General features: G+C 32.4%; 15 protein-coding genes, 1 long non-coding RNA gene, 1 other non-coding gene and 1 pseudogene across 21 annotated transcripts; 8 read left to right on the top strand and 10 right to left on the bottom strand.

Annotated features, from left to right (window-relative positions):
• Positions 1 to 29443: 29443 nt before the first annotated feature.
• Positions 29444 to 31610, top strand: LOC111202434 (protein TRIGALACTOSYLDIACYLGLYCEROL 4, chloroplastic-like). The gene is made up of 5 exons (XM_022695302.2): positions 29444 to 29989; positions 30078 to 30330; positions 30405 to 30777; positions 30859 to 31196; positions 31275 to 31610. Exons 1-5 carry the CDS (start codon positions 29730 to 29732, stop codon positions 31470 to 31472), a joined length of 1422 nt encoding a protein of 473 aa, XP_022551023.2. The 5' UTR covers positions 29444 to 29729; the 3' UTR covers positions 31473 to 31610.
• An 891-nt stretch (positions 31611 to 32501) lies between these two features.
• On the top strand, positions 32502 to 34829 carry LOC106346107 (ubiquitin-like-specific protease 1A). Of its 2 annotated transcripts, none has more exons than XM_048744868.1 (9): positions 32502 to 33265; positions 33335 to 33414; positions 33498 to 33588; positions 33674 to 33772; positions 33873 to 33965; positions 34037 to 34156; positions 34235 to 34338; positions 34415 to 34487; positions 34584 to 34829. In XM_048744868.1, exons 1-9 carry the CDS (start codon positions 32654 to 32656, stop codon positions 34644 to 34646), a joined length of 1335 nt encoding a protein of 444 aa, XP_048600825.1. In that variant the 5' UTR covers positions 32502 to 32653; the 3' UTR covers positions 34647 to 34829. The 2 variants fall into 2 exon arrangements, with proteins under 2 accessions (XP_048600825.1, XP_048600824.1); XM_048744867.1 differs by having other exon boundaries at positions 32511 to 33259.
• Positions 34830 to 36320: 1491 nt separating this feature from the next.
• Positions 36321 to 37840, bottom strand: LOC106346099. Its single transcript, XM_013785349.3, has one exon. It carries the CDS (start codon positions 37514 to 37516, stop codon positions 36473 to 36475), a length of 1044 nt encoding a protein of 347 aa, XP_013640803.2. The 5' UTR covers positions 37517 to 37840; the 3' UTR covers positions 36321 to 36472.
• Positions 37841 to 40622: 2782 nt separating this feature from the next.
• On the bottom strand, positions 40623 to 45146 carry LOC106346097 (glyoxysomal fatty acid beta-oxidation multifunctional protein MFP-a-like). The gene is made up of 18 exons (XM_013785348.3): positions 44893 to 45146; positions 44539 to 44610; positions 44366 to 44431; positions 44223 to 44279; positions 44076 to 44143; positions 43872 to 43953; positions 43634 to 43689; positions 43249 to 43551; positions 43064 to 43150; positions 42751 to 42925; positions 42552 to 42673; positions 42311 to 42474; positions 41985 to 42239; positions 41784 to 41905; positions 41596 to 41717; positions 41361 to 41509; positions 41127 to 41265; positions 40623 to 40964 (listed from the first exon to the last, which is right to left on the bottom strand). Exons 1-18 carry the CDS (start codon positions 44993 to 44995, stop codon positions 40929 to 40931), a joined length of 2178 nt encoding a protein of 725 aa, XP_013640802.2. The 5' UTR covers positions 44996 to 45146; the 3' UTR covers positions 40623 to 40928.
• An 892-nt stretch (positions 45147 to 46038) lies between these two features.
• On the top strand, positions 46039 to 48032 carry LOC125580437 (annotated as a pseudogene).
• Positions 48033 to 48482: 450 nt separating this feature from the next.
• On the bottom strand, positions 48483 to 49525 carry LOC106351114. Its single transcript, XM_013790932.3, has 2 exons — positions 49236 to 49525; positions 48483 to 49155 (listed from the first exon to the last, which is right to left on the bottom strand). The coding sequence occupies exons 1-2, from the start codon at positions 49308 to 49310 to the stop codon at positions 48676 to 48678; spliced, it is 555 nt and encodes a 184-aa protein (XP_013646386.2). The 5' UTR covers positions 49311 to 49525; the 3' UTR covers positions 48483 to 48675.
• A 1090-nt stretch (positions 49526 to 50615) lies between these two features.
• LOC106351113 (probable pectinesterase/pectinesterase inhibitor 23) lies at positions 50616 to 53489 on the bottom strand. Its single transcript, XM_013790931.3, has 2 exons — positions 52219 to 53489; positions 50616 to 51663 (listed from the first exon to the last, which is right to left on the bottom strand). The coding sequence occupies exons 1-2, from the start codon at positions 53207 to 53209 to the stop codon at positions 50975 to 50977; spliced, it is 1680 nt and encodes a 559-aa protein (XP_013646385.2). The 5' UTR covers positions 53210 to 53489; the 3' UTR covers positions 50616 to 50974.
• Positions 53490 to 53668: 179 nt separating this feature from the next.
• LOC125580439 lies at positions 53669 to 54667 on the bottom strand. Its single transcript, XR_007318148.1, has 2 exons — positions 54149 to 54667; positions 53669 to 54078 (listed from the first exon to the last, which is right to left on the bottom strand). It is a non-coding gene; the product is annotated as an uncharacterized LOC125580439 (long non-coding RNA).
• Positions 54668 to 54889: 222 nt separating this feature from the next.
• On the top strand, positions 54890 to 56158 carry LOC106346096 (multiple organellar RNA editing factor 3, mitochondrial-like). The gene is made up of 4 exons (XM_048744861.1): positions 54890 to 55351; positions 55435 to 55532; positions 55691 to 55756; positions 55860 to 56158. Exons 1-4 carry the CDS (start codon positions 54972 to 54974, stop codon positions 56057 to 56059), a joined length of 744 nt encoding a protein of 247 aa, XP_048600818.1. The 5' UTR covers positions 54890 to 54971; the 3' UTR covers positions 56060 to 56158.
• Positions 56159 to 56186: 28 nt separating this feature from the next.
• LOC125580438 lies at positions 56187 to 56915 on the bottom strand. Its single transcript, XM_048744866.1, has one exon. It carries the CDS (start codon positions 56826 to 56828, stop codon positions 56304 to 56306), a length of 525 nt encoding a protein of 174 aa, XP_048600823.1. The 5' UTR covers positions 56829 to 56915; the 3' UTR covers positions 56187 to 56303.
• A 1621-nt stretch (positions 56916 to 58536) lies between these two features.
• LOC106346109 (pre-mRNA-splicing factor cwf23) lies at positions 58537 to 60455 on the top strand. Its single transcript, XM_048744862.1, has 4 exons — positions 58537 to 59194; positions 59338 to 59389; positions 59515 to 59582; positions 59890 to 60455. Exons 1-4 carry the CDS (start codon positions 59057 to 59059, stop codon positions 60307 to 60309), a joined length of 678 nt encoding a protein of 225 aa, XP_048600819.1. The 5' UTR covers positions 58537 to 59056; the 3' UTR covers positions 60310 to 60455.
• Positions 60456 to 61026: 571 nt separating this feature from the next.
• LOC106346095 (protein DEHYDRATION-INDUCED 19 homolog 4-like) lies at positions 61027 to 63371 on the bottom strand. Its single transcript, XM_048744864.1, has 5 exons — positions 63081 to 63371; positions 62851 to 62999; positions 61761 to 61838; positions 61406 to 61653; positions 61027 to 61319 (listed from the first exon to the last, which is right to left on the bottom strand). The coding sequence occupies exons 1-5, from the start codon at positions 63145 to 63147 to the stop codon at positions 61214 to 61216; spliced, it is 648 nt and encodes a 215-aa protein (XP_048600821.1). The 5' UTR covers positions 63148 to 63371; the 3' UTR covers positions 61027 to 61213.
• An 820-nt stretch (positions 63372 to 64191) lies between these two features.
• Positions 64192 to 65277, bottom strand: LOC106351111 (GATA transcription factor 15-like). The gene is made up of 3 exons (XM_013790927.3): positions 64997 to 65277; positions 64723 to 64893; positions 64192 to 64639 (listed from the first exon to the last, which is right to left on the bottom strand). Exons 1-3 carry the CDS (start codon positions 65015 to 65017, stop codon positions 64409 to 64411), a joined length of 423 nt encoding a protein of 140 aa, XP_013646381.2. The 5' UTR covers positions 65018 to 65277; the 3' UTR covers positions 64192 to 64408.
• Positions 65278 to 65611: 334 nt separating this feature from the next.
• On the bottom strand, positions 65612 to 67241 carry LOC106351110 (thioredoxin-like protein CITRX, chloroplastic). Its single transcript, XM_048744865.1, has 4 exons — positions 67014 to 67241; positions 66686 to 66808; positions 65980 to 66060; positions 65612 to 65907 (listed from the first exon to the last, which is right to left on the bottom strand). Exons 1-4 carry the CDS (start codon positions 67218 to 67220, stop codon positions 65791 to 65793), a joined length of 528 nt encoding a protein of 175 aa, XP_048600822.1. The 5' UTR covers positions 67221 to 67241; the 3' UTR covers positions 65612 to 65790.
• A 52-nt stretch (positions 67242 to 67293) lies between these two features.
• Positions 67294 to 67984, top strand: LOC106346115 (60S ribosomal protein L29-1). The gene is made up of 3 exons (XM_013785369.3): positions 67294 to 67440; positions 67528 to 67631; positions 67724 to 67984. Exons 2-3 carry the CDS (start codon positions 67530 to 67532, stop codon positions 67805 to 67807), a joined length of 186 nt encoding a protein of 61 aa, XP_013640823.1. The 5' UTR covers positions 67294 to 67440; positions 67528 to 67529; the 3' UTR covers positions 67808 to 67984.
• Positions 67985 to 69075: 1091 nt separating this feature from the next.
• Positions 69076 to 76257, top strand: LOC106346092 (serine/threonine-protein phosphatase 4 regulatory subunit 3-like). Of its 4 annotated transcripts, none has more exons than XM_048744860.1 (24): positions 69076 to 69421; positions 69576 to 69656; positions 69744 to 69843; positions 69916 to 70000; positions 70099 to 70148; positions 70550 to 70629; positions 70938 to 70997; positions 71328 to 71427; positions 71525 to 71602; positions 71912 to 71979; positions 72331 to 72399; positions 72481 to 72558; positions 72641 to 72736; positions 72974 to 73044; positions 73177 to 73254; positions 73375 to 73468; positions 73573 to 73674; positions 74012 to 74205; positions 74301 to 74415; positions 74639 to 74770; positions 74859 to 74966; positions 75048 to 75157; positions 75232 to 75354; positions 75425 to 76257. In XM_048744860.1, the coding sequence occupies exons 1-24, from the start codon at positions 69377 to 69379 to the stop codon at positions 75909 to 75911; spliced, it is 2604 nt and encodes an 867-aa protein (XP_048600817.1). In that variant the 5' UTR covers positions 69076 to 69376; the 3' UTR covers positions 75912 to 76257. The 4 variants fall into 4 exon arrangements, with proteins under 4 accessions (XP_048600817.1, XP_048600814.1, XP_048600815.1 ...); XM_048744857.1 differs by having other exon boundaries at positions 69084 to 69421; positions 70547 to 70629; positions 74009 to 74205; XM_048744858.1 differs by having other exon boundaries at positions 69085 to 69421; positions 74009 to 74205.
• Positions 76258 to 81868: 5611 nt separating this feature from the next.
• TRNAH-GUG lies at positions 81869 to 81940 on the top strand. Its single transcript has one exon. It is a non-coding gene; the product is annotated as a tRNA-His (tRNA).
• Positions 81941 to 82118: 178 nt separating this feature from the next.
• Positions 82119 to 84778, bottom strand: LOC106346104 (INO80 complex subunit B). The gene is made up of 7 exons (XM_013785357.3): positions 84521 to 84778; positions 83906 to 84209; positions 83445 to 83814; positions 83269 to 83369; positions 82732 to 82821; positions 82521 to 82648; positions 82119 to 82427 (listed from the first exon to the last, which is right to left on the bottom strand). Exons 2-7 carry the CDS (start codon positions 84170 to 84172, stop codon positions 82277 to 82279), a joined length of 1107 nt encoding a protein of 368 aa, XP_013640811.2. The 5' UTR covers positions 84173 to 84209; positions 84521 to 84778; the 3' UTR covers positions 82119 to 82276.
• Between the last annotated feature and the right edge of the window lie 22400 nt (positions 84779 to 107178).

Below are 107178 nucleotides of genomic sequence, written 5' to 3'. Positions count from 1 at the left end.
ATTATTATTTTTCTGGCAACCACAGGCTTGCCACCCTGTCCCATCATCATAATTACAGGTGACTACCATGGCCGACATTAACTCATAGTCTTTTTACCTAAATTTGCGTTCTATGTCAAAAACATACTGTTTTTTACATACTGAATGGCCTCTAATCTCTAAGTGTTGTTTTAAAAATCTCTACCAGTATTCTACATTGTATTAATGTATGTGAAAACATTTTCATAGAAATGAGCATCTTTTCAAATGTGTTTTATCAAATAATTTAATAAAACTTCATAATACTCCCAATCAAGGAATAACCACTATATTATTTATTATTTTCTTCATAAACGGAGACGACAAAGGCTCCAAACCTCTTAACATCATCATATGTTAGTGCAGGATGCAACTAGGCATTAAAACAATATTGTCATATTTTTGAAATTTTCTCAAAAATCTATGGGCTAACCCCCCTACAAAATATTGAGTTTTTGGTAAATACTTTATATACTGAAGCCTATAATCTAAGTGTTGTTTTAAAATCTCTACAATTTTACATTTGTATTAATGTATGCTAAACTATTTCATGGTAAATGAGCATCGTTCAATTTTTTTATCATTAATTAGTTAAAACTTCATAATACTCCCTCAATCAATGGAATAACCACTATAATTATTATTTTCTTCATAAACGGAGACGACAAAGGCTCCAAACCTCTTGAACATCATCATATGTTAGTGCATGGATGCAACTAGGCATAAAACAATATTGTCATATTTTTGAAATTTTCTCAAAATCTATGGGCTAACCCTACAAAAATATTGAGTTTTTGGTAAATACTTTATATACTGAAGCCTATAATCTTTAGTGTGTTTTAAAATTTTATACCATATTCTACATTTGTATTTATGTATGTTAAACTCATTTCATGGTAAATGAGCATCGTTCAATTGTTTTATCAAATAATTTAATAAAACTCATAATACTCCCAAATCGATGGAATAACCACTATAAAATTATTATTTTCTGCTAAACGGAGACGACAAAAGCTCCAAACCTCTTTGAACATCATCATATGTTAGTGGAGATGCAACTAGGCATTAAAACAATATTGTCATATTTTTTTAAATTTTTTCAAAATCTATGGGCAACCCCTACAAAAATATTGAGTTTTTGGTAAATACTTTATATACTGAAGCATATAATCTTTAGTGTTGTTTTAAAATTTATATCATATTCTACATTTGTATTTATGTATGCTAAACTCGTTTTCATGGTAAATGAGCATCTTTCAATTGTTTTTATCAAATAATTTAATAAAACTTCATAATACTCCCTAAATCAATGGAATAACCACTATAAAATTTATTATTTTCTTCATAAACGGAGACGACAAAGGCTCCAAACCTCTTTTAACATCATCATATGTTAGTGCAGGATGCAACTAGGCATTAAAACAATATTTTCATATTTGTTGAAATTTTCTCAAAATCTATGGGCTTAACCCCTACAAAAATATTGAATTTTTGGTAAATACTTTATATACTGAAGCCTATAATCTTAAGTGTTGTTTTAAAATCTCTACCATATTCTACATTTGTATTAATGTATGTTAAACTCTTTTTCATGGTAAATGAGCATCGTTCAATGGTTTTTATCAATTAATTTAATAAAACTTCATAATTCCTCCTAAATCGAAGGAATAACCACTATAAAATTATTATTTTCTTGATAAACGGAGAGCACAAAGGCCCCAAACCACTTTGAACATCATCATATGTTAGTGCAGGATGCAACTAGGCAATAAAACAATATTGTCAGATTTTTAAATTTCTCAAAATCTATGGGCTAACAACCTACAAAAATATTGAGTTTTTGGTAAATACTTTATATACTGAAGCCTATAATCTTAGTGTTGTTTTAAAATTTCTACCATATTATCATTTGTATTTATGTATGCTAAACTCATTTCATAGTAAATGAGCATCTTTCATTGTTTTTATCAAATAATTTAATAAAATTCATATATACTCCCTAATCAATGGAATAACCACTATAAATTTATTATTTTCTTGCTAAACGGAGACGACAAAGGCTCCAAACCTCTTTGAACATCATCATATGTTAGTGCTGGATGCAACTAGGCATTAAAACAATATTGTCATATTGTTTGAAATTTTCTCAAAATCTATGGGCTAACCCCTACAAAATATTGAGTTTTGGTAAATACTTTATATACTGAAGCATATAATCTTTAGTGTGTTTTAAAATTATACCATATTCTACATTTGAATTTAATGTATGCTAAACTCATTTCATGGTAAATGAGCATCTTTCAATTGTTTTTATCAAATAATTTAATAAAACTTCATAATACTCCCTAAATCGATGGAATAACCATTATAAATTTATTATTTTCTTCATAAACGGAGACGACAAAGGCTCCAAACCTCTTTGAACATCATCATATGTTAGTGCAGGATGCAACTAGGCATTAAAACAATATTTCAATTTTTTGAATTTTCTCAAAAATGACCCTACAAAAATATTGAGTTTTTGGTAAATACTTTATATACTGAAGCCTATAATCTTAAGTGTTGTTTTAAAATTTATACCATATTCTACATTCGTATTAATGTATGTTAAACTCATTTTCATGGTAAATCAGCATCTTTCAATTGTTTTTATCAAATAATTTTAATAAAACTTCATAATACTCCCTAAATCAATGGAATAACCACTATAAAATTATTATTTTATTGATAAACGGACACGGCAAAGGCTCCAAACCTCTTTGAACATCATCATATGTTAGTGCAGGATGCAACTAGGCATTAAAACAATATTGTCATTTTTTAAAAAAATTTCTCAAAATCTATGGGCTAACCCCTACAAAAATATTGAGTTTTTGGTACATACTTTATATACTGAAGCCTATAATCTTTAGTGTTGTTTTAAAATTTATACCATATTCTACATTTGTATTAATGTATGCTAAACTCTTTTTCATGGTAAATGAGCATCGTTTAATTGTTTTTATCAATTAATTTAGGAAAACTTCATAATACCCCTAAATCGATGGAATAACCAATATAGAATTATTATTTCTTGATAAACGGAGAGAACAAAGGCTTCAAAACACTTTGAAATCATCATATGTTAGTGCAGGATGCAAACTAGGCATTAAAACAATATTGTCATATATTTGAAATTTTCTCAAAATCTATGGGCTAACCCCTACAAAAATATTGAGTTTTTGGTAAATACTTTATAAACTGAAGCCTATAATCTTTAGTGTTGTTTTAAAACTTATACCATATTATACATTTGTATTAATGTATGCTAAAACTCTTTTCATGGTAAATGAGCATCGTTCAATTTTTTTTATCAATTAATTTAGTAAAACTTCATAATACCCCCTAAATCGATGGAATAACCAATATAAAATTATTATTTTCTTGATAAACGGAGAGCACAAAGGCTCCAAACTCTGTGAACATCATCATATGTTAGTGCAGGATGCAACTAGGCATTAAAACAATATTGTCATATTTTTTAAATTTTCTCAAAATCTATGGGCTAACCGCTAAAAAATATTGAGTTTTTGGTAAATACTTTATATACTGAAGCCTACAATCTTAAGTGTATTTTAAAATTCTACCATATTCTACATTTGTATTAATGTATGCTAAACTCTTTTTCATGGTAAATGAGCATCGTTCAGTTGTTTTTATCAATTAATTTAGTAAAACTTCATAAAACCCCCTAAATCGATGGAATAACCAATATAAAATTATTATTTTCTTGATGAATGGAGAGAAACAAAGGCTCCAACCTCTTTGAACATCATCATATGTAGTGCTGGATGCAACTAGGCATTAAAACAATATTGTCATATTTTTGAAATTTCTCAAAATCTATGGGGTAACCCCCTACAAAAATATTGAGTTTTTGGTAAATACTTTATATACTGAAGCCTATAATCTTTAGTGTTGTTTTAAAATTTATACCATATTCTACATTTGTATTTTATGTATGCTAAACTCATTTCATGGTAAATGAGCATCTTTCAATGTTTTTATCAAATAATTAATAATACTTCATAATACTCCCTAAATCGATGGAATAACCACTATAAAATTATTATTTTCTTGATAAACGGACACGACAAAGGCTCCAAACCTCGTTGAACATCATCATATGTTAGTGCAGGATGCAACTAGGCATTAAAACAATATTGTCATATTTTTTGAAATTTTCTCAAAATCTATGGGCTAACCCTACAAAAATATTGAGTTTTTGGTAAATACTTTATATACTGAAGCCTATAATCTTAGTGTTGTTTTAAAATTTATACCATATTCTACATTTGTATTATGTATGCTAAACTCATTTCATGGTAAATCAGCATTGTTCAATTGTTTTATCAATCATTTAGTAAAGCTTCATAATACCTCCTAAATCGATGGAATAACCAATATAAATTATTATTTTTTGATAAACGGAGAGCACAAAGGCTCCAAACCTCTGTGAACATCATAATATGTTAGTGCAGGATGCAACTAGGCATTAAAACAATATTGTCATATTTTTAGAAATTTTCTCAAAATCTATGGGCTAAACCCCCTAAAAAATATTGAGTTTTTGGTAAATATTTATATACTAAAGCCTATATCTTTAATGTTATTATTTTTAAAATTTCTACCAGATTCTACATTTGTATTAATGTATGCTAAATTCTTTTTCATGGTAAATGAGCATGTTCAGTTGTTTTTTTTATCAATTAATTTAGTAAAACTTCATAATACCCCCTAAATCGATGGAATAACCAATATAAAATTATTATTTTCTTGATGAACGGAGAGAACAAAGGCTCCAAACCTCTTTGAACATCATCATATGTTAGTGCTGGATGCAACTAGGCATTAAAACATATTGTCATATTTTTGAAATTTTCTCAAAATCTATGGGCTAACCCCTACAAAAATATTGAGTTTTGGTAAATACTTTATATACTGAAGCCTATAATCTTTAGTGTTGTTTTAAAACTTATACCATATTATACATTTGTATTAATGTATGCTAAACTCTTTTTCATGGTAAATGAGCATCGTTCAATTTTTTTTATCAATTAATTTAGTAAAACTTCATAATACCCCCTAAATCGATGGAATAACCAATATAAAATTATTATTTTCTTGATAAACGGAGAGCACAAAGGCTCCAAACCTCTGTGAACATCATAATATGTTAGTGCATGATGCAACTAGGCATTAAAACAATATTGTCATATTTTTTAAAATTTTCTCAAAATCTATGGGCTAAACCACTAAAAAATATTGAGTTTTTGGTAAATACTTTATATACTAAAGCCTATAATCTTTAATGTTATTTTAAAATTTCTACCATATTCTACATTTGTATTAATGTATGCTAAACTCTTTTTCATGGTAAATGAGCATCGTTCAGTTGTTTTTATCAATTAATTTAGTAAAACTTCATAAAACCCCCTAAATCGATGGAATAACCTATATAAAATTATTATTTTCTTGATGAACGGAGAGAACAAAGGCTCCAAACCTCTTTGAACATCATCATATGTTAGTTGGATGCAACTAGGCATTAAAACAATATTGTCATATTTTTTGAAATTTTCTCAAAATCTATGGGGTACCCCCTACAAAAATATTGAGTTTTTGGTAAATACTTTATATACTGAAGCCTATAATCTTTAGTGTTGTTTTAAATTTTTATACCATATTCTACATTTTTATTTATGTATGCTAAACTCATTTTCATGGTAAATGAGCATCTTTCAATTGTTTTTTTATCAAATAATTTATTAATATAATACTCCCTAAATCGATGGAATACCACTATAAAATTATTTCTTGATAAAACGGACACGACAAAGGCTCCAAACCTCGTTGAACATCATCATATGTTAGTGCAGGATGCAACTAGGCATTAAAACAATATTGTCATATTTTTTGAAATTTTCTCAAAATCTATGGGCTAACCCTTACAAAAATATTGAGTTTTTGGTAAATACTTTATATACTGAAGCCTATAATCTTTAGTGTTGTTTTAAAATTTATACCATATTCTACATTTGTATTTATGTATGCTAAACTCATTTTCATGGTAAATCAGCATTGTTCAATTGTTTTTATCAATCATTTTAGTAAAACTTCATAATACCTCCTAAATCGATGGAATAACCAATATAAAATTATTATTTTCTTGATAAACGGAGAGCACAAAGGCTCCAAACCTCTGTGAACATCATAATATGTTAGTGCAGGATGCAACTAGGCATTAAAACAATATTGTCATATTTTTTAGAATTTTCTCAAAATCTATGGGCTAAACCCCTAAAAAATATTGAGTTTTTGGTAAATACTTTATATACTAAAGACTATAATCTTTATGTTATTTTAAAATTTTACCTACATATCTACATTTTATTAATGTATGCTAATTCTTTTTCATGGTAACATGAGCATCGTTCAGTTGTTTTTATCAATTAATTTAGTAAAAACTTCATAATAACCCCTAAATCGATGGAATAACCAATATAAAATTATTATTTTCTTGATGAACGGAGAGAACAAAGACTCCAAACCTCTTTGAACATCATCATATGTTAGTGCTGGATGCAACTAGGCATTAAAACAATATTGTCATATTTTTTGAAATTTTCTCAAAATCTATGGTCTAACCCCTACAAAAATATTGAGTTTTTGTAATACTTTATATACTGAAGCCTATAATTTTAGTGTTGTTTTAAAATTTATACCATATTCTACATTTGTTTTATTTATGTATGCTAAACTCATTTTCATGGTAAATGAGCATCTTTCAATTGTTTTTATCAAATAATTTAATTAATACTTCATAAACTCCCTAAATCGATAGAGATAACACTATAAAATTATTATTTTCTTGATAAACGGACACGACCAAGGCTCCAAACCTCGTTGAACATCATCATATGTAGTGCAGGATGCAACTAGGCATTAAAACAATATTGTCATATTTTTTGAAATTTTCTCAAAATCTATGGGCTAACCCCTACAAAAATATTGAGTTTTTGGTACATACTTTATATACTGAAGCCTATAATCTTTAGTGTGGTTTAAAATTTATTAACCATATTCTACATTTGTATTATGTTTTGCTAAACTCATTTTCAGGTATAAGCATCAGCGTTCAATTGTTTTATCAATCAATTTAGTAAAGCTCCTAATACCTCCCTAAATCGAGGTATCTACCAATATAACTTATGTATTTTATATTTCTTGATAAAACGGAGAGCACAAAGGCTCCAAACCTCTGTGAACATCATAATATGTTAGTGCAGGATGCAACTAGGCATTAAAACAATATTGTCATATTTTTTGAATTTTTCTCAAAATCTATGGGCTAAACCCCTAAAAAATATTGAGTTTTTGGTAAATACTTTATATACTAAAGCCTATAATCTTTAATGTTATTTTAAAATTTCTACCATATTCTACATTTGTATTAATGTATGCTAAACTCTTTTTCATTGTAAATGAGCATCGTTCAGTGTTTTTATCAATTAATTTAGTAAAACTTCATAATACCCCCTAAATCAATGGAATAACCAATATAAAAATATTATTTCTTGATGAACGAGAGAACAAGGCTCCAACCTCTTTGATAATCATCATATGTTAGTGCTGGATGCAACTAGGCATTAAAACAATATTGTCATATTTTTTGAAATTTTCTCAAAATCTATGGGGTAACCCCTACAAAAATGATTGAGTTTTTGGTAAATACTTTATATACTGAAGCCTATAATCTTTAGTGTTGTTTAAAATTTATACCATATTCTACATTTGTATTTATGTATGCTTAACTCATTTTCATGGTAAATGAGCATCTTTCAATTGTTTTTATCAAATAATTAATAATACTTCATAATACTCCCTAAATCGATGGAATAACCACTATAAAATTATTATTTTCTTGATAAACGGACACGACCAAGGCTCCAAACCTCGTTGAAATCATCATATGTTAGTGCAGGATGCAACTAGGCATTAAAACAATATTGTCATATTTTTTGAAATTTTCTCAATATCTATGGGCTAACCCTACAAAAATATTGAGTTTTGTAAATACTTATTATGAAGCTGAATCTTTATTTTTTTGTTTTAAATTTATACCATATTCTAATTTGTATTTATGTATGCTAAACTCATTTTCATGGTAAATCAGCATCGTTCAATTGTTTTATCAATCAATTTAGTAAAGCTCATAATACCTCCTAAATCGATGGAATAACCAATATAAAATTATTATTTTCTTGATAAACGGAGAGCACAAAGGCTCCAAACCTCTTTGAACATCATAATATGTTAGTGCAAGATGCAACTAGGCATTAAAACAATATTGTCATCTTTTTTGAAATTTTCTCAAAATCTATGGGCTAACCCCTAAAAAATATTGTGTTTTTGGTAAATACTTTATATACTAAAGCCTATAATCTTTAATGTTATAATAAAATTTCTACCATATTCTACATTTTTATTAATGTATGCTAAACTCTTTTTCATGGTAAATGAGCATCGTTCAATGGTTTTTATCAATTAATTTAATAAAACTTCATAATACCTCCTACATCGAAGGAATAACCACTATAAAATTATTATTTTCTTGATAAACGGAGAGCACAAAAGCCCCAAACCACTTTGAACATCATCATATCTTAGTGCAGGATGCATCTAGCCAATAAAACAATATTGTCAGATTTTTTAAAATTTTCTCATAATCTATGGGCTAACACCCTACAAAAATATTGAGTTTTTGGTAAATACTTTGTATACTGAAGCCTATAATCCTTAGTGTTGTTTTAAAATTTCTACCATATTATTCATTTGTATTTATGTCTGCTAAACTCATTTTCATGGTAAATGAGCATCTTTCAATTGTTTTTATCAAATAATTTAATAAAACTTCATAATACTCCCTAAATCAATGGAATAACCACTATAAAATTATTATTTTCTTGCTAAACGGAGACGACAAAAGCTCCAAACCTCTTTGAACATCATCATATGTTAGTGTAGGATGAAACTAGGCATTAAAACAATATTGTCATATTTTTTGAAATTTTCTCAAAATCTATGGGCTAACCCTATAAAAATATTGAGTTTTTGGTAAATACTTTATATACTAAAGCCTATAATCTTTAATGTTATTTTAAAATTTCTACCATATTCTACATTTGTATTAATGTATGCTAAACTCTTTTTCATGGTAAATGAGCATCGTTCAGTTGTTTTTATCAATTAATTTAGTAAAACTTCATAATACCCCCTAAATCGATGGAATAACCAATATAAAATTATTATTTTCTTGATGAACGGAGAGAACTAAGGCTCCAAACCTCTTTGATAATCATCATATGTTAGTGCTGGATGCAACTAGGCATTAAAACAATATTGTCATATTTTTTGAAATTTTCTCAAAATCTATGGGGTAACCCCCTACAAAAATATTGAGTTTTTGGTAAATACTTTATATACTGAAGCCTATAATCTTTAGTGTTGTTTTAAAATTTATACCATATTCTACATTTGTATTTATGTATGCTTAACTCATTTTCATGGTAAATGAGCATCTTTCAATTGTTTTTATCAAATAATTTAATAATACTTCATAATACTCCCTAAATCGATGGAATAACCACTATAAAATTATTATTTTCTTGATAAACGGACACGACAAAGGCTCCAAACCTCGTTGAACATCATCATATGTTAGTGCAGGATGCAACTAGGCATTAAAACAATATTGTCATATTTTTTGAAATTTTCTCAATATCTATGGGCTAACCCCTACAAAAATATTGAGTTTTTGGTAAATACTTTATATACTGAAGCCTATAATCTTTAGTGTTGTTTTAAAATTTATACCATATTCTACATTTGTATTTATGTATGCTAAACTCATTTTCATGGTAAATCAGCATCGTTCAATTGTTTTTATCAATCAATTTAGTAAAGCTTCATAATACCTCCTAAATCGATGGAATAACCAATATAAAATTATTATTTTCTTGATAAACGGAGAGCACAAAGGCTCCAAACCTCTTTGAACATCATAATAATATGTTAGTGCAGGATGCAACTAGGCATTAAAACAATATTGTCATATTTTTTGAAATTTTCTCAAAATCTATGGGCTAACCCCTAAAAAATATTGTGTTTTTGGTAAATACTTTATATACTAAAGCCTATAATCTTTAATGTTATAATAAAATTTCTACCATATTCTACATTTTTATTAATGTATGCTAAACTCTTTTTCATGGTAAATGAGCATCGTTCAATGGTTTTTATCAATTAATTTAATAAAACTTCATAATACCTCCTACATCGAAGGAATAACCACTATAAAATTATTATTTTCTTGATAAATGGAGAGCACAAAAGCCCCAAACCACTTTGAACATCATCATATCTTAGTGCAGGATGCAACTAGCCAATAAAACAATATTGTCAGATTTTTTAAAATTTTCTCATAATCTATGGGCTAACACCCCTACAAAAATATTGAGTTTTTGGTAAATACTTTGTATACTGAAGCCTATAATCCTTAGTGTTGTTTTAAAATTTCTACCATATTATTCATTTGTATTTATGTATGCTAAACTCATTTTCATGGTAAATGAGCATCTTTCAATTGTTTTTATCAAATAATTTAATAAAACTTCATAATACTCCCTAAATCAATGGAATAACCACTATAAAATTATTATTTTCTTGCTAAACGGAGACGACAAAAGCTCCAAACCTCTTTGAACATCATCATATGTTAGTGTAGGATGAAACTAGGCATTAAAACAATATTGTCATATTTTTTGAAATTTTCTCAAAATCTATGGGCTAACCCCTACAAAAATATTGAGTTTTTGGTAAATACTTTATATACTGAAGCCTATAATCTTTAGTGTTGTTTTAAAATTTATACCATATTCTACATTTGTATTTATGTATGCTAAACTCGTTTTCATGGTAAATGAGCATCTTTCAATTGTTTTTATCAAATAATTTAATAAAACTTCATAATACTCCCTAAATCAATGGAATAACCACTATAAATTTATTATTTTCTTCATAAACGGAGACGACAAAGGCTCCAAACCTCTTTTAACATCATCATATGTTAGTGCAGGATGCAACTAGGCATTAAAACAATATTGTCATATTTTTTGAAATTTTCTCAAAATCTATGGGCTAACCCCTACAAAAATATTGAGTTTTTGGTAAATACTTTATATACTGAAGCCTATAATCTTTAGTGTTGTTTTAAAATTTATACCATATTCTACATTTGTATTTATGTATGCTAAACTCATTTTCATGGTAAATCAGCATCGTTCAATTGTTTTTATCAATCAATTTAGTAAAGCTTCATAATACCTCCTAAATCGATGGAATAACCAATATAAAATTATTATTTTCTTGATAAACGGAGAGCACAAAGGCTCCAAACCTCTTTGAACATCATAATATGTTAGTGCAAGATGCAACTAGGCATTAAAACAATATTGTCATTTTTTTTGAAATTTTCTCAAAATCTATGGGCTAACCCCTAAAAAATATTGTGTTTTTGGTAAATACTTTATATACTAAAGCCTATAATCTTTAATGTTATAATAAAATTTCAACCATATTCTACATTTTTATTAATGTATGCTAAACTCTTTTTCATGGTAAATGAGCATCGTTCAATGGTTTTTATCAATTAATTTAATAAAACTTCATAATACCTCCTACATCGAAGGAATAACCACTATAAATTTATTATTTTCTTGATAAACGGAGAGCACAAAAGCCCCAAACCACTTTGAACATCATCATATCTTAGTGCAGGATGCAACTAGCCAATAAAACAATATTGTCAGATTTTTTAAAAATTTCTCATAATCTATGGGCTAACACCCCTACAAAAATATTGAGTTTTTGGTAAATACTTTGTATACTGAAGCCTATAATCTTTAGTGTTGTTTTAAAATTTCTACCATATTCTATATTTGTATTTATGTATGCTAAACTCATTTTCATGGTAAATGAGCATCTTTCAATTGTTTTTATCAAATAATTTAATAAAACTTCATAATACTCCCTAAATCAATGGAATAACCACTATAAAATTATTATTTTCTTGATAAATGGAGACGACAAAGGCTCCAAACCTCTTTTAACATCGTCATATGTTAGTGCAGGATGCAACTAGGCATTAAAACAATATTGTCATATGTTTTGAAATTTTCTCAAATTCTATTGGCTAACCCCTACAAAAATATTGAGTTTTTGGTAAATACTTTATATACTGAAGCCTATAATCTTTAATGTTATTTTAAAATTTCTACCATATTCTACATTTTTATTAATGTATGCTCAATTCCTTTTCATGGTAAATGAGCATCGTTCAATTGTTTTTATCAATTTATTTAGTAAAACTTCATAATACCCCTTAAATCGATGGAATAACCAATATAAAATTATTATTTTCTTGATAAACGGAGAGCACAAAGGCTCCAAACCTCTTTGAACATCATAATATGTTAGTGCAAGATGCAACTAGGCATTAAAACAATATTGTCATCTTTTTTGAAATTTTCTCAAAATCTATGGGCTAAACCCATAAAAAATATTGAGTTTTTGGTAAATACTTTATATACTAAAGCCTCTAATGTTTAATGTTATTTTAAAATTTCTACCATATTCTACATTTGTATTAATGTATGCTAAACTCTTTTTCATAGTAAATGAGTATCGTTCAATTGTTTTTACCAATTAATTTAGTAAAACTTCATAATACCCCCTAAATCGATGGAATAATCAATATAAAATTATTATTTTCTTGATACACGGAGAGCACAAAATCTCCAAATCTCTTTGAACATCATAATATGTTAGTGTAGGATGCAACTAGGCATTAAAACAATATTGTCATATTTTTTGAAATTATCTCAAAATCTATGGGCAAACCCCTACAAAAATATTGAGTTTTTGGTAAATACTTTATATACTGAAGCCTATAATCTTTAATGTTATTTTAAAATTTCTACCATATTCTACATTTTTATTAATGTATGCTCAATTCCTTTTCATGGTAAATGAGCATCGTTCAATTGTTTTTATCAATTTATTTAGTAAAACTTCATAATACCCCTTAAATCGATGGAATAACCAATATAAAATTATTATTTTCTTGATAAACGGAGAGCACAAAGGCTCCAAACCTCTTTGAACATCATCATATGTTAGTACAGGATGCAACTAGGCATTAAAACAATATTGTCATATTTTTTGAAATTTTCTCAAAATCTATGGGCTAATACTCCTACAAAAATATTGAGTTTTTGTTAAATACTTTGTATACTGAAGCCTATAATCTTTAGTGTTGTTTTAAAATTTCTACCATATTCTACATTTGTATTAATGTATGCTTAACTCGTTTTCATGGTAAATGAGCATTTTTCAATTGTTTTTATCAAATAATTTAATAAAACTTCATAATACTCCCTAAATCAATGGAATAACCACTATAAAATTATTATTTTCTTGATAAACGGAGACGACAAAGGCTCCAAACCTCTTTTAACATCATCATATGTTAGTGCAGGATGCAACTAGGCATTAAAACAATATTGTCATATTTTTTGAAATTTTCTCAAAATCTATGGGCTTAACCCCGACAAAAATATTGAGTTTTTGGTAAATACTTTATATACTGAAGCCTATAATCTTAAGTGTTGTTTTAAAATTTCGACCATATTCTACATTTTTATTAATTTATGCTAAACTTCTTTTCATGGTAATTGGGCATCGTTGAATTATTTTTATCAATTAATTTAGTAAAACTTCATAATACCCCCTAAATCGATGGAATAAGCAATATAAAATTATTATTTTCTTGACAAACGGAGAGCACAAAGGCTCCAAACCTCTTTGAACATCATAATATGTTAGTGCAGGATGCAACTAGGCATTAAAATAATATTGTATTATTTTTTGAAATTTTCTCAAAATCTATGGGCTAACCCCTAAAAAATATTGAGTTTTTGGTAAATACTTTATATACTAAAGCCTATAATCTTTAATGTTATTTTAAAATTTCTAACATATTCTAAATTTGTATTAATGAATGCTAAACTCTTTTTCATGGTAAATGAGCATCGTTCAATGGTTTTTATCAATTAATTTAATAAAACTTCATAATACCTCCTAAATCAAAGGAATAACCACTATAAAATTATTATTTTCTTGATAAACGGAGAGCACAAAGGCTCCAAACCACTTTGAACATCATCATATGTTAGTGCTGGATGCAACTAGGCAATAAAACAATATTGTCATATTTTTTGAAATTTTCTCATAATCTATAGGCTAACACCCCTACAAAAATATTGAGTTTTTGGTAAATACTTTGTATACTGAAGCCTATAATCCTTAGTGTTGTTTTAAAATTTCTACCATATTATTCATTTGTATTTATGTCTGCTAAACTCATTTTCATGGTAAATGAGCATCTTTCAATTGTTTTTATCAAATAATTTAATAAAACTTCATAATACTCCCTAAATCAATGGAATAACCACTATAAAATTATTATTTTCTTGCTAAACGGAGACGACAAAAGCTCCAAACCTCTTTGAACATCATCATATGTTAGTGTAGGATGAAACTAGGCATTAAAACAATATTGTCATATTTTTTGAAATTTTCTCAAAATCTATGGGCTAACCCCTATAAAAATATTGAGTTTTTGGTAAATACTTTATATACTGAAGCATATAATCTTTAGTGTTGTTTTAAAATTTATACCATATTCTACATTTGTATTTATGTATGCTAAACTCGTTTTCATGGTAAATGAGCATCTTTCAATTGTTTTTATCAAATAATTTAATAAAACTTCATAATACTCCCTAAATCAATGGAATAACCACTATAAATTTATTATTTTCTTCATAAACGGAGACGACAAAGGCTCCAAACCTCTTTTAACATCATCATATGTTAGTGCAGGATGCAACTAGGCATTAAAACAATATTGTCATATTTTTTGAAATTTTCTCAAAATCTATGGGCTAACCCCTACAAAAATATTGAGTTTTTGGTAAATACTTTATATACTGAAGCCTATAATCTTTAGTGTTGTTTTAAAATTTATACCATATTCTACATTTGTATTTATGTATGCTAAACTCATTTTCATGGTAAATCAGCATCGTTCAATTGTTTTTATCAATCAATTTAGTAAAGCTTCATAATACCTCCTAAATCGATGGAATAACCAATATAAAATTATTATTTTCTTGATAAACGGAGAGCACAAAGGCTCCAAACCTCTTTGAACATCATAATATGTTAGTGCAAGATGCAACTAGGCATTAAAACAATATTGTCATTTTTTTTGAAATTTTCTCAAAATCTATGGGCTAACCCCTAAAAAATATTGTGTTTTTGGTAAATACTTTATATACTAAAGCCTATAATCTTTAATGTTATAATAAAATTTCAACCATATTCTACATTTTTATTAATGTATGCTAAACTCTTTTTCATGGTAAATGAGCATCGTTCAATGGTTTTTATCAATTAATTTAATAAAACTTCATAATACCTCCTACATCGAAGGAATAACCACTATAAATTTATTATTTTCTTGATAAACGGAGAGCACAAAAGCCCCAAACCACTTTGAACATCATCATATCTTAGTGCAGGATGCAACTAGCCAATAAAACAATATTGTCAGATTTTTTAAAAATTTCTCATAATCTATGGGCTAACACCCCTACAAAAATATTGAGTTTTTGGTAAATACTTTGTATACTGAAGCCTATAATCTTTAGTGTTGTTTTAAAATTTCTACCATATTCTATATTTGTATTTATGTATGCTAAACTCATTTTCATGGTAAATGAGCATCTTTCAATTGTTTTTATCAAATAATTTAATAAAACTTCATAATACTCCCTAAATCAATGGAATAACCACTATAAAATTATTATTTTCTTGATAAATGGAGACGACAAAGGCTCCAAACCTCTTTTAACATCGTCATATGTTAGTGCAGGATGCAACTAGGCATTAAAACAATATTGTCATATGTTTTGAAATTTTCTCAAATTCTATTGGCTAACCCCTACAAAAATATTGAGTTTTTGGTAAATACTTTATATACTGAAGCTTATAATCTTAAGTGTTGTTTTAAAATCTCTACCATATTCTACATTTGTATTAATGTATGCTAAACTCTTTTTCATAGTAAATGAGTATCGTTCAATTGTTTTTACCAATTAATTTAGTAAAACTTCATAATACCCCCTAAATCGATGGAATAATCAATATAAAATTATTATTTTCTTGATACACGGAGAGCACAAAATCTCCAAATCTCTTTGAACATCATAATATGTTAGTGTAGGATGCAACTAGGCATTAAAACAATATTGTCATATTTTTTGAAATTATCTCAAAATCTATGGGCAAACCCCTACAAAAATATTGAGTTTTTGGTAAATACTTTATATACTGAAGCCTATAATCTTTAATGTTATTTTAAAATTTCTACCATATTCTACATTTTTATTAATGTATGCTCAATTCCTTTTCATGGTAAATGAGCATCGTTCAATTGTTTTTATCAATTTATTTAGTAAAACTTCATAATACCCCTTAAATCGATGGAATAACCAATATAAAATTATTATTTTCTTGATAAACGGAGAGCACAAAGGCTCCAAACCTCTTTGAACATCATCATATGTTAGTACAGGATGCAACTAGGCATTAAAACAATATTGTCATATTTTTTGAAATTTTCTCAAAATCTATGGGCTAATACTCCTACAAAAATATTGAGTTTTTGTTAAATACTTTGTATACTGAAGCCTATAATCTTTAGTGTTGTTTTAAAATTTCTACCATATTCTACATTTGTATTAATGTATGCTTAACTCGTTTTCATGGTAAATGAGCATTTTTCAATTGTTTTTATCAAATAATTTAATAAAACTTCATAATACTCCCTAAATCAATGGAATAACCACTATAAAATTATTATTTTCTTGATAAACGGAGACGACAAAGGCTCCAAACCTCTTTTAACATCATCATATGTTAGTGCAGGATGCAACTAGGCATTAAAACAATATTGTCATATTTTTTGAAATTTTCTCAAAATCTATGGGCTTAACCCCGACAAAAATATTGAGTTTTTGGTAAATACTTTATATACTGAAGCCTATAATCTTAAGTGTTGTTTTAAAATTTCGACCATATTCTACATTTTTATTAATTTATGCTAAACTTCTTTTCATGGTAATTGGGCATCGTTGAATTATTTTTATCAATTAATTTAGTAAAACTTCATAATACCCCCTAAATCGATGGAATAAGCAATATAAAATTATTATTTTCTTGACAAACGGAGAGCACAAAGGCTCCAAACCTCTTTGAACATCATAATATGTTAGTGCAGGATGCAACTAGGCATTAAAATAATATTGTATTATTTTTTGAAATTTTCTCAAAATCTATGGGCTAACCCCTAAAAAATATTGAGTTTTTGGTAAATACTTTATATACTAAAGCCTATAATCTTTAATGTTATTTTAAAATTTCTAACATATTCTAAATTTGTATTAATGAATGCTAAACTCTTTTTCATGGTAAATGAGCATCGTTCAATGGTTTTTATCAATTAATTTAATAAAACTTCATAATACCTCCTAAATCAAAGGAATAACCACTATAAAATTATTATTTTCTTGATAAACGGAGAGCACAAAGGCTCCAAACCACTTTGAACATCATCATATGTTAGTGCTGGATGCAACTAGGCAATAAAACAATATTGTCATATTTTTTGAAATTTTCTCATAATCTATAGGCTAACACCCCTACAAAAATATTGAGTTTTTGGTAAATACTTTGTATACTGAAGCCTATAATCTTTAGTGTTGTTTTAAAATTTCTACCATATTCTACATTTGTATTTATGTATGCTAAACTCATTTTCATGGTAAATGAGCATCGTTCAATGGTTTTTATCAATTAATTTAGTAAAACTTCATAATACCTCCTAAATCGATAGAATAACCACTATAAAATTATTATTTTCTTGATAAACGAAGAGCACAAAAGCTTCAAACCTCTTTGAACATCATCATATGTTAGTGCAGGATGCAACTAGACATTAAAACAATATTTTCATATTTTTTGAAATTTTCTCAAAATTTATGACAAGTAGGCGAGTTAGTAAACCGTGAGACAAGAATTTAAAATTTAAAATGATAAGAAAAATCGAGACAGCTATGCTTAGGGATTGCAACTGGCTAGTAACAAGTTGATTATGTTTCCTTATGAGAATATAGATTTGACCATTAGCTTGGTAATCGTACTGCACTACACGGAAAACACACTAACTAAATGTATACTTTACGTAATGTACAAGTTTTCAAAATGGTGATCCGTCCAATAAAACGAACCAAACATACATAACCGGTTTCAATTGAGTAGACACAAAACAAGTCCAATCGCACAGTACTAAAATCTAAATATTTTAATATATGTCCAGGTACTCTGATTATTACTACTTAATTTTCTTGAAAACTTAAAGACTACTCCCTCCGTTTTTTAATATATCCTTCAGATTTTGAAAAAAATTCAAAAAATTTGATAATCTTTTTTTATTGCATAGTTGCATCCTTAACAGACATATGATTATGGTCAAAGTGGTTTGAAATGTATGTTGTGTCTGTTTTTCTAGAGAATATATAATTTATAGTGTTTAGTCCACTCATTTAAATAGTATATAAACTTTTTGAAATTAAAATTTTAAAATCTATAGTGATGTCCATGTACCATGAAAGAGAGTTTAGCATACATTAAGACCCATTTATAATGTGGTTAAAAAATTTTAAACAACACTAAAGAGTGTAAACATCATTATATAGAGCATTTACCGAAAAACTCAGTTTTGTAGGGGTTAACCTTCAGATTTTGAAAAAAAATCAAACATTTTGACAATATTTTTTTATTGCATAGTTGTATCCTTAACCGGCATATGATGATGTTCAAAGAGGTTTGAAATGTATTTTGTGTCCTTTTCTCTAGAAAATATATATTTTATAGTGTTTAATCCACTGATTTTAAAACGTATATAAAACGATTAAATTAAATTATTAAACACTATAATGATGTCTATGTACCATGAAAGAGAGTTTAGCATATATTAAGACACATTTATAATGTGGTTAGAAATTTTAAAACAACATTAAAGAGTGTAAACTTCATTATATAGAGCATTTATCGAATAACTCAATTTTGTAGGGGTTAACCTTGAGATTTTCGTAAAAAAATCAAAAAAAATTGACAATCTTTTTTTATTGCATAGTTGCATCCTTAACAGATATATGATGATGGTCACAGAGCTTAGAAACGTATGTTGTGTTTGTTTCTCTAGAGAATATATATTTTATAGTTTTTAGTCCACAGATTTAAGTAGTATGTAAAATTTATTAAATTTTTTTTTAAACTATAGTGATGTCTATGTACCATGAAAGAGAGTTTAGCGTACATTAAGACTAATTTATAATGTGGATAGAAATTTTTAAACAACATTAAAGAGTGTAAACTTCATTATATAGAGCATTTATCGAAATATTCAATTTTGTAGGGGTTAACCTTCAGATTTTGAAAAAAAATCAAAAAATCTGATATTCTATTTTTATTGCATAGTTGCATCCTTAACAGACATATGATTATGTTCAAAGTGGTTTGAAATGTATGTTGTGTCTGTTTTTCTAGAGAATATATATTTTATAGTGTTTAGTCTACTGATTTAAATAGTATATACAATTTTTGAAATTAAAATTTTAAAATCTATATTGATGTCCATGTACCATGAAAGAGAGTTTAGCATACATTAAAACCCATTTATAATGAATGTGGTTAAAAAATTTTAAACAACACTAAAGAGTGTAAACTTCATTATATAGAGCATTTACCGAAAAAACTCAATTTTGTAGGGGTTAACCTTCAGATTTTGAAAAAAAAATTCAAACATTTTGACAATCTTTTTTTATTGCATAGTTGCATCCTTAAGGCATATGATGATGTTCAAAGAGGTTTGAAATGTACTTTGTGTCCGTTTCTCTAGAAAATATATATTTTATAGTGTTTAATCCACTGATTTTAAAAAGTATATAAAACGTATTAAATTAAATTTTTAAAAACTATAGTGATGTCTATCTACCATGAAAGAGATTTTAGCATACATTAAGACCCATTTATAATATGTGGTTAGAAATTTTTAAACAACATTAAAGAGTGTAAACTTCATTATATAGAACCTTTATCGAAAAATTCAATTTTGTAGGGGTTAACCTTGAGATTTTGAAAAAAATTCAAAAAATTTGATAATCTTTTTTTATTGCATAGTTGGATCCTTAACAGACATATTATTATGGTCAAAGTGGTTTAAAATGTATGTTATGTCCGTTTTTCGAAAGAATATATATTTTATAGTGTTTAGTCGACTGATTTAAATAGTATTAAAATTTTTGAAATTAAAATTTTAAAATCTATAGTGATGTCCATGTACCATGAAAGAGAGTTTAGCATACATTAAGACCCATTTATAATTTGGTTAGAAATTTTTAAACAAAACTAAAGAGTGTAAACTTCATTATATAGAGCATTTACCGAAAACCTCAATTTTGTAGGGGTTAACCTTCAAATTTTGAAAAAAAATCAAACATTTTGGCAATTTTTTTTTATTACATAGTTGCATCCTTAACAGGCATATGATGATGTTCAAAGAGGTCTGAAATGTACTTTGTGTCCGTTTCTCCAGAAACTATATATTGTATAGTGTTTAATCCACTGATTTTAAAAAGTATATAAAACATATTAAATTAAATTTTTTAAGTCTATAGTGATGTCCAAATACCATGAAAGACAGTTTAGCACACATTAAGACCCATTTATAATGTGGTTAGAAATTTTTAAACAACACTAAAGAGTGTAAACTTCATTATATAGAGCATTTACCGAAAAACTCAATTTTGTAGGGGTTAACCTTCAGATTTTGAAAAAAAATCAAACATTTTGACAATCTTTTTTTATTGCATAGTTGCATCCTTAACAGGCATATGATGATGTTCAAAGAAGTTTGAAATGTATTTTGTGTCCGTTTCTCTAGAAAATATATATTTTATAGTGTTTAATCCACTGATTTTAAAAAGTATATAAAACGTATTAAATTAAATTTTTAAAAACTATAGTGATGTCTATGTACCATGAAAGAGAGTTTAACATACATTAAGACACATTTATAATGTGGTTAGAAATTTTTAAACAACATTAAAGAGTGTAAACTTCATTATATAGAGCATTTATCGAAAAACTCAATTTTGTAGGGGTTAACCTTCAGATTTTCGTAAAAAAATCAAAAAATTTGACAATCTTTTTTTATTGCATAGTTGCATCCTTAACAGATATATGATGATGGTCAAAGAGCTTAGAAACGTATGTTGTGTTCGTTTCTCTAGAGAATATATATTTTATAGTTTTTAGTCCACTGATTTAAGTAGTATGTAAAATTTATTAAATTAATTTTTTTTAAACTATAGTGATGTCTATGTACCATGAAAGAGAGTTTAGCATACATTAAGACCCATTTATAATGTGGTTAGAAATTTTTAAACAACATTAAAGAGTGTAAACTTCATTATATAGAGCCTTTATCGAAAAATTCAATTTTGTAGGGGGTTAACCTTCAGATTTTGAAAAAAGTCAAAAAATTTGATAATCTTTTTTTATTGCATAGTTGCATCCTTAACAGACATATTATTATTGTCAAAGTGGTTTGAAATGTATGTTGTATCCGTTTTTCTAGAGAATATATATTTTATAGTTTTTAGTCCACTGATTTAAATAGTATATAAAATTTCGAAATTAAAATTTTAAAATCTATAGTGATGTCCATGTCCCATGAAAGAGAGTTTAGCATACATTAAGACCCATTTATAATGTGGTTAAAATTTTTAAACAACACTAAAGTGTGTAAACTTTATTATATAGAGCGATTACCGAAAAATTCAATTTTGTAGGGGTTAACCTTCAGATTTTGAAAAAAAATCAAACATTTTGACAATCTTTTTTTATTGCATAGTTGCATCCTTAACAGGCAAATGATGATGTTCAACGAGGTTTGAAATGTATTTTGTGTCCGTTTCTCTAGAAAATATATATTTTATAGTGTTTAATCCACTGATTTTAAAAAGTATATAAAACGTATTAAATTAAATTTTTAAAAACTATAGTGATGTCTATGTACCATGAAATAGAGTTTAGCATACATTAAAACACATTTATAATGTGGTTAGAAATTTTGAAACAACATTAAAGAGTGTAAATTTCATTATATAGAGCATTTATCGAAAAACTCAATTTTGTAAGGGTTAACCTTCAGATTTTCGTAAAAAATTCAAAAATTTTGACAATCTTTTTTTATTGCATAGTTGCATCCTTAACAGATATATGATGATGGTCAAAGAGTTTTGAAACGTATGTTGTGTTTATTTCTCTAGAGAATATATATTTTATAGTGTTTAGTCCACTAATTTAGGTAGTATGTAAAATTTATTAAATTATAATTTTAAATCTATTGTGATGTCTTTGTACCATGAAAGAGAGTTTAGCATACATTAAGGCTCATTTATAATGTGGTTAGAAATTTTTAAACAACATTAAAGAGTTTAAACTTCATTATATAGAGCCTTTATCGAAAAATTCAATTTTGTAGAGTTGAACCTTCAGATTTAAAAACAAAAATAAAAAAATTTGATAATATTTTTTTATTGCATAGTTGGATCCTTAACAGACATATTATTATGGTCAAAGTGGTTTGAAATGTATGCTGTGTCCCTTTTTCTAGAGAATATATATTTTATAGTGTTTAGTCCACTGATTTAAATAGTATATAAAATTTTTGAAATTAAAATTTTAAAATCTATAGTGATGTCCATGTACCATGAAAAAGAGTTTAGTATACATTAAGACCCATTTATATTGTGGTTAAAATTTTTAAACAACACTAAAGAGTGTAAACTTCATTATATAGAGCATTTACCGAAAAACTCAATTTTGTAGGGGTTAACCTTCAGATTTTGAAAAAAATTAAAACATTTTGACAATCTTTTTTTATTGCATAGTTGCATCTTTAACAGACATATGATGATGTTCAAAGAGGTTTCAAATGTATGTTGTGTCCGTTTCTCTAGAAAATATATATTTTATAGTGTTTAATCCACTGATTTTAAAAAGTATATAAAATTTATTAAATTAAATTTTTAAAAACTATAGTGTTGACTATGTACCATGAAAGAGAGTTTAGCATACATTAAGAAACATTTATAATGTGGTTAGAATTTTTGAAACAACATTAAAGAGCGTAAATTTCATTATATAGAGCATTTATCGAAAAACTAAATTTTGTAGGGATTAACCTTCAGATTTTGTAAAAAATTCAAAAAATTTGATAATCTTTTTTTATAGCATAGTTGCATCATTAACAGGCATATGATTATGGTCAAAGTGGTTTGAAATATATGTTGTGTCCGTTTTTATTGAGAATATATTTTTTATAGTGTTTAGTCCACTCATTTAAATAGTATATAAAATTAATGAAATTAAAATTTTAAAATCTATAGTGATGTCTATGTACCATGAAAGAGAGTTTAGCATACATTAATTACCATTTATAATGTGTTTAGAAATTTTTAAACAACACTAAAGAGTGTAAACTTCATTATATAGAGCATTTACCGAAAAACTCAATTTTGTAAGGTGTTAACCTTCAGGTTTTGAAAAAAATTCAAAAAATTTGACAATCGTTTTTTATTGCATAGTTGCATCCTTAACAGACATATGATGATGGTCAAAGAGGTTTGAAATGTATGTTGTGTCCGTTTCTCTAGAAAATATATATATTATAGTGTTTAGTCCACTGATTTAAGTAGTATATAAAATTTATTAAATTAATTTTTTTTAAACTACAGTGATATCTATGTACCATGAAAGAACGTGTAGCATACATTAATACAAATGTAAAATGTTGTTAGAAATTTTCAAACAACATTAAAGAATGTAAACTTCATTATATAGAACATTTACCGAAAAACTCTATTTTGTAGGGGTTAACCTTCAGATTTTGAAATAAATTCAAAGAATTTGACAATCTTTTTTATTGCATAGTTGCATCCTCAACAGATATATGATGATGGTCAAAGAGGTTTGAAACGTATGTTGTGTTTATTTCTCTAGAGAATATATATTTTATAGTGTTTAGTCCACTAATTTAAGTAGTATGTAAAATTTATTAAATTAAAATTTTAAATCTATAGTGATGTCTTTGTACCATGAAAGAGAGTTTAGCATACATTAAGGCTCATTTATAATGTGGTTTGAAATTATTAAACAACATTAAAGAGTGTAAACTTCATTATATAGAGCATTTATCGAAAAATTTCAATTTTGTAGAGGTGAACCTTCAGATTTAAAAAAATAAAAAAAAATTGATAATATTTTTTTATTGCATAATTGGATCCTTAACAGACATATTAATATGGTCAAAGTGGTTTGAAATGTATGTTGTTTCCGTTTTTCTAGAGAATATATATTTTATAGTGTTTAGTCCACTGATTTAAATAGTATATAAAATTTTCGAAATTAAAATTTTAAAATCTATAGTGATGTCCATGTACCATGAAAAATAGTTTATCATACATTAAGACCCATTTATAATGTGGTTAAAATTTTTAAACAACACTAAAGAGTGTAAACTTCATTATATAGAGCATTTACCGAAAAACTCAATTTTGTAGGGGTTAACCTTCAGATTTTGAAAAAAATTAAAACATTTTGACAATCTTTTTTATTGCATAGTTGCATCTTTAACATACATATGATGATGTTCAAAGAGGTTTCAAATGTATGTTGTGTCCGTTTCTCTAGAAAATATATATTTTATAGTGTTTAATCCACTGATTTTAAAAAGTATATAAAATTTATTAAATTAAATTTTTAAAAACTATAGTGTTGACTATGTACCATGAAAGAGAGTTTGGCATATATTAAGAAACATTTATAATGTGGTTAGAATTTTTGAAACAACATTAAAGAGCGTAAATTTCATTATATAGAGCATTTATCGAAAAACTAAATTTTGTAGGGATTAACCTTCAGATTTTGTAAAAAATTCAAAAAATTTGATAATCTTTTTTTATAGCATAGTTTCATTATTAACAGGCATATGATTATGGTCAAAGTGGTTTGAAATATATGTTGTGTCCGTTTTTATTGAGAATATATATTTTATAGTGTTTAGTCCACTCATTTAAATAATATATAAAATTAATGAAATTAAAATTTTATAATCTATAGTGATGTCTATGTACAATGAAAGAGAGTTTAGCATACATTAATTACCATTTATAATGTGTTTAGAAATTTTTAAACAACACTAAAGAGTGTAAACTTCATTATATAGAGCATTTACCGAAAAACTCAATTTTGTAAGGTGTTAACCTTCAGATTTTGAAAAAAATTCAAAAAATTTGACAATCGTTTTTTATTGCATAGTTGCATCCTTAACCGACATATGATGATGGTCAAAGAGGTTTGAAATGTATGTTGTGTCCGTTTCCCTAGAAAATATATATTTTATAGTGTTTAGTCCACTGATTTAAGTAGTATATAAAATTTATTAAATTACTTTTTTGAAACTATAGTGATATCTATGTACCATGAAAAAGAGTGTAGCATACATTAATACAAATGTAAAATGTTGTTAGAAATTTTCAAACAACATTAAAGAATGTAAACTTCATTATATAGAACATTTACCGAAAAACTCAATTTTGTAGGGGTTAACTTTCAGATTTTGAAATAAATTCAAAGAATTTGACAATCTTTTTTATTGCATATTTGCATCCTTAACAGACATATGATAATGGTCAAAGAGGATTGAAATGTATGTTGTGTCCGTTTCTCTAGAGAATATATAATTTATAATGTTTAGTCCACTGATTTAAGAAGTTTATAAAATTTATTAAATTTAAATTTTATAATCTATAGTGATGTCTATGTACGATGAAAGAGAGTTTAGCATATATTAAGACACATTTATAATGTGGTTAGAAATTTTTAAACAACATTAAAGATTGTAAACTTCATTATATAGAACATTTATCCAAAAACTCAATTTTGTACGGGCTAACCTTCGGATTTTGAAAAAAATTCAAAAAATTTGACAATCTTTTTTTTATTGCATAGTTGGATCCTTAACAGACATATGATGATGGTCAAAGAGGCTTGAAATGTATGTTGTGTCCGTTTTTCTAGAGAATATATATTTTATAGTGTTTAGTCCACTGATTTAAGCAGTATATAAAATTTATTAAATTAAATTTTTTTAAACTGTAGTGATGTCTATATACCATGAAAGAGAGTTTAACATACATTAATATAAATGTATATTGTGGTTAGAAATTTTTAAACAACATTAAAGACTGTAAACTTCACTATATATAATCATTTACCGAAAAACTCAATTTTGTAAGGGTTAGCCTTCAGATTTTGAAAAAAAATCAAAAAAATCAAAAAAATTGACAACTTTTTTTTATTGCATAGTTGCATCCTTAACAGATATATGATGATGGGCAACGAGGTTTGAAATGTATGTTATGTCCGTTTCTCTAGAGAATATATATATTTTATAGTGTTTAGTCCATTGATTTAAGTAGTATATAAATTTATTAAATTAAAATTTTAAAATCTATAGTGATGTCTTTGTACCATGAAAGAGAGTTTAGCATACGTTAAAGACTTATTTATAATGTGGTTAGAAATTTTTAAACAACATTAAAGAGTGTAAACTTCATCATATAGAGCCTTTATCGAAAAATTCAATTTTGTAGGGCTTAACTTTCAGATTTTGAAAAAAAATTCTAAACATTTGATAATCTTTTTTTATTGCATAGTTGCATCCTTAACAGACATATAATTATGGTCAAAGTAGTTTGAAATGTATGTTGTGCCTTTTTTTCTAGAGAATATATATTTTATAGTGTTTAGTCCACTGATTTAAATAGTATATAAAATTTATGAAATTAAAATTTTAAAATCTATAGTGTTGTCTATGTACCATGAAAGAGAAGTTAGCATACGTTAATACAAATGTATAATGTGGTTAGAAATTTTTAAACAAAATTAAAGAGTGTAAATTTCATTATATATAGCATTTACCGAAAAACTAATTTTTGTAGGGGTTAACCTTCAGATTTTATAAGAAAAATCAAAAAATTTGATAATCTTTTTTTATTGCATAGTTGCATTCTTAACAGATATACGATGATGGTCAAAGAGGTTTGAAATATATGTTGTGTCCGTTTCTCTAGAGAATGTATATTTTATAATGTTTAGTCCACTGATTTAAGTAGTATATAAAATTTATTAAATTAAAAATTTAAAAACTATAGTCATGTCTAAGTACCATGAAATAAAGTTTAGCATATATTAATATAAATGTATAATGTTGTTAGAAATTTTTAAACAACATTAAAGAGAGTTTAGCATACATTAATACATTCGAGTTTTATACGAGAACAAACGATGCATACTTGTGTATAAAGGGTTGTCGGAATGAAACTACATGCATAACGTAGGTTTAAAAATCTAGTTATCACAGAAACAGAGAGAAAGGTAAAGTAAAAGGGGTAAGACACATCTTCCCTAACAAAACAAAAACAAAACAAAGGCGAGAAGCTTCGAAGAAGGCAAGAATTATATAAAGGTAACAAAGTGCCTAAGCCTATATATAGAATGCTGATACTTAACCACAAAGCAGTGCTTTCAAAGCTGTCTTAAAGTTTGGGACACATATCTTCTTCTCAATTATAAGCATATCATTCTTTTAATATATTCTCATTGCTTTTGTATTGATTCGTGCCTACAAAAGTTCCTTCTTTATAACATACATTCATTTTTCTTTTCCAAGAGTTTGAAAGATAAAAGGAGTTTAGTTTCCATTATTTAGTCCATGTATATCGTCTTATAATAAAAAGGGACTTATTATTCTGTCAACATATGCTTAGAAACCTATCCTCAACTTTGTCTGGTGAAGTCATATATTCTAATATTAACCAAAAACCATATATATAGTACATGTGAATAATGAATAAGAACGATATATCAATCCTCTCACTCTCAGTGACAGCTTTGCATCATCATATGTAACCCCATGTTAATTACTTGCTGCATTGTTTGCAAGGGATACCTTTTTCTACCTTCGGAGAAGACATCGTATTCATTCCATGGTTTAATGAATACATTCCAGTAGATTACATATAAATTAACAGATCCCTCACAAACATACAAATAAATATATGTGGAAGCATTCAATTTAAATTGTTATGGTTTATTTTCTGAATTTATTATCCACAATTCATAGAGTTATCAAGTATATCCCAAAACATAAAAAAGCGTTTGATATAAGTCATACAATAAGAATCTAAATATAGAGAAAAAAGCACATAATAAACTTGAACAAGCTTATCGAATTAGGATTACATTTATTGGAATCACATAGAAGCACACATACTACGATATAAGAACAAATTTTCTTCCCAACGACTACGTACGTTTAAAGAAGCTTAAGCTGAAGAACAAGAATAAGAAAGTGATGGAATCAGTCACGAGTCTCGTGGAACCTTCTGATGAAATCAGTGGACTTCCGGTTAATAGCTGGTTCGACAACGTACCAATTATAGAAGTTGCCTTCACTATCTTCACCATACATCTCGTCGTCTGTTCCTGCCGGGTTTGATCCCTGTCTTCTCCTCCACCATGCCTTGAAGCTGCCGAAGAAGCCAAACAAGAAACGCCAAGAACCTCCCATTATAAAATCCTTTTAGAAAAAGAAAAACGTTAAGAGACAGAGAGATGTGTTTTGCTTCTGTATGTCTAAAGATGCATATAAGCATGTGAGTGAATGTGAGGTCTGATGGTTTAGGGTTCAAAGACACATGCTCTCTCTTTATAGAAGGCTGGCTAAGTTGGAATCCTAGAGGAACCATGCGAAACACCCCCACCAACCAATAAAATACTCTTTCCCTTTCAAGTTATTTTTTGCTGTAAACTAATTTTTTTGTTATAATAAAAATTATTTTATGATTCTAAACCAAATGTTTTTATTGATTTATTTTTTGAAATATTAATTAAATTTATTAAAATAATAAATATATATTATAGAATTCTAATAATTAAATTAGAGTAAAATTTGATAATTAAAATATTTTTAGATGTGTGAGATATTACTTAAACGACATATAAATTGAAATAGATGGAATATAACTTTTCACTTCTTTTTCCCGAAAACGAGCCATTAAATAACACATAGGCATAAAGTTTTTTTTTTTTTTTTTTGGCATAAAGTTTATATTGCAATATTTGTATTAAGCAAACCAACATTTGTCACCGAATTAAAACGGCACACACTCTACTTATGCAACCTAAAAACGTCAGGCTGTTTTCCGAGCCAATCCAGAACCAAAAGATTAACGAATAACTTCGGTAATCTCGAGGTTCAGCTAGAAACCGAGCGACGGCAGAAATCGACGGCGATGAACAGACTGAGATGGGTCGGAGAGGGAGACATCTGGGAGCTAGACATGTCAACTCCCATAACACTCGAAGCCACGGCACGAGCCGTTTCCAACGACCCTCTCCCACTAGGTCTCTCAAGAGGAACTCGTCTCTCTCGCCCAAAGCAAGCAGAGTTCTTCCACCGCTTCATGGCCACACCTCTCATCCCTTCCTTCTCCCCTCTCGCTGGTGGCCTCTCTCTCCAAAAAGTCCTCACTTTCCCTTTCCCCAACAACTGGTAACACTTCCTCAAGCTTCACTCTTCCTAAAGATCCAATTTTTATTGTCCTGATAGTGTCGATCATGTTGGTTTTGTAATGTACTAGGTTTGTGTCTCTTCTGGGTCAGTTCGATGTTCAAAGATTCGTGTCGGAGGTGAAAAAGACTGAAGCTTTTGTTCGAGGGTCAGCTTCTCGGTTAAGCACACTCGGCAAGCAGTTAAAGGATAAGTCTTTGTACGCGTTAGGCTTCTGCTCTGAGCTGTTGTTAACACCGGAGGATACTCTGCTTCTCACCTATGATACTTACAAGTGTGATCCTAACAAGAATCCAAGAGCTAAAGCTGTCTTCAATCACAAGGCAATTCCTCTCTTATCAAAATTTTCCCAATGTGATTGTATTTTACTTAGTGATTGCTATTGTTTTTTTTTCAGTTTCCGCTTCATACTCTGACAGCAGAAGCGGTTTGGCCTGGACTGTATGTGGATAAAGATGGTGAATATTGGGATGTGCCGTTGTCAATGGCTGTTGATCTAGCTTCTCTTCCTGCTGAGTCTGGTTTAAGTTACCATTTATGTTTGCATCATCACAGTGGAAGGCCCAAGAAGTTTAATTGTGATGATGATGTGGAAGTGGATGTGGAAGCGCCTCCTCCAGCTTCTTTGCTTCCTGGTTTGTCTTTAAAATCCGCGGTTTCTTATAGAGCCAACATGGATCTCTGGAGGGGTATCACTCCGAAGCTAGAAGCCTGCAAGCCTTATGACATCTTTCTCAGTAGCCCTCATGTCTCAGTATCTGGGATCATCGGTATGATAAGTTTCTTAGACTCATTTTCAGAAGCATTGTTAATTAGGATGATCTTTCTGATAACTTCCATTGAATCAACAGGTAGTGTGATGACTGCAGCGTTCGGTGAAAATTCAATAAGAACAAAACTTGAGAAGGATTCTGAAGGTGTAGGAGGGTTCTCTCTTCATTTACCATCTGTAAACTCCGGATTCATGGCTGATGCCTTAGGACGTGCATCACTCACAGCTCAATATGGAAACTTTCAGAAGCTCTTCTTTGATCTCACCCGTTTCCACGCTAGACTAGACTTCCCTCATGGTCTGAGGTTCCTTTCCGGCGCCACTAGTGTCGCACAAGAGCTTTTGAATTCTCGGCAGCCTAGTTTAGAAGCGTTTCAGAGAATCTGCCCTGAAGTAGCAGTATCTCTGCAGCAACAGGTAAGAAGAAGTTTTAACTATCCTGCTATCTCAGGATTCATAAGTTTTCAGCTACTTGATTTATGGAATATGTTGCAGATTGTTGGACCGTTTAGTTTAAGAGCTGAGTCTGGAATTCGGATTGATCTGAAGAATGGATCTAACCCTATGACTATCCACAACACAGTGTTTGCTGTGGAGTATGCTCTCCAAGTGCTTGCTTCTGCCAAGGCTGTCGCGTGGTACTCACCAAAACAAAGAGAATTCATGATTGAGCTTCGCTTCTACGAGACCTAGCCTCAGGACATGTGAAGATTGTAACAGATTTATATACCCAAATTATTACAGACACTGGAGTGACCATAAACACAGATTGTCTGGTCTTTGTAGCATTAGTTGTTATTTTTATTCAAAACCAAAAATATTTTCTTTCAATCCAATTTGAGCAGACAGATCGGTTTAAATCGCTCTTGATCAGTAAATAGGTTTAAACTAGGTAGGATAAGAGATATTATACAGAAAAATACATTTATATTCTCGATTGAATTAATATGTTGGTCTTTAAATAATTTTTTTTAATTTTTTGTTAATTACATAATTTGTTTATTGATGAGCTGATCTCATTTAAAAAAAAAAGTCAAAAAATTACTTACCGCATAAGAACCTAACGTTTAGGTCGAAAAATCTCGGGTCTATTTGATTACAATGAAACTATGTCAGCTCGGTATTATATCATCATTTAGTAATTTAAAAATTAATTATGGTTATGGGAAGTTTACGTTTACGTATCAATCATATCTATCTTCAATATTTTTCTCTTTTTCATTTTGGTTATTGTTCGATATAAATATTGATTTTGAAGTTTATTCTCATTTCGTTTGTTTGTTTTGACCTGAGATTTAAAAAATACTTATGATTTAAAATAATTAAAGAGATACATACTTAGATTAAGATCTGCATCTTTTGTAAAATAAATATTTTATATTTATTTTATATTTTTCTACATATTATGAAATAATAAAATAATAATATTAAATAACTAAGAAATCAATTACTATTATATAATAAATTGGCGTGTACATATAAATTAAATTATCACTCTTGTTTATTCGCAATCAGTTTAAGGTAACTTATTATTTCGAATCACATTAAATATAAGTCAGTTTAAAATTCGTAAATCAATTTTAATCGGTTAAACTAAAAACATTTTTATTATTTTGCTCAAAAAACTAAATAACATTAAAATACATTATTTATAAACCAATTTGGACCGAAACGGAAGCCAGCCCTATAATACTCTTTCTGAGGCAGAGGGTAAGAAAACCATAACGAACACTTGGGAAAATTGCTTGCTCCCGAGTTTGGGGATTTTTGAGACCTTTTCAATTCTCGAGGATCGAATTGGTTCACTTCACACGAATGAACGGCGTGACTGTGAGCAGTTACCCATCATCTTCTTCTCACAGTCGTCTAAGGAGATGGCTCCACCAGGAAACCACCACCGTTATCCAGAATTGAAATCTCCTCTGCGGAGACAAGTCCACGCTCCTTCTCCTGTCCGAAAGTTCGGTTTCTCTGCTTTCACAAGACAGAATCGTAACGCTGTAGGACAAGTTTCTGGTAACGCTTTACTCAATGGGAACTGTAACAGCTTAGAAAGGAACACACTTGATTTGCGTTTGCAATGTAGAATGGATAGAGAAGTGATTGATGTTGACGACGACGACGACGACGACGAGGTTGATTACGTGGAGGTGATATCCGATGATGACGAGGTTGAGATTGTTGAGAACGTTGTGGCTATGGAAGAAGAGAGTGAAAAGGAAGTGTCTTTAGATGGTTTGAATGTGGAAAATGGGAGCTTGATGGTGGTGGATGATGATGATGATCCTCAAGCTGATAAGAAAAGTTTGAATCGCCCTGTGACTGATGTTTGTAGCTTTGAAGCGTATAGAAAGGCTCTCAAGAGCGCTGAGAACCGGACTTCGAAACTGAAAGCCAGAGGCTTTGGTGATTTTTTGAGAGAAAGGTGTCGTGGTTTGTTGCAAAGCTTGCGTTCCTTTTTTAGACAAGACGAAGAACCAGTACAGGTTTGGCTTCTTTATAGTTTTGGTGTCTTAAGTTTGTGTGTTTATGTTTCTTTTAATTGTTTTTTTTAGGATGGACGGAGTGAACCATTTGAACCACTTTCCAAAGAAGAGTTGACAGCAGTCAAGGATGCATTCTCAGCTAATGTTCAGTTTGGTCTCCTGTTTACTTTCTCTAATGATTTCTTTATAATGTTTTTGTTATATAATGCTATGAACGTCTCTTTGGCTGCAGCAACATCTTGGTTTCACATGAGAATTCAAATATTGACATTACTGTGGAGAAACTGAGGTGTCTTAAACCAGGTCAATGGCTGAACGATGAGGTTAGTCACTGTGCTCTAAACCTCACTCTTTTCCAGTTAGAAACCTCTATGATTTAGTTAAAAGCTTGAACTTTGTTCTTTGTAGGTGATTAATCTGTATCTGGTATTGCTGAAAGAAAGGGAAGCTAGAGAGCCAAAGAAGTTTATCAAATGTCATTTTTTCAATACATTTTTCTTCACCAAGGTTATATACACATTCCTCTGACATATGAGTTTTAAGGCTTTGTCTCCTATATATGTTCATGAATTTTAACGAGAAGACATAACTTTAACTCATACCTCAGTTAGTTAATTCGGGGACTGGATACAACTACAATGCAGTCAGAAGATGGACTTCAATGAAGAAGTTGGGTTACCATCTTATAGATTGTGACAAGGTAAACTTCTTTTTGTGTGAATTTTCTCTATGTTCCACTCTCTAATAGACCTTTGTTTTTGTTGTGGACAGATATTTATCCCTATACATATGAACATTCACTGGACTTTGGCTGTTATTAATATAAAGGAACGAAAATTCCAGTATCTTGATTCGTACAAAGGAAGAGAGCCTAGAATCCTCGATGCGCTGGTAAGTATTTGAGTAAATGAAACATGTTTTAATCTTCTCATATGGAGCCTGATTATGTAGTTTTTTTTCATTTGTCAGGCTAGATACTTTGCCGATGAAGTTAAGGATAAGAATCAAGTAGATGTTGATGTAAGTCAATGGAGACAAGAGTTTGTGCAGGACCTTCCTGAGCAGAGTAATGGGTATGGTATCATTCTTTTCTAACTAGTTCGTACATCCACATTAGCTGTGTGTGACTTGTTTCTCTGTATTTTGCAGATTTGATTGTGGAATGTTTATGCTGAAGTACATGGACTTCTACAGCAGAGGTCTGGATCTTTGTTTCACTGAGGTAAAATCAAAGGAAACTCTATTTAGAAACTGTTATCGTGTGAGAGAGAGACTAAAGAGTGCTGAATGTTAAAGATGTTTGCGTGATTTTGCACAGGAACATATGGCATACTTCCGGGTTAGGACAGCGAAGGAGATTCTGCAACTGAGAGCTGAGTGATTTTTTTTTTTGAAAAGAGAATAGTTTTGAAAGGTTTTTCATGTAGATAGTGTTGGAGAGAGTTACTAAGTTAGTTGTGTTCTTAAATATTTTGGTGTACATACAGAAAAGGATAACAATGTGGTTGTGTTATGACTGTTATCTCTGTTGGTAGTGAAAATTTGAATGATTTTTTTCTCACTATTCTATCTTCTTCTTTTTTTACAAATTTTCACTATTAAATGCATTGAATTTGATATTTTAAAATTTTCTAAATTAAAAATTAAAAATTAAAATAATGTGGTTGAATAAAGATATCAAAGCTTATTACTCTCACCAAACTTATTACTTAGAATCAATGTTTCTAACCTTAGTGTGATACTTGTACATGTATTACATGGCATAGTATGAACATCAAGCATGCTTGCTCCATTCCAACTTTTGCAACCAAAAAATACGTATACATCAATGTTAAGAAGTTACGTGATAGTCAAACAATCAAGTACCTGCTTCAGAACATGTCAAAAACAAAAGACATACTTGGCTGAAAAGCAACAAGAAGAAAAAACTATTATATACACTAAACAGTGCGTTCGCTGATACTGCCTCAACGGAAACTCCAGAATGCAATGACATTTGTTTACTTTCTAGTAACCAAAAATGTCAAATGCAAGGACTAATAGAGTAATAGTTATTAAGATCTTAATGGGTTCTACTACATTTTGATGTAATAAAAGTACCAAAAGATGCTTCATAAATATTTCACAGCGGGAAATTGATCGTATTCACATGGTCACGTCTGAAGTATCTATTTTTCTGCAGGTTTTTGGATTATGTATGACAAGTACAAATTTGGGTCCCCATGAAGAACAAACAAAAATTGAATATATATCAAAAATAATTTATATGAACAGAGTTTAGTCAGAAGGCAGCCTTTTTCCCTTCTGTCACTCTGCAGAATTGTTCGTCTTTATATTTTTCACCCTCGTGGACCACTTTTGATGTCATTGTCCCGGACCATCACTTCCACACACATTACATCATCTGATTATTCAATCTGAATTTGTTAATGATATCACAACACTGCTGTTATGTCTGAAAAAAATCCCACTTATTAATTATATCATCTCATTATCAAATATGAATTTGTTAATGTTAATATTCCTAACAGCTTTGTGATGTCACTATATATAGACATTTCAATGTTTCCCCCCACCTTACAAACTTGTGGTTTTGGTCGGCCAGCAAACTACATGTTGGCTTTGCATTTAGTGTGATGTTATATACAGATTAGCTGGTTGGTGATCTAACTAAATTGATGATAGTGTTGTAGATGTTGTTGACTTCTTGTTGTTGTTGCATGTCTTAACTTGTAATTTGTGGGGCTCCAAAACAAAATAAGAAGATAAAACTAGTGAGTGTTGGAATCATAATGCATGTGCAAAAGCATGTGGCCTTTTGATTCCACTCATTTAATACTCAGAACCCTAAAACCTGTTGACTGCTTTTCAAGTGGGTTTTGAATCTTTTGATACAAATATTAGGCCTAACAAATATAATAGTACTACAAGACAAAATTCGACATTGTTTAATGTTTATTAGGTAATAATGATCCATTAATAAGAACATAATCATAGAAAAAACAAGACCAAACAGAAATTGTATCCTCCTAAAGGTTTCAAGCTTTTGTGAGTATGAAGATGAACATAGCATGAAATAGAAAATAGTGTGACATTACATTACTAGTTGTACTCAAAAGATCGAACCAATGTCCAAATAACTAACTAAACACATGAATGAAATATGATATTATATAGAGATTAAAAGTACTTTATAATTTATCTCTTTTAGCTTTTCATAGCAACCAAGGAAGGAACTGAGTCCAAGTTTGGAGATGTGTTCTTGTCAGTAGTTGAAGACTCTGTAATAGTACGATCTCTATGACTATTAGTCTTGGCTCTCATTGGACTAGCAAAAGCCCATCCCCAGCTTCTATTCGCCATCTTATGATGAACAACGGTTGATGATGCTGATGATGTCATAATCATAAACCCACCAAAGATACCACCACATTTAACCATTTCACTCATGGCATCATCAGCTGCTTCACCACCACCACCACCATTACTAATAACCTTTGTGGATTCTCTCTGTGACTCAATCCTTCTCAGTGCGCAATCTCCAAACCCATTAGAGATCCTCTCAAAGAAGTCTCCAGAGAAGCTTCTGCTTCCACATCCTACAGATCTAGACCTCAACACTTTCCTCCCAAAAGAAGATCCACCACCACCACTACCACTGCCAACACTGTTTGTTGGCGTTTCTACAACAACTTTGTTGTTAGTACTCTCATCTTCTTCCTCCACTATCATATCAATACCTCCTCCACCAACAACCCTCTTGGGTGTCTCTGCTGTTATCTGGTTTCTTGGCTTAGAAGAATGGCTAACTTTTTTGGTGGTTTGGTGTTTGGAAGAGTAGAGATGAAGAAAGGACCAGAACCCACTTCGCTTCCTCTGGTTGAAACCCTCACCGTATGAAGCAGCCGTTGACTTGCTTCTCTTGTAGATAAGATTAGCTGAAGAGGATGAAGAAGCTGCGAGCATACTCTTCTTCTTGGCAATTACAAACGGGAGGTTGTTGTTGTTGTTATTGTCTCTTCCGTTGCTTCCAGATGAGAGGGATAGAGCAAGAGAGGTGTTGGAAGAAGGAGAGGAGGAAGATTTGGGAGAAGAGAGGTGGTTTGGTTTAGGGAGAGGGAAAGAGGAAGTGACAAGCTTACCGAGCTTTTCTTGGAGACATAAGGGGCAGATACCACCAGGGTTTTTTGTGTAAGGATGTGTTATGCATTGCATCCCTTCTCCCATGTCTTGATCTTTGTGTTCCACCATTACAAGAAGATTAAACAACGATGATGAAGAAAACCAAACTCGTTGAGTCCTCTCTTGTTTCTCTGTTTATGTGTGTAATGAAGGAGAAACTGAGCTTTTAGCTTCTTTTGAGAAAGAGAGAGAGTTTACTTGTTTGTGAGTGAGATGAGATGAGAGAGTTTGTAAGAGAAAGAGAAAGGCGTCGTCGAGATCCCCCCAAGTGCACGTGGGACTTCTGACCTGTACCGTTAAGACCACCCCCTTTGATTATTTATTTTTGTAGATTTTACTTTTTATTTGAAGATCTGGTGTATACCAATCAACTGGTTATATATATCAAAGCTGAAAATATGAAATGGGGTAATATTATTCAAAATCTTTTTTTTAGTTTGGTTTAAATGCATAAATTGAAGAAAAAAACACATCTTAAACTATTTTAGGATAATGTAGTTTAGTCAGAATCTGATTCCAAATGATGAATAAACTAAACATTTGATGATCTAAAAGATTATACAGAACAATTTTAGTTTAATTAATTAGACCTAGTTAAGTAGACCCTAATTTTTGTGTGGAAATGCACATTTATTATTTAGAGAAAACTTAGAGGGACTTTTGGTTCAGAGTCCAGAATCTTTTCTAGCCAAAATCCAAAGCATGTTTTTAGTTCCCTCTCATTGATCGAAACTCGAACTTGTAACTTTGATTATTTTTGCTGAAATTTGATGCAACCATCGTTTTAGTTCACTTAAATTTTTAATTAAATTCAATTGTACAAAAAAAAACTGCAACGTATATCTTGTGGTCGTCGACTTTTCTCATATCATTGAAGTGTTATGATCAACTAGCTTAGTTAAGTAATTAAGTTTAAGCCATAAATAAACATTGATAATTGACAAGAAGGAAAAATAAATACATTTACTACGCAAAATACCCTAGTTGTTTCCCATGTTAGTGCTCTTATAAGTCCGGACCCATGCATGTTAGTGTATTAAATATCACTTATCCTATCCCCTATATATTATTTGAGAAGCATTGCAACATTTTTTTGTAGCAACGTGTCATTACTAGAATGATTCTTAGAATCCTTAGAGAAATAGGTTGGTCCATTTAAATATATAATAAGTTTTTTATTAAACCACAATATATACATTATTAATGTGATTTATTATTTCCTTAAATAAGATTACGGAATTGCCTAATGTGACTAAAGTATATATGACAATTAATGATTTTGAATAATAAAGATTTGATAAAAATAAGTGTGTATTATAATTATATTTGTTTAATTTTAAGCTATTAAAATAAATCAAACAATCATAGTAACGATATAATAAAAATTAAAAAAATTATTTATATATTATATTTTTAATTTTTAAAAACGAGTATAAATTACTAAAACTGTTAAAAGTTTCACATTCAAATTTTGTGATCTATGATTTAAACTTTTGTTATGACATGATACAAATAATTGAAAAATAATATAAGTTAAAAGTCTCATTTAATAAGTATCAATAATTAAAAATATATAAAAATATGTATCATTTTAAATTAAACTATATGCCATATAAAAATACATAAATATCGTAATTTTGAAATTTATTTTGAACATTTTTTTTGATAAAAAATTTGAAAAAATATTGACAACTTAATTTTTTAAAATATTATAAATTACTTAAACCATTATTCCCACAGTGAAAATTTTGTTATCACTAATTTAGACTTTTTGCTATAATAGATACAAATGATTAAAAAAAATATGAACAAAAAGCATCATCTAATAAATATTAATATTAACATATACCATATATATGTTACTATCATTTAAATTTAATTATATATCATATCAAATAGGAAAAAATATTTTTTCGATTTATTAAATTTATTTATATGTTCGCACCAATTTAATAATATAAGTAGTAGATAATGACTTTTTAATTATTCAATATATATTTATTATTTCATAATATGTTATAAATATATAATATATAAAATAATTTTCATATATAATGTTTATCCCGCGCAAGGCGCGGGTCTTAACCTAGTAGTTTTGTTAATTGGGAAATTCACCGGCTTCCGTTTGATAGGAGCCAACCAAGCATACAAAATCATTTAATTATTTAATTACCTCTCTTTATCCATTGTATTTAACTTATAAAATCGCACAGTATTAATTCGTAATCCACGTCTAAATATGGGGTTAGCTTATATGATTGAGAGCATTTTTTATCATATAAATGGTGTAAGTCAGATTCAGTCATTCAGATTATCGTATTATATATGCTACTCAAATCTAAGAATATTACTACGACATATTCACGTAGAACAACGTCCATGAGTATGCGTAGTTTTATGCTATTGGCTTATCGTCATATGTTTAGATATCATAGACACATCAATCATTTTTAGATATTCTGTTTCTCATATCTTTTGAGGATAAACATGTGAAAAAATCGACCACGACATGACGATAAACCAAAGCATGTATTATGTAAAATCTTATTTCCACACTTGTCTATAATCACGAAGATCTGTAATCTATAACATATCGAAAGCAGAGACGTAGAGAAACACACAAAAGGTGGTCCAAAGTTTTGATTGCTCGTGTCTTTTCCCTCGTCTAAATTTATTGCACAGTTCTTTGTCTTATCGTTCATTTCTCCAGTTCCTCTATTTATATGGTCCATTTATGTCATGTTTAGTTATTACGAAAAAAATCTAATTTTATACACATAAGTTCTCATCTATATCCCTTGCATTTCAAAATGCTACTACACCTGACCAAGTGGTGGTAATCTAGTGGTAATCTCTTGTGGTGGTAGTCTAGTGGCAATCTCTTGAGATTTATTCGATTCTCCTGCAAATTAAGTTATCATCATTTGACCAGTCCGGGCGTAGTTTATACGGTAGATCATAATAAATGATTGGTTCGTCTCTGACATTAGTCGGAACTCGGGCCGAGCAGTGTGATAACCAGAACACTAAGTGTGTTTCTTCCGAAACTGATCGGATCAGCCGGTAGGATTTATCAATACAAGAAATGCTACACCCAGATACTTAGTTCGACGTCAATTCACTATTTTATTTTAGTTTTACGGTCCCTGCGTTGTATAAAAAGTTGAGTTCCATATTGCTTGGGACTTAACTCATTAAATTATCAATTAATCATTCAAGACATTGATGTTGTTGGGACTTAAGTCATAGATTACAACAAATGTATCTGACGGCTTCGTAAGACATCATCATACATTACATACACAAATCTTATCGCCACTCAGAACTCACTTTCTACTTTCTCCCAGACTCATCTGTCCGAGATGAGACTTTATTTTAAAAGCTCCCAAGGTCAAATATCCCAACTTTCTGGCAAGTAGATGTGGACACAAAGAACACACAGTAGATGCAGCAAAGAAAAGCTTCCGTTGAAACGCTGACATTACAACCGCGATCTGGTCTGTTCCAAGGGAGCGCTCTGCAACACAGATTGGAAGAATAGTCAATAATCTGAATTGGACATGTTTAGAGAAACAGTCATGCTAGTATGTTAATTTGATTTGAGTAATAATCATGTAATATAAGCCAAGCTGAAATAGATTTTGTTAACAGCCATCATAAAAGAAAGAAATACTCTCACCAGAGGAGCTCCCTTAGATCCCCTTTCAGCCAAGAAAGCACAAGGCTTAAAGAAATCCCCATAAGTCTTGGACCACTCATCTAGCTTCGAGTGAATGTATTTTGATCCAATGGAATCAGCCCAGAACATGATTCCTCCTCTGTTCACAAGAGATTTTTATCAAACACACAATGAGCAAAAGAGAGTCTGATGTGGATTTGGGAATTACAGCATTTATTTGATGACAACACTGACCTGTAAGGTGGAAATCCCATTCCCATTATACCAGCGATGTCAAGGTCTGCTGCTTTGACTGCAATACCTTCCGCAAAAACTCTACACGCCTCGTTCACTACTGGGAAAAACGTCATTTCAATAATTTCCTTCTCCGACAGTTTCTCCAACTGCAAGCCACAACAATCAATCAGAGTGAGAAAAGAACAGTGACAGATATAGAGATCTTTACTTGATTTTTTGGACAGAGAGATACCTTAGGGTCAAGGCTCACTCCTGAGAGGCTTCTTGCCTTCTCGATATATTTCTTTATTTCAGGATCAGGTTTAGCCTTGCGCTTATCATCATAAAGATAGAAACCTTTACGTGTGGCTTCACCTGAAATCAACAGATAAGTTCACAACAGTCAATAAAAACATCATCTAGCTGTTCTCTCTTATATACCAGCTCTCTTGTCCTCTTGCATGAGTGGGATAATCATAGATTTGTTTGTCCGTTCTGGGAAGTTCTCGATGAATTGTGTTGCGGTTGCAATCGCCACACCGAATCCAACCAGGTCGCACAATCTACTCGTTCATATAACAAAAATACAGTTAAAAAAAAGGTGAATGAGATTGACATTTGGATTTTTACAATGGGATGTACCTGAAGGGACCCATTGGCATTCCAAACTTGCTGACTGCCCTGTCGATTAGATACGGATCTGTTCCACGCTCAGCAAGGAACATAGCTGCCTGTGTGTATGGGAAGAACATCCTATTAACTGCAAACCCCGTGCAGTTTCCAACTACGACTGGCGTTTTCTTAATCTTCTTCCCAACATCTAACAGGTCAACAATTACTTGAGGAGAGGTACGATTGGTCCGAACTATTTCAAGTAGTGGCATGACATGTGCTGGACTGCATCAAGAAAATGAATAATCAGTCTTTCACTTATACATTCATCCAAATTCCAAAAGATAAGTGATCACCTGAAAAAATGTGCTCCGACAATCCGATCTTGAGACTTGGTCCGCTCCCCAATTTTGTTTAAATCAATGGTAGATGTGTTGGTTGCAAGGATACAATGTTGAGGACAGTACTTCTCTAGATCAGCAAAAATTTGCTGCTTCAAAGATATATTCTCAATGACAGCCTGTTCAAGCCACCAAAAAAAGACATCAAGCAAAGTCATATAGAAAACAATTTCAGCTTCAATATGCTGATTATTACCTCGATGACCATATCCACATCCCTAAAGCTTTCATAGTCAAGTGAACCTTTAAGGAGTGACATGGTTTTCTCAAACTTTTCCTGAGACATCCTTCCTTTCTTTACACGACTCTGAAGATTAGCTGGTTAAATTAATGAAATTAGTCACATCAAGCTTTTGCTATTCAATGGTAAGCAATGTGTGTCAATCCATCTCTACCTTTGACCCTGCCAATTCCAGCCTCTAGGAATTTCTCATTTACTTCCTTGAGAATCACTGAATAGTTACTGAGGATCAATGCAGTGGCTATTCCAGATCCCATCAACCCGCCTCCGATGATGGCTACCTTTTTAATCTTCCTTGGCACCAACCCACGATCAGTAACTCCAGGAACCTGTCAATAAGATAAATTGGAAGGAATCAAAATAGAGAAAGCTTTAATATTGTAAAGAAAATAAAGTGGATATATGTCAAAATTGTTTCAAAAAAAAAAAAAAAAATGTCTAAATGACACTGCTAAACACTCACAGACCTTTGTAGTTCCTCGCTGAGAAAAGAAAACATGGATCAAGCTTTTGGTGGTATCCAGGTTTACCACTTGTGAGCCTACTTGAGCCTCCTGTAAGTGACAATGTGATGGAAATTCGTAAAGGGTTACTAGTCTTGGGGGAAACATTGAAGAACATATAACAAAGAGACGACAAGATAGTAATATACCTTCTCTAAACCAGCCCTCGGACCAGAAACAATACCCACTTCAACAGCCTCAAGGCACATTAAGGGGTGTTTCAGGTTGGGGGCTTGCTTGCGTGTCTGCTCTCTGGCAAACTTCAGTATTTCCCTTGCCTCTCCAAGAGGAGGTAACTTATCAGTCTTTAAAACACTACAAACCCACGGTTTTCTCCTTTCGGCTATGTCAAGGGCCCAGCGACGAGCAGCGTTTAGTATCTCGGCAGGTGGCACGACAGCATCAACAAGACCCAATGAATGACCTTCCTCGGCTTTAACCGGCTTAGATGTCTATATGTTTCAACAAAAGAATGCCGTTACATTTAAACCAAAGCATACTTAACCCAACCATAAAATTAAGGCACTGACGTACCAAAATCATTTCAAGGGCTTTTGTGAGACCGACAAGACGTGGAAGACGCTGTGTTCCTGCATCAATCCAAAAGAGCATAATCAGGAAGATAAAAATGAAAGCGAGTTGAATTATTACATGATCACATATGATTGTTCATAGGAGTCAAAGATTTTGCCTCCTATGTGATCAAAACTCGTATACAGCTGAAGGGAAAACACGATTATGGACTTAGCAATCAACAAATTTGAATAACTACCTCCAAACCCAGGAATAACACCGAGTTGCAGCTCAGGCAAACCTAACTGTGCACCAGGAGCTGATATCCTTGCATGGCAAGCCTGAAAACAAGTCATACAACTGTATCAACATCCATCTAAAAAGAAAATGCTCACCATCAGGCGGCTCAACAGTCTCAAGACGATTTATTGAGGGTGAAGTGGTATACATAGAAAAACCATACCATGGCAAGTTCTAACCCTCCTCCCAAGGCAAGCCCATCAATGGCAGCGACAGACGGCTTCCTTGCAGCTGAAAACAAATAAATAAACCAGTTAGGATGTCATAACCATTGCAAAGACCAATACATTCAGTAAGATAGAGAGATAACCTTCAAACAAATCAGTTAGGATGTCAATCGATAAGTATCCAACCTTCGGCTCTTTCCCTGAGAAAAATCAATATACAGTACTACAAACATTAATACATGACGTCAATACAATCAACAAAGACACCAAGATACTGAAAACATACTTGTCCCTTTCTGAACTTCACCAAAACCAGATATATCAAATCCACCAGAGAACTTCCCCTTTTCCCCTGCCGTAAAAAAAAAAAAAACACAAAAGCCATTTACCAAACCATCTCCAAAGTTTGCATAAATGTCTTCTGTTTTTGTCTTGCAAGAGAGTGATCTCAAGACGTACCAGTAATAACAATAGCTTTAACATCATTCCTGCTCAAAGCTTCCTCGTAATTACTTTTGAGGTTATCCAGCACTGTACTCACCAATATACAAAAAAAAAACAGAGTAACCAATACAGTAGTTTTTTCACTGCTTCGTCTCGAATGCTAAAAAAAACGACGTTTCTTGAGATCATAAGCTATTCACTAATCTACAATAGCATGAGATCAAACTAGTAGTAGTCCCAATTTTTCACATAATCAGATCATTAAATTCAATCGGGGAGCCGTAACAGAGTTCGGCGAGAGGTAAATAGCGAAATTGACCTAGAATCTGAAAAGGTGAATCCATTCAAGATCGAAGAGGAACAGAGTACCGTCGAACGATAGCGAATTGACGGGAGGGTTGATGATTGTTACGACGGCAACTCCATCGCCTCCAACTTCCATCGTCGTCTTTCCCTTCGTGCGTGAAGCCATTTCTCGAGCTCCGTTTCGTGGTTCTCTCTACCTTCTTCGTTGAGATTGCGAGTCACGCCCGGTACAGTGGCACTGGCACACTCCTCGACGCAAACGCTGTTTTGATAATAATGTTTTCGTTAAGTGATTTATTTTTGTTGTATAATGCTAGTTTTATTTTTCTTTTTAATACAGTAGTAGTAGTAGTATCTTTTCTACATGGATACATATGATTAGAAAACGAATTAATCACGTTTTTTTGTTGTATAACGCTAATTTAATTTTCTTTTTAATACAGTAGTAGTATCTTTTCTACATGGATACATATGATTAGAAAATGAATTAATCATGTGTTTTATAAAGATACATTTGTATTTTTATCAAATAAATATATGTTTGGCTAGTGGTCTTTAGTCCTACGTGACCTGGCGGATCTGAATCAAATCCATTTTACTTTTTCGATAATAATACAACGAAAATGTTAAATGAAATTCATATTTTTAGACAAAAGTATTTGAATCGTATCTGTTCATAATCATAAGCTTTCATAAATTAATCGTATATCACACTTTAAAACATACTAGTATTATTTATTTAGAAAATGACTAGGATAGCACCAAACCAAGTTTTTGTTCCCAAAGTAGCACTCAAGGCTCAAAGTCACAAAAATAGGTTTCATTAAAGAGGTAAATATACACTTATACCCCTTGGGTTAATTAATCCAAACCTTAGGGTTTAGAGTTAAGGGAGTGGGATTTTGGAATTAGGGTTTAAAATTTTATAAAAAATAAATACTAAAATAAAAAATAAAAATTTATAAAACAGTTTCAAAAATTATTTTTAAACTATAAAAAGAAAATTTGAAAAAAAAATTCAAAAATTTTTTTTAAAAAAAATTATAAAAATTTCGAATCTGAAAACATATAATCTGAAACTATAAAATTTTTTTTATTATTTTTTTTATTATTTTTTTTTATTTTTATTTTTTTATTTATTTTTGTTTGTTTATTTAATTTAAACCAATGATATTATGGATATTTTATTCTTTAATGAATGTCATTTTTGTGACTTTTTCCTTCTAGTGCTCTTTTTGAGACATAAACTTCAAAAGGTGATATTATTGACAATTTCCCTTATTTATTTATACACTAGTTATGGCCACTTCTGCCAACACTTTCACAAACGATCACCTGACGATTGGTCTGTCTCATGATTCAATACACGCGTGTAACGTTGATCATAGGCTCCTAGCTCTAAAGTATTGCTGACATGACGTGCATGCATAAACTAATCCAATAATCTTTTCTTCTTTTTAGCGTCACTAATCCATTAGTTATATCTATTTAGCTGCCACTTTTAGCTTTAATCAGATTAGAACTAAAACACAAATACAAGTACGTTGTCTTGTCTCTGCCAGAGATTTATTTTTCTTGCTAACTTCTTAGTTGTTGGAGAGGGAATCATAATTCATCTGTTTTTGTTCTCTGCTTCTCCGTATACTCTGGTGAGAATGACGATGATCGCGCGACGGATCTTACGGAGCCATCGGTTTCTCCGTCCATTCATCTCGTCTTCTGTTTGCTCTCCGCCGTTCCGTGCACCGGAGTATCATTCTCAGTCGGTCGCCTCTCCATTCCTTGTCCATTCTCTCTCCGTAAGTTTCTTGAGACCAAATATATAACTTTGTTTTGAGGCGTTGATTGTTTTGGCTTCACTTTTCGATCAGTTCCCGACAAGCTTTTGTAGGGACAAAGAAACATTGTGCCGTTAAAGTTATGAGGAAAAGAAAATATAGTTTTCACTTTTCAAAGGAAAGACTCGTTTGCTAAGACTAATAAGTGTTTAGATTTGTGGTTATTTGTGGGAAGATTAAACAAAGTTGCTTATGATATTTTTGTAATATGGAGGCAGTTGATGAAATGGTGTGGAGGAGGAGGAAGTAGAAGCTGGTTTTCGAACGAAGCCATGGCTATAGATTCAAATGCAGCAGGAGGGTTCATTGATGTGCCGCTGGGCGCTGGCACAAACTGGGGAAGGTATTGCTGAATGTGAGCTTCTCAAGTGGTTTGTCAATGAGGTCCGTTGAGTTTTTTCTTCCTCTGCTAAAATTTTCAATCTTTTTTTATTCTTTATAATCAGCCATTTCCTGCTTTTTGGCAGGGAGATCCTGTGGAAGAGTTTCAGGCACTCTGTGAAGTTCAGAGCGATAAAGCAATTTATTGAGATAACAAGTCGTTTTAAGGGGAAAGTAGCTCTCATTTCACATGCTCCAGGTGACATTATCAAGGTTAGAGAATCATACTAAATAAATTAGTTCAATAAGGCTATGATTAAGCATATCATTTAGATTTTGTTAGAGAAAGTTTTATTTAAAATCGGATGTAAAAATCTTTTGTGTTGAATGTCTATATGTTTTATATGCATTGATGCAAGGTTGGAGAAACTCTAGTTAAGCTAGCTGTAGAAGACGCCCAGGATGCTCTTCTAGTATCCTCTGATAGTTCAAAGTCAAAAACAGACAATCTTGTTGGAGCTCTGTCAACGCCATCTGTTCGTAACCTTGCAAAAGACCTTGGCATAGACATCAATGCCGTTACTGGAAGTGGTAAAGATGGTAGAGTTTTGAAAGAGGACGTTCTTCGTTTTGGTGGCCAAAAAGGAAACATAACAGATTCTGTTACAAGAGGAGACTCTGTTTCTACTACAGCAAGTAACTTTGAAGATCAAATAGTTCCTCTCAGGGGATTCAACCGAGCTATGGTCAAGACAATGACTATGGGCCACAAAAGTACCACATTTTCATTTCGTTGAAGAGATAAACTGCGACGCGCTCGTGAAGCTCAACACTTCTTCAAAGAGAACAACAAAGATTCCACCATGAAACACAATAAATAAATGGAATAAAGAAAAATGGAATGTAGTACAAAAATGAAATAAATTCATTTCATTTATTTATTATCAAAATTGTTATGAGTGTTTTTGTATATTGTTTAGATTTTTTTCTAATTGATAGAATTGATCATTTCAAAGTATTTCAGTAATCAAGCTGCAACCTTAATTCTATTGTTTTCAATTTTCAATGAAACAATTATTACAAATCTTTATGGTATATAACTTTCCATATTCTTCAGGTCATTTTTTATTGGTTGAATACTAGTTAGGTAGATAATTAGTGATGTTTTGTTTAGAAAATGTAAAATACTAAATGTTTTCTAAATTTTGTACACAGTCCTAAAAGGACATCTAATAAAAATACAGGGAGTGATACATAGTCATTATATAGTCAATTTTAGAAAGACTTTCTTTTTTGAACTATAAGTTTAGAAAGACTATAGACTAAAAAGTGAGATTGTATAAAATAAACCTAAAGAGGAGCGCTAATCTCTTTAAAGTATCAACGTTCAGATCGATGTAGTAACGCTCCTTTTCAAATAATCGAATGAGTCGTACACGACAAAGGTATCTCCACTCCTACCGGTCCTAGTGATTTTCAAACATCACATGAAAATATTCCAACTAAATATAATTTAAAATGTTAATACAAGCAGGGAGCAGCATGCATGTATATATATTCTATATTTTCTAAAATGCCAACTAGTAATATTGTTTCACGTGAGACAGATGAAACTTTACAGCTTTCACCACCTCTTGCAGAAAATTTTAAAAACATCACACTGTTATTAAATTTACTATAATAACTTTTACGTGACCAAGTAAATGGGAGAAGAAGAGATAGAGATCCTCTGCTGCTGCTCCATATTATGCTCTCGTAGACTCAAATACGGCACCGCCACGTCACCTTTCCTCGCCGGCGTCAATGTTCCCGCTATAGGTCCCGACGAAGGTCTACTCGTCGTCGTACGGTACGGCATGCCAAACCCGGTTCGACTCTCCGTTGAGTAAACCGGACTCGACATCGACATCGAACCGGTTACGGCGCGAAAGTTCCTGACCCGACAATCTTCGTTGACGGCGACGGTGGTGGAGATTGGCCATTTGCGCCATTTGAAAAAGGGTAAAGCCTTCTTCCACCACCACCGTTTCTTCCTCTTGTTGTGGTGCATTGTGGACCGGGTCGGGTCATCTTTTGAAATGGGTTTCTGGATCTTGAAGTGAAGACTGTTGATGATGGATGACTTCGTTGACGTTTCTCTCTTGTGCTTTCTCGCTTCTTCCATAACCTTTGATTAAAAAAAAAAACAAGATCTCTCCATCAGAAAAAACATACTCAAAAACATAGCTAAACTGTAACGGTACGTACCTGAAAGTAGTTAAAGCCATAATCGCTGAAGTGTTGAGAGTCAGGGATGGGGAAAACAGGGGATTTGTTCGACATTTTCTTCCTCGTGTGTCGTTTGAGATATGGAGTTTTGAGGTGAGTGAGTGCTTTAATGGCTAAAAATGGGTATGTGGAGGGATCGAAGAAGACGGAGAGGGCCGTTGGGGGGAGAGAGTGTGGGGCTCTCTTAATTCAATGCAACGAGACAACGAGTCGTCTATTGTATCGTTTTCAACATTCTCAATCGCTTCTTTCCCTATAATATTGCTTTATATAGATGGCCATACGTTCTCTCCTTTTTTCCAAACCCACTAGGATAATGTATGGTCTTTTTATGATCCTACGCTAGAAAATTTTAATTAAATATTCATATTAAAATATACTAAATAATATTTGAATGTAAATATTTTTGACTAGATTTTAGAAATGCTTTTAAAAAGTTTTAGAAAATATAATATCAGATGTTAAATAAATCTTAATTGATTATTTGAAAATATTTAGTTAGTAAAATATGGAAATTCGTACTATTTCAAAAAAATTGTAGCTATAATTAGGTTATATTTAAATGTGAATAATTAGTAATAGTATAGACTAAGATATATATATAAAATATAGTTTAAAGAAAACTATATCTAGAATTAAGTTGAATCCAACTTTGTGATTCTATTTTAATAGATTGCACATATTTTAATAGATAAATGATAAATATTTTTTTGGAAAGATTAGTGAACACAACTTCTTTTTATATATCACATTAAAAATATCACATTATTATTAGTCAGAGTGTTTATGTAATTCTAAAAAAACAAACAACAAAAGAACAAATAAAATACACATCAATTGTCATTTAAAATTAATACATGTTTTAGCGAGAATTTTTTTTTACACAAGTAAACTTCATACTTAATTTGAAAAGAGTAACTATTATTATTGTCCAAATTTAAGTTTCGGCGCGAGTTATCACCTAATTTTTCTATATAAATGGCCATAGGTTTTTTCTTTTTTCCAAATCCATCAGGACAATGTATGGTCTTTTTATGGTCCTACATTAAATTAATTATTTTAATAAAAATACTTCACAAATAATGTAAAATAATTATGCTCATTATACATTGGGCAATCAACTTATATTGTTTTCTAGCACCCATGTAGATAAAACTAAACTACTATGACTTATGTTAAATTTTTTTGGACACATTTATATTAATTTGTTTATAGGTAGATATATATATATACAATTATATAATTACTATGCTAAATTGTTTTCACCAGATATATTCATCTTCGTAAAAAAATTAATAAACACATCGCATGAGTGGTATTTAATAGTAGGGCAAATAATTTTAGTTTTAGTTTCCGAGACACGAAGAATATATTGATTCCATTGTTCAAAGAACAATATTGGACTTTTTCCAAAAAAAAAGAGTACAATATTGGATATTTCGATGCAGGCAGGCACTCTCGAAGGACGATACATGTGGATAAGCATCACGTGATCTCCACGAACCATGCAACTTCCTCGACTTTCTCATCATTTTTTTAGTATTTATATCACCCCTAGTCTCATGATTCTCTAAAAAGCATACCATTATTAAAGTTAACTCTAAACGAACGACTCATTCGGACAAGCTTATATCATTCTTAAAACAATTTCAGAGAAACACATTAAAAACAAAAAGATGTAAAACCCTGAAGTTAAACGATTCACAAAACGGAATCTCCTACATGCCCGCCGTGTACGGCACTTGCGTCCTTGGAATCCACGTGTTACCACTTAAGAATCTATCACAAGTGTACGACAAAGCCTGTTCATGCGTCAGTTTCTTGATACCAGGCCATTTAACTCTTTGGGCCTGATTCGCTCCAGGCCCAACATTCAAATGCTCGGCATAGTACAACGTCTTGAGCGCGAAGTCACCGCTCCACGGAAGCCATCCCGCCGGATCGATGACGTCATCGACGGTCGTCTTTATGACGATCGTCCTCGAGAACTCCTTCCACGGTCTTCCTAGATACGCCTTGCTCGCGGTTCTAACCGGAATATACGCCGGATCTCCCACTATATGGCAGTTATGGACCACTATTCCCGTCGGCTCACGGACGTCGCTGCGTCCCTGAGCGGTGACCATACACGACTGGCCTGCCATAGGTTTGCGCACGACGATTTTGCAGTTTTGGAGGATGCATTGCGAGTCGCCGAAGATGAAGTCCACGGTGCCGGAGACAGTGCAGTCACGGTAGAATTGACGTTGAGAGTGAACGTATAAGGTGTCTTGGTAACCGTCGATTTGACAGTCGAAGAACACGGCGTAGTCCCCCGAGACTCTTAAGGCTACCGCTTGTCCTCCTTCTGGTCCAGCCGTGTTCTCCATCCCAATGCCCTTTGCTGTGAAGTGCTCTCCCTCTACAGCTGCACATATAAGAAAGGTCGGTCATGTTTAGACGCGGAGTTGAGTTAATGGATAAAACTCTTAGATTATCTAGTAGATGTCTAAACAGTCATAAGTTTGAATAGGCCTGTGGGTTCGGTTCGAAGGGTAGTTCGGTTCAACATAAATCTTACCGAGTTAACCTGAAATAAAGTTTGGTTCCATATAATATTTGGCTAGTTCAGGTTTTGAAAATCCTACGGAAGTTTTTGATTTCGGCTAAACTTTTGTTTAATTTTGTTAAAAAAAATCGAATTTATTCGGTTAGTTTGGTTCTAAATCTGGTTACTTCGGTTAGTTTAGTTTGTATGGTTTGGTATATATATATTAAAGAATACCAAAGTAACCGATGGCAAGTTGAACCGAAACCTGATTTTTTACGAAAACCTACCGAATTGAACTAACCGAATTTCGATTCGGTTCAGTTAGGCTGGTTCAGTTCAAAATCTTAGGCTAAGTTGGAGAGTCCGGTTGGAAAATGTCTGCTCATATATGATGATGTAGGGAACTTCGGACAAACAAAATTCGAAACTCACTTAGGGGAGCTGTTAGGTACGTCTTGACTTTCCCGATACCGAAGTTAAGGCTGCCGGAGATTACAGTCTTGGTTGGTCCATCACCTATAAAAGTGACGTACGGCATCTTCCTAGTGACCACTACTTTCTCCTTGTATACACCTTCTTTGATGTGGATGACGAACGGCACTTTGTTTTCTTTAGGCACAGCGTTTAGAGCATCGTTGATAGTCTTGAACTGACCACTTCCGTCTTGAGCCACCACAGCATTAGCCTTCACCGGTGGTCCTCCCGGTGCTCCCATGAGCCTCCTCGCCTCTGGTCCAACCCATGTTGGGACACCATCTTCAGTAGATAAAAGCTTTCTAGCGTTGTTTTCAAAAGCTCCGGTTAGTTCCGTGGCGTTGGAGTTGAGGTCAGTAACCATTGCAAGACTATTACTGCTTAGCTGTCTTGATCTTTTAAAAATGTTGATCATATCGTGCTTAAGAGTAGATTTAATCTCCTCAAAGGTATCAATACAAGTCTGCTGGAACGCGATGGAGCCACTTATCCAAACCCGAAGATCCTTGATAAACCTTTCAATCTCATCAACCGAGACCTTATGGTCAACACATTTTTTCAGATCAGCAATAGCGTCGTTCATGACCTTCTCACAAAGCTCAAAAGCGTCTTTAGCTTCCGGGTGTTTGTCAGCTTTGTGTTTAACGTCTTCAGAGGCTTTCTTGAGACCTTCTTGAATGGATTTGATGGTGACGTTGAAGCTGAGTTTGATGAGGGCGAGTGGCTCGGTGGATTTGGGAGATGCGTCCATTAAGCTTTTGAGGCAAGTCTCTTTGTAGTCGGTTGGTGCACAAACTGTTTTAACCGCTTTAGTGTTTTGCCTGATCTCGTTTTCGTTGGGTGAGTTTTTGGATGCTATGATGGCTACGGAGACAACCATGATGACTAGCAAACCCGAGACAACACCCGCTATGATGCATTTCTTCTTCTTGTCACCATCAAGCGTCATCTTTTATACAAATCTTAAAAGGTTCAAAGAGGTAAAAATTTCTAGATTTTTTTTTCTAATGTGTTTTATTTTTTAAATGTTGGAAATGGAGCAGAGGGGGCCTTCCAAGTGTGGCTATAAAGGCCCCTTCTAGCTCTGGTTTTATTTTATTTTTGGTGAGTGAATTTTTTTTTTGGTATCTACAAAACTTTGGACAAAAATGGGTTGAAAGATCTCGATGGGGTTTATATAGAGAGAAGTTGTAATGCTATTTTTGGGGTATAAGGAAAGGAAGAACATGAGGCTATGTTACATTTTCTGTCTTTAGGAAGACTATTTTGTTTCCGACAAGTTTGTGATCCTTTCTCTCTATATCTGAAACGTTTGGTTTGCCGCTTTTATGATAAGCCTATGAATAGTAATATGGTTCTAGAAGCATGAGTTCATGGGATCATGATAACTTTTTATAAAGAAAATATGTATGATTCTAATATTTCATACTGAATGAGGATTGATTTAGATATAACAGAGTAGGAAGCAGATGCCATGAGGCATGAGATGAGTCTCACAATGCATTTTGTATTAACAAGATACAGTTGAGAAGATCTTGTATAAAACTTATTTAGGTTTCAGGCTTATTTTGCTGCATGTAGAATACAAAACATCTGTTTCTTTTTTCTGAGAAAATAATGTTAAAGTTTTGAAGCTCTCTGTACTTCTAATTTGCCAATGGTTCCAAGATGAACCTCGTCAGCTCCATCAGCAATCCTGAGGGTTCTAGCCGTTGTTGCCCACAGATGAGCCAAGAATGTGTCCGAGGATAAACAAGCTGCTCCATGGACTTGCACTGCTGTGTCCAGTACCTTCAACGCCATGTTTGGAGCTGCAACCTGAGTAGCAAAGTTTATTTTGCTTCTTCAAGATCTACTTTCTCAAGGGAACAACATATAACTTTTTTACCTTGGCCACTGGGAGAATCCCTCGTGCTTTTTTTCGTTTCCAATTAAAAAGAGGGAGGTAATAATCTCATTAAGCTACATTAACCATCTGGTTTATCTAGAAAGATTAGACTGATGAGTACAATTGGACAACCTTAATGAAAGTTTGAAATAGGATTGGGAAAAACAATCGGAACCCAACCGAAATACCCGAAATTGGAACCGGATCGAAATACCTGAAACAAGAACCAGAGCAAAACTCTCAATACTCGAATGGTTCTTATATTTCTATACCTGAAACAACTGAACCGAACCAAAACTGAACTGAAACCCGAACGAGTACCCGAATATCTTAAAATATAAATTATGTATATATATATTACATAATTAAATATATATATATTTAAAATTTAAAATTATACTAAAAGTTTATGAAAATATTTGAAGAAAACTACTCGAAAGTATCCAGATAGTTTTATCCGAAATATCCAAAGTAATTCAAAATATATAAGATTTTTATCCGAATCATTATAATTATTCGATATTTTATCCAAAATATCCGATGTACTATCTAAAGTATCCGAATTACCCAAAATAACCGAATTGGAACCGGAACCAAATGAGAACCTTTCTTCCGAATATTTTTCGAATCCTAATTTTACTATCCGAACCGAAAATAAGTTCAGTAGTAAACCCTTTGCCCAAAAGACCTGATATCCAAAATACCCAAACAAGCCCATCTAGAAAACATAAACTAAGGGCCCACTTAGCCCATAAAGTGTCTCGAAGCATACTGAAAATGAAGAGAGGAAAAAGAGAAGAAGCTGAAACCCTCACCGGCGGCGATGGCTCATTTCACAGTCCGGCGCAAGTTAGCGACCGTCCTAACCAATACCCTCTCTTCGTCCACTTCCTCTTGCTCTTCATTCTCCACGCTCTCTTCCCGCTCTCGATTCGCCGTGTCTTTAATCGACAAGCTTTCCTCGACCCGAACCGGATTAGGCCCGTGTTACGTAACGACCCGACCCAAGACATCTGGGTCAGGATACTCTCCTCTGAACGATCCTTCCCCGAACTGGAGCAACCGTCCGCCGAAGGAGACGATTCTTCTGGACGGGTGCGATTACGAGCACTGGCTCATCGTCATGGAGTTCACTGATCCCAAACCGACCGAAGATGAGATGATCAGTGCTTATGTCAAAACGTTGACTTCAGTTGTTGGCAGGCAAAATCTCTTTTCTTTTTAATAATCATTTCGTTTGTGCATTTTGGAATTTGATTTTTTTTTTTTTTGGGTTTTTGTTGTAGCGAGGAGGAGGCAAAGAAGAAGATTTACTCGGTCTGCACTTCGACGTACACTGGCTTTGGTGCTTTGATCTCTGAAGAGCTTTCTTGCAAAGTCAAAGGTTGTTACTTTGACTTTTATATAGCTTCAGTTCTTATGTAGCTTTTAAGGAGAAAACGTCTCTTTGATGTTGTTCTATCTGAATGTGAATTATTGTCTTTAGAAATAAGGCAGAATATATAAGATACCTGATTAGAGTAGTGTTGTGTGATTCTTCAGGGCTGCCTGGTGTTCTCTGGGTCTTACCAGATTCTTATCTTGATGTACCAAACAAAGACTATGGAGGTTTGTAATTATTATTATTATTTTTTGGATTTTATCTATACATTGTGAGAGATATAAGTTTAGCGTCTAAACCAAATTTGTTTTTTTTTTGGTGATGTTTCAGGTGACTTGTACATTGAAGGAAAGGTGATACCAAGACCACAGTACAGGTTCACTGAACAGCGCCAAACTAGAAATCGTTCTAGGCCTAGGTACGATAGGCGCCGTGAGACTGTGCAGGTGGAGAGGAGAGAGCCAACATCACAGAACTGGAACCAAAATCAACCCCCACCATCCATGGGTAATCAAGCTCCCGAGAGTTAAGAGACAAGCACAGTGCTTAATAATATAAATCCTTGTTACTCACATGAACAAGTTTGTATCTGTAACGGAGTTTATTAAGCTTTATCAGTTAAAAATCAATTATCCACATTATCATCATAAAAGACACTCGAAAATTAGATTGCAAAACCAAATGAAATTTATGTACAATGTATATAAATAATTAATTATAAGTACACATCGAGAGATCATTCAGACATGTGACTGTAACCAAACCACGAAGTTGTCAGCACACCGGAGATAACGTGAGGCTCAACTTCTCCCTTTCACCGTCAGTCACGATTCTCACTATCCTCTTGAACGCGAAATGTACACAGTTCGATAAGGCGATCCAGCAAATCACTTCATACACAAACTCCATTGCTGGATCCGACCAAGACCACGACGAAGACTCATCCCAACCACCACCACCGTAGTTCCATCCCTTTCCACCGCCATCGTCGCCACCGCCTCCACCGCCAGATCCGAATGGACCGTCGTTACCACCGATAAAATCGCCTTCTAGTAGAAAACGACCAAAATCGCCACCGTCTTCGCCGAAGGAAACGCGCTTCGTACGCCGCTTCTTGCGGATCCTTCTGATTGTCTTATAAGAGCTGGCTCTGACCGGTGAAGAGGAGATTGCATCAACAGCAAACGAAATGTGATTCGTCAAATCCCATCGGTTGAGAAGAGATTTTCCAAACGCTATGCCTCGCTTCGCCGTGAAAACTGAGACTGTATCGGCGCCGATCAGAGAGAACTCCATCATCTATAAATCTGACGACCACTTGCCGGTAGTGTCGGAAATAACTAAATATCGAGAAGCTGACTCGGATCCGAGTAAGGCGGGTAAGTTCGGACACGTAACTGACTTACGTACACGTGGTTATAAAAAATAGACGCCTAAAGATGGGACCCATATTCTTGTTCGAAAAGCCTCAAAATGTGGGCTTTATAACTCAATTTGGGCCATATTCTATTTATAAAATACAAAAGCCCAAGAAAGTCCGTTTGTTTTATAAAAGCCCAAGAAAGTCCGTTTGTTGCGTAAACTATATTGGTTTCCCTCCTAAATCGAGAGACGAAAGTATAGATAGAAGTAGAACAGAATCATAAGTTACAAATGTGACTTTCTTGACCACTTGCATTGGTATTTCAGATGTTTTAATGTTCTTATAAGCTTGTTGGTTCTGCCTTTGTCTGAAAACACACGGAAAACTGTAGTGATCATTTATAGCATAATGGAAGAAATTGTACTTTCGGTTCGTAAACAAATGGTTCTGGGGATTGATCATTGACAGCTTCACCATAAATCTCACGTGCGCGCTGACACTTGTGTTCTCGGACTATACTTTGCATGTATTCCAAATTATATTCATAACCTTCTATATTTTCCTCTCCATATCTTAAACTTTATCAAATACAGTTTATAACTTTTTCTGAAATCATTCTCATCATATGTAACTCCACATTTTGGCTTCCGAGTATATATATCTTCAGTACTATTACCACAAAGATTAGCTCATTTGCTTTATTATGTAGCATTAAGTCCAAAGAATAACAACTTTTCATGTTTATCTTTTTATTCTTAATTCTAAACTCTTTTTTCAAACTGTATGAACTTAAAGAGTCATAGCCTTGTAAACTTTATTATTAAATTGCTAAGTAAAACAGTAAAATGTTTTGACTAATCAAGAAATCCTAGATCCGAAGATACATCTTTTTAGGCTGGGATGAGCATTTCAAAATTCTTCTCAAGCGTACTTGAACACTTGAACAAAAGGCCTGACTTCTCATTCCTTGGAAGGGGTCACATAAAACCACAAATGTCATGTTAGTATCGGACGTCTTGGTTTTCTACTTTGAGAAGTAATGAGAGTATACCAATAAACATCCTAAATACATAATTAAATAAAAATTCAGGACATAATCAAGAAGTTAGCATCCCCATGCGAATTTTACTTTCGGGTGACCAATTACTAACCGCTATGTTTGACTTAATACTGATCTTGAGCAGTGATCTATTAGATTTCGAATTATATACTAGTACTACTGAAGTTTGTTTGGCTTCATTACAATAAGTCAGCCACAAGCAAAAGATAAATATTGTTTATGATATAAAATACTGTATTTAGAGGATTTGTTGGGCTTAAAAATTATCGTGCATGCAACATTAGGTACATACTTAGCTTATGTCCAAAGCCATTGCCATATACTATTGGTGTTGTCTCTAGTTATAGTCAAACATCAAACACCAGAAAAAAATATATCACGAAATCCAATCTAAATCCAATTTTCAAAGCAGTGCCAGTAACAGTTTTTATGTATTGACATACTCACATAAATATACATATAGTATTAGATTTCCGAGAGTTTTGTTTTGGAACCATCAAATTTTATTATACGAAACCAATATAAAAATCACCGCAGCTTCGATATTTCATGTATTCGATAAAAATAAAATATAGAAGTTGGGTAGTCGCTTCATTTTCTTGTTTATGTCACCTACTTTGTTTGTTTCACCTATTTCATTTGGTTTCAAATAAAGACATCCTTTAGTATATGGTTGTTCATGTTATCTATCACAAGTTTCATGTTCTACTTTTAAGTTTTGTACATATAACAGAAATAATAACGTTACTTTTGTATTATAAATTCTGTCATAATTCACAAAACTATACCTAACTATTATGGATGGAATTTACTATCCACTTCACCACGTAACCTTAGTTATTCATACATGATAAATCTACGGTTACGTTTACCCGTTCTTCTATTTGAAAATTTGGGTATATTTCGCTATAACTTATTCTTTTATAATAAATGGATCAATTTATATCTCTTCTCTCTCTTCTAATTTAAAATGTCTCTCCCGCAAAGTCTGCCTGCCTTCTCTTAACGTATTTTCCTCCTCTCTCTCTCTCTCTGCTCACTCCTACCATTTTCTTTCCCTACAGAAAACTTTTTCCTGAAAAGATTCTTGAAACTATTCTTGCAATGGGTAAGATCCGACCCGGACCGGATCCAAAAGCGGCATTGATCTCAGAGATTTGTTCCCTGTCGAGATCACCAATCTCTTGCATTCACATCAATCGCTCGGGTTCATGTTTCATCGACTGGTATCTCATTCTCGGTGTATGTTCTTTTCTCATGTCTCAGTTTCTAAATATACTGGATACATTTTAATTGCCTTCTTTTTTTTTTGTTCAATCATTTTAATTACCTTCTATTCATATTAAAAAGAGACATTGGATTGATTATGTATATGATTTATACAGGTCCAGGAAGATGCCGAGGTCAAGCTCATACGTAAACGATATCACAAACTAGGTCAGGTTCCATATCAGTTTCATTTTTGGATTTGAATGTGATTAGTTATCAATGTTAGACTTTAAATATTTTATTTCATAGTTTATCTCTACGATAAATCGTTATTTTTTTGTTTGTTTGTTCAGCTCTGAAGATTCATCCCGATAAAAACAATCACCCAAAAGCGGATATTGCTTTCAAGCTCATCCACGAGGTCAGCCATTTTTATCTTATTTATAAATTCAATTCCCAGCAAGCTACACGTGAATATATTTATTATTTTCTCAGGAAATACAATAATACATTGTTATTAGTTTAAGCTATAAAAGGTGTGTTGGGACATAAATCGTACGCTTAATAATAGCATCCTCGTGTTATCCATGAACTCATTCATTGTCCCAGTACAATATAGTGATCCTATAACCCGGTTTGGCGGGTTCAATTAAGTTGTACTGAGTAACCCGGTTATGTTCCGGTTTTCTAGAGCTTACTTGGTTTCTTGTTGTCTTGAGCGCATGTAGGCTTATTTATGTCTTTCAGACGAAACAAAGAGAAGATGCTTCAACACAGACCGTCGAAAGAATACATGTCTGAAATGCAGCCGAGTCTCACACAAAACCAAAGAGAACCGCACAGAGACTAAACCGAACCGGTTTTGTCAAACCCTCAGGGACATTAGGGATAAGTTCAGAGAAGAGAACAAGGTGATAGAGAGATGTCTAAAGACCAACGGTGCAAATTTCATGGGGAACCTAACCGAGGAAACCCCGGTTTTTGGTACACCGAAACAGAACCGGTTTAAGAAGGAGTTGCCGGTTTTTAATCCATCGGACTACAAGTTATGTGGTTATCCACATGTGAGGAACCGGGTGTTGGATAATAACTTGTCGGATTGGAAGATGTTCATGAGAAGCAGATCCACATGTGTTCACTCTTCATGATGATGATAAAGTTTTTTTCAGTTATTTCTTTTTTACTTATTCTTTGTCATTTTAGTAAGCTTTAATGAATTATTTCATAATTCAAACTCATATAAAACTTTTGATTACAGGTAATCACCATTAGTTAACTCATACAAAAATTGCTAGTTGGTACAATTTTGTATAGTTAGATGCAGAGCCGGAGTTGATCCAATTGTTGTGAAACAATTTAATGGGACCTCTACTTCATAGGCTACCAACTTTCATTTTTTAATTTTTTTTTATATATTCATATAAATATGTAAGTATAAAATAAAATGATTAACAAAAATAAATAAAAGTAAAAATTTATTTGTAGATTATGTAAAATTAACAGAAAATAGATTACATTTCTATTTAAATATAAAGTATAATTACTTTTATTTTTTTTATAAAAAATTTATATATTCATATAAATATGTAAGTATAAAATAAAATGGTTAACAAAAATAAATAAAAGTGAATTTTTTTGTAGATTATGTAAAAGTAAATATGTAATATTATGTATAATATAACTTTAATATTTTTTTTATAAAAATAAAAAAATTGGAATGGCCTCCTACAGGCCGTTTTCTGGTTTTATGCTCCCTTCACTATGTACAGATTCAGTGGTTTCATGTCATCTTCTAGTTATAACTTATAAGTCGTCTGAGTCTGACGTATCATCATTGTAAAGTGAGGGCAGAGAAAGAAAAAAAAAAAATCCAACTCTCATTTATTTGAATCGATGAAAGTCTCAAGGGTATAATATATGGATTTCACTCTGCATCAACTTAACTTACAAGCTTTTCCATCATACACTGAGACATCTCTTAACAATTCTAACCTCAGATTACTCACTCTCGCATGCATATCTCGACAACAAGGCAATGTCTATACCGTAAATTTAGAAACTGTCTCCAAGCATGGTTGACAACAACAAACCTCGCACAAACTCGCTCTTTTTAGACTTCTCTTGATCTTCACCTGAAAGTGGAGCTTCTTGAATCTCTCTGCACAAACAAATGTCAGAAACCAAGTGAGAAAGAAGCCATATTGTTTGCTTTCTTCAGATAAGGTCAATAAATATATCTAATACCTTTTGAGAGATTCCTTTAGCGAGCGTTTTGTAGCTGAGGTTCCTTCTACAACAGGTGTAGCAGATTTGGTTGAAGGAGAACTAAACATAAAAGAAGACAGCAACGGATCAGAATCTAAATTAGTTGAAGAAGTGAAACGTGAAGATCCACCGAGAAGAGACTGTAAGTTCGCTTCACGTAGCTCTTTTTTCAAAGCGAGATAAGCTGAGCCGTATCCACCTTTTCTCAACCTTCTCCTTCGCTGCACGTAGAAACTCTCGTAAAGGAATTAAACACATTCACTCTTTAACTTATAAACCAAACGATTACGTACTACAGAACAAAGCATCAAGACATCAAAAGTTAAAAGGATATCTTAAAGAAGTTCGCATGTTGCGTCGTGATATGACCGACGATATCTAATCCCACCCTTTTAGTGCATACAGGACAGACCTGGAAAAAAACAAAGTGAAAACAGATAAGTAACTCTTCAAAGAGTAGCATCGTGATCCATGAAAGATCACTAATTTACTGATTACCAGCTAATGAAGAACACTCAATTTAATGAAATATTCCAAGATTGGATTCAAATGGGCTCATCTGATAAGAAGAAACAAGAGGAAACTAAGAACAGAACATAAAGCCAACATTTTCAATTTCAAGCAAAGCTTCTAACTTTCTATAAGGAGACCAAAGTTTTTGTAACATCTGAACAAAGCCAAAGCTAAAAAGACAAGAACAAACCTAAGAATCAGACAGGTCCTGTCTCCAAAGACGTAACATTTTAAAGAACACAACATAAAGCCACAACAGTTTCAGTTTCAAGCAAAGCTTGGAACTTTCTAAAAGGAAACCAAACTTTTTGTAACATCTGAACAAATATAAAGCTAAAGACATGATCAAACCTAAAGAAACAGACAGATCTTGTCTCCAAAGACGTAACATTTTAAAGAACAGAACATAAAGCTAACATTCTCAATTTCAAGCAACGATTGGAACTTTCTAAAAAGAGACCAAACTTTTTTTTGTAACCTCTGAACAAAGCTAAAGCTAAAGACATGATCAAACCTAAGAATTAGACAGATCCTGTCTCCAAAGACGTAACATTTAAAAGAACACAACATAAAGCCAACATTTTCAATTTCAAGCAAAGGCTGCAAAGCCTCCAACTTTCTATAAGGAAACCAATTTTTTTTTGTAGCATCTGAACAAAGCTAAAGCTAAAGACAAGATCAAACCTACGATTCAGACAGATCCTGTCTCCAAAGACGGAACTTAAAAAAAAAACAGAACATAAAAGCCAACATTTTCAATTTCAAGCAAAGCTTCAAACTTTCTAAAAGGAAACCAAACTTTTTGTAATATCTGAACAAAGACAAGATCAAACCTAAGAATCAGACACATCCTGTCTCCGAAGACGTAACATTTTAAAAGAAGGGTTTGATTAATGATTCGTTAATTTTACCCCGTTCTTGGCCTCAACAGGATGCTCTTCATCAATGTGACAACATAGCCCTACAATATCAAAAACATCTGCGCAAAACGGGCAGATAAACTCCGACTTAGATTCGTCTTCTCCTTCGAGATCCTCGTATCCTCCACCTATATACAAATCTGCCCCCCAAAACCAATCAATCTCACGAAGAAGCCAAAAAATAAAACAGGATCCGTAAACAACAAAAAATATGTAAGAACCTGATCTGGATTGACATCGTCTCGATGAAATAACGGAAGGATGATTGATCCATGAACTGGAATCCATTCTCCTCTGATTGTTACAAAAGATAAATAAAACAGAGAAGAATTGAGATGAAAGGAGCAAAAAAAATTGAATGTGATGAAATGAACGAAACCCTAGAAGGACGGAGAGAGAGAGAGAGAGGAAGGAGATGGAGAGAACAATGGAAGGAGATGGAGAGAGAGTGGAAGCTAGACTTTATTACCGAACTTCAGCTTCTGTAAGAAGACAACATTGTCAAAAAAAGGCAACATAATATTTACTGTTAGACCCTCAAGTTTTATTCTTATTTATAGTTTTGCACCAATTAGTTAGCAAGTTGTTCACGCGGTTTGGTTTGCAATGGACCAGAGTATATAATTAAAGAGGTTTTTCGTTGTATATTATATAATTCACACTTGGGTGGCGTTGGTCTACCACGAAGTTCTGTCCGAGAAAATAAAATGTCACGTTTATCATTAGTTATAACAAAATTTATATGATAAACTAGTACAATTATTAGCGTTTCTGTCAGTTTCTAAGCCTCTTTGCGAAGTGGTGGATCCGCTATGACGAAGAATCGGGTCGGTGATTCAAAGGCCTGGAAGGATTGTGTAGGCACAATTGGAAGAAAGAGTCAAAACCCTTGACGAATCACGTGATAAGTATGAGGTTGTAAGACATTGGTTCTGGGCCTTTCGGGCCCATATGTAGAATTCATATATTTTACAGTGATATTCAAGTTGCTAGTTGTTGTCCTGCTCCCTCTTCGAAGAAATTGCGTTGTAGTTACAACCAATTTACAAGTATATAACCGATCTTTAAAATTCCCACTTGAATTTATATTTCAAATGATTGGATCAGCAAACAGTGCCAAGCAAGTCAAACTACATAGTCTTTGGTTCCAAACTAAAATCAAATTAACGAGGGAAAATATGCAGAAGGTAAAAAGTTTTTGGTTGTTTTTAAGGTTTCACTGGAAATGAAGCGGCAAATTTGAACATTACACTCTCAAGTGATTGACAGATAGACCATCACCATTTTTGTCCTAATAAAGACAAAACTTTCAGAAAAAATGCAACTACAAAATGTTATAACAAGACTGAAAAAATCATATTGATTCTTGATCTTTCGGTTTTCTACCACATATCACATAAACCAAATACAAAAAAAAATTCAGATAATAAGTTAATTAAACAAGACAAAACAAAAATCACAAACTAATTCGTTAGCTAATACTCTCTGAAAAACACACTAAAAATTAATTAATTATTTAAACTCAAATCGATGAGATCGAGAGATACGTTTAAGCATAAACAGAAGAAGCATACGAAAGAGCCATGAGTAACACAGCAGCTTGCTCTTCCTCGCCTAGCTTCTTCTTCCTCTGCATCATAACTTCTCTCCCCAACTCCATCAATCTCTGCTTCAACGAGTCACCAATCTTGGAACTCTGCTTCTTCTTCTTCTTCTTAACTTCCGATCTAACAGTACTTTTCTTCTTCTTGTTCCTGATCCCGCATGCGTTACATAGCGACTACATAACACAAACCAAACAGATCAGATCAGATCGGATCGGATCGAAATCGAGGTTAGGTGAAGATCAAGAAGAGTCTAAACCTTGGGACCGGTGGGACCCCCACGCCAAAGAGGAGTTTTGCTGGTACCGCAAATGGCGCAACTCTTCTTCTCGCTGTTGACTCCTCCTCCTCCTCCATCACTGCTGCTGCTGATATCTTCAGTTGCATCTACGGATGTGAACTTGGTTGTCATGGCTTCTGAATCGAAGATCTACACTCAAAGAAAATTGCGTTTAAGCTTTAACTAAACCGATCACTAGAAACTAAACCGATCACTAGAAAGTAAACCAAGAAGATATAATCAGATCACTCACTTTCTCGGTGTGATCTAGCATTCTCCCAACTTCGGTTAAAATGTCTGAATCGAACAGCAGATCGGGGAGGATTTTCAAAAAAATCAGACAGGTAAAGTTGTCTGAAGGAGCTGGAGAAGATCGCGATGAATTCTCAAAGACAAGAGAGAGAGATCAGAAAAACAAAGAATTTGAAAAAAAAAATGGAGACAGAGAGTAGCGAGGGAGTGTCAGAAGAGAGGCAGAGATATTTTTTTTTTGTTTTCACAGTAACGACCCAACAAACACCACAAGAATCAGATCTATAAACCAAACGCCATTTTTATAAAATTGAAATTGGGCCGGCTAAACCTACTGTGCTAAATGACGAAACTACCCCTGTACCGACCAATTAGGCGCCTAAACAAGCTGCAAAACCGGGAGGAGTTTTCTTTTGTTATAATTTGGGTGAAAAGGAAAGGGCGCCAATCGAATTGGCGCTGAAATGTTTTTGATTAAGAAATTAAACATTGACTTAACCCGGACTGAACCGTGATTTAAATGTGCCAGATCAACGGCTCAGATCTATTATCCTCAATTGACCCAAGACCACAAACCTGTTCAGGAACCTAATAAAATACTTTTGAAGTAGTCATCAAGCTTAAAAGGTTTAGCCAAGTACCGAAACCAACACTGCAATACATATATATTCTTAGATTACAGTCATCTCGTTTACATTTTCTTATGAAACTAGATGAAATTGTTACCGCATCCTCAAAAAGTCAAATAAACTATTTCAATCCTAAAGAAAGAAAGTGTTTTTTCAGGACAAGACTTCACATGTCGTTGTCGATGATGTCCCGCATCATCTGAATTGGAATTAGCCCTTCTGTCCTGATTGCATCTTTGCTTGGGTCAGGACTGATGAATAACAATGTAGGTAAGCCCCGAACCTGCACATTAAAGATTTGCCACTAAGAGGAGACTCATGAAAAAAAATAGAAGGTGAGAGAGTAGGAGTTTACCTGCATGTCGCGTGCAAACTCGTACTCATCATCTGTATCAACTTTCACAATCATTGCATTGCTCTCATACTCTACTGCAAGCTGTTTCAAAAATAGCAAAACTAGTTAACATGAATCTAACGAGATATTTGCAGAGTAATAGCGAGTAGATAGAGACAATGATCTTTCCCAAAGAGTACAGCTATTTAACACGAATCTAAAGAATATAGTGAGTTACTCCAATCCCACACACAGTTCGAACAATTTCTTCTGTAAATGGAAACACGCCAAGTTCACGACAAGATATCTTTACCATAAGGAACGGGGAGAAACACATGTAAGACTGGAAATGGCTTTTTCCTATTAAACTCACCAAACACTACACGGTAGAATAAACTTGATTTACGAGAAGAGTATCTAAACTCTTGAGCTATGTCCAAACCCGACCATAGATAAATCAAGAATGCCCCCAATGCCTTTTCATAGTTCCCTTAAAAAAAACCAGTGAGCTCTCAAAACTTACCTTAGAGTCTTTGCTGAGCTAGCAAGTCTACAATTCACTGACCAACCCATTTCAAGATTCAGGATAATATGAAAGATGACGAGTAGCAAATCCAACGTTTGTAACAATATAAGCATACTAGAGGCTAAAAGAAGAAGCACATGAAATGGGGAATACCGAATACGTAAGAAACAAAGAAGGTGAGGGATGAGAATCGATGTGTACCATTTCAAGTTCCTGGGCCATCAAGATACAAGGTCCACACCATGTCGCGTAAAAATCAACAATGACCGGCACCTTCCTCTCTCCTTTCACCAGCTCTTGAAGTTCTTCAGCTGATAATTTCTTCTGTTAAACCAATAAAAACACGAAAAAACATTAAGCCAACAGCGAATCTCCCACTTGTTGTCAGTCTCATAGAGTTAGTTATCCACAGATTCTCAAAATAAGCAAATATCAATTCTGAGCAATTAGCAGTCTAGTGCTGCATAGAGCTTACACATTGTTCTTATATAACAATAAGGAGACAAGAGAGTGGAGTAAGACAGTATACCACAAGATAATCTTCTCTAACAAACTTGCCGCGAGGTGGAGGGCACAGAAGCTTCCGCTGATGCGTCAACGGCGAGAAGGACAAGTTCCCGGCGGTGGAGGATGAGAACGGCGGTCGACGGATTGACGACGGAGCATGGAGTGTGGATAGAATCGGCGATAAGGGGACGTTGAGGCGAGAAAGAGTTACGGATTGAACAAGAGCCATTTTGGGAAGCGTAAGTGGAAAAATGATTGTTTTTTTTTTTTAAAAAGAAGGTTTTTTTACACACTTGATGGGCTTTATTTGATTCTTAACGGGCCAAATATTTTGAAGCCCATTTGATCTATTAGGGCACTTTAACTTTCAACTATAAATTCATACGTATGATCTTTTTGGGGAAACCCTAGCCGATCAAGTTCTCTAGTCTCTCTTCCATTTTACTCAGGTTAGCTTCTTCTTCTACCGCGCCGATTATATCATCTTTCTTTCGGTTGTTCCGATCGTGATTTGATTGAATAGTGTTTGTTTACAGAGATGGCCAAGTCGAAGAATCACACGGCGCATAACCAGTCGGCTAAGGCCCACAAGAACGGAATCAAGAAGCCAAGGAGGCACCGTCACACTCCCACCAGAGGGGTTAGTCTTTATAGAAGCTTAGACTTAAACTCTCTAGATTTGAATTTTTGTTTCACGGTTTGATTTGTTTTTTTATGCTGAAATGATTACAGATGGATCCTAAGTTCTTGAGGAACCAGAGGTACGCAAGGAAGCACAACGTCAAGAGCGGCGAGAATGCCACCACTGAAGATTAAGCTTTTGATTCTCTCTGAGTGACGTTTTGAGGTTTTTTTTAATGAAATTAAGACTGTTTTAGACAAGGGAACCAATTTACATTTCGCGTTATGTTTGGTTTGATTATGTTTAAGCGTGAGGTTTATGTACTCTGTTATCCTGGCCTTCAATTTAATATCATGGATTTTCATTTCGTATGGTTTTGAGTTTCTTTATTTGATTGGTTTTTGCACAATTGTTCATATGTTATCTTGAACTGAAAACTGGGAGGCTGTATCTATCATATTTAGGGATTATCTCGGACATTAGCTTGTTGTTTTTATAGGGTTCTGTAATCTAAAGGTATGTTCTGTATCATGATAGTTCTGTAATGTAAATGTATGTCTGGGACAGTTGAATCGATCATCGCCCATTTGCTAGGTTCTGGTTTCATTAATATACTGGGAGCTTGTTAAAAAACTCGTATGGCTGTGCATATCACAAATGTCTTCTTTGAGTTGCAATAAAGTTTGATTTTTGCTATCTATTATGGATTGGTATGTTTTCAGATTATTAATTTTATCAAGTGATTAGAGTGTTCTGTTAGTTAGGATATTCTGTTCTTTTTTTTTTTTTTTTTTTTTTTTTTGGAACATTCGATATTCTGTTGTTACGATCTGGTTTTTGTAAAGATTGTATTCTCCACACTTTGTTGCACTGTATGGCTTATTTAAAGCTTGTAAATCTAATGTAAACATCAAGGGAAATCAGTTTACTTTCATGGTATCAGAGCACAACTGCTCCTGAATGTCGATATAAGGTTTTTGTGGGCAAAAAAATCAACTTTGTTGCGTGAAAGAAAAAATGAATCTTATGAAATTAATGACGTATCTTAAATGAATAAAGTGTAAATTTATGAATTGGTTACGACGAAAGAACCACCTTATCTCTCTTTTTCATTGGGCCTTGGATGGCTCCACCAACAACCTAGACCCACGTGTGTATATACTTGACCACAATAGCCATAAGGCCCATAACACTTCACTAATCTCACATACCGTAAATAAACAAAATCCCACCTGGCTCCATATGATTGGAGGTCGCATAACTTCTACGTCACAGGCTGTCATTTTTAAAGACAGCGAGCAGATTCGCGGGAAGAGAGCGCGTGGGAATGTATTGCCTCGCGCTTGATGGCTCTCTTCAGTAAATATCCATAGTGACTGAGGGTACAAACGGAATATTCGCCGTAACGTATGAACCCCATTATAATATTTTCCGCTGCTTTATTTAATTTTTTTTTGTTTGTTTTCTTTAACTTTGTTTCCTTTCTCCTCCCTTCTCTTCTGTCGCCTTTCGAAGGTTGAGGGAAAGGCCTTCGCAGAAATTAAAAAGCTAGAGAGAGAGAGAGAGAGAGAGAATCTCAATGTTCTTTTGATTCTCCTTATAGTAAATTAGGGTTTCCTATTTGATTTCGCCCCCTTTCGAGAGCTCAATCTCCCGCCTTTTATTCGTCTCCTTCCTCCTCTTGCTCCAAAACCCTAACTTTGCTTCGCTCGCTATACTCAATTCCTCGGATCGATTTGGTGCTGGACGTGGAGGAATCAGTGATGGGCGCCCCGGATAAGCCACAATCTAATTCCAATTCGATGCAGGTGCGTCTCTCGCTCTCGCTCTCTCGCTTTGCTTGTTCGGTCACTTGATTCGAATTAGGTTTTTCTCGATTAAGGAAATGTTCAGAGAGGAAGCAAATGTTTTTTTTTTTTTTTAACTTTCCCTTTAAATTCACTATTGTATCGGATTGTTCAGAGAGTGAAGGTGTATCATTTGAATGAAGATGGTAAATGGGATGATAGAGGAACTGGGCATGTAAGCATCGACTACGTGGAGGTGCTGTTCTGATTCTAATTGAGTTAAACTCTATTCTGTAAATAGATTTAAGGACTTGTAGCTTAATTAAAATGCTATATGTTGCAGCGTTCTGAAGAACTCAGTCTATGTGTAATCGATGAAGATGATAACGAGACGTTGCTTGTGCATCCCATCAACACTGAGGATATTTACAGGAAGCAAGAAGGTAGACTTTGATATCTTTGGGGTTTCTGTTTATTTATTTATTTAACTTAGTGGTATTTGTTTCAATGCACAGACACGATAATCTCGTGGAGAGATCCAGAGCGGTCGACAGAATTGGCTTTGAGCTTTCAAGAGACTGCGGGTTGCTCTTATGTATGGTTAGTGAAGAAAGTACTCCTGTTATCTTCTTCTAATCCCTCTTTTTTTTCACATATTGCAATTGTCTTGACTGTAAATTTGGTGTTTGAATATTCAGGGATCAGATCTGCACTATGCAACGAAACTTGTATGTCAGCTCTCTGAACAGTAAGAACTTTCTCCTGGAGTATCTTATTCTATATGTTCTGTTCTGTGTCACGGAATGAATGTAGAGTGTGTTCATTTCCTGTAATAGCGATTCAAGGGTCTTAGCTAGGTTTATTGTGCCACCTTTTAGCATCTGGGAGCATTTGGATTTCAGAATATTATGTGAAGATATGTTTTAACATTTGCTTGGTGTTGAAATTGTTCTTCTTACTAATCGTGATTGTTGTCTTATAAATCTGTTATACTGTATCCTAATTTGCTTCAAAGTTTTCATTTCAATATTAGTGTATATATATTGTTTAAAAGCATTATCGTTTACTTTTTTTTTTCTAAGCATGCGGTCTTCATCTTGCAAGTTTTTTATATTAACTTCTGATTTGTAATCATCTCTGATTAAGCAGGTGAACCATTCCCTAGCCTGAATAGTGAGTTGAGGGAGCTTCCTGCTGTAGAGCTTACTACCCTTCCCTTAATACTGAAGGTTACGATTCTACTGCCCTTATTCTTTATTGATATCTCACGTCTGGTGAACATGCATAACAACTTGTAAATATGAAGGCATCGCTTTTAACTTTTAAGTGTTTTCTTCTCGAATGTTTTGAACTGCCTTTTTTCCTCTCGTTGTCCTCTATTTCAATCCATTTGTGTTGCGCCTTCCAGAACTACAACAGATGTTTGTGCCCTGAAAATCTTTTCATCTTTATTAATAGTGTCGTTGATGCGTTGGATTTGTTCCTAGGTTTTTGTTTTCCAAAAAAATTTATTATATCTTTTTTATCTTCCTTGCAGATTGTTACAGAGAACGGCATGTCAGATCAGATGCGTCTAACTGAACTTATATTGAAGGATGTAAGTTATAAAGTATTCTTGTCCTGGCCAGTTCAATTTAGTGTGATATGCTTGCATTCTCTCTGGGAAATCTTATTCCATTCCATGCTTAATTTTTTCTTTCATGCTGTCACTAGTACTGCGGTTATTTCATGTTTGCAAACAAGCGCTAGCAAGAACATTTCCATTGATATATTTTGAGTCTTGTTTTTTTTTTTAAAGTTCGTCGTAAAGGTACCCGAGTTTGTTAGCTCAGTGTCAACTTTGACTTTATGCAAATTCTTATAGTTTATCATGTCTTGAGAATTATATTCTGGAAACTTCCTTATACTACATTTTCCCTCTGTGCAGCATGATTTCTTCCGGAATCTGATGGATGTGTTTAAAATATGCGAGGACTTGGAAAATGTTGATGGCCTGCACATGATATTCAACATTGTCAAGGGAATCAGTTAGTACTCACATACATATCATCATCATTTCTTCCATCCACGCATTTCCAAATTATTTTTCTGATTTCCAGCATATCTCATATCTTTTGTATACAGTTTTGCTCAACAGTTCTCAGATCCTGGAGAAAATATTTGGAGATGAAATGATCATGGAAATTATCGGATGCCTTGAGTGTAAGTTTAAACTCACTAATTGAACATAGATGATACCTTAGTCCTCTAGCTGTTGGATATATGTATTACAGGCCTTTTAGATATTTACACTGTTGAGGAATCTTCTTGTGGTTTCATATCCTTAGTCGTACTGGGACATCGAATTTTCATGTTTCTGTGGTTATTAGTGGATAGCTTCTTGCTCTTAAGGGTTTACACATGCAACAACAAATATTATAGCCAATGTGTTACTTTCTTTTTTTGTTATTGGTCGTTGCCTCATATTTAGTAGCAACTAGCAAATGACCTGTATGTTGACTCTCCTGATAGATGACCCTGGTGTTCCTCACTCTCAGCATCACCGGAACTTTCTGAAGGAGCATGTTGTTTTTAAGGAGGTAACATTATGTTCCCTTATGCTATTAGTTCATTTAGTTCAGGACAAGTTAGCGTAGACTGGACGTAGGGAATAGTAGAGACGGTTTGACGAGAACAGAATATGGGTACTAGAAATATTTGATTGTTTTTTTGGGAAGAAAAGGATATGCTCACTGTTGGTCTGTTACAAACTTATCTTGTTAGCTACTAGTGAGGTCTGCATCTTTTTTTACTTATACCCCTTTAATGCAGAACAGCTGAGGCTAGAACTATAACTGAGATTTACTTTCTTTGACTTTTATAAATGTGATTAATCTAGTAAGTTCGATAAGAAGTTTTTGAATGCTGTAGTATATCCCTTTATTTTGCAGGCTATACCAATTAAAGATCCCTTAGTCCTGTCAAAGATACACCAAACGTACAGAATTGGCTACTTAAAGGTGGGATCCCATGATTTTTCTTAAAACGTTGGTGCCACTTTTTCTATGGTATTTGGTCTCACCTTTTGTCACATTTTACAGGATGTTGTTTTGGCTCGAGTGCTAGATGATGCTATAGTTGCAAACTTGAATTCAGTAATCCATGCAAACAATGCCATTGTAAGTTGTTTATGGAATGAAAATCCTCTCACATATATGATGAATCCCATATTTTAGTTTAACTGATGTATATTTTCTCCAGGTTGTTTCATTGCTAAAGGACGATAGCACTTTTATTCAAGAATTATTTGCAAGGTTGAGGTCACCTTCTACATCTATGGAATCCAAGAAAAATTTGGTATTTCCTACCTTCAGGAGGCATTTGCTATTTTGTTTTATCCCTCAATTGTTTTGTATTCTTGAAGACGTTTATAAAAGTTACTTTAGTTTAACATTTAACTGGGATCATTTTCTTTAGTCCCTATGTTGAGATGATCTATATGTGACAACAGATGGCAACAATAGATCCGTTACAAAATATCGCTTTCTAGCTAAGTTAGTCATACTGATGTGCTTTCATTCTCTAATGATATAGGTATATTTCTTGCACGAGTTTTGTAGTTTAAGCAAGAGCCTCCAAGTGGTGCAGCAGCTGCGGCTTTTTAGGTATGCACTCACCAGAAACTACATGCAAACGTTGTTGAACAGCCACTGACTTTGTAACATTTGTAGCACTTATGACATTTTTGTTATTACCCTTTCTTAATTGGCGCGCATGTTTTTTCAATGGTTTCTCAGGGACCTTATGAATGAAGGAATTTTTCATGTCATAGAGGAAATCTTGCAGATTCCAGACAAAAAGCTCGTATTAACTGGGTATATGATTAATTAGACCTGATAGCTCACTGTGGCTACTCTGTTTTTATTTTCTAGTAAGAAGCCTAATTGGAAATTTGCAAGCTCTATTACTAAAGATAATAATTCTTGTGGATGCAGAGCAGATATCCTCGTTCTTTTCTTGACTCAAGACCCTAACCTGTTGCGTTCTTATGTTGTTCGGACAGAAGGAACCCCCCTCCTCGGTCTTCTGGTAATTTTCTGTAAGCCTTTGGATTGTTTCTTCAGTTGGGAGGCTGTTGTTTCTGTTATTTTGTAAGACTCAAGTTGTAATTGTCTCTCTTGTTTGGGTAACAGGTCAAGGGAATGATGGAAGACTTTGGTGATAAGATGCATTGTCAATTTTTAGAAATTATTCGAACCTTACTGGATGCAAATGCATTGTCTGGTGGAGCTCAGGTACATCCTTGATACTTCAATATCTGAAAATTAGAAGTGGGTGTATTTCTCCACATTGTCTGTGTACTGTTTCTTAATCCATTTATAGTCAAGCTTAGGAAGAAAACGTTCGGAGTCGTTAGTCGTTCTCTAACTTTTCACCCGGATTGGTTATTCTTGCAACCCTTGAATTAGTAGCATAAGACACTATATAGTATTTTCTTAAAATGATATCGTTATTGTTTACAAAGTAATCAATCTTCTTCAAGCTATTTGCCACCTTACCCATTTCTCTCTTCTAATTGTCGCTAGACATCATGGGTTCTATTATTTTTCTAACGCATTCCAATTTTAGCAGAGAGCAAATATCATGGATATTTTCTTAGAGAAGCATATACCTGAGTTAGTGGATGTTATTACTGCCTCATGTCTTGAGAAGTCAGGCAGTATATTCGAAGGTGGAGCGAGAAGGGTTAGCACAAAGCCTGAAGTCCTACTAAGTATATGTGAACTGTTGTGCTTTTGCATCATGCAAGATTCATCCAGAACAAAGTATATCATTTTGATACTTATTTTGGTAATTTTCTGTTTCTCTCATGCTGGTACCCATTTGATATTTTTCCTCTGCCATTTCTTCTTGTCTACAGATGCAGTTTTCTCCAAAAGAATGTGGCTGAAAAGGTTTTGCATCTCACACGGAGAAAGGAAAAATATCTAGTGGTTGCTGCAGTACGATTTGTCCGTACCCTCCTATCTGTGCATGTGAGTAGATTTTTTGAACCATGACGAATATATGCTTTCCATTTGAAATAGTTCCTAAATGCTCCCTGTAGCTAAAGAATTGCCCTTGGATAATAGTTGCCGTTGGAAGTGTATAGCATACCGTTAGCTACCTTTGATATCTATCATGACTACAAAAAGCTCATAAGATGAAGTTTTTTAATAGAAAAAATAAACTTAATTGTGAAATATATTTGTATTGCAGGATGATCATGTCCAGAGTTACGTTGTTAAGAACAACGTGCTGAAACCGATAATAGATGTCTTCATTGCCAATGGAAACCGGTACAATCTGCTGAACTCTGCAGTCTTGGATCTGCTTGAGCACATACGCAAGGTTCTTTTATCCATCATTTTCCCCCTCCTAATTATTTAGTTTCTGATGTTACTATATTTAGCGAGCGACCTTACTTTATTGTGCGTAGGGAAATGCAACCCTGTTGCTCAAATACATAGTTGATACGTTCTGGGACCAGTTGGCCCAGTTCCAGAGCCTGGCCTCCATCCAGGCTTTTAAGATTAAATATGAACAGGTATTGCTTTTGGATCTTGATTTTTTTTTTACGTTTGAAATTTTTTTGTGTGCATCTTTATTTTAAAAAATGCGTCTTCAGTGCTTAGAAAGCGCCGTGCCACAAAACACTGCTGATGCGGTTGATCTGAGAAGAAGAGTTGACGAGCGTGCATTGGATAAAGAGGAGGAAGATTATTTCAATGAAGACAGGTTTTGTGTCTCTGGTGATTATTTTATTTTTATTGTTCTGCTTGAACTTTCCTCACACATTTTAGCTTTTACAGCGATGAAGAAGATTCTGCATCTGCTTCTAATACAAAAAAGGAAAAACCTGCTTCTAATACAAAGAAAGAAGAACCGAAGCCTCACGTATCAAATGGAGTTGCTGCAAGCCCTGCTTCTTCGAGGTATAGTTGTGCTCCACAATGAAAATTCATAATATGCAATGGCTTTGTCTAATGGGTTTGCTTGCTATAGCCCGAGGTCTGGAGGCTTGGTTGACTATGAGGACGATGAAGATGATGAAGACTATAAACCTCCTCCAAAGAAACAGCCCGAAGTCTCTGAGGAGGAGGAAGGCGAGCTCCTTGGGCTGAAACGCAAATCCCCTTTCGTAGAAAGAGAACAAGAGCCTTCCAAGAAACCTCGACTGGGTAAAAACCCGAAAAGAGAAAACGTATTTGCTGTGCTGTGTTCGACGTTAAGCCATGCCGTGCTTGCGAGTAAGAAAGGTCAAGGAGGTACCACTGGATCTGCAGCCCGGTCGATTCTAGCTAAGGAACCAGAGGACTCTAGAAGTAGTGAAGAGAATAACCGCAGCAATTCAGATAATGAAAATCATAAAGGTGATGGAGTTTCTAGTTCCGAACAGGGATCATCAGACAAAGGAAAGAAGCTAAATGGGGAAGAATCCCTGGTAGTAGCTTCAGAATCCTCACCTGAAATGGCTGTAAATGGATCCTGAGATTACAACACTCTGGACTTGTAGTTGGCTGTGGACGGGAGGCACTCATGGGTGCTTATAAAAGAACCCTTCAAACTTAAAGACTGAGAAGGAGACATGGGAAACTGCAATCAACCAATGGAAGAAGAAATGTATAGAGAGCGCAAGTTTGAGAGGGGTAACAGGTTCTTCGTCCATTGTGTTTGCAGCTGGTTTTATTTATATATTCATCTTTGGAAAAACTTAAAGAGTCTCTGGTCTCTGTCAAAATTGCATATTGTAAGAAGACATCATGGTCTATCATCAACAACTAACTTTCTTTTTTTTTCCCTTCTAAATTAAAGTTCCTAGTGGTTTACTTGATCGATTCTCTTTGTTCGTGGATATTCCACTCTCCTCGCTTATATTTTGACAGAGAGACCAGTGTTATTAGAGCTTGAGCTCAAGATGAAGAAGATGAGTTTGTTACGATTAGAAAGTAGAAAAATGTATATTATCTTCTTATCCGTTACAGTGTATTGTACTTGTATTTATACTAACATACTATCCGGTCTATACAAGTAAACCACCGGTTCAATCTTACTATCATCATAACCAGTCTTATACTCTAATACCCCCCCCTCAAGATGGAAGACACAAGCTGTGGATACCAATCTTGCTCAGTAATGACTTGAATAGAGCAGGTTGGACCACCTTGGTTAAAATGTCAGCTAGCTGTAGTGCAGAATGAACATGAAGAGTCTTCAAAAAACCACTCTGTAGCTTCTCTCGAACCACATGGCAGTCGATCTCAACATGTTTTGTCCGCTCATGATAGACAGGATTCGACGCGATGTATAGTGCAGACTGATTATCACAAAAGAGAGTTGCAGGAACAGAGGGAGAGCAATGCATCTCAGTCAATATCGCAGTTAACCAGACAAGTTCACAAGTAGCATCGGCCATGGCTCTGTACTCTGCTTCAGAGCTGCTCCTTGACACAGTAGGTTGCTTCTTGGATCGCCAAGAAATCAAAGAATCACCGAGGAAGACACAGTAACCAGTGATTGATTGTCGTGAATCAGGACAAGCTGCCCAGTCTGCATCCGAGTAAGCAGTAAGCTTCAGTGGAGATGTTGTTGAGTAAAAAAGTCCTTGACCTGGATCATTCTTCAAATAACGAAGAACACGAAATGCAGCTTGAAGATGAACATCAGTAGGAGCAGACATGTACTGGCTCAACTTATGAACGGCATATGTGATATCCGGTCGCGTATGTGTCAAATACAACAGCCTGCCCACAAGTCTTCTATATATAGAAGCATCAGGAAGACGAATACCAGTTGTTGTCGATAGCTTGAGGTTAGGTTCCATAGGAACCGAAAGAGGCTTACAACCCAATAGACCAGCCTCCTCAAGCAACTCAAGAGTATACTTGCGTTGATTCAAAGAAATCCCAGTCTTGTTTCTAGCAATCTCAAAGCCCAAAAAGTACTTCGCTGGACCAAGATCTCTCAACTTGAAAGCAGACTGCAGAACCTCTTTGAACTGAGTAATAGCCAAATCATCATTCCCCACAATGAGAATGTCGTCGACATACACAAGAACTGCCAAAAACACCTTGTTAACATACTTGATGAACAAGGAATGATCCGAGTGTGTTCGTGTAAACCCATCTCCAAGAATTACACATGATAACTTCTGGTTCCATTGGCGAGACGCCTGTTTGAGCCCATAGAGAGACTTATGGAGCTTGCAAACAGAATTTGGAGGACATTTCCGGCCTGTTAAATCTTCATAACCTTCAGGCAAACGCATATATATCTCTTCATCTAGATCTCCATTGAGAAATGCATTACTGATATCTAGCTGTGTTATCGACCAATCTTTTGCAGCAGCGAGACTCAGAAGTAATCGCAGAGTGCCAATCTTGGCAACAGGTGAGAAAGTGTCCAAGTAATCAAGGCCCTCTAACTGTGTATAGCCTTTCGCAACAAGCCAGGACTTGTGTCTCTCAATCGTGCCATCAGGGTTGTATTTGATCGTGTGGACCCACTTACAACCAACGGGATGTTTCCCTGGGGGTAGATCACAGACTGTCCAAGTACCAGTATCTTCGAGAGAACCCATTTCAGATTTCATAGCTCGTTTGAACTCATCAGACAGAACAGCTTCAGCATATGTTTTGGGTAATTTGTGGGTAGTGATAGAAAGGATAAAATTTCTGTGGTCTGGATCAAACTTATCATAACAAAGGAATGAAGAGATAGGATATGAAGTAGTATGGTTAGAATGCACAGGAATCTCAGAAGAATGATCTAACAAATAACAATGATACTTGTCAAGATATGCAGGTGCTTTAGTCTGCCTTTTTGACCTTGTCTCAGTCCTAGAAACTCCCGATGGTACTAATGGGACAGAGGAAGAACTAGGAATAGAAGAATTGCAAGGAGTAGAGTTAGGACGAGAGACATGAGGTGCTAAAGAGTTAGGTAAATCATGAGGAACAGAAGATTGTAAAGGAGATGAATGAGGAACATGAGGCGTAGATGGAGAAGAAAACATTGTATTTTGATCAACGAAAACCGAAGATGGAACCTCAGATCCTAAATCAAAGAAGGCAGGAAAAGATGAATCTGGAACAGGCATAGGTAACACATCTTGATCAAACAAAGAATGCTCGGCATCTAGATTAGTAGAGTCTTTTGCAAATGGAAAAGATGATTCATGAAAAACTACATTTCTAGAAATGATGATTTTGTTAGTCGTTGTATCAAGAATCCTATAACCTTTGTACCCATGTGGATAACCAAGGAAAACACCTGGATTAGCTCGAGGAGAAAACTTATTACGATCTTTTTGTAGTGTAGATGTATAGCATAAGCAGCCAAAAACACGTAAATGATCATAAGAAGGAACTTTATGCATTAAAAGTTCAAAAGGTGATTTGTTTTGCAACACAGGAGAAGGAGTCCGATTTATTAAGTATATAGCTGTTTGAATGCATTCTCCCCAATAGATCAAAGGAACTTTAGATTGAAAAAGTAAAGCTCTAGCCACATTTAAGATGTGTTGATGTTTCCTTTCGACAACTGAGTTTTGTTGAGGAGTGTAAGGGCAAGAAAAGTAGTGTTCAATCCCATTCTCTGTTAGAAGATCTGTGAAAGCTAATTCTGGTGCATTATCTGATCTAATGGCTTTGATCTTAGAGTTATATTGAGTATGAATCAGTTGTAAAAACTAAGGAAAAACAGTTGAAACAGAACTTTTATTTTTAAGCAAGTAAACCCAAGTCACTCTAGTACAATCGTCAACAATTGTAAAGAAATATTTGTATCCTTCATGAGTTGGAACTTGAAAAGGACCCCAAACATCAAGATGAACCAAATCAAATGGTGAATTCGAAAGCTGAGGATTTGAAGGAAAAGACATACGTTTTTGTTTAGCTAGGGGACAAACGTGACAAAGACTATCATGATTATCTTTACAATGTGATAAACGAAGAAGTTTTGAAAGAATTTGAAGTTTGCTGAAAGAAGGATGTCCGAGTCTTTGATGCCAAACGTGAGGATTGTTTTGTAAAACCGAAAGTGCTTCAAACTGAGAAGAAGAACAATGAGTGTCCAGGACATACAGATTGCTTTGGAGGTTACCCTTCCCAATCATGAAGTCCTGAATATGCTCCTGACCAATAAAAGGATTTTCAGAAAAAATGTAGCACGAGTTCGAAGAAAACAGAACAGAGATAGTGCTATTCCAAGTGAGGGCACTAATGCTAAGAAGGTTGAACTTAAATTCTGAAATATACAAAACGTTAGTGAGAGTTAGTTTTGGAGAAAGAATGATCGTGCCAGAAACCGTGACAGGGATTCTACTACCATCAGGGAGAGTCACAACAGTATCACTAATGGTTTGTGTACTATGAAACAAGGTCAAATCAGCACAAACATGACAGCTAGCACCCGTATCAATAATCCAAGCAGCATGCGTATAAGTAAGGCCATTCTTCATTCCCGCAGAAATAAAATGAGAAGGAATATGTGTACCTGATGGTGGGGATGAAGATGTGTGAGGTAAGAGGTGAGGTTGCGGTTTAGGTGAAGAAGTTGTTCCATCTGCGAGACAAATCGTGCTGCCAGAAATCTGAGAGAGCTGATCATTGATAGGATTGTTCAAGACGTTTAGAAGCTGATGAACTTGTGCAGACGTGACTGTCCCCAAACAAACACCTTGTTGATTGTGTAATGAAATACCACCCGTATCCTGGACTACCATGTTAGCGACGTTCTCTTGCCGGGGAGGATTATTCGACGGTTTAGAAGTCTGACCCCTGGCAGTGTAGTTCGGCGACTGCTTATAGCCTTGAGGATAGCCATGAAGCTTGTAGCAGCGTTGAATAGTGTGACCAGCAATTCCACAGTGAGAGCATATAGGGCGATTCTTGTTCCTTGAATAACCAGCATTATACGCAGCAACAACATTATCATCAGGAGTTGTGTTCTGAGAAACACTGAAAGCAACATTACTAGTACTCTTCATGGAACGTTGCCTCTCTTCCTGTGACACCAAGTTGAATACTTTAGCAATGTTTGGACGAGGCTCCATCATAAGAATCTGTCCTCTTGTCGCTGTAAAAGTATCATTCAAGCCGCTGAGAAACTTCAGAATCTTATCTTGCTCATCACGTTGTAGGATTCGTTTGAGACTGGAACAGTCTGGACGATTACAGCAGCATGTGTATGGACTCTCATGATTCTTCAGCTCTTCCCACAACTGCTTCAGTTTGGTGTAGTAGTCACTCACACTTTGTGAGCCTTGAACTTCAGCAAAGATCTGTTGTTTAATGTCAGCATTCCTTGGTCCATCACTCTGCTTAAACTGATCATGGATGTCAAGCCACATTTGACGAGCTGTATCTAGATACATAATACTCTTTGCTATAGACTTCTCAACGGCATTGACAATCCATGTACACACAATGTTGTTGCATCTTGACCAAGATGCAAAGTCCGGATGATCATCACGCAATTCCGGAAAAGTTCCATCAACAAAAACAGCTTTGTTCCGAGCTCCTAACGCCATAAGCATAGATCTACGCCAAGTATTGAAATTGCCTAAACCAGCTAGCTTCTCAGAGACAAGAGCAATACCAGCATGATCAGCATGATGAACATAGAGAGGATTGGAGTTCGGATCTTGAATAGACGCCGTAGGCTCCGAACGAGGCACCGTCGTGTGAGGATTCGACGCCGACGTCGGAGTATTGTTGACAGCATTCGCATAAGAGATCGGCATGGTGAACAAAAGAAGAATCTGAGATCAAAATTCCGAGATCACCAAGCAACGATCAACGAACGAGAATCACTAAAAAAGTGAAAGAAGAAGCGCAAACACCACCGAGAAGAAGTGATAGAGCGCAAAGAAGGCGAAGAACAGCGAGTCGATGAAGATGATAACGGAAAACGAGAGACTCATGACATCAATCGAAGCGGAATCGAAGAAGACGAAGCTCAGATCGAAGAAGACGAAGCGAGAAACGCGAGTATCATCGCTCTGATACCATATTAGAGCTTGAGCTCAAGATGAAGAAGATGAATTTGTTACGATTAGAAAGTAGAAAAATGTATATTATCTTCTTATCCGTTACAGTGTATTGTACTTGTATTTATACTAACATACTATCCGGTCTATACAAGTAAACCACCGGTTCAATCTTACTATCATCATAACCAGTCTTATACTCTAATAAGTGTTATGTTATTTTGGTATATGCAGCCAAAAGTGTTGTTCTTAGATTTTGTTTGTATATTGTGTTACAAATGAAAATATGAGTTTCTCTACATTATCAAATCAAAGCAAATGGAAATTGAGATTAGTAGCCACAACAACAAGCATGAAAAAATTATAACGATTACTAAGGTCGTTTAGGTTTGGCTTTGTCCCGTACAAGTAATACTGTGATAAATATAATTATATTTTCCAAATACTAGTAAGCAAATGTGGCTGTAGTTTAGTGGTAAGAATTCTACGTTGTGGCCGTGGAGACCTGGGCTCGAATCCCAGCAGCCACACTTATAACCTTTTTGTCATTAATTATCTTATGGGCCGAATTTAAAAATGTATGAGGTCAAGGCCCAATAAGGTAAAAATTGTTCAGTTTTAGCTAATATTAATCTTAACATTTGTATCTCATTTGAGAGTTAGATGATCAGTTATACACACCACTTAAAAACGAAACAAAAATCAAGATTACTACAAAAGTATAAACTGAAAGTCATTTCAATTCTTAGAAGCACAGCAATCCAAACTCCATGTTTCATTGAACAAATTAGGTGAAAGTTTTTGTTCATGTTAAGAAACAACTGTGTCCATAATAATACATTACGACCAAAAAATCAGTTAAGCAACTAGCAATGAATCAAAGGTTGTTGTTGCATCTTCGCTTGAATAGCCTTGTAACAAGTGAGACTGCAAAGTGGCAGCTTCGACTTTGAATCTCTGTACTTGTATGCTTTCTCGCAATTTGGCCCCACACACTTCTCACGCGGAGGAGGATAACTACAGAAACATCCATACAATTAACAGTTACAAAACCTCACCCATTCCACATATTATATGGTTTCTATACTATACTTTTAAAAGCTTGCTTACCTGTGAGTAATTGGTTTGAAGATATCAGGAAGACCAATGTCCTCAGAAAACGTCAGAGTTGTTCCACTTGGACCAATAACCAATCTGATAGTGTCTGATGGGAGTGTGCTTGATCTTGTAGCTCTCTCCTGTGAATAAGAAAAGATCGAAGTCAACACAAAGAGAGATTGAGAGAGACAAAAAGAAAAGAAGCATCTGCTGCTTTAGGTACCTGAGCTCGTTCTTCCTGTTGTTTTTTAATCTTCTCCTCTTTCTTCTTTCTCCCCGAGTCTTGCCCCAGTATTTTCCTGATAGCTTCAGCCTAATGAACAAGACAAAGAAGAGTTCAGACCGTGTGTTGGCACTATAAACCAATGTTTAAATTATCACTAGCCGGTAAACTAAGCGCTTTATAGATGATTAGCGACTAGACGGATTATTCAGGTCTTAAGAGAAGCTTAAACATTAACAAATACTGATTATTGTTTTCTATGAAATATTTTAGTTTTTTTGTGTCTAATTATAAAATTATTTTGATGAATTATAAAACTTAGATATACAAAAAGAAGAAAATTAGACAAGTTTATGGGATTTGCACTAACAGTGTTACTTGATTAAATAGATTTAGATCAATTTAGATCTATGTAGACCAATTAAAAAGATTTGAATTACATAAATTGGATTTTATGAAAATTGTTTCGGTTCTAATTGATGATTTTTTATAACATTGCTCTAAATGAACAGGTAAAAAAAATGAATTGAGCTTTACCTCAGCTTCTTGGGCAGCCTTCTCAGACTGTATTCGCCTTCTCTGAGCAGCTTCAGCCTTCTTGAATTGTTGCTCTACCTCAGAAAGCTTCTGCTTTTGTCCTGTAATTATTCAACGTTTACAGAATCAGCGTTCACATCTTGTCAGTTACTAAACTAGAAAAATGTGAAACTCACTTTTAGAAGAGGGGCAAGGTAAGCCATCAGGAAACTCAAGAGGACCCGACCCGTTGGAAGAATACGGATCTTTTACAGACTGGAGAGCTCGAGTACGTGTAGTAGGAATGTGTCCACTAGTTGACCCTTCCATACTGAGCTTATCCCTTTCAGTGACATCATGTTTGTCTTCCACATTGATGTGGTCCCTTGGGACCCTTTTAGACTTCAGCTTTGCCAGGTATCTAATCTCCTCATCATCACTGTCTTGTTCTGGATCCAACAGACGTTTCTTAAGACCTTGTTTTCTCTTCTCAGACATCGATGCTCCTCTCACAGCCTCAGAGGGATTCACTCGAGGTCCGTTTATCTCTCCTAGACGCATAGTTTTCTGCACATTAGTCTCAAACATTAGGGATGAAACAAGTTTACAATAAACCAATTCATAACTATTAAACAGACAAGAGTGTGTGTTTTTCTACCGTGGATTTGGTATAAATGCTTGCCTCTGAGTTGGTTTGGATAGTACGAGTAACACCACCTCCAAGCTTAAGCCTCAGTTTCAATGTGTTCAAACTTGGGTTATCTTCATTACTAGGAGAAACGTTTGCCTGTGTTGAGGCTGGCTTAGAAGTTAAACTATGAAAGCTCTCTTTAACGTCGCGGGGTCGACGAATCAAAGGGCTTCTCTTTCTCTTATCCATAAAGCCAGTTAAAGTAGAGGGAGAACCTTCAGAGGCTGGCTCCATAATCTTCAAATTTCAAGACAGCCTTTGAAAGAATTAACTGCAGCAGAGTTAGTTAGTTAGTTAGTTAATAAACAAAGTGTTTGAACAATAACAAGTGGAAGAGAAAGGTACACTCAAAGCAATTTTCAGACAAAACTAAAAGCTTCAAGTTCTGTTTAGATATTTCTAAAGATTGATTTGAAACTGAGCCTACGTGCTTTGGTAGTAGCAGCACTAGCTTTAGGAAATAGAGACAGCATTCTCAGATTAAGACAAAACCAAAGGAACTGTGAAACCAGAGAGCACATAAATAGCCATCTCACATCAACACCAATTCGAGTAGAAAAAGAAGAGAGGAAGAGAGCTTACGTTACGTGCGGCGAGACGAAGGAGAGGAAAAACCCTAGATGGAGTTGAGGAGAAGAGGGAGAAGAAGGGTTTCGAGAGAGATGAAGTGTGTGGATTGGCTTTAAGTGAAGAAGGGTATATGTGGAAGTTATGTTTAGCCTCCCAAATCTTTATCTCCTCCATTTTTTCTCTCATCTCCCTTCTTCTCTTTCTCTTTCTCTTTATTTTTTTTTGTTATTTTTTTCCTTCTTTTTTTTTTTTTCACTTCCTTGCCGCCCCGGTTAAATGTCGCCGGCGAGACGGGCAGCGTTTCCTTGTCGGAGATGAAGTTAATAGTTACAGTTTTGGGTTGGGCCCTTACGTTTAGGCCCAATTACATGAGCCTACTAATATCATTTTGCTTTGTATCCTTTTATTAACAACCAATTCTAGCTCATACTACAGATTTATATTACTTGATTATGTAAATACGATTCTACCCATTACTTATTGGCTTTTTCTAAATTTCAGTGTTTTTTTAAACCGGACCAATAGTTGAATCAGGTTCGACCATGAACCAGTTACGTAGCCGGATTGGATATTATAACTAGTTCGACCATGAACATTCTTACGTAGCCAGATTGAATCTCAGAGTTGTTAAACTGATAAAAACCATTGAAACTATCAAAAATCTATAAACCATCTATATAAAAATAAAATTAGTTTATATTTATATTTTTTATGTTTTGGATTCATTTATTAATACAAATGTAGAATATGGTAGAAATTTTAAAATAACATTAAAGATTATAGGCTTCAGTATATAAAGTATTTACCAAAAACTCAATATTTTTGTAGGGGTTACCCCATAGATTTTGAGAAAATTTCAAAAAATATGACAATGTTGTTTTAATGCCTAGTTGCATCCTGCAATAACATATGATGATGTTCAAAGAGGTTTGGAGCCTTTGTCGTGTCCGTTTATCAAAAAAAAAATTTTTTATAGTGGTTATTCCATCGATTTAGGGAGTATTATGAAGTTTTATTAAATTATTTGATAAAAACAATTGAAAGATGCTCATTTACCATGAAAATGAGTTTAGCATACATAAATACAAATGTAGAATATGGTATAAATTTTAAAACAACACTAAAGATTATATGCTTCAGTATATAAAGTATTTACCAAAAACTCAATATTTTTGTAGGGGTTAGCCCATAGATTTTGAGAAAATTTCAAAAAATATGACAATATTTTTTTAATGCCTAGTTGCATCCTGCACTAACATATGATGATGTTCAAAGAGGTTTGGAGCCTTTGTTCTCTCCGTTTATCAATAAAATAATAATTTTATATTGGTTATTCCATCGATTTAGGGGGTATTATGAAGTTTTACTAAGTTAATTGATAAAAACAATTGAACGATGCTCATTTACCATGAAAAAGAGTTTAGCATACATTAATACAAATGTAGAATATGGTAGAAATTTTAAAATAACATTAAAGATTATAGGCTTCAGTATATAAAGGATTTACCAAAAATTCAATATTTTTGTAGGGGTTAGCTCATAGATTTTGAGAAAATTTCAAAAAATATGACAATATTGTTTTAATGCCTAGTTGCATCCTGCAATAACTTATAATGATGTTCAAAGAGGTTTGGAGCCTTTGTCGTGTCCGTTTATCAAGAAAATAATAATTTTATAGTGGTTATTCCATTGATTTAGGGAGTATTATGAAGTTTTATTAAATTATTTGATAAAAACAATTGAAAGATGTTCATTTACCATGAAAATGAGTTTAGCACCCATAAATACAAATGTAGAACATGGTATAAATTTTAAAACAACACTAAAGATTATATGCTTCAGTATATAAAGTATTTACCAAAAACTCAATATTTTTGTAGAGGGTTATCCCATAGATTTTGAGAAAATTTCAAAAAATATGACAATATTGTTTTAATGCCTAGTTTCATCCTGCACTAACATATGATGATGTTCAAAGAGGTTTGGAGCCTTTGTTCTCTCCGTTTATCAATAAAATAATAATTTTATATTGGTTATTCCATCGATTTAGGGGGTATTATGAAGTTTTACTAAGTTAATTGATAAAAACAATTGAACGATGTTCATTTACCATGAAAATGAGTTTAGCATACATTAATACAAATGTAGAATATGGTAGAAATTTTAAAATAACATTAAAGATTATAGGCTTCAATATATAAAGGATTTACCAAAAACTCAATATTTTTGTAGGGGTTAGCCCATAGATTTTGAGAAAATTTCAAAAAATATGACAATATTGTTTTAATGCCTAGTTGCATCATGCACTAACATATGATGATGTTCAAAGAGGTTTGGAGCCTTTGTTCTCTCCGTTTATCAATAAAATAATAATTTTATATTTGTTATCCCATCGATTTAGGAGGTATTATGAAGTTTTATTAAATTAATTGATAAAAACTATTGAACGATGCTCATTTACCATGAAAAATAGTTTAGCATACATTAATACAAATGTAGAATATGGTATAAATTTTAAAACAACACTAAAGATTATAGGCTTCAGTATACAAAGTATTTACCAAAAACTCAATATTTTTGTAGGGGTTGTTAGCCCATAGATTTTGAGAAAATTTCAAAAAATATGACAATATTTTTTAATGCCTAGTTGCATCCTGCACTAACATATGATGATGTTCAAAGAGGTTTGGAGCCTTTGTCGTCTCCGTTTATCAAGAAAATAATAATTTTATAGTGGTTATTCCATCGATTTAGGGAGTATTATGAAGTTTTATTAAATTATTTGATAAAAACAATTGAACGATGCTCATTTACCATGAAAAAGAGTTAAGCATACATTAATACAAATGTAGAATATGGTAGAAATTTTAAAACAACACTAAATAATATAGGCTTCAGTATATAAAGTATTTACCAAAAACTCAATATTTTTGTAGGGGTTAGCCCATAGATTTTGAGAAAATTTCAAAAAATATGACAATATTGTTTTAATGCCTAGTTGCATCCTGCACTAACATATGATGATGTTCAAAGAGGTTTGGAGCCTTTGTGCTCTCCGTTTATCAAGAAAATAATAATTTTATAGTGGTTATTCCATCGATTTAGGGGGTATTATGAAGTTTTACTAAGTTAATTGATAAAAACAATTGAACGATGCTCATTTACCATAAAAAAGAGTTTAGCATACATTAATACAAATGTAAAATATGGTAGAAATTTTAAAATAACATTAAAGATTATAGGCTTCAGTATATAAAGGATTTACCAAAAACTCAATATTTTTGTAGGGGGTTAGCCCATAGATTTTGAGAAAATTTCAAAAAATATGACAATATTGTTTTAATGCCTAGTTGCATCCTGCACTAACATATGATGATGTTCAAAGAGGTTTGGAGCCTTTGTTCTCTCCGTTTATCAAGAAAATAATAATTTTATATTGGTTATTCCATCGATTTAGGGGGTATTATGAAGTTTTACTAAATTAATTGATAAAAACAATTGAACGATGCTCATTTACCATGAAAAAGAGTTTAGCATACATTAATACAAATGTAGAATATGGTAGAAATTTTAAAACAACACTAAAGATTATAGGCTTCAGTATATAAAGTATTTACCAAAAACTCAATATTTTTGTAGGGGTTAGCCCATAGATTTTGAGAAAATTTCAAAAAATATGACAATATTGTTTTAATGCCTAGTTGCATCCTGCACTAACATATGATGATGTTCAAAGAGGTTTGGAGCCTTTGTCGTCTCCGTTTATCAAGAAAATAATAATTTTATAGTGGTTATTCCATCGATTTAGGGGGTATTATGAAGTTTTACTAAATTAATTGATAAAAACAATTGAACGATGCTCATTTACCATGAAAAAGAGTTTAGCATACATTAATACAAATGTAGAATATGGTAGAAATTTTAAAACAACACTAAAGATTATAGGCTTCAGTATATAAAGTATTTACCAAAAACTCAATATTTTTGTAGGGGTTAGCCCATAGATTTTGAGAAAATTTCAAAAAATATGACAATATTGTTTTAATGCCTAGTTGCATCCTGCACTAACATATGATGATGTTCAAAGAGGTTTGGAGCCTTTGTCGTCTCCGTTTATCAAGAAAATAATAATTTTATAGTGGTTATTCCATCGATTTAGGGAGTATTATGAAGTTTTATTAAATTATTTGATAAAAACAATTGAAAGATGCTCATTTACCATGAAAAAGAGTTTAGCATACATTAATACAAATGTAGAATATGGTAGAAATTTTAAAACAACACTAAAGATTATAGGCTTCAGTATATAAAGTATTTACCAAAAACTCAATATTTTTGTAGGGGTTGTTAGCCCATAGATTTTGAGAAAATTTCAAAAAAATGTAAATATTATTTTAATGCCTAGTTGCATCCTGCACTAACATATGATGATGTTCAAAGAGGTTTGGAGCCTTTGTGCTCTCCGTTTATCAAGAAAATAATAATTTTATAGTTGTTATTCCATAGATTTAGGAGGTATTATAAGTTTTATTAAATTAATTGATAAAAACCATTGAACGATGCTCATTTACCATGAAAAAGAGTTTAGCATACATTAATACAAATGTAGAATATGGTAGAAATTTTAAAACAACACTAAAGATTATAGGCTTCAGTATATAAGTATTTACCAAAAACTCAATATTTTTGTAGGGGTTAGCCCATAGATTTTGAGAAAATTTCAAAAAATATATAACAATATTGTTTTAATGCCTAGTTGCATCCTGCACTAACATATGATGATGTTCAAAGAGGTTTGGAGCCTTTGTGCTCTCCGTTTATCAAGAAAATAATAATTTTATAGTGGTTATTCCATCGATTTAGGAGGTATTATGAAGTTTTATTAAATTAATTGATAAAAACCATTGAACGATGCTCATTTACCATGAAAAAGAGTTTAGCATACATTAATACAAATGTAGAATATGGTAGAAATTTTAAAACAACACTAAAGATTATAGGCTTCAGTATATAAAGTATTTACCAAAAACTCAATATTTTTGTAGGGGTTAGCCCATAGATTTTGAGAAAATTTCAAAAAATATGACAATATTTTTTCAATGCCTAGTTGCATCCTGCACTAACATATGATGATGTTCAAAGAGGTTTGGAGCCTTTGTGCTCTCCGTTTATCAAGAAAATAATAATTTTATAGTGGTTATTCCATCGATTTAGGGGGTATTATGAAGTTTTACTAAATTAATTGATAAAAACAATTGAACGATGCTCATTTACCATGAAAAAGAGTTTAGCATACATTAATACAAATGTAGAATATGGTAGAAATTTTAAAACAACACTAAAGATTATAGGCTTCAGTATATAAAGTATTTACCAAAAACTCAATATTTTTGTAGGGGTTAGCCCATAGATTTTGAGAAAATTTCAAAAAATATGAAAATATTGTTTTAATGCCTAGTTGCATCCTGCACTAACATATGATGATGTTCAAAGTGGTTTGGAGCCTTTGTGCTCTCCGTTTATCAAGAAAATAATAATTTTATAGTGGTTATTCCATCGATTTAAGAGGTATTATGAAGTTTTATTAAATTATTTGATAAAAACTATTGAAAGTCTTTCATTTACCACGAAAAAGAGTTTAGCATACATAATACAAATGTAGAATATGGTAGAAATTTTAAAACAACACTAAAGATTATAGGCTTCAGTATATAAAGTATTTACCAAAAACTCAATATTTTTGTAGGGGTTAGCCCATAGATTTTGAGAAAATTTCAAAAAATATGAAAATATTGTTTTAATGCCTAGTTGCATCCTGCACTAACATATGATGATGTTCAAAGAGGTTTGGAGCCTTTGTGCTCTCCGTTTATCAAGAAAATAATAATTTTATAGTGGTTATTCCATCGATTTAGGAGGTATTATGAAGTTTTATTAAATTAATTGATAAAAACCATTGAACGATGCTCATTTACCATGAAAAAGAGTTTAGCATACATTAATACAAATGTAGAATATGGTAGAAATTTTAAAACAACACTAAAGATTATAGGCTTCAGTATATAAAGTATTTACCAAAAACTCAATATTTTTGTAGGGGTTAGCCCATAGATTTTGAGAAAATTTCAAAAAATATGACAATATTGTTTTAATGCCTAGTTGCATCCTGCACTAACATATGATGATGTTCAAAGAGGTTTGGAGCCTTGTGCTCTCCGTTTATCAAGAAAATAATAATTTTATAGTGGTTATTCCATCGATTTAGGAGGTATTATGAAGTTTTACTAAACTAATTGATAAAACCATTGAACGATGCTCATTTACCATGAAAAATAGTTTAGCATACATTAATACAAATGTAGAATATGGTAGAAATTTTAAAACAACACTAAAGATTATAGGCTTCAGTATATAAAGTATTTACCAAAAACTCAATATTTTTGTAGGGGTTAGCCCATAGATTTTGAGAAAATTTCAAAAAATATGACAATATTGTTTTAATGCCTAGTTGCATCCTGCACTAACATATGATGATGTTCAAAGTGGTTTGGAGCCTTTGTGCTCTCCGTTTTCAAGAAAATAATAATTTTATAGTGGTTATTCCATCGATTTAGGAGGTATTATGAAGTTTTATTAAATTAATTGATAAAAACCAATGAACGATGCTTATTTACCATGAAAAAGAGTTTAGCATACATTAATACAAATGTAGAATATGGTGGAAATTTTAAAACAACACTAAAGATTATAGGCTTCAGTATATAAGTATTTACCAAAAACTCAATATTTTTGTAGGGGTTTAGCCCATAGATTTTGAGAAAATTTCAAAAAATATGAAAATATTGGTTTAATGCCTAGTTGCATCCTGCACTAACATATGATGATGTTCAAAGTGGTTTGGAGCCTTTGTGCTCTCCGTTTATCAAGAAAATAATAATTTTATAGTGGTTATTCCATCGATTTAAGAGGTATTATGAAGTTTTATTAAATTATTTGATAAAAACAATTGAAAGTCTTTCATTTACCACGAAAAAGAGTTTAGCATACATAATACAAATGTAGAATATGGTAGAAATTTTAAAACAACACTAAAGATTATAGGCTTCAGTATACAAAGTATTTACCGAAAACTCAATATTTTTGTAGGGGTTAGCCCATAGATTTTGAGAAAATTTCAAAAAATATGACAATATTGTTTTAATGCCTAGTTGCATCCTGCACTAACATATGGTGATGTTCAAAGTGGTTTGGAGCCTTTGTGCTCTCCGTTTATCAAGAAAATAATAATTTTATAGTGGTTATTCCATCGATTTAGGAGGTATTATGAAGTTTTATTAAATTAATTGATAAAAACCATTGAACGATGCTCATTTACCATGAAAAAGAGTTTAGCATACATTAATACAAATGTAGAATATGGTAGAAATTTTAAAACAACACTAAAGATTATAGGCTTCAGTATATAAAGTATTTACCAAAAACTCAATATTTTTGTAGGGGTTAGCCCATAGATTTTGAGAAAATTTCAAAAAATATGACAATATTGTTTTAATGCCTAGTTGCATCCTGCACTAACATATGATGATGTTCAAAGAGGTTTGGAGCCTTTGTGCTCTCCGTTTATCAAGAAAATAATAATTTTATAGTGGTTATTCCATCGATTTAGGAGGTATTATGAAGTTTTATTAAATTAATTGATAAAAACCATTGAACGATGCTCATTTACCATGAAAAAGAGTTTAGCATACATTAATACAAATGTAGAATATGGTAGAAATTTTAAAATAACATTAAAGATTATAGGCTTCAGTATATAAAGTATTTACCAAAAACTCAATATTTTTGTAGGGGTTAGCCCATAGATTTTGAGAAAATTTCAAAAAATATGACAATATTGTTTTAATGCCTAGTTGCATCCTGCACTAACATATGATGATGTTCAAAGAGGTTTGGAGCCTTTGTGCTCTCCGTTTATCAAGAAAATAATAATTTTATAGTGGTTATTCCATCGATTTAGGAGGTATTATGAAGTTTTATTAAATTAATTGATAAAAACCATTGAACGATGCTCATTTACCATGAAAAAGAGTTTAGCATACATTAATACAAATGTAGAATATGGTAGAAATTTTAAAACAACACTAAAGATTATAGGCTTCAGTATATAAAGTATTTACCAAAAACTCAATATTTTTGTAGGGGTTAGCCCATAGATTTTGAGAAAATTTCAAAAAATATGACAATATTGTTTTAATGCCTAGTTGCATCCTGCACTAACATATGATGATGTTCAAAGAGGTTTGGAGCCTTTGTGCTCTCCGTTTATCAAGAAAATAATAATTTTATAGTGGTTATTCCATCGATTTAGGAGGTATTATGAAGTTTTACTAAATTAATTGATAAAAACAATTGAACGATGCTCATTTACCATGAAAAAGAGTTTAGCATACATTAATACAAATGTAGAATATGGTAGAAATTTTAAAACAACACTAAAGATTATAGGCTTCAGTATATAAAGTATTTACCAAAAACTCAATATTTTTGTAGGGGTTAGCCCATAGATTTTGAGAAAATTTCAAAAAAATATGACAATATTGTTTTAATGCCTAGTTGCATCCTGCACTAACATATGATGATGTTCAAAGAGGTTTGGAGCCTTTGTGCTCTCCGTTATCAAGAAAATAATAATTTTATAGTGGTTATTCCATCGATTTAGGAGGTATTATGAAGTTTTATTAAATTAATTGATAAAAACCATTGAACGATGCTCATTTACCATGAAAAGAGTTTAGCATACATTAATACAAATGTAGAATATGGTGGAAATTTTAAAACAACACTAAAGATTATAGGCTTCAGTATATAAGTATTTACCAAAAACTCAATATTTTTGTAGGGGTTTAGCCCATAGATTTTGAGAAAATTTCAAAAAATATGAAAATATTGGTTTAATGCCTAGTTGCATCCTGCACTAAAATATGATGATGTTCAAAGTAGTTTGGAGCCTTTGTGCTCTCCGTTTATCAAGAAAATAATAATTTTATAGTGGTTATTCCATCGATTTAGAGGTATTATGAAGTTTTATTAAATTATTTGATAAAAACAATTGAAAGTCTTTCATTTACCACGAAAAAGAGTTTAGCATACATAATACAAATGTAGAATATGGTAGAAATTTTAAAACAACACTAAAGATTATAGGCTTCAGTATACAAAGTATTTACCAAAAACTCAATATTTTTGTAGGGGTTAGCCCATAGATTTTGAGAAAATTTCAAAAAATATGACAATATTGTTTTAATGCCTAGTTGCATCCTGCACTAACATATGATGATGTTCAAAGAGGTTTGGAGCCTTTGTGCTCTCCGTTTATCAAGAAAATAATAATTTTATAGTGGTTATTCCATCGATTTAGGAGGTATTATGAAGTTTTATTAAATTAATTGATAAAAACCATTGAACGATGCTCATTTACCATGAAAAAGAGTTTAGCATACATTAATACAAATGTAGAATATGGTAGAAATTTTAAAACAACACTAAAGATTATAGGCTTCAGTATATAAAGTATTTACCAAAAACTCAATATTTTTGTAGGGGTTAGCCCATAGATTTTGAGAAAATTTCAAAAAATATGACAATATTGTTTTAATGCCTAGTTGCATCCTGCACTAACATATGATGATGTTCAAAGAGGTTTGGAGCCTTTGTGCTCTCCGTTTATCAAGAAAATAATAATTTTATAGTGGTTATTCCATCGATTTAGGAGGTATTATGAAGTTTTATTAAATTAATTGATAAAAACAATTGAACGATGCTCATTTACCATGAAAAAGAGTTTAGCATACATTAATACAAATGTAGAATATGGTAGAAATTTTAAAACAACACTAAAGATTATAGGCTTCAGTATATAAAGTATTTACCAAAAACTCAATATTTTTGTAGGGGGTTAGCCCATAGATTTTGAGAAAATTTCAAAAAATATGACAATATTGTTTTAATGCCTAGTTGCATCCTGCACTAACATATGATGATGTTCAAAGAGGTTTGGAGCCTTTGTCGTCTCCGTTTATCAAGAAAATAATAATTTTATAGTGGTTATTCCATCGATTTAGGGAGTATTATGAAGTTTTATTAAATTATTTGATAAAAACAATTGAAAGATGCTCATTTACCATGAAAAAGAGTTTAGCATACATTAATACAAATGTAGAATATGGTAGAAATTTTAAAACAACACTAAAGATTATAGGCTTCAGTATATAAAGTATTTACCAAAAACTCAATATTTTTGTAGGGGTTAGCCCATAGATTTTGAGAAAATTTCAAAAAATATGAAATATTGTTTTAATGCCTAGTTGCATCCTGCACTAACATATGATGATGTTCAAAGAGGTTTGGAGCCTTTGTGCTCTCCGTTTATCAAGAAAATAATAATTTTATAGTGGTTATTCCATCGATTTAGGAGGTATTATGAAGTTTTATTAAATTAATTGATAAAAACCATTGAACGATGCTCATTTACCATGAAAAAGAGTTTAGCATACATTAATACAAATGTAGAATATGGTAGAAATTTTAAAACAACACTAAAGATTATAGGCTTCAGTATATAAAGTATTTACCAAAAACTCAATATTTTTGTAGGGGTTAGCCCATAGATTTTGAGAAAATTTCAAAAAATATGACAATATTGTTTTAATGCCTAGTTGCATCCTGCACTAACATATGATGATGTTCAAAGAGGTTTGGAGCCTTTGTGCTCTCCGTTTATCAAGAAAATAATAATTTTATAGTGGTTATTCCATCGATTTAGGAGGTATTATGAAGTTTTATTAAATTAATTGATAAAAACCATTGAACGATGCTCATTTACCATGAAAAAGAGTTTAGCATACATTAATACAAATGTAGAATATGGTAGAAATTTTAAAACAACACTAAAGATTATAGGCTTCAGTATATAAAGTATTTACCAAAAACTCAATATTTTTGTAGGGGTTAGCCCATAGATTTTGAGAAAATTTCAAAAAATATGACAATATTTTTTAATGCCTAGTTGCATCCTGCACTAACATATGATGATGTTCAAAGAGGTTTGGAGCCTTTGTGCTCTCCGTTTATCAAGAAAATAATAATTTTATAGTGGTTATTCCATCGATTTAGGGGGTATTATGAAGTTTTACTAAATTAATTGATAAAAACAATTGAACGATGCTCATTTACCATGAAAAAGAGTTTAGCATACATTAATACAAATGTAGAATATGGTAGAAATTTTAAAACAACACTAAAGATTATAGGCTTCAGTATATAAAGTATTTACCAAAAACTCAATATTTTTGTAGGGGTTAGCCCATAGATTTTGAGAAAATTTCAAAAAATATGACAATATTGTTTTAATGCCTAGTTGCATCCTGCACTAACATATGATGATGTTCAAAGAGGTTTGGAGCCTTTGTGCTCTCCGTTTATCAAGAAAATAATAATTTTATAGTGGTTATTCCATCGATTTAGGAGGTATTATGAAGTTTTATTAAATTATTTGATAAAAACAATTGAAAGATGCTCATTTACCATGAAAAAGAGTTTAGCATACATTAATACAAATGTAGAATATGGTAGAAATTTTAAAACAACACTAAAGATTATAGGCTTCAGTATATAAAGTATTTACCAAAAACTCAATATTTTTGTAGGGGTTAGCCCATAGATTTTGAGAAAATTTCAAAAAATATGACAATATTTTTTAATGCCTAGTTGCATCCTGCACTAACATATGATGATGTTCAAAGAGGTTTGGAGCCTTTGTGCTCTCCGTTTATCAAGAAAATAATAATTTTATAGTGGTTATTCCATCGATTTAGGGGGTATTATGAAGTTTTACTAAATTAATTGATAAAACAATTGAACGATGCTCATTTACCATGAAAAAGAGTTTAGCATACATTAATACAAATGTAGAATATGGTAGAAATTTTAAAACAACACTAAAGATTATAGGCTTCAGTATATAAAGTATTTACCAAAAACTCAATATTTTTGTAGGGGTTAGCCCATAGATTTTGAGAAAATTTCAAAAAATATGACAATATTGTTTTAATGCCTAGTTGCATCCTGCACTAACATATGATGATGTTCAAAGAGGTTTGGAGCCTTTGTGCTCTCCGTTTATCAAGAAAATAATAATTTTATAGTGGTTATTCCATCGATTTAGGAGGTATTATGAAGTTTTATTAAATTATTTGATAAAACAATTGAACGATGCTCATTTACCATGAAAAAGAGTTTAGCATACATTAATACAAATGTAGAATATGGTAGAAATTTTAAAACAACACTAAAGATTATAGGCTTCAGTATATAAAGTATTTACCAAAAACTCAATATTTTTGTAGGGGTTAGCCCATAGATTTTGAGAAAATTTCAAAAAATATGACAATATTGTTTTAATGCCTAGTTGCATCCTGCACTAACATATGATGATGTTCAAAGAGGTTTGGAGCCTTTGTGCTCTCCGTTTATCAAGAAAATAATAATTTTATAGTGGTTATTCCATCGATTTAGGAGGTATTATGAAGTTTTATTAAATTAATTGATAAAAACCATTGAACGATGCTCATTTACCATGAAAAATAGTTTAGCATACATTAATACAAATGTAGAATATGGTAGAAATTTTAAAACAACACTAAAGATTATAGGCTTCAGTATATAAAGTATTTACCAAAAACTCAATATTTTTGTAGGGGTTAGCCCATAGATTTTGAGAAAATTTCAAAAAATATGACAATATTGTTTTAATGCCTAGTTGCATCCTGCACTAACATATGATGATGTTCAAAGAGGTTTGGAGCCTTTGTGCTCTCCGTTTATCAAGAAAATAATAATTTTATAGTGGTTATTCCATCGATTTAGGAGGTATTATGAAGTTTTATTAAATTAATTGATAAAAACCATTGAACGATGCTCATTTACCATGAAAAAGAGTTTAGCATACATTAATACAAATGTAGAATATGGTAGAAATTTTAAAACAACACTAAAGATTATAGGCTTCAGTATATAAAGTATTTACCAAAAACTCAATATTTTTGTAGGGGTTAGCCCATAGATTTTGAGAAAATTTCAAAAAATATGACAATATTTTTTAATGCCTAGTTGCATCCTGCACTAACATATGATGATGTTCAAAGAGGTTTGGAGCCTTTGTGCTCTCCGTTTATCAAGAAAATAATAATTTTATAGTGGTTATTCCATCGATTTAGGGGGTATTATGAAGTTTTACTAAATTAATTGATAAAAAATTGAACGATGCTCATTTACCATGAAAAAGAGTTTAGCATACATTAATACAAATGTAGAATATGGTAGAAATTTTAAAACAACACTAAAGATTATAGGCTTCAGTATATAAAGTATTTACCAAAAACTCAATATTTTTGTAGGGGTTAGCCCATAGATTTTGAGAAAATTTCAAAAAATATGACAATATTGTTTTAATGCCTAGTTGCATCCTGCACTAACATATGATGATGTTCAAAGAGGTTTGGAGCCTTTGTGCTCTCCGTTTATCAAGAAAATAATAATTTTATAGTGGTTATTCCATCGATTTAGGAGGTATTATGAAGTTTTATTAAATTAATTTGATAAAAACCATTGAACGATGCTCATTTACCATGAAAAAGAGTTTAGCATACATTAATACAAATGTAGAATATGGTAGAAATTTTAAAACAACACTAAAGATTATAGGCTTCAGTATATAAAGTATTTACCAAAAACTCAATATTTTTGTAGGGGTTAGCCCATAGATTTTGAGAAAATTTCAAAAAATATGACAATATTGTTTTAATGCCTAGTTGCATCCTGCACTAACATATGATGATGTTCAAAGAGGTTTGGAGCCTTTGTGCTCTCCGTTTATCAAGAAAATAATAATTTTATAGTGGTTATTCCATCGATTTAGGAGGTATTATGAAGTTTTATTAAATTAATTGATAAAAACCATTGAACGATGCTCATTTACCATGAAAAAGAGTTTAGCATACATTAATACAAATGTAGAATATGGTAGAAATTTTAAAACAACACTAAAGATTATAGGCTTCAGTATATAAAGTATTTACCAAAAACTCAATATTTTTGTAGGGGTTAGCCCATAGATTTTGAGAAAATTTCAAAAAATATGACAATATTGTTTTAATGCCTAGTTGCATCCTGCACTAACATATGATGATGTTCAAAGAGGTTTGGAGCCTTTGTGCTCTCCGTTTATCAAGAAAATAATAATTTTATAGTGGTTATTCCATCGATTTAGGAGGTATTATGAAGTTTTACTAAATTAATTGATAAAAACCATTGAACGATGCTCATTTACCATGAAAAGAGTTTAGCATACATTAATACAAATGTAGAATATGGTAGAAATTTTAAAACAACACTAAAGATTATAGGCTTCAGTATATAAAGTATTTACCAAAAACTCAATATTTTTGTAGGGGTTAGCCCATAGATTTTGAGAAAATTTCAAAAAATATGACAATATTGTTTTAATGCCTAGTTGCATCCTGCACTAACATATGATGATGTTCAAAGAGGTTTGGAGCCTTTGTGCTCTCCGTTTATCAAGAAAATAATAATTTTATAGTGGTTATTCCATCGATTTAGGAGGTATTATGAAGTTTTATTAAATTAATTGATAAAAACATTGAACGATGCTCATTTACCATGAAAAGAGTTTAGCATACATTAATACAAATGTAGAATATGGTAGAAATTTTAAAACAACACTAAAGATTATAGGCTTCAGTATATAAAGTATTTACCAAAAACTCAATATTTTTGTAGGGGTTAGCCCATAGATTTTGAGAAAATTTCAAAAAATATGACAATATTGTTTTAATGCCTAGTTGCATCCTGCACTAAATATGATGATGTTCAAAGAGGTTTGGAGCCTTTGTGCTCTCCGTTTATCAAGAAAATAATAATTTTATAGTGGTTATTCCATCGATTTAGGAGGTATTATGAAGTTTTATAAATTATTTGATAAAAACAATTGAACGATGCTCATTTACCATGAAAAAGAGTTTAGCATACATTAATACAAATGTAGAATATGGTAGAAATTTTAAAACAACACTAAAGATTATAGGCTTCAGTATATAAAGTATTTACCAAAAACTCAATATTTTTGTAGGGGTTAGCCCATAGATTTTGAGAAAATTTCAAAAAATATGACAATATTGTTTAAATGCCTAGTTGCATCCTGCACTAACATATGATGATGTTCAAAGAGGTTTGGAGCCTTTGTGCTCTCCGTTTATCAAGAAAATAATAATTTTATAGTGGTTATTCCATCGATTTAGGAGGTATTATGAAGTTTTATTAAATTAATTGATAAAAACCATTGAACGATGCTCATTTACCATGAAAAAGAGTTTAGCATACATTAATACAAATGTAGAATATGGTAGAAATTTTAAAACAACACTAAAGATTATAGGCTTCAGTATATAAAGTATTTACCAAAAACTCAATATTTTTGTAGGGGTTAGCCCATAGATTTTGAGAAAATTTCAAAAAATATGACAATATTGTTTTAATGCCTAGTTGCATCCTGCACTAACATATGATGATGTTCAAAGAGGTTTGGAGCCTTTGTGCTCTCCGTTTATCAAGAAAATAATAATTTATAGTGGTTATTCCATCGATTTAGGGGTATTATGAAGTTTTATTAAATTAATTGATAAAAACAATTGAACGATGCTCATTTACCATGAAAAAGAGTTTAGCATACATTAATACAAATGTAGAATATGGTAGAAATTTTAAAACAACACTAAAGATTATAGGCTTCAGTATATAAAGTATTTACCAAAAACTCAATATTTTTGTAGGGGTTAGCCCGTAGATTTTGAGAAAATTTCAAAAATATATAACAATATTGTTTAATGCCTAGTTGCATCCTGCACTAACATATGATGATGTTCAAAGAGGTTTGGAGCCTTTGTGCTCTCCGTTTATCAAGAAAATAATAATTTTATAGTGGTTATTCCATCGATTTAGGAGGTATTATGAAGTTTTATTAAATTAATTGATAAAAACCATTGAACGATGCTCATTTACCATGAAAAAGAGTTTAATGTACATTAATACAGATGTAGAATATGGTAGAAATTTTAAAACAACACTAAAGATTATAGGCTTCAGTATATAAAGTATTTACCAAAAACTCAATATTTTTGTAGGGGTTAGCCCATAGATTTTGAGAAAATTTCAAAAAATATGACAATATTGTTTTAATGCCTAGTTGCATCCTGCACTAACATATGATGATGTTCAAAGAGGTTTGGAGCCTATATGCTCTCCGTTTATCAAGAAAATAATAATTTTATAGTGGTTATTTCATCGATTTAGGAGGTATTATGAAGTTTTATTAAATTAATTGATAAAAACCATTGAACGATGCTCATTTACCATGAAAAGAGTTTAGCATACATTAATACAAATGTAGAATATGGTAGAAATTTTAAAACAACACTAAAGATTATAGGCTTCAGTATATAAAGTATTTACCAAAAACTCAATATTTTTGTAGGGGTTAGCCCATAGATTTTGAGAAAATTTCAAAAAATATGACAATATTGTTTTAATGCCTAGTTGCATCCTGCACTAACATATGATGATGTTCAAAGAGGTTTGGAGCCTTTGTGTCTCCGTTTATCAAGAAAATAATAATTTTATAGTGGTTATTCCATCGATTTAGGAGGTATTATGAAGTTTTATTAAATTATTTGATAAAAACAATTGAAAGATGCTCATTTACCATGAAAAAGAGTTTAGCATACATTAATACAAATGTAGAATATGGTAGAAATTTTAAAACAACACTAAAGATTATAGGCTTCAGTATATAAAGTATTTACCAAAAACTCAATATTTTTGTAGGGGTTAGCCCATAGATTTTGAGAAAATTTCAAAAAATATGACAATATTGTTTTAATGCCTAGTTGCATCCTGCACTAACATATGATGATGTTCAAAGAGGTTTGGAGCCTTTGTGCTCTCCGTTTATCAAGAAAATAATAATTTTATAGTGGTTATTCCATCGATTTAGGAGGTATTATGAAGTTTTACTAAATTAATTGATAAAAACCATTGAACGATGCTCATTTACCATGAAAAAGAGTTTAGCATACATTAATACAAATGTAGAATATGGTAGAAATTTTAAAACAACACTAAAGATTATAGGCTTCAGTATATAAAGTATTTACCAAAAACTCAATATTTTTGTAGGGGTTAGCCCATAGATTTTGAGAAAATTTCAAAAAATATGACAATATTGTTTTAATGCCTAGTTGCATCCTGCACTAACATATGATGATGTTCAAAGAGGTTTGGAGCCTTTGTGCTCTCCGTTTATCAAGAAAATAATAATTTTATAGTGGTTATTCCATCGATTTAGGAGGTATTATGAAGCTTTACTAAACTAATTGATAAAACCATTGAACGATGCTCATTTACCATGAAAAATAGTTTAGCATACATTAATACAGATGTAGAATATGGTAGAAATTTTAAAACAACACTAAAGATTATAGGCTTCAGTATATAAAGTATTTACCAAAAACTCAATATTTTTGTAGGGGTTAGCCCATAGATTTTGAGAAAATTTCAAAAAATATGACAATATTGTTTTAATGCCTAGTTGCATCCTGCACTAACATATGATGATGTTCAAAGAGGTTTGGAGCCTTTGTGCTCTCCGTTTATCAAGAAAATAATAATTTTATAGTGGTTATTCCATCGATTTAGGAGGTATTATGAAGTTTTATTAAATTAATTGATAAAAACAATTGAACGATGCTCATTTACCATGAAAAAGAGTTTAGCATACATTAATACAAATGTAGAATATGGTAGAAATTTTAAAACAACACTAAAGATTATAGGCTTCAGTATATAAAGTATTTACCAAAAACTCAATATTTTTGTAGGGGTTAGCCCATAGATTTTGAGAAAATTTCAAAAAATATGACAATATTGTTTTAATGCCTAGTTGCATCCTGCACTAACATATGATGATGTTCAAAGAGGTTTGGAGCCTTTGTGCTCTCCGTTTATCAAGAAAATAATAATTTTATAGTGGTTATTCCATCGATTTAGGAGGTATTATGAAGTTTTACTAAATTAATTGATAAAAACATTGAACGATGCTCATTTACCATGAAAAAGAGTTTAGCATACATTAATACAAATGTAGAATATGGTAGAAATTTTAAAACAACACTAAAGATTATAGGCTTCAGTATATAAAGTATTTACCAAAAACTCAATATTTTTGTAGGGGTTAGCCCATAGATTTTGAGAAAATTTCAAAAAATATGACAATATTGTTTTAATGCCTAGTTGCATCCTGCACTAACATATGATGATGTTCAAAGAGGTTTGGAGCCTTTGTGTCTCCGTTTATCAAGAAAATAATAATTTTATAGTGGTTATTCCATCGATTTAGGGAGTATTATGAAGTTTTATTAATTATTTGATAAAAACAATTGAACGATGCTCATTTACCATGAAAAAGAGTTTAGCATACATTAATACAAATGTAGAATATGGTAGAAATTTTAAAACAACACTAAAGATTATAGGCTTCAGTATATAAAGTATTTACCAAAAACTCAATATTTTGTAGGGGTTAGCCCATAGATTTTGAGAAAATTTCAAAAATATGACAATATTGTTTTAATGCCTAGTTGCATCCTGCACTAACATATGATGATGTTCAAAGTGGTTTGGAGCCTTTGTGCTCTCCGTTTATCAAGAAAATAATAATTTATAGTGGTTATTCCATCGATTTAGGAGGTATTATGAAGTTTTACTAAATTAATTGATAAAAACCATTGAACGATGCTCATTTACCATGAAAATAGTTTAGCATACATTAATACAAATGTAGAATATGGTAGAAATTTTAAAACAACACTAAAGATTATAGGCTTCAGTATATAAAGTATTTACCAAAAACTCAATATTTTTGTAGGGGTTAGCCCATAGATTTTGAGAAAATTTCAAAAAATATGACAATATTGTTTTAATGCCTAGTTGCATCCTGCACTAACATATGATGATGTTCAAAGAGGTTTGGAGCCTTTGTGCTCTCCGTTTATCAAGAAAATAATAATTTTATAGTGGTTATTCCATCGATTTAGGAGGTATTATGAAGTTTTATTAAATTAATTGATAAAACCATTGAACGATGCTCATTTACCATGAAAAAGAGTTTAGCATACATTAATACAAATGTAGAATATGGTAGAAATTTTAAAACAACACTAAAGATTATAGGCTTCAGTATATAAAGTATTTACCAAAAACTCAATATTTTTGTAGGGGTTAGCCCATAGATTTTGAGAAAATTTCAAAAAATATGACAATATTGTTTTAATGCCTAGTTGCATCCTGCACTAACATATGATGATGTTCAAAGAGGTTTGGAGCCTTTGTGCTCTCCGTTTATCAAGAAAATAATAATTTTATAGTGGTTATTCCATCGATTTAGGGGTATTATGAAGTTTTACTAAATTAATTGATAAAAACAATTGAACGATGCTCATTTACCATGAAAAAGAGTTTAGCATACATTAATACAAATGTAGAATATGGTAGAAATTTTAAAACAACACTAAAGATTATAGGCTTCAGTATATAAAGTATTTACCAAAAACTCAATATTTTTGTAGGGGTTAGCCCATAGATTTTGAGAAAATTTCAAAAAATATGACAATATTGTTTTAATGCCTAGTTGCATCCTGCACTAACATATGATGATGTTCAAAGAGGTTTGGAGCCTTTGTGCTCTCCGTTTATCAAGAAAATAATAATTTTATAGTGGTTATTCCATCGATTTAGGAGGTATTATGAAGTTTTATTAAATTAATTGATAAAAACAATTGAACGATGCTCATTTACCATGAAAAAGAGTTTAGCATACATTAATACAAATGTAGAATATGGTAGAAATTTAAAACAACACTAAAGATTATAGGCTTCAGTATATAAAGTATTTACCAAAAACTCAATATTTTGTAGGGGTTAGCCCATAGATTTTGAGAAAATTTCAAAAATATGAACAATATTGTTTTAATGCCTAGTTGCATCCTGCACTAACATATGATGATGTTCAAAGAGGTTTGGAGCCTTTGTGCTCTCCGTTTATCAAGAAAATAATAATTTTATAGTGGTTATTCCATCGATTTAGGAGGTATTATGAAGTTTTACTAAATTAATTGATAAAAACATTGAACGATGCTCATTTACCATGAAAAAGAGTTTAGCATACATTAATACAAATGTAGAATATGGTAGAAATTTTAAAACACACTAAAGATTATAGGCTTCAGTATATAAAGTATTTACCAAAAACTCAATATTTTTGTAGGGGTTAGCCCATAGATTTTGAGAAAATTTCAAAAAATATGACAATATTGTTTTAATGCCTAGTTGCATCCTGCACTAACATATGATGATGTTCAAAGAGGTTTGGAGCCTTTGTGCTCTCCGTTTATCAAGAAAATAATAATTTTATAGTGGTTATTCCATCGATTTAGGAGGTATTATGAAGTTTTATTAAATTAATTGATAAAAACCATTGAACGATGCTCATTTACCATGAAAAAGAGTTTAGCATACATAATACAAATGTAGAATATGGTAGAAATTTTAAAACAACACTAAAGATTATAGGCTTCAGTATACAAAGTATTTACCGAAAACTCAATATTTTTGTAGGGGTTAGCCCATAGATTTTGAGAAAATTTCAAAAAATATGACAATATTGTTTTAATGCCTAGTTGCATCCTGCACTAACATATGATGATGTTCAAAGAGGTTTGGAGCCTTTGTGTCTCCGTTTATCAAGAAAATAATAATTTTATAGTGGTTATTCCATCGATTTAGAGGTATTATATGAAGTTTTACTAAATTATTGATAAAAACAATTGAAATGCTCATTTACCATGAAAAAGAGTTTAGCATACATTAATACAAATGTAGAATATGGTAGAAATTTTAAAACAACACTAAAGATTATAGGCTTCAGTATATAAAGTATTTACCAAAAACTCAATATTTTTGTAGGGTTAGCCCATAGATTTTGAGAAAATTTCAAAAAATATGACAATATTGTTTTAATGCCTAGTTGCATCCTGCACTAACATATGATGATGTTCAAAGGGTTTGGAGCCTTTGTGCTCTCCGTTTATCAAGAAAATAATAATTTTATAGTGGTTATTCCATCGATTTAGGAGGTATTATGAAGCTTTACTAAACTAATTGATAAAACCATTGAACGATGCTCATTTACCATGAAAAATAGTTTAGCATACATTAATACAAATGTAGAATATGGTAGAAATTTTAAAACAACACTAAAGATTATATTCAGTATATAAAGTATTTACCAAAAACTCAATATTTTTGTAGGGGTTAGCCCATAGATTTTGAGAAAATTCAAAAATATGACAATATTGTTTTAATGCCTAGTTGCATCCTGCACTAACATATGATGATGTTCAAAGAGGTTTGGAGCCTTTGTGCTCTCCGTTTATCAAGAAATAATAATTTTATAGTGGTTATTCCATCGATTTAGGAGTATTATGAAGTTTTTAAATTAATTGATAAAAACAATTGAACGATGCTCATTTACCATGAAAAAGAGTTTAGCATACATTAATACAAATGTAGAATATGGTAGAAATTTTAAAACACTAAAGATTATAGGCTTCAGTATATAAAGTATTTACCAAAACTCAATATTTTTGTAGGGGTTAGCCCATAGATTTTGAGAAAATTTCAAAAAATATGACAATATTGTTTTAAATGCCTAGTTGCATCCTGCACTAACATATGATGATGTTCAAAGAGGTTTGGAGCCTTTGTGCTCTCCGTTTATCAAGAAAATAATAATTTTATAGTGGTTATTTCATCGATTTAGGAGGTATTATGAAGTTTTATTAAATTAATTGATAAAAACCATTGAACGATGCTCATTTACCATGAAAAAGAGTTTAGCATACATTAATACAAATGTAGAATATGGTAGAAATTTTAAAATAACATTAAAGATTATAGGCTTCAGTATTAAAGTATTTACCAAAAACTCAATATTTTTGTAGGGGTTAGCCCATAGATTTTGAGAAAATTTCAAAACATTTGAAAATTAATGCCTAGTTGCATCCTGCACTAACATATGATGATTTTCAAAGAGGTTTGGAGCCTTTGTCGTCTCTGTTTATCAAGAAAATAATAATTTTATAGTGGTTATTTCCTCGATTTAAGGAGTATTATGATGTTTTATTAAATTATTTGATAAAACAATTGAACGATGCTCATTTACCATGAAAAGAGTTTAGCATACATTAATACAAATGTAGAATATGGTAGAATTTTAAAACACACTAAAGATTATAGGCTTCAGTATATAAGTATTTACCAAAACTCAATATTTTTGTAGGGGTTAGCCCATAGATTTTGAGAAAATTTCAAAAATATGACAATATTGTTTTAATGCCTAGTTGCATTCCTGCACTAACATATGATGATGTTCAAAGAGGTTTGGAGCCTTTGTGCTCTCCGTTTATCAGAAATAATAATTTTAA

Source organism: Brassica napus, chromosome C1, assembly GCF_020379485.1.
Source record: "Brassica napus cultivar Da-Ae chromosome C1, Da-Ae, whole genome shotgun sequence".
Classification (NCBI taxonomy): Eukaryota; Viridiplantae; Streptophyta; class Magnoliopsida; order Brassicales; family Brassicaceae; genus Brassica; species Brassica napus.
This window is presented reverse-complemented; position numbering and strand designations above follow the sequence as displayed.

Bases quoted from the DNA above. Each gene is read 5' to 3' on its own strand.
- LOC111202434 (XM_022695302.2), top strand. From the start codon at position 29,730: ATGAACAGACTGAGATGGGTCGGAGAGGGAGACATCTGGGAGCTAGAC. The intron at 29,990-30,077 runs GTAACACTTCCT...GTAATGTACTAG, and splicing joins TTCCCTTTCCCCAACAACTG to GTTTGTGTCTCTTCTGGGTC. The intron at 30,778-30,858 runs GTATGATAAGTT...TTGAATCAACAG, and splicing joins CTCAGTATCTGGGATCATCG to GTAGTGTGATGACTGCAGCG.
- LOC106346107 (XM_048744868.1), top strand. From the start codon at position 32,654: ATGGCTCCACCAGGAAACCACCACCGTTATCCAGAATTGAAATCTCCT. The intron at 33,773-33,872 runs GTTATATACACA...CTCATACCTCAG, and splicing joins ATACATTTTTCTTCACCAAG to TTAGTTAATTCGGGGACTGG. The intron at 34,488-34,583 runs GTAAAATCAAAG...GATTTTGCACAG, and splicing joins TGGATCTTTGTTTCACTGAG to GAACATATGGCATACTTCCG.
- LOC106346099 (XM_013785349.3), bottom strand. From the start codon at position 37,516: ATGGTGGAACACAAAGATCAAGACATGGGAGAAGGGATGCAATGCATA.
- LOC106346097 (XM_013785348.3), bottom strand. From the start codon at position 44,995: ATGGCTTCACGCACGAAGGGAAAGACGACGATGGAAGTTGGAGGCGAT. The intron at 44,611-44,892 runs GTACTCTGTTCC...TGGTGAGTACAG, and splicing joins CAATTCGCTATCGTTCGACG to TGCTGGATAACCTCAAAAGT. The intron at 42,240-42,310 runs GTGATCACTTAT...TTCTTGATGCAG, and splicing joins GTCGGAGCACATTTTTTCAG to TCCAGCACATGTCATGCCAC.
- LOC106351114 (XM_013790932.3), bottom strand. From the start codon at position 49,310: ATGTCGAACAAATCCCCTGTTTTCCCCATCCCTGACTCTCAACACTTC. The intron at 49,156-49,235 runs GTACGTACCGTT...TTTTAATCAAAG, and splicing joins ATGGCTTTAACTACTTTCAG to GTTATGGAAGAAGCGAGAAA.
- LOC106351113 (XM_013790931.3), bottom strand. From the start codon at position 53,209: ATGACGCTTGATGGTGACAAGAAGAAGAAATGCATCATAGCGGGTGTT. The intron at 51,664-52,218 runs GTGAGTTTCGAA...TTATATGTGCAG, and splicing joins GTACCTAACAGCTCCCCTAA to CTGTAGAGGGAGAGCACTTC.
- LOC106346096 (XM_048744861.1), top strand. From the start codon at position 54,972: ATGGCTCATTTCACAGTCCGGCGCAAGTTAGCGACCGTCCTAACCAAT. The intron at 55,352-55,434 runs GCAAAATCTCTT...TTTTTGTTGTAG, and splicing joins TTGACTTCAGTTGTTGGCAG to CGAGGAGGAGGCAAAGAAGA. The intron at 55,757-55,859 runs GTTTGTAATTAT...GTGATGTTTCAG, and splicing joins ACCAAACAAAGACTATGGAG to GTGACTTGTACATTGAAGGA.
- LOC125580438 (XM_048744866.1), bottom strand. From the start codon at position 56,828: ATGATGGAGTTCTCTCTGATCGGCGCCGATACAGTCTCAGTTTTCACG.
- LOC106346109 (XM_048744862.1), top strand. From the start codon at position 59,057: ATGGGTAAGATCCGACCCGGACCGGATCCAAAAGCGGCATTGATCTCA. The intron at 59,195-59,337 runs GTATGTTCTTTT...TGATTTATACAG, and splicing joins ACTGGTATCTCATTCTCGGT to GTCCAGGAAGATGCCGAGGT. The intron at 59,390-59,514 runs GTCAGGTTCCAT...TTGTTTGTTCAG, and splicing joins TAAACGATATCACAAACTAG to CTCTGAAGATTCATCCCGAT.
- LOC106346095 (XM_048744864.1), bottom strand. From the start codon at position 63,147: ATGGATTCCAGTTCATGGATCAATCATCCTTCCGTTATTTCATCGAGA. The intron at 63,000-63,080 runs GTTCTTACATAT...TTTGGGGGGCAG, and splicing joins ACGATGTCAATCCAGATCAG to ATTTGTATATAGGTGGAGGA. The intron at 61,839-62,850 runs GTAAAATTAACG...GTTTTTTTCCAG, and splicing joins CTGTTGAGGCCAAGAACGGG to GTCTGTCCTGTATGCACTAA.
- LOC106351111 (XM_013790927.3), bottom strand. From the start codon at position 65,017: ATGCTAGATCACACCGAGAAA. The intron at 64,894-64,996 runs GTGAGTGATCTG...CTTTGAGTGTAG, and splicing joins TGCTAGATCACACCGAGAAA to ATCTTCGATTCAGAAGCCAT. The intron at 64,640-64,722 runs GTTTAGACTCTT...TGTGTTATGTAG, and splicing joins GGGGTCCCACCGGTCCCAAG to TCGCTATGTAACGCATGCGG.
- LOC106351110 (XM_048744865.1), bottom strand. From the start codon at position 67,220: ATGGCTCTTGTTCAATCCGTAACTCTTTCTCGCCTCAACGTCCCCTTA. The intron at 66,809-67,013 runs GTATACTGTCTT...TTGGTTTAACAG, and splicing joins TTAGAGAAGATTATCTTGTG to AAGAAATTATCAGCTGAAGA. The intron at 65,908-65,979 runs GTAAACTCCTAC...TTTAATGTGCAG, and splicing joins AGTTTGCACGCGACATGCAG to GTTCGGGGCTTACCTACATT.
- LOC106346115 (XM_013785369.3), top strand. From the start codon at position 67,530: ATGGCCAAGTCGAAGAATCACACGGCGCATAACCAGTCGGCTAAGGCC. The intron at 67,632-67,723 runs GTTAGTCTTTAT...AAATGATTACAG, and splicing joins GTCACACTCCCACCAGAGGG to ATGGATCCTAAGTTCTTGAG.
- LOC106346092 (XM_048744857.1), top strand. From the start codon at position 69,377: ATGGGCGCCCCGGATAAGCCACAATCTAATTCCAATTCGATGCAG. The intron at 73,675-74,008 runs GTACATCCTTGA...TTCCAATTTTAG, and splicing joins CATTGTCTGGTGGAGCTCAG to CAGAGAGCAAATATCATGGA. The intron at 75,158-75,231 runs GTTTTGTGTCTC...TAGCTTTTACAG, and splicing joins GATTATTTCAATGAAGACAG to CGATGAAGAAGATTCTGCAT.
- LOC106346104 (XM_013785357.3), bottom strand. From the start codon at position 84,172: ATGGAGCCAGCCTCTGAAGGTTCTCCCTCTACTTTAACTGGCTTTATG. The intron at 83,370-83,444 runs GTGAGTTTCACA...GAATAATTACAG, and splicing joins ACCTTGCCCCTCTTCTAAAA to GACAAAAGCAGAAGCTTTCT. The intron at 82,822-83,268 runs GTAAAGCTCAAT...CTTGTTCATTAG, and splicing joins AGGCTGCCCAAGAAGCTGAG to GCTGAAGCTATCAGGAAAAT.